Source organism: Haliotis rufescens, unplaced genomic scaffold (genome assembly GCF_023055435.1).
Source record: "Haliotis rufescens isolate VD_foot unplaced genomic scaffold, xgHalRufe1.0.p SCAF_19, whole genome shotgun sequence".
Lineage (NCBI taxonomy): Eukaryota > Metazoa > Mollusca > Gastropoda > Lepetellida > Haliotidae > Haliotis > Haliotis rufescens.
In genome coordinates this window covers 800,567-922,496 of record NW_025963879.1, presented here as the reverse complement: position 1 = coordinate 922,496, position 121,930 = coordinate 800,567, and the positions used below count along the sequence as shown (strand labels likewise).

Below are 121,930 nucleotides of genomic sequence, written 5' to 3'. Positions count from 1 at the left end.
AGGACTTACGAGAGACAACACAAGCCTTGAAAATACCTTCCAACAAATCATGTTTCTAAATGCAGCGACACTGGCGATAATCCACAATTAAAATTCCTTGTTGCGGGTAGTTAAGGTTTGCCGTCAGTCAATATGCATTCTCTGTTGGATACATTTAATAAAAATTTGCTCGATGTAGTTGTATTTATATGCTTGGGTGATTGGTGAACAGGGAGTGTCTTCAAATATTCTGTCGTTACTTGAAGTTTGGTTGATATCATGAGGTTTAATAGTCAAATGTTTCCACAAAAGATTTCTTAGAATTCGTTAAAAGTGTGTTACAAAATGAACAGTAGCATAAAGAAGGTAAACAAAGAAACAGTCACCAGAATCATCGACTGCATTAAAAGGTGTTCTGTAGAACATGCTTTAAATAAATGTTAGACCGCTGGACAAAAGATCCAGTCTGACTCCTAGGTACAATTTATGAATGGCAATATTTTATCCAATACCTTAATCTTGCTGGACGATGGCTGAAAGCGGCGTAAGATTCCTCACTGAAAATGAGAACAAATTATAATTATAGATTATTATTGTTTTGGGGTTTTGATGGGATATTCTTACATGTATTGCAAAGTTTAACATGTTGCTAGGAGGAAGGAGAGTGTTCTAACAACTAGATTACCGCAAGGTCTTGTTTGAGGCGTTGACAAAGTTTCATCAAAACATTTCTTTCATTGTATGATTAATTTGTCTGATCATGTTTATCAACACATTTGAAACGATGAATACATATGTGAAATCGCATGACCGTATATTAGAGTGAGAGGTATTTGGAAACGTCCATAAATATATTATTAACACTTCAAGACAGAATTGGACAGAAGAAAGGATTCGATTTCAAAGAAACCCACCTGTTGATGAGGTTGAAGATTACCATCCAATTGGATGATGTTCTATGATATGTGAACATTCACACACCAAAACGAAGCATAATGTCGAGACATACATGTACAGTTTGTGTGCCAAATACAAATAATCGACCCAAGGATAATTCAAGGGTCTCACACTACCTCTTGTGTGCTTGAACAACTACCTGAACATGGATACATGCATGTCTTATATCAAAGTGACAAGCCCATTTCCATATTCATAAGCAATCACTGCTAAAGAAACATATCCATGTAATGATATACACAACAGGCGTATTTAAGGGAAGGCAGGTATCTGACCCGAGCAAGGACTAATATGATTACATATTTTGCTTGTATCTGTTAGGTGGGAGCAAAGGTTAGGAGGTGAAGCACTGAATCTTGCTGCAATATATTCTCAGGGATAAAACAACTGTTTAACATTTAGGTGTATGCCATTGACAATGGCAAGTTTTAGAGATAACCAATCAATGAACTTTATCTATTCAGTATTGTAGGCCATAGGCCCATGATACAATGGTAATATAGGTAGTCGAAGACTCAGTGTGCCAGTTTGTTTCTGATACACATTGATATATATATGTACATCGATAGCTTTTTGAATGTGTATCCGTAATTAGTGAGTGAGTGAGTGAGTGAGTGAGTTGTGTTTAACACCGCTTTTAACAGTATTCCAGTTATATCGCGGCGTGTCAGCTTAATGTGGGAGGAAAGCCCGAGGTGATGCAGGTCTCAGGCTTAAATCACTTCAGTGAAACCCACGAGCACGGGTATGGTGCTGACAAACCTAGAAACATAATCGGGGCGAACCGGGATTCGAACCCACAATTATAGGTTTCTGGCGTGTCCACGGGACGCAACTCTGCATAGCGAATCGCGGCGCCTTAGACGACATAAATACATGAAACTTGTGTCTAGTAGGATAGGTATAATATGTTTCATACATCAAAATAAAATGATTTTCGTCTTCTATACAGTTCTCTTTACAAATAACACAAATTCTATTCTCTCTCTTTTCTGAAGTTAATCTTCCTGATTCAATTCTTAGGCGATGGGAACTGCATCTTTACCGTGCCATTGTGGTTCTTAATTTATAACATGTTAGGACTAAGATATAGTATTCGGTATTGAAGTTAACTTTATACAATGAGTAATCATATGATTTTGTGCTATCAGTTAATTCTGACAAAACATTTGGTACGTTTGGAACAGACTGTTATTTCCACAGATAGCCCAAACCTGAACATAATAAAAGCTGTCTAACTTTAGAGGCCCAGTTTGTTTTACCATTGTGCGCAGCATTAAGTAACGAAATATATGATTTTCTAACAAACCTTTAGTCAGGCATATGTAAACTTTCACACCGATATTTTATAACGCTTTTACAGACATACATATATCGAGGGTATCTTCCCCATTCACCTCTTATAACATTATTTGCAGTTGTACATTTAACACGCAGGAAGGGCTTACAGGCAAACATGTACAGTTTCAATTTCTTTCAATTCACGATTTATACCTAATTTACAATCTACTTACTGAGTATTGTGGACAGCTCCAACCTAATATTGACAAGTAATTGGACCATGCACGCTTTAGGGAATCAGAGATGTGTTTTCTCCAGTATGTGACTTATGGCACACGTATACTGAAGCCCCTAAATATTTTTTGAAATTGATATTACAGTCTGTAGCTTGATTATGATGCACCCCATATGTACACATAATTTAAACGCCAATTGTAAATCTGTTGAATATGTGCCCTTTATCACATCAATTTATTCAGAATGTTGGTGAATATGTAGTGAATGGTGAGTACTTTGATTGTGATAAAGTGATGTCTTCTCGTTGTTGAACTATTTGTTTTGTGGTGGGAAATGGAAAGAAAACACTTGTAAAAAATGTTACGGTTGTAAATAACCTTTGAAGATTCTTAAGTACGTTGCTTTTGCCTTAAAAACACAGGTATACATGTACGACAACATCATCTGTATAAGAATATGACAATTACATTCCCATTTTATGTGTGTCGTCAAAAATATGCTTTCGTCCTCCTGAATCTTATTATGTCTAGATAAGTGGGTTTAAGGCGGGACGTCATTAACAGATGACTCATGATATAGTTGGTTTTAGATTAAATACGTCCTTTAAATCTTAGAGCTACTGCTCAATTATAGCTCAGGGAGGAAAACGTCTTAATATATATAGGTATGTATACATGCTTCTCTTTGATCTTAATTGCACTTTGATTAAAAACACAAACGATTAGCCTTTAAGACCTACCCTGTGCATGTTGACCCAAGTACAACATACAAAAACCACGGAGTGAGAATCAGACGGGATCATCCAGCGAAGCAATGTTGAGTTGCCAACTGTCTTGAATAATGCGTATCCTTCTTGTCATCAGCCTATTGTTCTGCATATGCCATTGTTTTCTTGCACAAGGAGTTGGAGGTAGGTGGATGTTATAATGCATTAATTTTCTTTTGATATGTAATGGCATGTAATAGAGCTACAGTATAAAATATGCTCTCAGGTTTATATAATTTTCACCGTGAAATCGTTTGCCTTTTGTTGTTCAAAATCAACATAAGTATATTTTTTCTGCTTTCAAATGATATGATTTTTGTGCTGTACGTTGAACAATGTATAAGTTCTACTTGCTAGATAGCAAAGCATTTTCAAATGTGTTTCATTTCATGTTCATGTGATCGTCTTTAAAAACTAGTACTTTTATCGATCTTTAATCAAAACGTTGCGTCGGTCCTATAGAATTGCTAATTAAGTAAGGCTTGAACAACTCATCTGCTTCTTTCTTTGGCTGTACTGTTTAGTGGAATTATCAATCTTAACCAATTAACGACACTAGCAGTAATGGACGTAATGCTATTTATGAATATATAAAGATTTGTAAGGAAATAAGTATTTGCTAATTTGCTAAAGAAATCATGTTTACCTCAACAATGAACGATCTGTTTATTTAGTTTTTATTTCGTGAAGAGTTATGCAAGATTCTGACCAATCTCCTTCATGATGCGGATTCCCAGCAACTCTATGACCTACTTGACTGTGATAAGATGCGTAAGTTCATGCATATCAGCCCAACATATGAAAGATAATATCCATATTTGCAAAAAACTGTGATAAGATGCGTAAGTTCATGCATATCAGCCCTACATATGACAGATAATATCCATATTTGCAAAAAAATAAAGGCGATTAGTTTATATCTGATTTTCAGGTCATGTTGTTATTTAACAGTGCAAAACATGTATTATAAAAAAAAAATATTATACTTTTTTTATAAATGCTTTTGAATGAACACGTATTTGGTTTGTATGAAAAATACTTTTGTTTGTTTTAGCATTTCTTAGACCACATGTAACAACAACAGAATAGGTACGTCCTTGTCCATTTCATTTACATCATGCATTGCATTGGATCACATAATATATTAAAGCATACATTTATTCCAGTATCTTCATGCGGTACAGTGCTGAACAGAAAGTGCCCACACCCATGGGTAGTTATTGTTCGTGATAAGAAAAGGAAGGCTGAAATGTGTGTTGGAACCTTAATAGACGAGAGGCATATCATCACTGCTGCCCATTGCTTCAGTCAAAGGTAAGAAAATGAAATAATATTCTTAAAGGTGGACGGGGGTTGGTTAATTGGCAGTCCTAGCAAATTTGATTCTCGTCCTTCAGATAATAGTTTCTGGGCAGAACATGTGCACTTACTTTAGAGCATAGTCGCCATTTAACATTTGTTTAAGCTATGTTTAGGATACGAGTTGGTTGTGTCCCAATACCCAGACATATGTCTATTATCATGCACAAGCATATCTAGATTTGTAAATAAAGTTGTCCGATTCATGAATTTATATATGATGAACCTTCTTAAAGGATACTACGTTTGTCTTGTTGTCAAAATGATTTAGAACAATAATGTTGGCGGGGTGAGATCATTACATGTTCCACGCTGGCTGATGGTATACTAATATTTGGTCATTTGTTATGGTGAAGGCAGATGAGTTTTACGAACCACATGGCTCATCCACATGTTTATGCATTGTATTCATATAAGGAAAATGTTCTTACTCGAAAATAACAAGTTATCACACACATCACTATCTCTAACAAATTCACTAAATCTGACAAAAGTCAGAATGGACAGATCGAGTTGCCTGCATATGAAAACAGAAAAAAGCGAAAAATCTGATTGTCAAGTAACCTTCGTGTTATAACCAATACATGTTGACTGCTGAGCTGCATAAATGTTTTCAACAAGCCCCCCCTCTAATGGTTGAAAGACACCTGTTTAACCCCTCTGAAGTTAACATCATGACGCCATTTGTTTTTGTAGCATTTGCTTGACGCTTCACGATTGAATGACGCTGTTCACAAGATGGTCCTAATATTGTGAGACAGACATATTTCATCGAATATAGGAACATGTACTTGCAATTTCTAAACTCGTGAAGAGTTCTCAAGAGTTCTAATACAATAAACAAATTAAACATCATGGGAAACCCAACAGCCAATTTACGTCAAAGAAATAACAACGACATACACTACATTCCATATTATCTTTACAAGGTATTTTCTCGCTGACGATGTGCATGTGGGTATGGGTTCACAAAAGGCTGGACAGCTCACCTACATAGACTTGGAGTCCTTTACGCTTCATCCTAAATACAGAAACACTGGTTTGGCAAGTAAGTTCTTACAAAACCATTTCCATAATCAATCAAATCTCTGCTGAAAACATATGGGATATAAAGAAAATCAATTCAATTCTCATTACTAAAAGGGTTGATGTTGTGCCTGTATTATTTTCAGGACACGATGTCGCAGTTCTCACCTTGAAGAAGAAGGTTTGGTTTACGCCCTGTATTCAGCCAATATGTATACCCGGAACAGCAACCAATCCTGAAAAGGGAGAACTGGTCACAATCGTAGGATTTGGGCGTAAGGGCGTTTTATTTCTTCCCTATATCAAACCATTTTGTCTATTTTTCAATTCTAAACTGTCGGGCAAAAGAAAGCACACACACCGATGTTTGATGGGGGCTAGAAATGAGACAAACAACAAATGGTTATGCGATTGGGATGTATTTGATACGGGCATCACGTTTGAGTTTTGCACCTGAAGTTTACAGTGTCTCGGTTTCTGTTTTCTAGCCTATTAACATTTTCATAGCATTTCTCAGTTTTGGGTCGAGTTCAATTTTCAAGTGTTTACCTTCTTTTGCCCGGCAATTTGTGTACTATTTGTATGTAGTGTGACTTGTCATATAGTTTCATTGGTGACAAAAAAAGGTATAATGTAGATGTCAATGTGATGTCCTTTTGTGTTGTCTTACAACTTTTAATATGCCAGTTTCCTTTGATGTTTTAAGGTTTCTGGAACAAACAAAGGGCAAGATTGCAGGCAACTGTGCTACCAGTAATAAGCCGTGAGGAGTGTGTGAACATCTACCCGGAAGTTTCGGCACTACAGCATTCGATCTGCGCTGGATTGTGGTCTAGCATATCTTCTTCGTCAGTTTGTCATGTAAGGAATATAATTATATTCCATGATTAATCGTGAGGCACAGTCTTAGGCGCTGCAATTCGCTGTGCAGAGTTGAATCCCTTCGGTACGCCGGAAACTTATAATTGTAGATTCGAATCCCGGTTCGCCTTGATTATGTTTTTTGTTTTGTCAGCACAATATATATCCGAGTTTGTTGGTTTCGCCTAACTGGTAAATGTCTGAAACCTGCATCACTTCGGACTTTCTTCCCACATTAATCTGTGATATAACTGGAATACTGTTCTGAGCGGCGTTAAACCCATCTTACTCATTCATAAATGTCATGTTCACATGTACTAAATTTATAATTTGGGTAATACTTATTGAATAAATTATCAGTTTACTTAATAATATCATTATCTATAAAACAGAACTTACAACTTACACTATTAATTTACTTTACAATGCGGAATTGAATTGAATTGAATATTCAGTTGATAGACATCCTTAAATTTAAAATACAACTTACAACTTGCACTATAAATGATCTCACAATTTTCAGGGAAATTCAGGAGCCCCAATGATGCTTCAACGAGAATATAAGTGGTTTCTGTACGCTGTCAGCACATCACACAGGAGTTGCGAAGAAGCTGTTTCTGTGTACATAGACATTCCTCACTATGCCACCTGGATCAACAGTGTTAAAGAACATGAACAGCTCTCTTGAATGTTTGCACCTATCAATGTTAAAATAAATGCGTGACAAAATGAACATGTACCGTTTCATGGCAATTTGATTTCCATTTTGTTTAATTTTATTTTTTGAGAGTTCATGTACACACATGTGCGTATAACTCGGTAGCTAGAAATAAACATAAAGTAATGTTTCAGTCTTGGTTTTTTGCTTAGACTATATTTTGAAATCTAAATATCCTTTGGTGGCGACGATTATCATGATCATGAGATGAAACATTTCATATTAAAAACAATTTAACAGGCAAATTCTCATTTGACACACACACACACACACACACACACACACACACACACACACACACACACACACACACACACACACACACACACACACACACACACACACACATAGACACACACACACATAACGTTATCTGTTCAGTCCAAATTACAAAGGTTACTGAATTACTGAAAAACAAAATGACTTGTGATACTAGAAATGTTGTTTACTTGATTGTTTTTCTAGTGCGTGCAATGAAAAGTATATAGGAAAGACAGAACTTAAATTAAAAAGAAGAAAGAATCTTCACCGTTCACAAATGAAGAGGCCACACCCCCTCTATTCCACTCAGTGAACATTTCGATAAATGTGGAAGCGGCAGTGTTTTAGGCTTCCCGCTATATAAGCTTAATTTGTATAATGTACCTACATTTTTTTCAAAAAGACCAACATTTCATTCATAAATACTCGCCTAAGTACAATGTAAAGGGGGTCAGTTATTTGTTCATTGTTACCTTGGTATTGTGACGCCATAATTCTCCTAAATGATATGACGTCACATAACTGTACGTTACAACTTCATAAACGTTAATTATGGCCTGATGAGACTCGAAACATTGATAACAATTCTGGTTTTCTTTGGAGAATAAAGATCAATATGGATTAATAAGGCATTTTCAATCCTTCATTCCCCCAACCCCCACACTCCCCTTGTGCTTTACAATTGCAATTCATCCCATAACAACATACCTTATAATTAGTCCTTCAGATTTTATTGCAGATCTTGTCATATACATTGGAGGAGGCAAGGAACTTGGCATTTTTGATAAACTTACTATCGGACAAGTTGGATGTAGATCTAATAGATAACACTTGTATGCAGTGCATTGCACGGGTTCTAACATTTACAAGGGTCTTATGCAAATGCTTTTAAGTAACGATGAACCCAGTGCACTGACAAGTTCAACTGTCCTCGTTTCAAGAGTGGCCTTTGTGTTAATTTGAAAACAAGCTTCAAATTATCTAAATTGGATAGTGATGACTTTTCTATTGACAAAGATGTACATAGATCCTCTTGCATTGTTGTAGCCAACTACATGCGAATATATATCAAATACTAATGGTCAAATACAAATGGTAAGTTGTTCCTTTAAAAGACAACGATAAAAGTCATTTCACTGGCATTAAATTGGTATTTTTTGTGCAGGAAAAACATGTTTATCCAATAGTGATTAGCATTCGTTTCTTTTCTTCTTTCTAATAGACCATTCAGCCCAACTTACAGGATTGAGAGTGCAGAGTTAGTGTAATGAATAGGGCTTATCAAGAGTACATAGTCATCATAGATGGTTCATGCTGAGATGTATAAATGTATTCAACAAACCCCGCTCTGATGGATTATAGGCACCTGTTTAACCCCTCTAGATCTGAAGTTGCAGCAATTATCACCAGAACACACACTGCATAATGCTATCATGTACCTTTCATCTTTAATGAGAAACATTCATGTTATTCTTTGTTGCTGACACAAAAAGATATAAGAGATTGATTATTGATTAGATTTATGCATGAACTTTAGGCCTATTGATACAATTAATTGCACAAAGTAGTGCAATTGAAGAAAATTTTCACACACACACACACACACACACACACACACACACACACACACACACACACACACACACACACACACACACACACATATATATATATATATATATGGAAAGTACATATCAAATTATGATAAATGAAATGAGAGTTAATGTTATGCATATCATTACATCATTGTTAATTGACATTAAAAAAAATATGTTTTGGGACAATATGGGACAATGCTATGTTGGTAGATTTACATGAGATTGATTATGGTAATCAGGAATATAAGAAAGAGTAATAAATCATAAAAATTAATACACATTTATACACTTTTAAAATGGCTTCATTTCTCTAAATCTTATATGTTCCCATTTTACATTTTGCTTTAAAATGGACCTGAACGATACATATGATATAAAAGCTCCTTACCTTCAAAATATGCTTTCATAATTGTATTATATATTGATTCCAAATACGTAATAGAGATACTAGTAACAACTTTATGTGTTTATGTACGTCTCATACCTTTGAATGCCATATTGAATTACACCTAATCATTTCAGAAATTAAATTGATAAAAACACTCACAATCAAATGAAGATGATGAAAAGGGAGCAAAGTGGATACACACTGTTTCCATAATTGGCAAAGTAAATAACACACCTCAATGTTATTGTTTTTCTTGTTAACGTTGCTGTCATGCAGTACCCTTCTCAATAAAACTTCGGATCGGTATATTAAGTTTAGGAATATGTTGCTCTATTTTGTTTAGTTTAATTTTGTATTGGCCACACGAATATATGTTGCAGTCAATGTGTAAAAACAAATTTCAAATAGACCTTATAAATCTCTCAACTTGTGTGAAAGATTGACAAAAAATATTAAGAAGTTCAAAAGAGCTTTAACTTTAACATCACAATAGATTCATTATGCTGGGTTTAGAAGCCAAAAACATGATACAAATTGACTTTTGTTTTCTGTGAATCCTATCACTGTCAGTCATGGTGATATAATTGAGCATCAACATGTTTGGAATTCGTGTTGTGTGAATTACCTATGTGAAAGTTACACAATGACTGATTTAACACATTGACTGATTTTACACATTAACTGTACTGTGTATACATGTAATATGAGGACTTTTTACCAAGTTTATTTGTTTGCGTACAACACAAGCTGAGTGAGCATGAATCTACTGCATTTCAAGTGCACTTGATAGGTGTGATATGAACAAGAAATAACAATATGGTTATGATTCAGACATATCAAAAATCGTAGAAAATAATATCTTATAATACCATCACCAGAAGAAGGAGTTACTGTGTAACGATAAGATGTAAAGAAGAAGAAAGGCGGTTTATGTAAATAGGGAATGTTATGAATGAACATTACAATTGACTCATTTTGTCAATGGCGACGTAGATTCGGTGTTGGCCATGTAGTCGTACTAACCACGCATTGATGTACTTAACCTGCACATATACTTTCCCCTATATAGGGGTTGACATCAGTGCATGAACAAACTATTGTCTCAGTTGATAAAGAAGAGATTCCACAGTTGTCTCTCGAACATAGACCTAAGTACATCTCAAACACCATTTAAAGAATAGGACTTTACACCAGTGCCCACTTCGCTTGTAATCTAAGCTGAAGAGTAGCCTTTTATTTGCGTCGGGTAATGGAAAAAGTAAAACAAATAATCCTTATCAAAAGATGGTGCAGGTACGTTTTCAGGGACTAGTTATAAGGAGGAGCTGGTGTGTTGTCTTGTGTCATCCAAATGAGGGTCAACATAGGAAATAGTTGTAATTCTTGTACGCGTATTTAAGTAATGTTATGTGGAAGCACCATCCTTTGATGCACCATTCTTGTCTCGTACACTATTACGGAAGATAAGAAGAGGAAACACTTTAATTGCAAACATGTGGACGAAATCTACACTTTTACTACTTGTACTATGTGCCTTATTCCTGACAACCGACAGCGCCAGTAAGTGTTTGCCCATTTTTTGAATTATTAATAATATATATGCTCGCGCTACAATGGTTATTTTTTTGGAATGGCAAAGTATAGCTGCCTTGTAAAAAAAGCTTTGTTTCATGTTTCAATGTATTATCACAATATTTTGTCATCATCTCAAGGCTAGGTATCATGTATTGTTTATTTCTGATTTATTGCCATATGAAGGGTATTATTTGATATAAATCTTTGTGTGGCATCGACTATATACACTTTAAAAGATAATCAATATACAGTGTATGTAAACAAGCACGGTATGTCGTTTGAATTAATATGTAAGAAACAATTTAGTGGTGATGGCATATGTTGTTAATATTTGATTACAATGAAGAAAGAAATGTACACTATATATATATATAGGTATCATATGGTTTAAACATATTTTTATTTCAAAAGAAATATGGATCGGTAAACAAGCAAAACTTGCTTATGTAAATACCTCTCCAGGTAATAACTTTACAACAGCTGGTTATATATAAGATTATATGTAAGATAGTGCTAAACATAAACATACTAAATGCACAAATGAAATATATGAAGCCACTACAAGTGGTGTCTGTGAAATAAGATAATGCAGTTATCCATTACATGCATAAAATGAGGCTATTCGAATCTTTTGCTTTTGACAATGAAATCGGGGACTGATTTAAGGATAGTCATGTTTGCAGAACTGTTAACTAAACTACTGCCATGTAATATCGTTTTTAAATCATACCCATGTTTGTAGAAATATATAGTGTTTCTGATATTATCGTATTTTTGACAGGTATAGAAAAAGTGAATTGCGTCTTCAAAGTGATACCTACAAGAGCAATCTGATATGTCTGACATGTCGTCTAAACTTATCAGCGTTTAGGTCACTGCAGCCGAGCCTAAGGCGACAGTGGACAATTTGGCATGATCTATAACCGTATTTTAAGTCAAAATTATTAATAATTGTATCAGAACGATTAATTAAGGATTTGAATTCTTTTAATGAGCAAGAATGAGTAACTTCATTGGGTAGAGTGTTCCGCAGGTTAATCGTATCCGGAAGAAATGATTTAGCATAGGTCTGGGTTCTACATTTAATTTTTTGCATGTTAGATCTATTTCTAAGGTTATAATTGCTTTTATCAGAGACTGGACTTGGAATGAGATCGTTGAGATATACAGGTGAAATACTGTTTTTCATTTTGTAAAATGTAGTCAGTTTGAAGTGGTGTCGTCGTTCTTTTAGGGACTGAAAGTTTGTTTCGTTATAAAATTTAACATGACTGGTACCCCGAACCGCCCCACAAATAGTTTTCAATGCGTCCAAATGTAAATTATCATATATACATGTATAAATTCCCCTGTATGCATGATGCATGCGATTGTAAATCATGGAATGTTACTATGTTCAGTTCATTGAGATATATATCTCCATTACATATGCATGGATTATAAAAATTGCAAATCATGTTATGAATTCTGTCGTATTGTTTGGCAACATTAGAAAAGCTTTCACTGCTCAACATTGCTTTTGTGAGACACTTATGTAAAGTGAATGATCACTGGCACGTTATAGATATGACTCAAGTCTTGCACTGTGTGGTTTCATGTCACTGTAATGTTCTGTCATATTACAGACCTATGTGGCTTCTGTGATGTTTTAAAGCAGTGCGTAAGCTTTCCCGCCTGCAAACAGTACTGGGACATATGCAAGTGTGAAGGTATTTAAGGCTTTAAATTTCATATTACGCAAATACAAGGTAGCTTCACATAGCATGTTGTATTCATAAATAAAGCTGCTTCATGTTCAAAGCCTACATTGACATGTTCGCATGAATCATTTCTTGCCCCATATCTTTTTTGTTTAACTTCATTTGCAATAGTAACAATGACTATAAAATATTAATAAATGAGGTAAATGGCAAAAATATGTTTCACTACGACACTTCGGATATATGTATATTTAAGGATGTCTCGAAAATATGGAGTGTGTAATGAAGTAACTGTTTGAACTTTTCCAAGCTATACCCTCGGACATCCAATGTGGCGTTGCTGAATCTCCTCCCATACCTAGGATATCCACCTACATCGTTGGCGGACGGGACGTTGGCGAGTGCGAGTTGCCATGGACCGTCGCGCTGTTCATCAAGGGTTCCTTGCGTTGTGGAGGCGCCATCATCGACGACAGACACATCATCAGTGCAGCTCACTGCCTCATGTTAGTATAGCTTCCTTGGCTTTTATTTTCTCGAATGAGTGGGTGAATGAGTGATTAAATATGCTTTCAGGGCAGAAGTATGACGTCAGTGGATACCTTAACTGGGCGTCACAACTGTGCCCATTTGAGTAATCGATCCAACAATGCCTTAACCACCAGGCTACCTCACTGTCCACATTTTTATGCCAAATATTTAAAGAATGCTATTTTCAGTTATATTTGAACCAACAAATACCATTTAGACTATGAGATAATCTGATATGACAGCTTGATATTTAAACAGACTGTAACACGCTTGGTGAGTGATGTGATTCAACGCCACGAGTAAAAGTATCTTAGTTATAAACATGTACATTGTAACAGTGTGTCAGAAATGTACAAACCATTTAGCAAATCGCTGATACTTGTTGGTATGATTTATGAAGAAATGTGAATGTGCTTCGCGCACAACTTCATATCACATTCAAGTGTTGGTATCCAAGAATGGAATTATATATGATAGATATTAATTATATAGTGTACAGAGAAAACATATACATGTTTTATTTTCACATAGGGGAATAAGGAATGCCAAAGATGTAACTGTGGGGCTCGGATCCTCAGACAGACGCCGAACACGAAATGCAACAGTATCAGCCTTCAGCATGCATCCAGAGCATTGGTCAGGTGTGTGAGAAATATTCTCCCATGTACATGTATCAATATTTTATTCCACTTGTTGAGTTGACTAAAAGCTTTACATTTACGTCAACACTGCAGGGACATTACTGAATCTTGACAGAGAAACGACCAGCGCATGGTATTTTGCTGCAAAGTGAGGAGCCACATTTCCTCCATGCCATGCTCAATTTCGTAATTTTCTCTTAAAAATATCGGTGGCTGGGGACTACTTTGCTCTAATACTTTCACTGTTAGTCCCTGTTACTGAATACCTCCCGTTCCAGGTCGAATAGGATAAAGTATATATGTAAAAGTATATCTTCTGAAAATAGACTTAGCCAATCACAATTCTTAGTGTTGTAAAAGCCCTCTGAATGTCACCAGTGAGTTATCAACCATCAAGCATGGCTTCATTATAAAAACAAATATCCATCTATAACTTTATGTTAGAATAAGAAGCCGTCTCTTTGAACTTTGAACGTTAAATATCGTAATCTGTATTAATGACAAATATAGGCATATCCTTTTTATTGAACCAATATATAAAATCTTCATGTGAACAATCAATATGTTTTTTTTCAGATGTCAACGATATTGTACTTTTAAGACTAAAAGAACCCATCAAGTTTAGCAAATGCATACGTCCGATTTGCCTTCCACCTCAAGACCATCAGTATAAACCCATGCAGAAATGCATTGTTGCTGGATGGGGACTTACATCAGGTGAGTGTCATTCCAAGCGAGAATTGTCCCTTTATGTAAAGCAGTATACTAACAGATCCAACTTAAGACGTCTACAATTATAAATTGCTTAGATACTTTAGAGCGTGTACAAAGTTATTCAAAGTTCACGGAACACTCATTCCTTGTTAATATTTGTGAAAGATTTGTCAAGGATAAAGGTCTGTATAAAAATCCAACCGACAAACATCAAGTCTTTGAATGGCATTTAGAACATACTGCCCACTTAGGAATTGACTACAGACAGCTTGTTTTCATTTATCGTTCATAAGACATACAATCATTTTCACTTAAAGGATAAATTAAAAAAATATTTTGCACCCCAATCCCTTTTTGTTGTCAAACCTAAGGCATTAACTTATTTTTGTAACAAAGGCACTTACTTGAACAATGTTTAAGTGATCATATTGCGGCGTGTCAGCTTGATGTTGGGAACTTTAAACTATACACTCCAAACTATCAAGCTGTGAATGTTCCAATACGTGTGTTTATTGCCTTGTGTTGCCACCACGAGAAGTGTTCTAAATGCTAAGAGTAACGGTTATAACATGTGGCTTGATGTTGCAGAGACGAGGCTGTTCCAGCCGTTCCAGCTACAGAAGGTGAAAGTACCGCTGGTGGAGTGGGAGACGTGCCAGACGGCGTACAACATGGTGGACACACAACTCTGCGCCGGTTACTTCGACAAAGGAGGAAAAGATTCCTGTAATGTACGTTGTTTATGTTGTCAGATGCAGAAATGCATGACATCTATATCATCACACTGTCAGGAGAGGTTATTGTCAGACTACATTGCAGACAAAAATAATAAGAAAATGATAAAAGATAATTGCGATAACAGTGTTGTTTATTCTGTCTTATTTGTGCACAGCGGAAGGGTGATGTGTGGGTATTAACTAATAAAATAGAATAAGCTTTCAAACGTACACATTATACTACTACTACTACTACTACTACTACTACTACTACTACTACCACTACTACTACTACTACTACTACTACTACCACTACTACTACTACTACTACTTATACTACTACTACTACCACTACTACTACTACTACTACTACTACTACTACTTATACTACTACTATTACGACGTCTACTATTACGACTACTACTATTACGACTACTACGCCTACTCCTTCTGCTGTTACTACTACTGCTAATGTCTCTACCACTGGTACTACTGCTGCTGCTGCTGCTGGTGGTTGTTCTACTACTGGTCATATTGCTACTACTACTGCTACTACTGCTATTACTACCACATTGCAATTTTGTCAAACCGATTCACTAAGAAATACTTTTTTTTTTCAGACTGATTCCGGCGGTCCTCTGATTTGCGACTACAACAACAAATGGACTCTGATTGGAGTTGTGTCTAGTGGTGTTGGTTGTGCTCGGCCCATGTTTCCTGGAAAATATACAAGAGTGTCCAAATATATCGCTTGGATTGACTATGTAACGTCAGCGAGGAAGCCTTATCACTACTAACGGACACGAGATGAGCAACAGAATAAACACTTGCAATACCGTCTTCTTGGAATGCTTTTCTTCCATGTAGTTTTTGTATAAGTAGGAGGAGAAGGATGTGGGTGTAGGTGTGGGTGTAGGTTATGGGTGTGGGTGTGGGTGTGGGTGTGGGTGTGGGTGTGGGTGTGGGGATGTGAGGATGGGGATGGGGATGTGGTTGTGGGGATGTGGGTGTGGGTGTGGGTATGGGTGTGGGGATGTGAGGATGGGGATGGGGATGTGGTTGTGGGTGTGGTTGTGGGGATGTGGGTGTGGGTGTGGGTGTGGGTATGGGTGTGGGAATGGGGAGGTGGTTGTGGGTGTGGGGATGAGGATGGGGTGGGTGTGATTGTGGGAATGTAGGGATGGGGATGGGGATGGGGATGGGAACGTCTGTAGGCTATGTGATGAAGAATGCTGGATGGTTGGAAGAAAAGAAATCAATACATACAATGATACTGACATAACTATAAAGTGAGGGTCAAAAGATGTCTTCCGAGTTTGTTTTTCATGTATTTGAAAATGGAATGAATTGGTGTTAAATTTGATTATGTCTATTTATCCTTCATTCATTCCTGCAACAGTGTATAAAAAGTAATCTGTGGCTGGGTAAGTTTGTGTGAAAATAAACTGGTTCAACGAAGACTGGAGTGAGAAATAAATTTGCCCATTAAGATACCCATAAGCAGTTGTGTATTATGCGAAATGCGAAATTCTTTAATGTTTAAAAGTCTTCAAACTAAATTTATGTTTTAAAAAACAAACCATGTAGAAGTATTCTTTGAGTGCTGACAGTTCAATTTTAACAGAAATTAAGAGGAGAATAAGTGCTGTAACGAGGTAACTGTCATAAGGATGTGGAATTAAGTAATATTCACTCAAAATTTCCCCCTGCAACCTGATATTCATATACTGAAAGGTGTGAATGGTGGGAGTAGAGCTTGTTTGAATTTCAAGTCGTGTCAGCTATAGGTTGCAGACCTAAGTTCTACATTGAATAGCTTTGCTATTTGAGAAGGAAAAATATTGATATTTAGGGATGTGATAACTTATTTGTGCTGACCTGGCATAAATAACAGAAGAAGCAGGATAATTAGAATCACACCATTGTCATACATATCCAACTGTTTGCTCATCATGCACATCGTGTGACTAATGTATGTGTATTTGTATAGGAACACTAGCCAAGCATATAACAATACCCTCCAGGTCACGATCATGGATAGTGAAGTATATAAACTATGGTAAGCTTGAAAAAACAACTATTTATTAGTCGCAGGTGTACTTATTTTACATATTAAATTTATGAAAGCTAATGAAAGAAAATGCTGAACAAGAGACAAAGGTTTTTCAATAATAATACATTGAATGTAAAACTCGCAGCTCGTCACATGGAGTAAAAGTAAAATTTGCCGTAAATGTAATAACTTCTTTATAAAATACGTTGGCATTCTCAACAGACTATTCAGTTAATGACAATAATCATTACAGGTTTTAACGGTATGTTATCGTCATTAGAAAAGGTACACCAAGTACCGAGAAGGTTTTGCACTCATAAAATGTATTTAGGATGATTATGTATGTCCACATAACCACCACAATAGAAACACAATTCAACACACACATAGACACATACATACATACTTAGATGCACATACCCAAAGCTACATAGCTACACATAGCTACACACGCACATTTATAGATACATACACACACAACCCAACACACACACACACATAAATTTATATAGACACACACACAGACAGACGACACATTCATAAACACATTCCATTTTATTTTTTTTACCTTTTCATGCTCTATTGCCTTGCCTTTGCAGGTGTTTGTGACAGGTTTCGGGGGTTTGTTTGTTTGTTTGTTAGTTTGTTGTTTAACGCCGCCCTCAGCAATATTACAGCAATATAAATAAATGTAAATAATCGAGTCTGGACCAGACAATCCAGTGATTGACATCATGAGTATCGATCCACGCAATTGGAATACGAGGACATGCATCAACCAAGTCAGCGAGTCTGACCACCCGATCTCGTTAGTTGCCTCTTACGACAAGCATAGTCAGCTTTTACCTATTCTAACCCGGATCTTCAAGGGTCGGTTTCCCAGGTGGGGCAGGATAGACTCACCTTTTCACAAACACCTGTAATCTGCCCTAATTGTTTACACGCCACCGCCGAATGGCAGGAGCACTGACGTAAGGCATCAGGCAACAAATACTTAGTATACTTATATGCACATTGCGTGAGTGGCGGGTGCTACCGGCAGGTCATGGTTAACGTTTTCGCAAACACCTGGTGTCATCACTTGTTTTCAGCGATCCATTCATATCATTTTCACTGTTTTGCCCTTTGCGCCCTATGGTATTTGTAGCGGCAGATAATCGAGACTGGTTGTTCTCTGGCGTTGACGTGTTAAAGGTATTGTGACAGCTACCAACGGTGGATACTCTCGCCTTTTCGCGAACACTTGGTGTCATCACAACTTAATAGTGATTTATAAACACATGATCATGATAGTCGGACTCGTACAATGTACTCTGCTTTTAGTAGAGATTTATTACCATTATGAATATGATTTTTATCGCTTTTACTTATAGTCATAACTCTGACTCCGTAGAGGTGACTTGTAATTCTGATAAGTCCTTCGTGGTGTAGGTACACACATAGGGAGAAATACCTTAGCTCGGGACATGCTCAAAGTAAAAGTGTTTTCTGGAACGGATGAAATAAAAAAGAAAACTCTGAGTAGGCAGGATGGTAAGGTGAGGTGAAATGGGGTTCAACGTCGCATCCTAGATATTGCACGTATAAAGCGATTGGTTCCCAGTAACCCGCGCTTGTCGTAAGAGGCTACTAACGGGATCAGATGGACAGACTCGGTGATTGGGTTCATGCATGTCATCGTATCCAAATTTGGGAGATCGATGTTCATGATGTCAATCACTGGACTGTCTGGTCCAGACTCGATCAGTTACAGATGGTCGTCAAATAGCTGGAATATTACTGCGTACTGCGTTAAATAACAAAAAAAAGAAATTCAGAAGCGAATAAGATGTCAAAGGACACTAAATCCGCATTATATCATCTTGACCTAATACACAGACGCTAGAGCAACTAAAATATACATGTTAATGTATATTGAAATAAAAGCGTCAAAAAGGAATGTCCCCTACTGTGTTAAACGCTTTAATGCTGGATTTTGTGATATGATCACGTTTGTGAAATTCAGCTATATTTTCATTATAACCTGAATTTCACTACTGTCCAGTCACAGTGATAAACATCCTTTCCTCTGAAGTCGCTTCAACATTGAAATATTTCGATAGTGACATCATACTTTGATGACCACAAAACAGCCAAACATCCTGTTGTTTATCGAGCACACACCTGTTTGACCTTGATGTAGTGTACCTATTGTAGTAACACTTTTGTCCTTGTTCATCTCAACGTCTTTGAATACAAAATGTTGTCACACAAAGTCTCAAATAATCGTTGTTCAATGGTCCATACTATCATCGTTATTTTAAAAGTTGTTTATAATACAAGCTTTATTTATTTCTGAATAAAACCGTTTGCTAAGTTAGCTGTCTTCATTTGAAGTAAAGTCATGGGTTGGTGTGAGGGAATTCGCGTCTGGAGTCTCTGGTGGCGAGTTTTTGTGTTTACTCTCTGCTTGTTGACATTTGTGTGTAGGAGCCACGGTCAAACACGTAAGTTGTTGACGAATGTTGTGCAGGCAGGATTGACTATTTTACTTAAGATTAATTGTGTCAGATAAATTTATACAATTATTTACCTTTGAATAGTAACACACTACCTTGTGACATGCATGTTACTGATGTTTGAATTAATATGAAGACACAGTAATTGTATGCTATTCAAAAGAAAGGATCATCCGATTATTTCATAATACTATACATGTATACATGGTATAATAGATTAACTGTACATGTAGTTATGTTGAAATATCGGGTGGTCCTTAACTTCTTTGAGAAGTATAATCGTATTACTTATTCGTATGGTTAAGTACTGGTAAACATATGACAATGAATCAAAAGTGTGACTCAGTTGATAATAATACGGATGGTGAATACCGAAGAAACAGGTGTCAGCAATCTCACTTCACATAAGAAAAATATAGTATTTTTGGCTTAGTCTTAAAACGGCTCAAGTAATTATACATAGAGCTCAAAACATTTCTTCTTTGGAACTGAATATGACAGTGTTTAGCCTGGTTAGGTCATTCCAGATATCTTATAGTGGACATTCAGAGGAATTTACTAGAAAGGTCACACCGCTTGTCAACATGATGGGCAATGATTTCTCATATTTTGTGACCTGTAATGGAGTTTTCACATCTCTTTATTTGCTGGAACTTTTTGATTATGTGAGTGGCGGGTGTTTCGGCTAGAGCAGAACATGCATACCCTCTTCGCTAACACCTGGTGTCATCATTGTGATTCACTATAATAAAATGTCATAATAAAAAAAATTCCTTTTGCGCCCAATATTCTAGATGTCAGTGTTCTTAATTCACGCTATACTAAACATTTTCATAAAAAATATAAAAATTTTGTTTAAAGGGGGTTTAGGCTCGATAAATTTGCAATCCCATCAATTTTTCCTTTAACAACACTGCAATGATCTGCTCGTTCAAATTGTATAGTGATTTATTATTATTCATAATGTTTAGAGCTTTCCATAAATGAGCTGTGGCGCTAAGGGCCCCTTGTATGAGATATATTATTGATTCGTTGACACAAATACACTGACGTCTTTGCAATATTCGTTATATTGGGAAGTTCCATCCCTGATATGTGTATTTCATGACATAGGCAGATGTGGAGAGCACTGTCCGTACTTCCGCCAATGTTACCCCACATCCCAGGTGTGCCAGCTACTCTACAGATACTGTCAATGTGGGCGCCCACCTTCCGGTAAAACAGCCTCATGCACGTTCACATTTACATAAACAATAGAACTATCACGTAAACTTGTACTGCTTATGCCATGTATACTAGCTACATCTACCTGTTTATTGTGATTTCTGATGCATGATAATGAGCTATCAAGTTTATATGATCCAGACGAAGTTAAAGACATGTGTTTTACTTTACGTTTTGATAAAAAAAAGAAATACGACGTGACATCATGCTGAAGTATTGACTTCCTCTTCCTTTAATGACATTGTATTTTATAAGTCATTTGATCTATTACATAAGTACGACCTCCTCCAAGGACAACCACGACTACCGTTCCCTTGTTAACTGTGAAAGGTAACATGGCATTTATCATAGTATAAAAGATACCTGTACAATTAAATATTTTTGCAAATAAACCATAACACGTATGCATCTGGTACTCATAATTGTATGTAAAAGGGGATCAGCGTTAGCAAATGTTCACTTGTACTAGGCGTAGATAAATTTTTCAAGATAAAGTCAGGACACTGAAACCTCGTTTATCCGGACGGTCCTCTTCCCAGTAAAATGGTAAGGATTAAAACATTTCCGGATTAACGAATCAGTGGTTCAGAGTAATATTCTTCGTACTTATGTTGTCGTTACAAACAGTAACGCACTGAATTCGGGGTTTCCTGGTTCAGCGAGGTTTCGGGAAACTTTAATGTTGATGCATATAAAACAATTTTTGTCGTACAGTTATTATTTTATATGTCCATTGTATGCACAAAAAAACAACATGAAGCATTTGTGTGTGTGTTAGCACTAAAAACCTTTTGATTACTTATTTATTTGGCCTGTCCCCATGAAAACTTTGTACGTATTTGTGTTTTTTCATATACTTAACTCAGATCTTTGTATGACATACTTCCTTAACAAGGACATTCATTTCTAGACTGTGGTGTGAGCTCCATAACCGGCCCGGCCCAGATGTACGTGGCATCTAGCCGTATTGTGGGAGGGGATGCGTCTGCAGAGTGTCAGTTTCCCTGGATGGCTGTAGTGGCAACCAGAAGCAGCCTGTGCGGTGGCAGCATCATCGACGACAGACACGTCCTCACTGCTGCTCACTGTGTCGTGTACGTTGTGTGTATGGTTAGTGAGTGAGGTTTTACGCCGCATCAGCAATATTCCAGCAATATAACGGCGGAAGAGTTCTGACAATATATTCATTTGGGGATTTGAACCCAGGCCTGTTGACGTGACGAGCAAACGCTATAAGACAAGGTCTTATGAAGAAGTAAGCTACAGATATGCATATTGTTGCAACACGCAGTTGTGCTGTTCTAAGTTGAAGATAAAAGTGCGATAAACGTAATATTGAAATGTGTTTTAGAATTTACATTAACTTTATGTGTGTTCAAGTCCAAACCTGTATGGAATGAGGGTCTAAATGTACGATGTGTCTAAGTGATAATGACCGCCTCTGTGGTCTAGTGGTAGAGCGTCCGCCAGGAGAGCGAAAGGTCCGGGATTCGAACACCGGCCACGTCATACCAAAAGACGTCAAAAAATGTTACATGTTGTTACCCTGCCTGGCGCTCGGCATTAAGGGGCTAAAACAAGGACTGGTCGGCTCGGATTCAATATACTGTGTCTGAGTAGGGTATTCATGTTAAACTGCGGCATGGTATCTCAGTGAGTTAGCACTATAAATCGGCATCAGGGCGGACTAGTACAAGCAGCCACACACACACGTACATTCACGCCGCTATATAAGTGCAATAATCTGGGACGCGACGTAAAACCCCATGTCACCTCACCTCACCAATGATAATAGACAAATGTTATAGTTTTGTGTTTACTCATCCCCAGCGGTTACCTCAAGAATTAATCCGCAGTGTTTACGCCACATCTGGAACACAGTCTCGTGAAAATCGTATCAACGCTAAAAGATGTCGTTCATACTCCTCTGCACGTCAGTTTCGCGGTGGTGTGAGAACGCCTTACTCCATGTTAAAATATTATTTAAAACATCATTCAACGAGTACAAACATCAACGAATGTCATGTTTCTGTGTATTTCAGAAGACGAAATGTTGTGGTAAACCCAAGACGGTTGACTATAGGAGTTGGGTCTTCGAGTCGGAACAGAGCAAGACGATTTCGTGTCTCTCAAGTCACGGTCCATCCTCAGTACCGAAGCAGTAGTTTCTGTAAGTAATGAGATTCAGCTTCATCAGCCGGCCAAATACAGAGCTTAGATAATGCTTGAAAAAGTAGTGTTCCAGCATTATCACGATGGGTTTCAAACCCACGTCTTTTGTTTGACGAGCCACGGTGCATCTTCGGTAATGAAGCAGTCGTTCCTGTAAATATAAGTGACACAACTCTTTCCATGATCATAAGAAAATTAATATATATTGTATAATACTGACCAAACATAAGCACATGTCTGTGGTCCACTTGCAAAAAGTGGTGGTGTCCCTCATCGGTGACACTCGTCACAAAAATATGCAAATGCCAGGGAAGTATTTACCTAAACAAACACAAATCACAAAAAGAATTGCATCTAACATCATTTTGGTCATTGATGGTCACGATTGGAAATGATCTACAATAAAACTTTTTGAACGCCATACTAAGGAATTGAATTCTGTAACCCTGATCAAATTTAAACAACTTAACGCATTATACTCATGTGGGGAATAGACGAATGAATATATATATATATATATATATATATATATATATATATATATATATATATATGACTGAGGGGGTTTGATTACTGCAGATTTGAACAGTGTATAAACAGCGTGTTTGGTTGACATTGACAGACAGAAAACTATTTTCGAGACGAACGCAAGGTCAGTGGTACCTAGCCTGGCTAGTGATGCAACAATGCATAGAAATGTACGTCGCCTTGACGAACTGGTTGAAATTGGCACCCATAAAGTAATTCCTGTGTATTTCAGCTAACGACCTTGCCGTCATCACGTTGACAAGGAGGTTGCAATGGTCACAGTGTGTTCGCCCCGTCTGTCTCCCTGACCAACTCGACACTGCTCTTGTTGGGCAAATATGTGTTGCTGCCGGATGGGGACTAACAAATGGTAATAATATATGTACAAATATGACAATACATTAGTTATTGCTTATCGCTTTACGCTTTAAACAGTACCTCAAAACTAACTATGTATCACAATCAAACCGCGAACCATCCGGCATCCAAATGCGAGTCGATCGCGATCCGACCGCGAATCGAACGCGAACCGTACCGATCCGATCGCAGCTACATGTACATGACATTGTATATCACAGCCAAAATCTTTCGATCGCCATCGGATAACGATCGAGGTAACGTTAGTTTTTAAGTGTAACGTTGTATGAGAATCGCTTTGATCTTCCTAATATCAAAATGTTTGATATTATCTCTATTAATTTCAGAGAAAAACTCACGGGCCGAGAATAATCTCCGGAGCGTCAAAGTGCCAATAGTGAGCAGTGCTACATGCAGAAGGATATATGGATCCCGGAACTTTGACACAAACAACATCTGTGCTGGTGACGTTAGAGCCGGAGGCATTGACTCTTGTCGGGTACTTAATATCTATTAATGTGAAATAATGAATATGAAATCCCGATACATGTATCAAATAGTGTATTTCAAAAGGCAAGTGAGTGAGTTTGGTTTAACGTCGCTTTAACAGTATTTCTCTTATATCACGACCAGTCAGCTTGATGCTGGAGTGAAGCCCGAAGTGATGCATGTTTCGTTGGTGGGGTTGAACCCATGTGTCAGTTGGTACCGATAAACCTAGACACATAATCATGTCGAATCTGGGATTCGAACCAACAATATTATAATTGCAAATTGTGGTGCCTTATGCGACTGGACAGTCTGTGGTACCACTGCAAAAGAAGGAACCGTGTGGTGAAGATGGCACACAATCTTTCCACTTTGTGATGTGTGTTCTCAGCTAAAATACCCATTATGCTCCATTTGGAGGATGGGGAAACTGTCTTCGTATGCTGAAAACAGTGTACGATAACGATGCGCCAATAGTTGTTACATCCTATTTTACATTTTGCTTTTGTTTCATTATCTAGGGAGACTCCGGAGGCCCTTTGATGTGTAGTTCCGGCACCCAGTGGAAAGTGATGGGCATCGTTTCTTTCGGAAGAGGGTGTGGACGGCGAAGGGCACCGGGGGTCTACGCCTTCGTTCCTCCCTACGTCTCATGGATAAATAGCGTCAGGTCATGATTGGCAGCAGTGACATCAATCATCGTTAACGTTATGAACAAAACCATTTTCAACACTTTACAGGTTAGGTTGACATCCTGTCATGTGAAACGCAATGACGTCAGATGTAGAAATAAAATGGCATAATTGTATTCCTGGCTTGTAAATAAGCACTAGTCCATATATCACCATGCATTGCAAATATCATGGCACTGGTCCATTGTTTGTTAATTAAAGGAAAATGACACTGGACCATAACTCATTAATCAATGCAAGTGTAATGACACTGGTTCATTGTTCTTTAAACGTAGAAAATGTAATGGCATCGGTCTATAGCTCATTTATCATTGCAAATGTAATAGCACTGGTCTATAGTTTATTAAGCATTGCAAATGTAATAGCACTGGTCCATAGTTCATTAAGCATAGAAAATGTAATGGCACTGGCTCACAGTTCATTGGGCAAAGCAAATGTAATCACACTGTCCATATATTGATAAGCGCACCAAATGCCATGACTTTGGTCCATAGGTCATTACGCATAGAAAATACAATGGCTCTGAATGATTGACTATTGAGTAGGGAACACAACTCATTGTTATCCCTTAAAACGATATCATAGTTTGTCTGTTTTTATAAAATACATGAACATCATTAGACTTATAATATTTTCGAATAAAAGCTCTGATAAACAACTAATTTGTTTATGTTTTACTGAATGTTGTAACATCATCATATCAATAAAAAATAAATTCAGCTAAATCACAGAAGCCTGTGAATAATCGAGACCAATCAGCGGCGGATAGTACGCACAACGACCCCCGCAATCTGGGAACGCTGACACACAGACAGCTGACAATTGTCATCACCGGATTTTCAGTTTTTATCTACACATACACGAAAGACTGGCACGAGGGTGGGGTTGGGGGGTTGGGGGGTTGGGGGACTCGAGTTGCCAAGTCGTCTAAGGCGCCGCAAGTTCGCTGTGGAGAGTTGCTGCCCTTTGGAGTACCAAAAACTAATGATCGTTGGTTCTTATCCCGGTTCGCCCTGAGTATGTTTTTCAGCATCATGCCTGAGTTCGTGAGTTTCACCAAATGGTAAATGTCTAATACCTAGATCACTTCTGGCTTCTCCCCTAACACCAAGCTGACACGCTGTGATATAACAGCAATACCGTTAAAAGCGGCGCTAATAATTTTTTAATTCCATTTTATATTTGTTCATTTAAATAACTGCAAGCTGAAAACACAGGTTATGCTTATAAAGCTACTCCCAAGGGTAGCAACTCTCCACAGCGAACTTGCAGCGCCTTAGACGACTTGGCAACCCGTGCTCCCCAACCCAACCCACCGTTCAAAGCGGCGCTAAAAATGTTTAAATTCCATTTTATACTTGCTCATTCAAATAACTGGAAGCTGAAGACACAGGTTATGCTTATAAAGGTGCAGATGAGGATGTAAAACTTCGCCAGCCGAAGAAAGGATAACGAAAGTAGGCTGTACGGTTGTACCCTGTTCCATGCCGACATGAATGACTTGTTGGAACCACATGTTCAACGACAATTAATCTTATACTAGTAAAATTCCTGAAATACACAACATAAGGCCACGTTTACCTTAACCTTCTACGTACTGCATGAAGAGACATATATCAAGGTTTAGGGTTGAAACAGAGCATTGCGATATTTGCTTTGCGATATTTACTTTGAAGTGAATTTGCAGCATGTACATGCACACTTTTAACGTCAACGCACTGAAGCTTGCATGCTTGTCACACCCTGCACACCTCACAGGAGATTTGTTATTTTACACCTTCATGTCGCAATTTGAACCTTATTTTCACAAATTTGTATTTGAAAGGCCTGGGGTAATCCAGTTTAAGCACCATCTTCTTTAGGTTGCCCGCCTAATCACGGCGTTAGTGTGAGTTTGTAATTCACAACGATGTGTAAATCAAAATGTAAAATGACGAGAATGTTGTTGTAAATCCAGTACGTTAAGTAGGTATATTAAAGAAACATCCTTTGAACAAAGCACAGTGCTTTTAACAGTCCCTCCCTCACAATACCGTTCTTCAGGACGCCTTTAGTTCAAATATTTGAACATAAAAGTCATCAGTTAAAGGTACCATATAAAGGAGGTTAGGTACACAATTAACCTATGCTCAAGATCAGCATGGTTTCACTTAAGCTGTTAACGTTAGGACTAGTGCTTATTTCTGAGGCGGTCTCCCAATTTTTCATTCCCAGTTTCGGTAGGTTGCAATTGTTTATTTTTCTTAAAAACGTGATATTTGTGATTATTGTTCCAGCGTCTTGGAAGCCTCTGGCCAAACATTCAAAGTGTCAAAGCAATTATTGACATAAGGAGATGACAAAATTTTGAATCAGAATGAAATGCAATGATTTGATAGATTGAACCATACATTGTGCGTTATTCAAGCTTAATTTGGTGATACGGGATACGCAAGATGTCTTTTCATGGGTTGGATCGAATCCTGTTCAGGTTAGGGAATACAGTATACTTTAGTTGGGAACATCTCGGGGCGCCAGCATAACTCTTTTGCATTAACACTTTGGGGAAACCTACGGGCACGAATTTGGTTCAGACAAATCAAGAATCATAATCAGGAGAATATGAGATTCCAACCTTCGAATATAGGATCCACTTTACATTGGTTGCATTATGGCCAGGGTAGTGTGGACCTCCTTTTGTAAAATCCTGGATCCGCCCCTGTTTCTGTTCGACTTTTTATCATCAACGTATTAATGCTCACAGGTGCGGTAACCTGCGGATGGCAGTATGGTGGACGGTGCAAGAGAATCTGTGATAGTGAAGAGTACATCTTAGGCCGGCAGCCATGTGGTTTCGGTGTCGGGGTCTGCTGTGCGCCTACTCTACGTAAGGTCTTTTTTCTGTGCAGTTTCATTTTTAAACCATCGGTCCTTGCGAGGTTTTCTAGATGAGAACATATTCCACTTTTTTGAGTTACATATAAGAAATGATTGAGGTGATATAAACATTGGATTAACGAGGACAATATTAAAACTCGTGTATTGTATGTCAATAGTAATATCAAAGATTCGTTTTATGCCTTTATCTGATTCGTAATTAGGTGATTCTGGTAAATGAGACTCACAAAAGAATGTATACCGAAAGAAAGTATAGTCATTTATGTAATTGAAAATAGAAAGACCGGTTGTTAAATTTGATTATGTCTATTTAATCATCACTCATAACTGCAACAGTTTGTTTAACGTTATCTGTGGCTGGGTAAGTTTGTGCAAAAATGAATTATTTCATTGAAGACTGGGTTGCAACCAAAAGACCTCTTTATTGATTTTCCAAAAGATGTCTAAGATACCCATCAAAACTTGTGTATTTTTATGATACAATATCGCTTACTTTTAATCAGATATTTTCAATAGACACTCACACATATGATAAAAACAAATGAGAGGTATAGTTTCTTTTGTTGCCTTCTCTGACCAGAGTCGTCTCAACATTTTATACCACCAAACTTTTCACTCTAACTACATGTGAGGGAATATATACGGTTTCGTTAATCTAATACTACCACGTCACAATATGGCTGAAATATTGCCGATGTGACGTTAGATTTTAACACTCACTCAATACTACCAATACGGTGGAAAGCAGGAATGAGCTTAAAACACTGTACTCACGTAGAAATCGAATCCAACCCCCAGGAAACAACTTTGTGAAGTGTCGTTTTTGTATGTTATAGTATATGTATGTGGTTTACAAAAACATGACAAAGATGTTTCTTCTTGTAGCGTGCTTATCATATGGCGGAGTGTGTCGCCAACGCGGGTGTTTCAGCACCTTTGAGGTGCCACTTCAGTTCAACGTTAGATGCCCATTCGGAGAAAGAGGAACATGTTGTGTGAGACGGTCGAACAGACCCGTAACGCAGACAACAACGATGACAACTACGACGACACTCGTGCCACGGGGTACGTTGTTAGTTACTAATAATCCACAACACGTCCTCTACGAGGGCTAGTCAAAAGGTTCTGAGCCTAACAAATAACACCAAAAATTGTGAAAGTCAACATAATCTCCCTGCTTTTCAATTCACTTCTCATATCGATAGTGAAGCTTTTAAATTCCAGTCAGAAGTTTTCTGAAGCCACCCTGAAATACCCATTCACGGCAGTTTAGCGGTCATCGTTGTCGTCATAGCGCTTTCCACGAAGATGTTCTTTCAGTTTAGGAAACAGGTGGAGCCAGGTCTGGCGAGTATGGAGGGTGAGGAAGCTCTTCTAACTAACAATGTCGCACAGCAGCCTATGCAAGTCGATAGGTGTGAGAAGAGGCATTGTCATGAAGGGGTAGAACTCCAGCACTCAGCATTCCTTGTCGTTTTTCTTTGATAGAATCTCTCAGGCGATGAAGCAAATCAGCATAGTAGGCACCGATAACTGTCTTTTGACTTTCTAAGTAATCAACAAGGATAACTTACTTCACTGATCTTGAAGACTTGGATGTCTTTGATGCCGGAGAAGTGGAATGGTGCCGTTCCGTGGATTGATGTTTTGACTCGGGATCATAGTGGTAGACCCCATGTTCATCACCCGCTACTAATCTCTTTTTGAATTTGATAAAATCCTCTTCAATTATCTCTACATTTTCTGTGGCAATGTCAGTTGTTGACAGTTCCTTTTTCTTGAAGATCAAATTAAGAACATTTGGCACCCAACGAGCAGATATCTTCATCTGTAAATGTTCATGATATAATAGTTTCAATGGATCCATGGCTGAGACCTGTGTCTTCCTCAAGTTCAGCAATAGCAATACGTGAATCTGACAGTATAAGTTTTTCTATCTCCTTGATTGAATCTTCATTAATGGAAGTTGAGGGAACATTGGAATAGCTAGGTCACTTATCCCCATACACTTGTGACATGCGGTCATGAATTTCTTAGGAATACTTTTCTCCAAAGTAAATAAACTTGGTACTAGTTCGTTTCCATTTCTGTGTCCATTTGGACCCCTATCACGTTCAACTGTCTGTCACTAATATACAAACGGCCTCAGCAGACCAAATACTCTTGCAATGAACTACTCAAACAATGTACTACATTGACTATTCGCCCATAATTGTGGGCTTTGGTATGGCCCATAGTTGAAAGTTAGCCAGGCTTAGAACGTTTTGACAAGCCCTCGTTCTCCTTGTTCATATTTACAAGATGTCAACAATATCAACATAATCAATTCATCGAAACATGAAGCACTGAGTAAAAGAAAGAAATCGTATGTCATTTTTAATAATTATCAAATTTCCTTAAACCTAAGAAGGATGAGGTGATGTTGTTTGTTGTTTACGATGACATACATCAACCAAGTCAGTGAACCTGACCACCCGATCCCGTTAGTCCGCTCTTGCGACAAGTATAGTCACCTTTTACGGCAAGCATGGGTTGCTGAAGACCTATTCTAACCAGGATCTTCACGGGTACTAAAAGTAAAAAAAGTTATCATAATTTCCCATCTAACTCCTATCTATCGTGTCGTATTTCAGTGAAGAAATTAATGCAATAAACAATTATACCGTCGTATGGTGTCAATGTGAATTTGACTTTGCTATCAGCAGCATTTATGTTGTGCCGCGATATTCGTATATATATATTTATTGTTATTATCGAAACTTCACATTCCTGTGTATATTCTAATAATTTTCAAGTTACAGTAATTATTTCAGATATGCTCAGCAACGTCTTCAGATGAGTTGGAGTACTAAGTAAGGATAAGGTATTAGGATGAACACATTCTTTATTACAACTTGGGGAGACGCTTCGGTGTACGTAGGTTCACTTGTTTGATAACGGTGCTAGAACATACACCGAAAAGGTGATCCTGATTTTAATAAAGATATATATCTTATCCTTACTTATGCTTAACAACGCTAACAACAATAATTGTAAAACGCTGGTCCCAGATAAAGCTCTTGATTCTTCAACTGTGAAACTGTATTCGAAATGTTTTTAACGTAAATATTTGATAGATTCATTAATATTTATTTTCATTTTATTTCATACTGTGTTTCGTTACTGTGACTTATATATGTAGATGTCTTTTCAGTGTGTGCTTCACGACCTCGATTTCATCCTGTAGCTGGTCGTATCGTGGGTGGTGTTCCTGTCAGCTCCCAGTGCCAGTGGCCGTGGATGGTCTCCATTAAGGTTGGAACAACCAGCAACATTGGCCCTCACATCTGTGCCGGAGTGCTTGTCAACCGCAACAAGGTTCTCACCACATCAAGCTGTGTGCTCGGGTAAGTTGTGACTGTAGACTCTATGCAGGGTTGAAAGTCAATCTCATTATAATCAGATCTTAGTTCTCGCTACCGCTGAACAAAGATCTGAGGACATCCCATTCCGGGTCACGTCAGACCGACCTTGCGCTTACTTTGACCGACCAATGAAATGGCTGACAGGAAGTCGACATTAGCCAATCAGAAGGCAGCTTTCTTGTGCTTTACGGCACTAATTTCAAATTGGCGACAACGCTTCGAAGCATATTTTGACAAATTTTCGATAAAATATTTGAAACCTGAACAAAATAACATTTTGAAATGGCTAATAGATGGTCTAGATTGTATGGATTCAGTCGTTAAGCCCGTAACTATCGTTCTTAATACCCCGTGTTAAAGTTTTCGAGGTTGTATGATTAGAATTTACATTCCGACTGTCACTTTCATGATCTGGTAAGCGACGTTCTGATTCGTCGAAAGAAAGGTCGTTATGACGTTACCCATAATGGGATGTCCTCAGATCTCTGTTTAGCGGTAGCGAGAACTAAGATCTGATTTTAATGAGATTGGGTTTAAAGTGTAGTTTGAATGAAACAGTTGACAGTTTTAAACAGTTTTACTTGATGAATACCAATAATTCACAAATCAGTTTGTGTTTTGCAATATTGAGGGTAACAACATATCATCAAAAGAGTCAGTTAGTTGTTGCATTTTTCGACTGCATTACCCACTCTGGTTTTCCTTTCCATCAACCATGAAGACGATTACCTTCCCGTCGTCACTGACAGTGTCTTCTGTATAACACTGGTTGTGTCAACAAAATTAACACGAACTGAAGACAAACAAACATTTTCATTTACGTTTTAAGTTCATTGTATTATAAAAGAAAACTTCTCAAACACGTTTATGTTTCTTTATATGGGAGAATATTACTGACAGATGGAGTTCGACCACGTAAACGACGTAAGACACATATATGTTATTACGGTAGTCATAGCTCTACGATCACGTTGTTGAACTTAAAGCAGATGTGATTCGTTATTCGTAATTCAACTTTGACATCACGATGTCGATTGAGATGTCTGCTTCTGTTCCAGCCGCCAGGTGGTTGTAACTGTTGGCGAGAATAACATCAACAACCTTTGGGAAAATGGCGAGCAGACCGTGGCTGTTACTGGTGTAGCCACACCAAATCCAAGCCCCACCGACCTTGGAGAGCCATTGAGGGGTAGGTACTTTACCCGATATCCAATACAGTTACACGTTATTGTCAAACTGACACCATTCGTTTATGTACCAACCCCGTCCGATTTCCGTGAAGGGAGAATTGGTTCCATGTAACCTCGTGGTAAGAGGCGTCTAAGATCGGCTGGGTTGTCAGGCAAGCTGACTCTGTTGATTGCGGGTCATCTTACGACCTGACGCTGTTCATAATGTCAACCACTGGTTTTCTTTTTCTGATTCGACTATTTACAGGCCGTTCATAAAATAGCTGGATTATAATTGTACGTCAAAAATATATCATGGTAAACTGCATTCTACGACATCCATACTGGTTTAATGGCGTAAGATTGTAATCAAATGAGCGTATCGTGAAGTTAAAGTATTCATAAATGTGCATGGAATGTAGTCAAGTGATGTCCATTATTTAAGATGTCATCAACAATTAACAGCTGACGACATAGCCATTCTGACACTGGAATCATCCATTCCGTCTGATGGAACTTCATGTGCACAACCTGTCTGTCTTCCTCGGAATGGGGAGACCGTCGACTCAAACAGCAGATGTTACATAGCAGGCTGGGGGCCAAATGCACGTGAGTACATCAATAGATTTATGAGTGAGTGAGTTGGGTTTAACGCCGCTTTTAACAGTATTCCAGTTATATCACGGAGTGTCAGCTTAACGAGGGAGGAAAGCCCGAAGTGATGCAGGTCTCAGACGTTTACCACTTCGGTGAAACCCACGAGCACGGATATGGTGCTGACAAACCTAGAAACATAATCGAACCTACAATCATAGGTTTCTGGCGTGCCGAAGGGACACAATTTTATACAGCGAATCACGGCGCCTAAGAAGACTGGGCCGCCCGTGCGCCCAATATATTTATGATCCATAGGGTTAGAGATAAGAGATCAAAATAAACAAACACGGGAAGCCATATGATTACACGGGCCTTATAGCATTTATTTGTAACACAGATATCATTGTTGACGCAATACAGACATCACTGTTTACGTAATGCAGATATCACTTTTGGTGTTAAACGTATTGACGTAATAAAGACATCATTGTTGATGTAATACAGACTCTGTTCATGTAATACAGACAGCAAATTTGAGAAATACAGACAACGTTGACGAAATACAGATATCACTGTTGACGTAATACAGACATCATTGTTGACGTAATGCAGACATCATTTCTTGACGAAATACAGATATCACTGTTGACGTAATACAGACATCATTGTTGACGTAATGCAGACAACAATGTTGATGTAATATAGACATCATTGTTGACCTAATACAGACAACAATGTTGATGTAATATATACATCAATGTTGACGTAATGCAGACAACAATATTGATGTAAAATAGACATCATTGTTGACGTAATGCAGAAATCACTGTTGACGTAATACAGACATCATTGTTGACGTAATGCAGACAACAATGTTGATGTAATATATACATCAATGTTGACGTAATGCAGACAACAATGTTGATGTAAAATAGACATCATTTCTTGACGAAATACAGAAATCACTGTTGACGTAATACAGACATCATTGTTGACGTAATGCAGACAACAATGTTGATGTAATATATACATCAATGTTGACGTAATACAGACATCATTGTTGACGTAATGCAGAAATCACTGTTGACGTAATACAGACATCGTTGTTGACGTAATGCAGACAACAATGTTGATGTAATATATACATCAATGTTGACGTAATGCAGACAACAATGTTGATGTAAAATAGACATCATTGTTGACGTAATACAGACATCATTGTTGACGTAATATAGACAACAATGTTGATGTAATATAGACATCATTTCATGACGAAATACAGAAATCACTGTTGACGTAATACAGACATCATTGTTGACGTAATGCAGACAACAATGTTGATGTAATATATACATCAATGTTGACGTAATACAGACATCATTGTTGACGTAATGCAGAAATCACTGTTGACGTAATACAGACATCGTTGTTGACGTAATGCAGACAACAATGTTGATGTAATATATACATCAATGTTGACGTAATGCAGACAACAATGTTGATGTAAAATAGACATCATTGTTGACGTAATACAGACATCATTGTTGACGTAATATAGACAACAATGTTGATGTAATATAGACATCATTTCATGACGAAATACAGATACCACTGTTGACGTAATACAGACATCATTGTTTACGTAATATAGACAACAATGTTGATGTAATATATACATCAATGTTGACGTAATGCAGACAACAATGTTGATGTAAAATAGACATCATTGTTGACGTAATACAGACATCATTGTTGACGTAATATAGACAACAATGTTGATGTAATATAGACATCATTTCTTGACGAAATACAGATATCACTGTTGACGTAATACAGACATCGTTGTTGACGTAATGCAGACAACGATGTTAATGACATATAGACATCATTGTTGACCTAATACAGACAACAATGTTGATGTAATATATACATCAATGTTGACGTAATGCAGACAACAATATTGATGTAAAATAGACATCATTGTTGACGTAATGCAGAAATCACTGTTGACGTAATACAGACATCATTGTTGACGTAATGCAGACAACAATGTTGATGTAATATATACATCAATGTTGACGTAATGCAGACAACAATGTTGATGTAAAATAGACATCATTTCTTGACGAAATACAGAAATCACTGTTGACGTAATACAGACATCATTGTTGACGTAATGCAGACAACAATGTTGATGTAATATATACATCAATGTTGACGTAATACAGACATCATTGTTGACGTAATGCAGAAATCACTGTTGACGTAATACAGACATCACTGTTTACGTAATGCAGATATCACTTTTGGTGTTAAACGTATTGACGTAATAAAGACATCATTGTTGATGTAATACAGACTCTGTTCATGTAATACAGACAGCAAATTTGAGAAATACAGACAACGTTGACGAAATACAGATATCACTGTTGACGTAATACAGACATCATTGTTGACGTAATGCAGACATCATTTCTTGACGAAATACAGATATCATTGTTGACGTAATACAGACATCGTTGTTGACGTAATGCAGACAACAATGTTGATGTAAGATAGACATCATTGTTGACGTAATACAGACAACAATGTTGATGTAATACAAACAGCAAAGTTGTAGTGAAGATATCATTGTTGAAGTATACACACAGCACTGATGACGGAATACCATTAGGCATGCCAGAATCTAATGATCGTAGGTTAGAATCCCAGATTCGTGCTGATTATAATTATTTGTTTGTCTGCACCATGCCCTGACCTGCATCACTTTAGGCTTTCATCCGACGTTTACCTGACTGAAATGCAAGTCAAAGCGGCGTTGAACCCATTTAACTCCATGCACTAACTACGTGGATGCTTATATACTGCTGAGGGGTGGTGGGGTAGCTAAGTGGTTTAAGCGTCACGCCATAGACCCGGGTTCTATTCCGAACGTGGGGGTACAATGTGTCATGCCCATTTCTAGTGTTAGTGATGCACGTTGTTGTGCGCATTATGATGCATGTTGTTGTGCACATTATGATACATGTTCTTGTGCACATTATGTTCATCTCTATCTGATAAACGAATGTTTTCCAGGCGGGGACGGTCTTCTACACGAGGCTAATGTGAGGATTATGCAAAATGCCTTATGTTCATTCATAATTGGATCAAGAACCAACCTGCCGTCGGACAAAATCTGTTCTCACCCTGTCATAGATCGGACCAACGCTTGTCAGGTAAACACAAATAGTTGCTAGTCTTAAATGCAATAATCATTCTTTTAAGTACCTGAACACAATTAATAATAACTTAATACAAAGTACTATATCAATCCGTACTCACATGCAATATATACTGAAAAAGATGGGTGTCGTGAATATTTTTGGGGATTTGTAAAGTCTGGGAACACAATTTCACAAAAGTATCCCCCGAAATAGCCATGATCGCTAACCTTTTTGTTCCGTACAGATATATAGTACTAAGCTAATTAGATAAGTGTATCAATTTTCTACATGAATATAAAAAAACCGATATTAATCCGGACAGTATTGTTCTTCCTGAAATCGTCCGTATTGACGACTTTCCATATTAACGAATCTTAGTAATAGCAATTTGATCCGTTTTTACTTATCCGCTATTAACACTGGAGGAGGATTGTATACAGTACATCTCAAAAAGGCAGCTCGCAGCTCAATCTGGAGACTTACACACTTACAGATTCTTACACACTTACAGATTCTAATAAAAATGGATGTTTCTGTTTCGCTATGTGCAGATAATACATAACACCGTGTAGATGATGATTTTAACGATTTTCAGAGAGACAACGGTGGGATGCTGGTTTGTGAAGATGGGACAGGAACGTGGAGCCTATTTGGCCTCATCAGTGATAGCAACTGCAATGCAAAGATCCCTGTTATCTACACGCAGGTCAGCAGGCACCTCGACTGGATCACCTCAAACCTCTGAATCGACCATTGCTGACTCAGGTGTTAGAAGCCTAAATATAATAACATCCCCACCTCTTTAATATGATTTTATTTTACATGAACGTTCTTTTCATATTAATGAGATAATTTAATATGAATTATGCAATGTCCATATAAATAAATAAGATTGTTAGAATTGTCCAGTAGTTCAACGGACAAGCAAGCGAGTCTGCGTTTGTGAAACATTACATAAGGGAGAGTAGTGAACGACAAGATATAACATGCTGTAATGTCGACACAATATAATCATGTTTTATGTGCATTATAATTGTGAGTAGTGTACCGCATATTTGAAACGCTGAACTGGTTAAGAGACAATTCAAGGAACACCCAGTGAAACATTGATATCTCGAAATCCTGGGGACTACATCTCCTCCTTCGAGTTAAGCGGAGACACCTTAAAGGTGTCGATACTGCTTCAACGGTGACCATGAGGTTCCGTTGTACCGAGCATCATATCGGGTTCAAGGAGTTCAAGGTATGCTTCATATACTCTGTATTGAGAACTGTACTCTTTGGAATGGATATCATACAGAGAATATCTAACGAACAGAAAGGTATTTCTAAATGTACTTACAATACCCTACTGTATTACATAACTATGTTGTACATTTTACGTATGTATGACAAGTAAACTTGCTGAAAAACAATTTTGTGTGTTGACTTTCAGTGTATAAATATATCAAGTAGTTGCATGTGAATTGTCAAAAAATTGTTCAAACTGTTTTATGGTAGACATGTGGAGGGTATTTTCCAAATCTGACGAACCAGTGACAAAAACATATGTCCAAAGCAGTTACTTATTTTCACTTGTACCATATGTTCCCGTGAATATTTGACTTGTCTTTTTTAATTAAATCAGTAAATGCGTATTATGTCACTGGATTGTCTGGTCCATCACTGGCTTGTCTGGTCAAGACACGGTTGTTCACAGGCAACCGTCGTAAGGTAGGAGTACTGCTGTGCGGCGACAGGGAACACTTACTTTTGTATGCACATTGTATTACTGGCGGTTGATTCCTGTATGCTAGGTCGTGATTACACATTTCGCGAACACCTGTATTTCAATGTTGTTTTGCTTTTTGCGCCTAATGGAATTTGTTTCGGTAGAGAGTCGAGACTGAGTGTTCTCTGACGTTAACGTTGTATTGACGTTTTATTGACCTTTTATATTAATGGCGGGGTAAACCTGTGGGGCAGGATACGATCACCTTTTCGAGAACAGATACCGGTGATTCACATGACATGCTTTTGAGACCAGTGAAGATCCGAGGTAGAATAGGTCTTTAGCAACCCATGATTGCCGTAAAAGGTGACTGTGCTTGTCGTAAGAGACGACTAACGGGGTCGGGTGGTCAGGCTCGCTGACTCGGTTGATGCTTGTCATCGTTTCCCAATTGAGTGGATCGATGCTCGTGATGTCAATCACTGGATTGTCTGGTCCAGACTCGATTATGTACAGACCGTCGTCATATAGCTGGAATATCGCTGAGTGCGGCGTTAAACAACAAACAAACGAACGTGCTTTTGGTATGGTTGGAATTGTACAACGGACTCTCTCTCTCTCTCTCTCTGTGTGTGTGTGTGTGTGTGTGTGTGTGTGTGTGTGTGTGTGTGTGTGTGACTGCTTGTCCTAGCCCGGACTAATTATAATATTACCGATTTTATAGTGCCAGCCCACTGAGATACCATGCCGCAGTTTAACATGAATACCCCACCCAGAAACAGTATACTGACTCCGAGCCGACCAGTCTTTGTTTTAGCCCCTTAATGCCGAGCGCCAGGCAGGGTAACAACGTTCGAACCATCTTTCAACGAATTTTGGTATGTCGCGATCGGAGAACCTCGACCTTCTGCTCTCCGGGCGGAAATTCAACCTCTAGACCACTGAAACAATAACCTTTTCTGTTGGGCATCTAGGAAAGTAAGTTAATGTCCTTAACAGTAAACCCATTAAAAATGATATACCCAATCCAATTGGAAAGACAGTATATCCCAATGTTTCTAAAACGTTTCCTATAAATATAGGCCAACATGTAAAAGTAACGAACACCACATGTACATTGGCATTTCTACTTTTAACAAGTTTCCATTCCAATAGAAGCATCTCGATATAGCTCCAAAGGCATTAGCTTTAAGGTGTCAATAGTATTTAATAGTGACTCATAAACACGTGGTAATGGTAGAGTCGGAATCGTACAATGAACTCTGCTTTTAGCAGAAACGTTTATGGACATTGGCTTGTTATTATCAGGTCCGTTATGGTTTCTGTGTCTAAATTATCACGCCTGTATTAACGTTCAGACGTTGGGCCACTTTGGCAGACACAGCTGAAAATGTGTTTGATTAGCGCAACGGAAAACTTAGGATACGCAGCAGCTATTGTTTCCATCATACTTATTACAACTTTTAATTACGATAGGCATTGGGTACATGAGTTCTTTAGTTCTAATCCAGATGAAGACATAGGTGATACACCGTTAACATACGAATTTCATGATCCTCAATATGTTATCCTGATAATACAATTTAGAGGATATTTAATGTAGGCTAACGAGTGAATATATCCCGTGGTTAATACTTCTTTTATTAGCATTTTTAACAATCATCGTTAAATACTCTATTTACATGTATCATATAGTTCAAGCCAGTTTTGCGTGATTTTACTTTTTCGACAACGTGCTCGAACCGCAACCCGTTCGGGACCAAACCACTTCCATCAGGGTTCACATACGAGATAAAAAGTAGTTCCAAAAACTAACGGGAAATAGTAAACAACAAATAATAACTGTCAAAATTAGTTTACTGAACGAAATAAAAGACAAACATATTCTCAATTTACGGGAATGATATATAATACGTAACAAATTACAATGTACAACATGATTGTATTGACATAAGAACCGCCATTTTTTAACAGCTGATCAGCCTCTTGTCAAAATTACACGTTGTCATCAACAGAGGCCTAAACAGACCAGAAAATTTCAGATACATCAAGTTTCTTTAACCAACGTCAAGATATCTCTTCGAGTCATGAAGTGCCAATTTGGTCATGCTAACCTAGCCATGACAGGTAGCCTCATACTTTGCCTAGTGGTGATATATCATTTTACCAATGTCGAGAGTGACGCTATCAGTTTATGGTCGCTCGGCAGATGTAATTTCGGAGGGTTCAGTGATTCACACTGCAATTATATAATAAAATGAGTTACTTATTTTTTAAATCGCTTCAAAAATGTTTTGTTTGTTTTGCTTTACATGTACAACTACGATTCTTTGAATGTTGAAACTTTGAAAGGTCTCACAAATCCCATTACGGGATTGCGTTTTAAGCCGTAATTCCTTTCAAGTGAATATTGTGTTTTCTTGGCTTTTAAGTCCCCAACCACACAAACACGTGTGGTGTTAGTTGGCGGTGTCGCAGTGATATTTCAGCTTGACGTTGTTAAGGGTGGGAAGACACGTATAAGCTGAGAGCTGTCTTTATCAAAATGCCACCTGGAGGACATGAAGAAAACAAAAACGAAAACAGAAATCCCTTGTTTACATCATTCATTTGCCCATACCAAAATACACAAGTTGTTAAGAAAAAGCTGATGGTGGCTATATAAGCAACACGTCCAGAGAGAGTTTCAAACATGCAGGCTCGTCCATAGGAAGTATAAGGGATAAAATCTTTAAGGAAATTCCATATTTACAATATACCTGGAAGACGTGTGGCATGAGGAGTGCTGCCTTTGAAGCTTTACTTCATTTTTTTACAGCCCCTTTGCACTGTTTGCGCCTAGAAATCAACTCGAGGGAAACCAAATGACACACTGAAATGGATTAGAGCATGTGCATTTTATTCACATTTTATGGAAAGACCCATTTTGGTTACAACTAAGCCAACTAAGTCACCCCAGAATCCTTTTGGTTGACATTGCTTGTCAAAATGTTTGTTGTTTGTTTAACGCCGCACTCAGCAATATTCCACCTATATGACGACGGTCTGTACATAATCGAGTTTGGATCAGACAGTCCAGTGATAGACATTATGAGCATCAAGCTTGTCAATTTGATGCGCGATGCTATCCTATATTATGGTGAAAACCACAAGCACGGCCATGGTGATTACAAATCTAGGAATATAATCAGAACGAGATTCAAACCCACGATCAAGGTTTATGGCAAGACTTAGGAACGCAACATTGGACAGAAAATTACTGAGCCTCATACGATTGGGCCACCGGTGTGTGCTGATGAATACAATAAGCTACACCAGTGTACAAGGATGTTGAATGACTTTCAATTTTTCTTAGGAAAATGTCCAGCAAACAATACACCAGATGAATACCATGCGTTCTTGCGTGGACAGTCGTTTCGGTGTTGACATTTCAATACTTTTAAAACTCGTTTATCCCTCTCATCTTTCATTAAAGCCCAACACGTTTAAAGGTCAGTCCAACGCCTTTTTGTCCGCACTTGTGCTAGTAATCCGCACCAAGAAAGCTTGTGATTAGCCGCCGTACACAGAGGTATTTTACTTGAGACGGGAAACAAATACAACTGAACCAATCATAACAGACTGTACCTATAATGATAATCTAAAACGCAGAGGAGACCATGCATTTTATGATCTGAACCATCACAACATCACCTACACGACAGATAATTCCAAGATGCCTTCTCTACTCTGCAAACAAAGGTGGCATTAGTGTAAGCAATATATAAAGAGTCTTGTGCTGTCAAAGTGACAAGGATTGCGGACCACCATGCTTGTTTTAGCTCTTCTGATTTTAGAAGTTATCTTCACGTCTCCGAACGTTGAGGCTCTATTCTATTCTCGTTTCGGTGAGTAATAAGAGGTGATTTGTTTGTCAATCGTCGTTCATGTTATGAGTGTTTGTATCCTGTCATTTGTATTGCATTCATGTACAATGTAGTTTATCTAATAGCACTAGTACAATTTACAAGGGAAATGTTTTGTATATTTTCTTGGTGATGGACTGTAAAATATACGTTTGAGTTCTAAAACAGAGTTACGTATATATGAACCAATGTCTTTGGATCATGGCATTCAGAAGCAACACATATGTAAGTAACTGATGAAAAGTTGTAACGTTTTCGGTTTATAAACTACAAACGTTATCAAAACGTTTCTAAACTGAAAACAGTCGCCGAAACACTGCAAACTTAAGGTAAAAAACTATGATACCCGTATCAAAAACATCACCACTGAATATCCATTTCTTGTCCGTATCATGTGTAGCCACCGACAAACGTGTGTGTATACTTTCTTTTGCCCGGCAGTGTATTTCAATTCTTCTAATCATATGCTGCATTGATTGAGAAATGCTTTGCATTGGATGACTTTTGAGGAACGGGTATGACTAAGATCTACATAATCACACACAGTCTTTTAACAGCCAGAAACCGATGCTGGCGGTTCTGTGGTCAGTGCAGGGCATCGTGTGATCCTGGGGAGTTCATGTTAGGGCCAGTGCCGTGTGGATTTGGAGCTTTAGGAACATGCTGCGCTGCCGAGCTACGTATGTATACTTATATCCATTCGATGAAGCCATGTATCCCCAAACTATTTTACAGAAGTTCACCATGTTACGACTGTCTACATTTACAATACTTTAACGTTGCTGCAGTGCCCAGGGACGTGGAGATCATTGGTTTCAGGTGCAATAAATATAGGGTCCTCATGCTTGGTCGGGATGGATAACATTTACATATTGAATTATGGTCTAAAACGCTGCAGTCACATAGATTTGATGTGCCGAGTTGCATTCCTGGATATACTTGGTGTTGTTGATTGTGGTTGTCAGCGCCATAGCTACGTGTGCTAAAGTGAAAATGTATACTAAATACATCATCTTCATGTTCACAGCTAAATAGCGTTGTATATGTTAAGTAAAATGACGAATTTGTTTACTTAGGCAATTTAAAATTTCAGTCATTTTACAATTATTGTTTCCATTTATTATATCATGATAACGAATTTCAGACATTTTTATACCCTAATTTTATCACCAAGTGACTACAAATAATAGGATTAAAAATCAATGTATATTTTGTTTACTTTTTTTGGCTTCTCATCCTAGCATAATTAGCATGTTGCGATGTTTTTAAGCCCTTTCCAACTCCTCAATAACTTTAATTCAATCCGACGGAAAAATGATTTTAAAATGACTGAAATGTTTGGCATTTTGTAAATTGCCTCAGTGAAACTTTTAATCATTTAACAAATTGACTGAATTTACACATTGACTGTAACATATATAACAGAAATAAAACTCAAGGTTGTCTTTAAGTCATTCATTCACTTTGCCATAAGGAATTGTAGCCCTGACTATCCGATCCATGCAGCCGCGAATACGTTATGAGCATAATTGTGACCAACCATCAGATGAGGGACCTTATTGGTGAAAAATCACATTTTGACTTCGTAAAACATTTTAAAACTACGGAATCCTAGGCTATTAAATGCAATTCATAAGCTTCAATTCATATCAATTACTGTGATGCATGGCATTAAACATTTGAAATATTTTTCTGCAAAGTCCCATTTTCAGACTTATAACAGTCCGCACACATGACCATTTTAACGGAACTAAGTTGACGTCAAACTTCTTTCTTTATGACGTCACTGCACAATTGTACGCAGGACCCATAAGGTTCCTTTTCTCCTGGTGGGTCACGTGTTGATGGGGGTCTATTCTAACCCAGAACTCCCACTGGGATCGTCGGTGATTGATAATGAGATCACATGTAGGTACATAACATGACGGCAGTATGTGATGTCAAGGACAACAAGCCGGAGTCCTGGTAATACTAAATTGTCTGTTTGTTTTTTGTAGCTTGTTCAGCTTATGGTGGAGTATGTCGCCAAAGTGGATGTCTCAGTTTAACAGAGACGGAGTACACATACAAAGTGCGATGTTTCAACTCGCAACAGACATGTTGCCTGAGAAGGCCCGAGGGCGATAGGTCATTTGGGCCATTCACAATGCAACCTGTCGCCCCTACCTCCAGACCAAACATATTCTCCAGTAAGACATGCTTATCTATGTTATTTGATTTAAAGTATTGAAAAGTGAAACATTGTTTGGATAACAACCTATTTATTGTTCATAATGACATCTCAGTGCTACTTGTCCCTTCATCAGATGATGAGTCAGTTAAAGGCCCCATCTGTTCAGATGTTGGTTGGCTGGTTGTTAACGCCGCACTCTGGACCAGACAAGATTGATATCCTGAGCTTCGATCCACGCAATTGGGTTCGATGACATGCATCAACCAAGTCAGCGAGCCTGACCACCCCTTACGACAAGCCTAGTCGCCTTTTACGGCAAGCATGGATGCTGAAGACCTATTCTAACCCGGATCTTCACGGGTCCAGTTCAGATGTATCCAATTTATGAACCACCAAGGAATGTATGTTAAAGAGTTGCGAATTTCCCTGATGGAATGACAAAGAGGTGGTTCATGTGTATAGATTGTTGATTTGAGCTTGTTATTGTTTGTCCCTATTCTTTTTTCGAAACGAACATAATTCTGATTTATACTCTTTAGACATTGATGTTTCAAGTAATAGCATTCCATTTCTATCTCGCTTTTCCATGCTGGATATCATTTTCAAAGCGCACCATTATTACCCTGGTAGATCGATCACTCTTAATTCGAATTTCATTCTCAGCTCTACGAGGAGTATAGGAACTAAGCTATCGCATTACCATCTGATTCTCCGGGTACCCATTCACTGCTCAGTAAACTGAGGCATATTTTAATCAAAATCAATTGCCTAAATAAACACCACAACTTGCCTTCAGTGTGAGGCATGATCAGAGCTCGAGAAGAGCTCAGGATTCAAGCTTGCCAAACACGGTCACCCATCCTTTAAGAGACCAGCTTTCCTTAACTTTCCCTGATTTATCACATGTACCATATGGCATAACAACAATAAAATGTCTGTAGAAATCTAATTCGTTTATACGTATACACTGAGCCACATACATGAGATTATTGCATGAAATTAGAGCAGTCAGAAGAGGCCCGCACACTGCATATAAATTCCTGATATATTATTAATATATTTACCATACGGAAACTCGACTAATATCCTCTTTGTATGTCATCACAATTATACCAGACTGTGGAGGAAGACGAATCTTTAGACCACGGATCCTGGGAGGCAGCCCTGTGGACTCTCCTTCTCAGTGGCCCTGGATGGTATCCATCAAGACTGGTTCGCCATCCAGCGGCACACACATATGTGCTGGAGTACTCATTAGAAACAACAGGGTCCTAACCACGGCCAGCTGTGCCGAAAGGTATTGTTTTCAGGGTAGATATCCAAGGATGATAAGATAATATTTTCATCAAACTTGGATGAAGTTAACGTTTCTTGTGTTCAGAATACATATTTGATAGTAAAAAAAGACACAACCCTTGTTATAATCATAAGAAGTGTTTATAATATAGTTATTATACCAGATGTTTGGGCAAATCGCGAAATCGTCTCCGACAAAATGATACAGGAACTACGTTAACACATTTTGTAAAGCGGATTTAATTATTGTTTGGTCAAGTTAAAGCGACATATGTATTTTCATCCTAACATTGTATGCCCCTCAGTGCTTCGACCATGTATGTGACCATCACAGAAAACAATATAAACAACCAGGGAGAAATTGGAGAAACAGACATTCGTGTTCGTGGCACCATTGTCCATCCAGCCTTCGGCCCACCACGGCCCGGGGACACGTTGCAAGGTACTTTGCTCTGAATAGTGTATGGTGCGTTGGTGAATGATCGATACATAAATGAACATGCATATGCATGGTACATTTGAATGTATCTGACTATTCTAATATGCATGCTTATAGATGTGTAAGCATATGTGTTCCTTATGAACTTGATTGGTCTTGAATGAATGATGAATGTATGTTGCAGATTTAGTATGTGGAACTGAATTTCACCGCGTATCAGCTAAAAGTGGATCGGAAGACTAAATGATGCCGGACGTACACCATTTTGGCGAAACCCGCGTGTCTCCACATAAAGATCATTGAATGTAAATTCGTGAATATAGACGACTGTTATATTTATAAGAATAGGAAAACTGCCATTAATGATAAATATTAGAAGATGTATGAATGTATGTATATATATATGTGTGTGTGTGTGTGTGTGTGTGTGTGTGTGTGTGTGTGTGTGTGTGTGTGTGTGTGTTAACATTAGTATTCTTGTTTGAGTCCACAATACACAATGGTGTGGCAAAGACAAATTTAAATCAGCCCTTCCATCAAGAATTTTTATTTAAGTGATGTATTGAGCACTGTACAATGTATATTCGAGTAAGAAATCACTCTTTTGAATTTATTTTGATTTCACAAATGTTTTAAAAATTTCATTTGTGAAATAGTCACCTATACTCCACAGGCAATGATATAGCAATCCTTACTTTGGAGTCATCTGCTCCTGCCCCCGCCCAGCCAGCCTGCCTGCCTCGTGCAGGTGAAGACATCCTCCCCGCCACCAGATGCTTTATCGCTGGGTGGGGTTTTAATGCAGGTATGTTTGGCATCGATGGATATCAATTTAATTCATCATATAAATATTATGCTTCAATGCTTGAAAATAGCCAGCCTCGATTGTCCAACGAATCAGATTCCACTGAGTGTAAAATACACACTAGCAGTGAACATTATGTGAATGGATCACTGAAACTCAGTGATGAGATTAGGTGTGAGCGAAAAATGTAACTAAGCATGTCTTGCCCTATCGGTAGCATCCGCCACTCAGTATGCCTCAAAGGTATGTGTTTGCAGCCTGACACCGCAAGTCAGTACTCCTGCTATGTGACAGCGGCATGAAAACACACCAGACAATCAAGTGTACATGTTAGAATATATGCTAGAATCGTCAGCTTCCGTTGACAGAAGTTGCAATAAAATTCGAATTTATGTAAAACCAGTTCTCATACTCAGTATTGTACCATTATCAATATGTGTAATAATTATTTCTTACACGTCAGCTAAGGGAACAGACTGGAAGAAAGGAATTTGCCTGTTATATCATACCGTACGTGCCCCGAAGGTGACGAAATATGATATCGCCTCAACCCTTTACTAACTAACCTCTGTCGTTTTTGGTTCACATGTAGCATTACATTCTACATAAATAAACTTTCCTTGGGTGCATTATCGACTAAGGTTTTTGTCCATAGTTGCTCCATCTTAAGAAACGTAAGATTCGTTTCAGCTTCCGATGGCTTGTTGCATGAGTCCCGTGTGAACGTGGTCAACAACGCGGTGTGTTCCATCGTCTTAGCATTAGGAGTGAATTCCCAACTACCTCCGGATAAGCTGTGTTCTGCTCCTTTCATAGACCGCACAGATGCTTGCCAGGTAAATGTTATGCATAGCTTAGGTAAAATGGGTTGCCTCATCTGCTGGGTAGTTCCATTTGACAACATTTTTATCTTTTGTTTTCTTATTAGTCTTTCCTGTTGCATTCATTAATACCATCAGTATCATGTTTATATATGGCAAAGTTCATTTTGGTTACAGCGTGGTAATTTAGGTATATGACGACCACATGTTTGAAGTGAGGTGAGGTAAAACGGGGTTTATCATCGTGTTCAAGATTATTGCACTTACGTGCATATAGCGAGGTGTTGTGTGTGTGTGTGTGTGTGTGTGTGTGTGTGTGTGCGTGCGTGTGTGCGTGCGTGCGTGTGTGTGTGTGTGTGTGTGTGTGTGTGTGTGCGCGTGCGTGTGTGTGTGTGTGTGTGTGTGTGTGTGTGTGTGTGTGTGTGTGTGTGTGTGTGTGTGTGTGTGTGTGTGTCTTGCTGCATGTACTAGTTTTAGATTAATGCATAATTATGTCGAAGTTATAGCACTAACACACAGTTTGTATACCTATATCAGACACAGCATACTGGCACCTAGACGACCAGTTCTTGTTCCATCTCCTTTTTGCGGAGTACCAGGCAGGGTAATAACAAGAATAATCGTCTAACGTCTTTTGGTAGGAATTCCGGTCTCCGGGCATACGCTCTAATCACTACACTGTAGTGCTTTAGAACCACGCGCGCATTTATTTGAAAGCAAATGCTACATTCAAACGAATCACATTTGTGCAGATGAATAGTACATGTATCTAATTTGTCTAGTATAGTCATGGACTGTACAGCTGTGGTCTGTCCATAGCTCAAAAAGACTTCGATACAACATTCTTCGTTATATCAGACTTTGATTGTTGATTGTACTTTGATATTTGTTCAGGGAGACAACGGTGGAATGCTGGTCTGTGAACAACAGCCGAACGTGTGGACGCTCATTGGTGTCATCAGCGACAACGCATGTTCACAAACACTTCCTGTGGTTTATACGGATGTTCGGGGACATATTCCATGGATTCTTCAAAACCTGTAGAAGCATTTGGGTCACAGCAAAGCAATGTATAGTGAGATTATATTTGTTTTAAGGCAGTGTGATGCCTATACATGTGAGGGAAGGGTTGCCAAACTATACTGTATTACTTTATTTCAAATCAGTGTATATCAGCCGATGTACATGTACTCTCTAGATATATATGGTAGATATATTGTGAAACTAGGGATTTCGTGAATTACTTAAAGTGAATTACTAGTAATTTGATTATGTTTTGGTGAGTTGCTGTCATAGAGATACCTTGTGGAAAGAGTTAACCCAGTCAAAATTATATTGTAACTGTTGATGCCACCACATCCTCAATTGTTGCAATAAATCGTGTATTCTGTGTCTTTTCCTGTTTATGGTACATTGACAAGAAATAATTGAATTTTAACAGATTCAGCTGTTGCAATACATAAACATTTATTACATTCTGTGTATGGGGATGTTGACAAGAGTTGATTCAGGTAGAATATAGAATTTGACTAACATTTCTTTTTGTTATTCATTACTTGTTTAATCATGGTATTGTATGGGATGAACTGCACAAAACGTCTTTGTGCTTGTTGTCAAAAGTAATATAGGAATTTCACAGGATTGGAATTTCACAGGATCATATTCAGAAATCCACGAATTCCCTAGTTTCACAATCTCACAGTAACATATACACATCAGCCTGAATATTACCCCTTTCTTCATCGGTTGTGCTTTCAAGACATGTCAGAAGCGGAGCTGTTAATCAGCTTCGACAGAAGTATGACATCGTGTTACTTCAGTTCTATTCTATAAAATTGTCTGTCTGTCTATTAGGAGGAATATGAAATCTAAAAGTATCAGTCACCACGATCAGAACCAGTTTATTGGTACATTTGGTCTTGAGGCCTATAGTTCTTTTGGTGTATAAACATGTTTTACATACCTAATGCAGGAATTACCACAACATAATTACAACAGGCTACCTGATACTTGTCTATTTTTGAATATTAAAATAATAACACACGAAATGTAAATATTCGTTTTCTGTTATGTTTTTGTGAAAGGGTTTTAGCCTTGTCTTCAGACACTTCAGAGCTCTCCTTTCTGCCATCACCCTGCAGATCGACAAGATTCAGTAAACCACTTTCAACAGCAACTGTAATAATCCAAAAAAGTGTAAATAAGCATGCTGATGTGTCGAATTAAGTGAGGAGTATTAGTGAACATTTATCAGCATGCAAGAACGTTAGTCTACAATAGATGCGTAAAATAATCAAGATTATTGCTATTATTTGTTGAAAAATGTATTTCCAGTACAGTATGGCTTCAATTCCACATACAATTCCAGGATTGACAACATTCATAGTGAGTGATCAAACATATGCAGCTGTTTTCATTGTGATTATGGCCATCAAATAGTCGGAATCGTACAATCGACTCTGTTTTTGGCTGAAATTTCATGCAAATATCAACACCATTGATGCAGAAATGGATCTATTTACATAAACAAGTACAGCCTTATCAAGCCTAGGCATACTAACACACACACACACACACACACACACACACACACACACACACACACACGCACACACACACACACACACACACACACACACACACACACACACACACACACACACACACACACACACACACACACACACACACACACACAGAGTAGTGCCGAAGTATAAATAAACCTAAAATATATGACAAATCAGTTTGTCAACAAAGATTGGCCTGACGACCAGAATTTATCAAAGTTGTCAAAATGCAGATGGTATTGGCTATACGTTTTGCTGCATGGTGATACATTGTGATCAGTTTCTTTAGTTCTTTTTAGTTCTTAAGTTATTCATTTAATACTAACACAGTTACACGTGTTCGATAGTATCAAGAACATTGAAAGTTGCGATGGATTCACTTCATATGCACCTCACAATGTTTTACAAGGATTGAGATGCTTTTTGTGCAGCATCACGTTAAAATACATAAACATACGAGTGGTCATTACGTCGTAGTTTTCTTGCAGTTTTATTTACATAGGAAGAGAACATGTTTCTACGATCCGAGACGGATTCGTGAACAAACACCCATAACATGTATCTGTCTAGGGTTAGGGCGAGAGTTCAAAGCTGTGGAGAGTGTGATCTTATTAGTCTTGAAGTCTGAAAGCACGAGGCCATACATAACTTGCATATGTGCAGGCTGGGTGTCATTGTCGTTTGACAAGTTAAGAGTTTGACCGATTCGGGCGTGATTTTCACACTGATAGAAGAAATAGTTAACAAAGCCTGGTGAAACGCAAAAAGTTGAAGGTTCGAGGAGCTTGTACAAGAGCGTGGTACAGAATGGGGATCTTCTTGAACAGGCGCCACAGGATCAGCACCTTCAACTGTAACTGGGATGTTATTTTGGATACTGTGTGTTTGTTGGTTGTTTTATCTGCAAGCTGTTTGCGCACAATATTTCTTTTGGTCACGTACGTATTCTTTCGTGTATTGTAAGAAAGAGGCTGATGTACTGACATGATTTACTCTGCTAACTGACAAAACAAATATAAATGCAAAATGAATACTTGTCCAGTGTTATATCAGTTATAAAATATTATGATAATATTACATGTATATATATTTATGATACTGATGTGCAACTAAGGCACTATTTATATCAGCCATACATGTTGTGTTTAAGTTAAATGCAATTAAGATCAATGGCGTGTATCTCTAGGTAAGCAGAATATCAGTGATTTCTTTTCGTTTTGTTTAATATTTCAGCTAATCTATAACACATATTATGCCAAGAAATGATTCCCTTGCTGTAAAGACATGTTAGGAATGCCATCACATGTCCATGTCTTGCAGTTACTACATAAACTGGGCTCTGACCTGTAAATTAACCGTTCTATATGTTTAGTGTGCCACCTTCGTTATGGCGGGGAATGTCGGGGGTTGTGTCACCGTGTGGAGGTCAACCTCGGCTTAGACTACTGCAACAACGGCATGGGGTACCAGGGCACCTGCTGCGTGGCACTACGTAAGTACATGTGGCATAATAAATACATTTCATGGGTAAAAGGCATAACTTAGTGAGGTATACCGTAACATATTACACTGCATTAATGCCAATTTTATTACATTCAATGAAATCGGGTTCTTGATAGTTTTTTGTAGTATTAGCTGAATCATGTCATGTTATAGTAAAGCAATCAATATAATAGTAGCCTCTGTTGCTATTCCAAATTTTCAAAACTCATACAAGTCCAAGACGACAAGTACACATGTGAAAATAATGTTCATTGATATAAAACATAAAGCTTTGGCAACTGTGTTCTGTAAATGCTCATGTTGATGTCCATTCACAGCGTGCTGGTACATTGGTGGTATTTGCCGACAGTGGTGCATGCCAGACTACGAGACGAAGTATTCCTTGCCAACAACATGCCCACACTTCAGGTCAACCTGCTGCATGCCTGTCACTAGGATGTCTCCCAACTCTACAACTACCACAGATACATTTCCAAGGGAAACAACAGTACCGACACCATTACCAACATGGACGACGACACCCAGAGTCGACACATCTGCTGTAACGTTTTCAAGCTTTGAAACAACTTTACATGGGTCTACCTCAACAGGTGGGAAACTTAACATGCCAAGGTGTCGTAGAAATAAAAACACTAAAGTCAAAGCAAGGATGAAGTATTGGTAGTTTTAAGTGCATTTGTAAATCGTAATTAAACGAAATTCATGTCATTGGATCTTTATATTCTCTTCAAAACAACCTTTGTCAATTTGGCAGTAAACCTAACAACTTAGGTAAAATAAAAGCGACAAAACCCTTCCATTAATAATAACTAAAAGCGACAAAACCCTTTCATTTAATCATAATAAAAAACGACTAAACCCTTTACTTTAATCATAAATAAAAGCGACAAACCCTTTTCTTTAATCATAAATAAAAAGCGACAAACCCTTTCCTTTAATCATGAATAAAGCGACAAACCCTTTCCTTTAATAATAAATAAAAGTGACAAACTCTTTCCTTTAAATAAAATCGACTGAACCCTTCCCTTTAATCATAAATAAAAGCGACAAAACCATTTCCTTTTAAATAAAAGCGACAAACCCTTTCCTTTAATCACAAATAAAAGCGACAAACCCTTTCCTTTAATCATAAATAAAAGCGACAAACCCTTTCCTTTAATCATAAATTAAAGCGACAAAACCCTATCCTTTAATCATAAATAAAAGTGACAAACTCTTTCCTTTAAATAAAAGCGACAAACCCTTTCCTTTAATAACAAATAAAAGTGACAAACCCTTTCCTTTAGTCACAAAAAAGCGACAAACCCTTTCCTTTAATCATAAATAAAAGCGACAAACCCTTTCCTTTAATCGTAAATAAAAGCGACAAACCCTTTCCTTTAATCATAAATTAAAGCGACAAACCCTTTCCTTTAATCATAAATTAAAGCGACAAACCCTATCCTTTAATCATAAATAAAAGTGACAAACTCTTTCCTTTAAATAAAAGCGACAAACCCTTTCCTTTAATAACAAATAAAAGTGACAAACCCTTTCCTTTAATCACAAAAAAAGCGACAAACCCTTTCCTTTAATCATAAATAAAAGCGACAAAACCCTTTCCTTTAATCATAAGTAAAAGCGACAAACCCTATCCTTTAATCATAAATAAAAGTGACAAACCCTTTCCCTTAATCATAAATAAAAGCAACAAACCCTTTCCTTTAATCATAAATAAAAGCGACAAACCCTTTCCTTTAATCATAAATAAAAGCGACAAACCCTTTCCTTTAATCATAAATAAAAGTGACAAAACCCTTTACTTTAAATAAAAGTGACTAAACCCTTTCCTTTATTCATAAATAAAAGCGACTAAACCCTTTCCTTTATTCATAAATAAAAGCCACAAAACCCTTTCCTTTAATCATAAATTAAAGCGACTAAACCCTTTCCTTCATCACAGAAAAAATCGTCAAAGCCCTTTACTTAATCTTAAGACATTTCTGCTGAAAGCAGAGTCTATTGTACGATTCCGACAATATCCTAAGTATGTGTTTATATATATAGAAATCTCTGCTTAAATCGCTCCACTGTGCAATGAAAAACTACCGGTTGTAGTACGTACATTTTCAAACTATCATGCAACCAAAAAGCATAGATTTCATGGGATTTTCATGTTCCATTCAAAACAGACTATTACCATAAACAGCTAAATTAACTTTTGTGATGTATTTCCAACCAGGAACTTGTGGCAAACGAAGATACATCGGTTCCTTTCCTCTCAACAGCACACGTGGGGCATGTGTGTTCCCCTGGGTTGTGTCAATAAGGACCACATACAGCCAGCACTACTGCTCCGGGGTGCTGGTATCTGACCACGCCGTGTTAACAGTCACTGGATGCGTGGATGGGTAAATATGAACAACAATGTGCTTTTCAACAATGGTCCTGATCTTATTACATTTTTCGATTACAGATAACATTTCTCGTCGTGAGGTAATATCTCAGTCATAAAGCGATCTTCTGAATTATTACTACATCATCAGAACCTGGCCCTTGTTGTTATTAGATTCTTCTCATTATATTACATACAAGAATACCCAGACCATAAGATTCCAGTTTTTATTGCTTCCTACCCATCATATAACCATAACTCTATTATCAGATACCGAGAACAATTGTTCCCGGTGTTTCTTAAATATTTCTGATTATCTTACTATAAACAACTACAATGACATAAGGTTTAATAACACTTTCCTCAACATATAACCATTATTACATTCTCTAATACCGAGAACATATATTTGGTTATAAGTTTTAAACGTTGTTATGTAAATGGATTAATAATGTAATTATTGTAATTTGAAGAAGTGGAATAACTGTTTGTTAGGTTCATTACTCTGTCAAAGTGTATTCTTTAAGGGTTTCAACATCTCAACTAGTTCTAACATTGGGAGAATATGACGCAACACAAGCGGAATCCACAGAAGTACAGGTGGAGGTTGTATCCATCACTAGGCACCCGCACCACACAGCCTTCACCAGAGGTAACTCAAGATAGGTGAACAAAAGCAGCTTGATTTTTAGAGACGCTAGAATTAGAGAACGATGCAGTATGTGATGAATACAAATATATGAATCATTATTGGGAAACGTATGTTACCAAGATGCTTGTAAATGGTGAGGGTGAGGTGAAATTGGGTTTAACGTCGCGTCCAAAATTATTGCACTCATGTAGCGACGTGCAGGTACGTGTGTGGGTGTGGCTGCTTGTACTAGTCAGGACTGATGCCGATTTATAGGGCTTGTTCAACATGAATACCCCACTCAGACACAGAGTAATGACTCCCAGCAGACCAGCCCTTTACCCCCTTAATGGCGAACGCGAGACAGGGTAACAACAAGAACCATCTTTTAACGTATTTTGGTGTGACGCGGCCGAACCCCGGTCCTTCCGTTTTCCGGGCGGACGCTCTACCTCTAGACCACGGAGGCGGTCCTTGTAAATAGAAATATATTTAATAACATATTTTAGCTTTAGGTCTGCAACCATGAGGATTTGGTTAAAAATTGGTGCCCAGCAATCTATGCTCTTTCCGTAAGGGCTGACGAAATGGATCAGGAAGACTCGGTGACTCGGTTGAGAGCACGTGCATATCACGTGTATCATTGCTTATAATATCAATTCCTGGATTATCCTTATATTATGTTTATGTTACAAACAATTATCAAATGTTCCACAACAAAATAACCACATAATTACACAGCTTTATGTTTAAGTTTGTTGTCCCGACAGGCTTTGATCTCGTGCTGTTGGAGTTTGCCGAAGTTGTGAACCACCCCTGCATTTCCCCAGTGTGTCTACCTAAGGTCAACACATCTCCGGTCAGTCTCGGGTTTGGACGGTGTCTGGTGGCTGGGTGGGGAGATATCACAGGTGTGTTCATAGTGGCCAGTCAGGTAGCCCTTTTTTGATGTCAGGTTTCCACAGGGGCGGTCGGGTAGACCTGTGTGTGATTCCCCACATGAATAAAATGTTTGAAAATCATTTCTGTTTGTTCATCATAGTCGATTATATTAGTTCCCTTCTTCACGTAGATACTGTCGATTCAATCAACATGTAAGAAAGGTCTTGGATGTAAATGTGGACGTAGGTTATAGTAACGGATAGCATTTTATGTTGATTACATTTCTAAATTAGATCCAGATGTGTCGAGTGTGCTCGAAGTTCGGCCAGTGAGAGTGTACGAATCCTCCATGTGTTCTCAACTGCTGTTGGCCATGAATGCCAACGGCACGGTGCCTGATGACGTAATTTGCTCTCTACAAGACGACGAAGAGGACACTGATTGCAAAGTAAGTTTGAGGATGAAAGAAGAACCTTTCATAAAAACGCAGTACGTATTTTTAAAATTAGCGAGGAACTTAATTGTAGAGACTGGAAATTGGTACTCCTTGTCGTATTATTCAAGTTATCCAAATTGAGTCTGTTTTTATGTTTACCAATGACTTGAAAATAACCCACAACAAAGATGCAAGCAAGTCCCACAACAAAGATGCAAGCAAGTCAAGTCAAGTATGTTATTCGTTGGTGAGATGAAATGGGGTTTAACGTCGCGTTCAAGATTAATGCACTTAAGTAGCGACCTGCATGCACGTGTATGTGTCTGTGCCTGCATGTACTAGTCCGGACTAATGTCGATTTTGTAGTGCTAGCCCACTGAGATACCATGCCGCAGTTTAACAGACACAGTATACTGACTGCGGGCCGACCAGTCCTTGTTTTAGCCCCTAAATACTCAGCACCAGACAGGATAACAACAAGTACCATCTTTTAACGTCTTTTGGTATGACGCTGTCGGGGATCGAACCCCGACCATGTGCTCTCCATAATCTTTAGAAAGACTGGAAAACTACGACCTTACATGTATCATAAACATTTGTTCATAAATTACTGTCCTTGTCATGATACCTGGTGTTCCCGGAACGGTAAGCGTACCCTTCCTCACCAGTGGCACATGCCACAAACACATACAAAGGCAAGGCAATTGCTCACCTGATACACACACGGGGAAATATGGTACTAGTCAAAATTGGGATTTGCATGTGACATCATTTCGTCACTGATGCGTCAAATTTGGAAATGTTCTCAACATGTCTACCATAAAACGTTTCGAAAGCTTTACGAAGGCATTGAATGTTGTAACCTTGATCAAACAGAAGTCGTACAGAAAACGTCGGAAACTTTGTTACAACGTTAACAATACTTATTCAAGATTACCAAATGAACGTTTGGTGTCATGTCAAGTTTACCTGCACGATTCTTTGTTTCAGACTGATGGCGGGAGTATGTTGATATGCCCCGATGAAAACACCCAGTACTTCCTGTTTGGCATCGTTACAGAATACACGTGTACTGACTATGCGGTGACGCTTTATACCGATATAAGTAGTCATATCGAATGGATCGAAAGCAACTTATCATGACGATCTTACTTTTGTGAATTTATGTTGCGGATCAACGAGTCGCTGCTTCGGACAGGACGAGGTGTTGTGTATTTAAATCAATTCAATTGATAAATCGTAAATGTTGTAATATTTTTGTATTTCAAAGAGTGTGATTAAAGGAATAATTTCAATGAGACCCCGCTGTTTTCGTGCTTCCCGCTTTGATACCATGCCGCAAGTGTTATCTCAATAATGCCAAGCGCCGGGGATGGTAATAACAATCAACAACTTTCATCTGATTTGGCATCACAATTACAAACCTCTGATATAATCAACAGCAACAGCGCGAAAGAAAAGTCTTTTTCTTTACTCAAGCTTGACCTGTAGGAAGTTTTCGTAAATTGTGTTAGCAAAAAAGGGAAAGTTAAATTTGATAAGATATACTCTAATTCTGCGACTTTTAGGCAGGCAGATCACTATAAGACCTTCGACTTAAGACACTTTCAGTGTAAATCAGTGAAAGGGCACAGGTTACACTAATAGTTTCTTATATTTAACAACACGTCTACTTGATGTAAATATGAGGTAGTTTGCATATCACGCGTATGTAATTGTTCTGTACGAGATTTATAAATGTTTGAAAAACGTAAGGCTGTTTAACAAGCTTGGAGTTATACTTTGTCCTCATGTCTGATTAGTGACCACAGACACGCAAAACATGCATTTCCTCTTCAACATAGTGTGAGCCTTTAGACTTACAATGTACACACAGGCGTTGGTTATACTCCACCATATCATAGCGACCAGTTTCAACAGTTATTTTAAATTTTCTGCATCTAAATCGAGAGAGCGTATATTGATGTTACAAATGAATGACTTCAAAAAGTGTTGTCCATGATCAACATACAGGAGTTTTAGGATTTTGGTGTGGAGCATCTACCCAAGTCAGAAAGTCAACAAACACAGAGTGAGTGTTTCACAGCGGCTGAACCACATAATTTTCCCTTCCGCCCAGCCCTTCCTGTAATGCAAAAGACCCAAATGAAGCATGTCTAGATTTTCCGCAGGTTCTGATTCCGCATCTCACAGGGCTAGATGTTTTGTTTCCATCGATTATATATTATCAGAGACTTAGCGTTAGTCCATCTGCCCCGTGAGTTTTCAAGGGGAGAATAATAGGTCCCCAGCAATCAATTATGGTCGAAAGTGGCGAGAGTCATTACCTATTTGAAGACCTTTTCACCGTTAAATTATCTTCCTTCAAACGTCTCATGAGGACAAAGGGGAAAAGGTTGAGGTGAAAAGACATATTGTGGTGACTAGCATCATGAAGTCCTGGCGATCCCAGAGCGCCTGACCTTTCCATCCGCACCGAGTCGTTTAAATCTAGTGCAAATATTGTCGTAGAAAGTGTCACGATAATGTAAATGTCTCGAGGCGAGAGACAAATTAACTAACTTTCAGTGTTGGCAAATAGTCGTGAGCGGTTGACTTCTGTAAATAAAGTCCTTTCTTAATATTCAGGGGGGCTGTCGGGTAGCCTAGTGGTTAAAGCGTTCGCTCGTCACGCAGAAGACCCGGGTTCGATTCCCGACATGGGTACAATGTGTGAAGCCCATTTCTGGTGTCCCCCGCCGTGATATTGCTGGAATATTGCTAAAAGCGGCGTAAAACCATAGTCACTCACTCACTAATATTCAGGGTATAAATGGGTTTACTGATAAATTACACACAAGGTCCCTACATATATGCACATGTACATGCATGTAATATCCGTGTGATATATATAAACTTAAAAATCACATTCGTGAAACCGGTTGACTAAATTATACATCTCATCTTTGGACTTTTGTATTTTATCTATCTATATCTGTGAGTGAGTGTGAGTGAATATGGATTTACGCCGCTTGTAGCTATATTTCATAATATCACGGCGGGGGACACCGGAAAATGGGCTTTACATATTGTACCCATGTGGGGAATGGAACCCGGGTCTTCGGCGTGACGAACCAACGCTTAAACCACTAGATTACCCCACCGCCCCTATGTATATATATATATGGGTACATTGTATGTAGCTGATTGTTGGTGTCCCAAGCCCTGTCGTGACAAAAGCGTCATAAAAGCAACTTCATTACACGAGGCACGGGGGATCCACTCAGCGTTTTAATTAACTGTGAAGAGCGACGTCCCATGCTCGTTTGGTCGAATGCCAGATTCGCTCTGAGAATGTTTCTAGGTCTGTCAACACCGTACCCGTGGTCATAGGCTTAACCAGACAGGTAAACGTCTAGGACCTGTACCATTACGGGGTTTACTCACACATCAAACTGACACGCCGTGATATAACTGAAATATTGTCAGTACAAATCGGCGTCAAACTGACTCAATCACTCTAATAAAAGAGTCCAAACCATTTCTATAATCATATGAAATCTCTGCTAAAAGCAGAGTCCCATATCAGATGCTGGCCATGCTCCAAGCATGTGTTTATTAATCACTATCAAATACTCATGATACCAGGTGTTCGCGAAAAGGTTAACATATACTGTCCCACTGGTTGCATTCGTTACAGTCACAATTAAAAAGCAACTGAAGTATTTACCTGACGAAACACGTGAAAAAACAACTTTTGAGCTATAGTCCTATGGCGCTCTTTGAAATCTTCGTAGAAAGAGTATCTTTGCTTGTACCTCAAAAGTCGTGAAATGTAGACACCATAGACTGCAGCTTCTGGACTATTGGTTGACATAAAGGGAAAGTTGAAGTCATCCCTCCAGCCCTATAGGTTTGTGGCTATTTGTCTGTATCATATAACAGGTAGGTGTCTCGGCAGGATAAAACCAACGGATAAAAACGGTATCATTTGAGGTCATATACGGAGAGAGATGCAAATATCAAAGGTCAGGTAGGTACTACTTTCAGTGTTTACAAGCAAACATGGCGTCGCCCTTGTCAATCGGCGATCGAGTCAGAATTAACCATCGGTAATCTGGAGAAGCAACAGGAATAATTGTTATCATTATCAAAACACTAGTCAAAAGCATTGGAAATCAGTATCTAACTGGGGCGTATACATAGCTGGGGCGTTTTGCAAGTTTGGGCAGATTTGGAGACATAAAATGCAAAAGGTTTTAGCGAGGACACTAGCCCAGCGGTATCAGTTTCCATATCTGTGCTTGTAGACCTCCGCGGCTTGGGACCGATTCCTCTAAGTGGAAGAGTTGGATTTGGCCGAAATATTTCCGAATTGTTAGCTTGTTTCATTTTGTCAATGTGTGTTCATCTGACTCTCCACTTCGTAAGGCAATGGCGGGACAGGCAAACTCAAACCAAACGTGACGTCTCATAGACTAGGGTTAGAGTAGCTTCTCTTTGATAAAGGGCAGCTATTCCAGCGGGCAGACCGATGGAATGCCTCGAAAGGCAAGTAGAAACAATGTGTGTAGGCAATTGTTACTTTGCCTACATGTAGTTACGCCTCTGTGTAAGAAACAGGTTTCAGTTGGAACTGTATTGCCTGTTGTCACTGTCCGACTGACACATCACTTACCTTCTGACGTAATATATATTAATACGCGCACTTCAAGGTTACTTGCAATGTTTAGTTAATGTTTGTAAGAGAAGAGAACTGCTTTTTCGACAAAAATATTTAGGATTGACATTATATGATAAAGAGATTTTCGCGCTTGTATGTTTTGGGACAGTAAATATCCTGTATTAGGAATAAACACTAACAGTATGTATTTACCAGGGCTCGGTAAATACAATGTATATGCCTAATACAGGATATTTACCATCCAAAAATACACTCGTATGATAACTTATATGCCCCAGATCTAATCATGACACAGTCGTTTCTCATACAAAACAATACAACCATGCAGGCGTTTGTACGTGGGTGCGAGCGTATAAAGTACAAACTTGACAGTAAAGTCAAAGAATGTGATAAAACACCAAGCCAGCTGCCTTTTGAAAACAACCCGAACAAATGATTTAAAAATTTTAATATTGCATACGTTAACGAAAAATATGAACCCGATAGGGCGATATGTGTCTTTTGAATGCTCCTAACATGACATTTCTGCACGTAATGAAACTTACAGTGTGACGTCAAAGGGGACAAAAATGCATGATGCAAATCCTTGTATAAAAGCACATGATTAGAAAGACCTTTCCGCAACGTAAACTGAATGCATTCATCGTGTAACGGAGCCAGAGACTGACTGACAAACAGCCAACACCATGACGTCCCGTGACGCCTGTCAGTCATGTCTGTACCACCCAATAGAAAGAAAGGTCAAACAAACCGGTTAAGTATGTGTTCAGGAAACGCGTTACAATGACGCATTATGACGTCAATGAAGAAATGACAATGCCATGTATGGCTCTGAGTGTAAGGTCCTTTTGATAAGATAGCTCGTCCCGTCAGGTTGAAGTTGACCAATGAGTTGAAGCAAGCATCCCACGTGATGTAGGAGGAGTCCGACCTGGGACAACGTGTTTGTGAAAATGACAAGCCTTCGTGTACATTTACGGGAAAAAACACCTGTGGTGTGTTTGCTTAACCTGTATTTGTTAAGCGTGTTGTCATGTACATAGTAAACCAACATTTGTTCAGACGAGCTGATACACGGCTTTGAAGTTGGAGACATGCATAGTTTTAACTGCGACTTATTCATTGAAACGGGCAAGATGATAAATTGTAATTTAATGGAAGGCATATTCACCATTTCTACTGCAGTAAGACTTTAGTATTGGATGAAGACAATATTTTCTAAAACACCGAATAAAATATAAATATTGTCCTGTAATTGTGAAACAAAGATGGTCAAAGAAAATCCAAAATATCAACGCCAGAGAATAATCTGTCTCCAATATCTGCCGAAAAAGATTCCATACGGCGAAAAAGGCAAACTAGTGTTGAAACTATTGTGAATGGATACAAGTATGTTTGCATACGTTTCTTCAAACACATTTTTCAGCAACAGATCTGGAATTCAATAAAACATCGTTAACTAGTCGAACTCAATATTTTGTTTAAGACAAATTTACCCTTTGATCCCTTTTCGACACAAGGGTTTTAAATTGATAAGTCATGTGTGTCGAAGAACGGGTGGATCAGTGGATCATGGAGTTCAGAAGCTAATACGTTCATATCAAGTAATAAAAAATAGAACAATATATGCTTGTGACTATATACTTATGCGTCAAACGGCAAAAATGTGTGGGTGAGATTTGAACAGTATTTCAGTTATATCATGGCATGTCAGTTTCCTGTGGATGGAAAGGGCTGTATGTCTTAGACATTCACTATTTTGGTGACACACACGAGCACGGGTATGATGCTGCGATCCTAGAAACATAACCAGGGAGAATCTTTATTTGGAACCCACGATCACATGTTTCTTGGCACCCCGAAGGGATGCAACTCTACACATAGGTGACCGGGCTACACGTGCCCCCGGAACGGTAAAAGGGTAACGATGTCCAATTAGTGTCAAGGTGCGAGTGGCCGGGAGGACCAGGTTAAGTAAACACTACTTTGAGGTCCACTGAGGTCATCTCTCAAGATCACGCTGACCAGGTACAACTCTCGTCCCCTTAACTGACATTCACAACTGAATTGATTTGTTGGGCACCACGGGTATCTTTCGAATGCTCCATCATGAATAAATGATGAATGAGCGAGTGAGCATGGTTTTACGCCGCTTTAAGCAATATTCCAGCAATATCACGACGGGGGACACCAAACATGGGCTTCACACTCACACACACATACACTATATATATATATATGATTGGTTACATCCTTCTTTTGTTTCTGATAGTTACAAGAAATGAAGTGTACGATTTTAACGTTCTAAGTCAATGGGCAAAACCCTTTCCATAATCATCAGAGTCCATTGTACGATTCCGACTATGTCGTGAGCATCACTATCACTATCATATAGTGATGATACCAGGTGTTCAAGGCCCCAAATGCCAAATGAGGTACCCCAAAGGCAAACCAATTGTAGATATGCTTAATTTAACACTTTGAAGTGTATTTGATTATTATCGGAAAGGCAAGGCATGCAATAGCAAGACAGGATAGTCCCATATCACGGACATAATTATCAGGTTCATAAGATGCACAGCGACATTGGGACAATCAAATGTTTTTCTCTATATTTCACAACTGAGAATAAAAACGCGTAACGCATATACACGTGCACTGAATACTGTACTCTAGACGATACCGCAACCAATGATATTGTCCGAATTAACAAATGACCGGATTAAGGTGACATGAAAATGATAACATATCTATATACACCTTTACGTAGCCACTCACAGTATTCGTCCGGGAAAACAGGTTTTAGGACTTTTGAGGTCCGGATGACCAAGGTTTCATTTTGAATCGTGACAAGGAACCTGGCAGTGACACAGATGTGTTGAAATGTTCCCTGAAGATACATGTACTGCGACGTAGATACCATTGGCAGTAATGTACTTCCTGCTAGCTAGGCGTGTTTACCCACAGCTGTGTCGCCTGTGCATAAACATTGATACAAGAACATCACAAAGAACGTATTCACCTTGGGAAGGGCATCCACATCACAAATAAAAAACAACAACAAAATGAACAAAAACGTAATTAAACATTTGTACTCATTTGTTGGGTAGTAAGAAAAAGCATGCTGATTCGTCATGTTTTCCTCGAAGTAATATAATCCCTTAGTATGACCACAATGAGACCATCTCTCAGCAATCATTCTATTATTGTAAATGTAGATAATGATACACAACTGTCCACAATGCGAGTGTATATTGTATGTCCCTGTCAAACACGCGATTTGAAACCTAATAGGAAGACAAATAAATATACGTGACTTTACCCTGCTCAACGCCTAAACCTGTCTCACGCACACGTCGTGTCAGGATGTTATCGCACGCTGGCGTATAATGGCTTCTAACACCGTTGGAAGCTCCTTATAATCATCTGATTTTTTCCACTTTTCCGTTCATGTTGTTGAGGAAGATTATTTGAGATGATGGAAATCCTTGCAGTTTCTAAACTTTGAATAAATGAGGTATTCATTTGCCCATTACGAACTTAAAAGAATTGTTTTGTTGGAAAGTTGAATGGCTTCTCATGTATTGTTTCTGCTACAAATGACATGTCCATACAAGCATCAAAACCCATATTCATAAGAAATACCTGCCAAAAGCAGAGTCGATTGTACGATTCCGACTCTATCATGATAGTATATCCTAAGAGTCATGAATAGTGACTGAGGAAGACATCTGCCTAAACCACTCATACTTACTATCAACTTTTGCCTTGACACTAAATGCTGAAGACATGTCTATTCCTCAAATGTACTGGATTACAGAGCCCCACAACGGTCCGTACAAATAGGGTTCAATAAATGTACACTCAAACCCCTGACTCCAAGATTAACCATAATCCTTAATATATTCAAGGAAGGACTTTCTATATTTTTACGGATAGTATTTGATACCATTTGCTTTTTAAAATTGATTGGCTTGATTTTTTTTGTAATCTCAGGAGAGAACAAAGTTCAATTATGTAAAAAGTTGAGTTTTCAACTTATACTCTCAAAATGTCAACGCGAGAGGATGTTCACCTCGACTCCACACGACAAACTTCAGGAAAAACTGTATTGCTTGATCCATGGGGCATTTGTCACTAAACGTGATGACTATATATGTAGTCCCATCATCAAAGGTTCAGGACAATGTGTACAAAATGAAAGCAAATGTCATTTGAACAATATGTGAAATGCTTGGTCAACTTCAAAAGAAGTGTTTGGGCTGAGTCACTCAAACCGCTTCCCACTGTGTTGAAAACGAACATATTTCTGAAAGGTTTCTCTTTATATACTTATAAGCAACAGAATCTCTTCACGTGTATGCAACAAATGCAATACCGTGTTATTGGATTGTCTAGTCCATGACTTAATTTTTAGACTGTTTACAGGCCACGGTCGTAGCACAGAAGGTAATACTGTACGGAATCGGGCAACAAACATACACTTTTACAAATTCAAATTGTGAGTGGCGGATGCTACCTAAATGATAGGACATGCTTACCCTTTTCGCGGACACATTGTGTTATCATTTATTTTCAGTCATACATTAATGTAATGTGCACAGCTATTTTGCATTTTGCGCCAAATGGAATCTCTCTCAGATGGTATCTGTGTGTGTTACGTGTGCGTGAAGGTATAGGGAAATATAATAACGTTTCATATGCATTGTTTTGTAATAAAATTGTCAAATGTTACATAGCACAGTTATTGACATAACATAATAATTATTGTCTAATTGATTTTGCTTTGTAGGAACAGTAGTTTCTTTACAAATTCGTTGTTAAGCCAAAGTTCTTTGGTATCTAAATTAATAAGATCTATCTTCTTATCTATGATACTTTAGGCCTATAAATAAATATGTGTACTGTCATACTAACCATGGAAGGGTAACACTCAAGTTCCATTCTAAATCATTTATGTTCGGGGATACGGGTGGCCCAGTCTAAGGCGCCGCGATTCGCTGTGCAGTGTTGCGTCCCTTGGGCACGCCACACACCAATGATTGTGGGTTCGAATCCCGGTTCGCCCCAATTATGTTTCTAGGTTTGTCAGCACCATACCTGTTCTCGAGGGTTTCACAGCAGTGGTAAACGTTTGAGACCTGCATCACTTCGAGCTTTCCTCCCACATTAAGCTGACACGCCGCGATATAACTGGAATACTGTTAAAAGCCGTGTTAAACCCAACTCACTCACTCATTGATGTTCAATGTTCTACTTCAGACTGATTTCACATATCCTTTTAGATATCACTTGTTATTTAAGATATCCTTATCATTTTAGATATTGTAAATAGACACCATCGATATCACTTTCACCCAATCTGATACATGTACGTAAACATTAAGGTGTATTGTTACTAATCAAGGGTATTTTCACTTGATAAGTTATAACATTCATCAACTGTGACATGATTTCCTTCTATATAATACAATTTAATTACTCTTCTGAGGCTATGCATGTGCCCCAGGGGGCAAGAACGGGGGCAGGGCAGGGACAGGAGAACGGACAGAAGATATCCAAAGTACCCAGTGCTTGAGTGTATCTTAAAGCCTGACGACGTGGGTCATGCTGTCAACCGCTATTTTGACCCGAGCTCAATAATTTACTGGACTCCGTGATTCAGCTGGGATAATGCTGAAGCCTTACTCAATAAATGTGTATATTGACATATCATACGTACATATCCCAAATATCACTGTTACAACTGTTACCAATTAACTACATTTATCATCCAAAACTGGCTCCCACAGGAGATATCGCTTGGATTAGATCAAGCGATATCTACACTGTAGATATCGCTGCAATGAATTTACATCACAATGCTTTGCAGACTATTGTGACGTCACCGTTACCATGACGTCACAATCAAATGACATCACTAATGGCTCTGCTACTGAAGCTGTTAGCAGTACACTGAAAACACTGCTAATTGCTGTCTACAAATTGAAAAAGTTGGAAGAATGTTGTTGGATGATAAATAAAATCTCACCCTCGTGTCTTTTGATATCAAATATATCAACACTCGTTGATAAAAGTGGCAAAAATTCTCGGTAAGCCTCGGAATTTTTCCACTTTTATCAACTCGTGTTGATATATTTGATATCAAAAGACACTCGGGTGAAATTTTGTATGTAATTTCTTTTGAAAATTCGTCTGTGATCTCAAAATTGAACAATGAAAAACCTACTAAAGTGGATAATATTTACTTGCATCCCCTTTCAATTTTAGATGAGAAAAACCTTCCAGAAATAATTCAGAAAAATACTAATACGCCCTGGGGACTGGCATTTTGTCTTTCAAGAATTATCTGTGACTGTGACTGGATATGAGTCATGAGTCAAGGGTTTCTGACGCATATCTTTCAGAGAGACAGTCAATGGATTATTACAAATTTATGAAAAAAATCAATGTTTTGGCTGGCATGTGTTTTACCTTTAGTTGCGGTGCTTAAACAAGTCAAGGTGTAACTTATTTCAGGTTTATTTATTATTCTAGGCAAAGAGAAACACACTCGACTCAAACATACAAATGATGGTTTGAGGGCCCAATCTTTGAATATACTTTTTTCCAACCACACTGTATGAACAACAGCCATTTGTATAGACAACACAAAAAGATAGTTTCATATATATATACTTCAGTTTATGCTTTATTGGATTGTTTCGGGGTTACTCGGTAACATGTTGGTCGTTTTCGTAACCACCCAAATTACCTTGAAAACATGCATTGTTTCAACTAATCCTTGGATACCAAAATACCTACTCGTATGACGGCGACGGAAACAAGTGAATCACATTTAGTGGTGATCCTTTGTGACAACATGGGCGTGGGACAACCAGTAAACAACAAGACACATGAGCATCGGTCGTAAGACTTCACGGCGATAAATTACACAGGAAAGCATCTCAGCCAATCAACGGAGGACAATTGCCAAGTAATCTTCCCTCGTCATACGCGGGGATCTTTCCGCACAAACCTCACCACAATAGGCCTGATTCGCAAGATGTGTCGTGATTTCATGAACGAGGAATGTCTTTGTTGCAGATGAAAAAAAACCGGCACCGGTTAGCAAAGTGCGAATCCAACAGCCCTGGGTTCATTAAACGTGTCAAAATCAAAGCGGTATTTCTCTATCCGTAACTGCCACCGCTAACGTAGGCAGCTGAATTAAAGCAAAGGAAAGTTAGATAGTCATTCGAAAAGAACATCCCTTTATACTGGGTGAAAGGGTACTTTGTTTGACGTTCTCATTGAGCTCGTGGTTTGCACACTGACGAGGTGCCATGAGCCTATAACACCATGGACAAACAATGTTAGGTCGTCCACAATCTCCTTTCTTAACTCAACACCATCACATACCCTGTTTGTCTTCTCATGATTACAAACTGGCCCTTTGGTCCGTAGAACTACCTCAACCCACCGCGGTCAAGCTACACAACGATACATTAGCCCACACAATAGGGGATACAAATTCCAAACAAACTTGAACTGAAACCTACGCTTGTCACCAGTGCTATATGACTGAGCGTATGATTGTCACATTATCTGCCGGTTCTACTGTGTTTCTGCTACTGCATCGTTGTGTTGTATCAAGTGTGCATCCCGCAAGTGTCAATCTGTGATCTCCTGTACAGAGCAACGTCTTGCAGAGGTTCCTGGACACCATGTTGCCCAGGACTGTGTTTCAAGTTTTACTCTTGGCCTATATAGCCTCTATTACTAATGGACAGTTTAACTGTAAGTATTGTTTTATGTCATCCATACGAATATATATGAATAATTAGCAGTGAAGAAGATAAAGCCGGTAGTATCGCTATCAGTTTGGTTTGAATTATATTCTTTCATTGCAATGAAGTGCAGTGCGTTAGCGCTGTTTGTTGTAAATCCAGACCGCAGGTGTTAAATTGGGTTTGAATTCATTATTTCCAGTTAAACCTGAAGTCACCTAGCCAGTATTTACACACAATCATGAAGTAGGGCAATGGGAGTACACAAGTCATTAGCAGCTTGCCCCGATTACCATAATTCATTCTGAGCTTACTGTTGACGTGACATTTACTTTCACGGCAAAGCAGATTTCCAGGTGTATTTTGACTCCAGCCTGTGTAATTGATATATTTGCATATTGCAATTAAATGACTAACACAAACTTAGGAAACGTTTCACTGAAGTATGCAATTAATTTGTGAAATATAAATACATTAAATTATATTATTTTAACTACACAAGGGACTCGTTGATTAGGGTCATGATGAATGATATATGTCTTCGTCATTAAGCGGTCCGTTGACCTCTGGCAATCCTCTCCAGGACAAGGTATAGCTTTGAGACACGAATGAAAATATACATTCAAACATATCAATTACATTAATCTATTACACTATCGTTCCATTATGCTTGTGGAGTCTTAAATGCATGTAGGGGGTTGTGGTTTGTGTGCTGTTTTGACAGCTGAGAAGTTCACCCGAACTAACATGTATTTCTGGGTATGTGATGTTGACTTATCCAGCTGGTTTGTATAAAGCTTAAGCTGACAAATACAAGGTTTAATAGCGATGTGGAAAGACGTCCACGCCTATTTCTTTGTATTATGCCACGTTGGGACGCCATCATACTTTCGTAGTTTTCCGTGGGCACGGGTGGCCAAATCGTCTAAGGCGCCGCGATTCGCTGTGCAGAGTTGCGTCCCTTGAGCACACCACAAACCTATGATTGTGGGTTCGAATCCCGGTTCGCCCCGATTATGTGTCTAGGTTTGTCAGCACCATACCCGTGCTCGTGGGTTTCAACGAAGTGGTAAACGTCTGAGACCTGCATCACTTCTGGCTTTCCTCCCACATTAAGCTGACACGCCGTGATATAACTGGAATACTCTTAAAAGCGGCGTTAAACCCAACTCACTCACTCACTCATAATTTGCCGACTAATTGCTATAACTTCTTCATGGCATATACACGACAGTTCAGGGCCACGTCTTACCCATCTCAACAGGTGAATGAATGGCAGGATGGTTAAATAACACACGCACGCACGCACGCACGCACGCACGCACGCACGCACGCACGCACGCACGCACGCACGCACACACGCACACACGCACACGCATGAATATATGTTGGACATGACAGTTTCTGCAAGCTGATTGGTATATACAAAAGGTTGGTGACACATGTACAGTAAATTATGGTAAAAATGGTCTCCTTTGTTTCAGTTTGTCGCTTGCTACAAGGTCAATGTCAGGCCATATGTCCAGCGGGTTCTACCACTCTGTTCCAAGCCCCAATTCTGTGTCCCTCCAGGAACTACTGCTGTATTCAAGATAGATCACAACGAACGACAACGACAACAACGACAACGCGAATCCCTACCACTCGAACCCCATATCCGGTAATCACAGGTAGCACCATTCTTCCGTGTTCAGGTCAACTTTCTCATAGTTTAAACATAATCGGAAATAGAAAAGGTCATATAGAAACGATCAAATGCATACATTTACTTTATGATTAGATCACCCAAATCTGATTTCACTTACATATTTGACTGAATAGTCCCCCTAGTTAATAAATTTCGTCCAAGACTTTACCTTGAATATCTTCAGCAACCTATTACTCGCCGTAAGAAGCGACCGACGGGATCGGATGGTCAGCCTAGCTGACCTGGTTGATGCATATCATAGTATCCCAATTGCTTTGATCGATGCTCATGAAGTCAATCAATGGATTGTCTGGCCCAACTGGAATATTGCTGAGTGTTGCGTTAAACAACAAACAAACAAACCTTGACGATCTGGCATGGTTCTGGTAGATCGTAACACACAACACTTGATTAGTACGGGTTTTAGTTGTGAGGTACATGAACATGTGGTTAACTAATAGGTATTCAATGTGATGTCACACTAAACTAACACTTACTACTACTAAGTGCATTGTATAATGTATTCCTATTTTGCCAGAATGCGGGATAGGACTACAGTCCCGTATAGACGTTTCTTCACGGATTATCGGCGGTTCCAATGCTGGCCGTTGTGAATTCCCATGGATGGTGTATATATATAGAGAAAACAGTCCATGCGGAGGCAGCATCATCGACAGCAGACATATAGTGACAGCTGGTCACTGCCTGAGGTGAGATGCTGTTTGTTGAGATAGGATGCTTAAAGGGGCACTTTCCTCGTTGATCCGGTTGCTGTTTCCAGACTAAGCCTAGTCATTGTAATTAATACCTTGTTCTCCAAATAATTCTAGGAACCGGAAAATCGCAACAAGATAGCAAATATTTGTATTGTTCATTAGTAATCACTACTTAACCATCCCCGCTCATCGTGTGTATTATATAGCAAGTGTATTGTGTTATGTTCTCCTCGCCCCATATTACAAGCGGCAATGGTACAAGGAATGGAATATTATGTTCAGAAAATACTTATGTTTTATTGCCTTGAATAAATCTTGCTAAGAACGAATGCACACTGCCAAATTCCCCGTTATACTCGTGATGTGCATTTTAATTAATCCTGCAAACGTTTTGGGGAATATCTCCATTTATTTGGGAGAATATTTCCATTTACTTCAATCAAATCTAGATGATTAAAATAGGCTGATTCTAGTTAGCTCTATGAAATCAACTGTGGAAAAAATGTATTATGTAACTTAAGAATGTGTATGTTTACTCTTGTGGAAAGGGAAAATAACGTAACCTGAAAGAAATGGTCGGATGGTTCGGTTTAGATATGATACAACTTCTCGAAATATCTTACACGTGTATTGAATCCGGATCTAGATTTGATTGGCTGTCCAGTGAAGACAGGATAGGTTTGTTCCTGTCCACCACTTACAAAGAAGACCCGTGAAGATCCGGGTTAGAATTGGTCTTCAACAACCAATGCTTGTCGTAAAAGGCAATTAACGGGATAGTATGGTCAGGCTAGCTGACTTGGTTGATGCATGTCAGCATATCCCAATTTCGTGAATCGATGCTAATGATATCAATCAAAGGATTGTCTGGTCCAGACTCGATTATTTACAGACCGCCGTCATACTGCTAGAATATTGTTGAGTACGGCGTTAAACAAGAAACAAAGAAACACAATATATAGCCTCCCCTGGTTTGTATTCTCGGGTAAAATATTACATTTCATATGGCTGTTGTTTGTTCTTAAAAAGCAAAGAGTTATCTCTTTGTAAAACATCTGTACAGCGCTCCATCGTTAATTAGATAATTACCATTCAGATATACAGTTTGCCATCTCCAATACTATCGCGACTTTACAATTAAATCTGTTTACCCTTTCAGTAACGTAGCAAAGTCGCAGCTGACGATAACTATTGGTGAATACAACACGAATGAGTACAGGCCCAAGGCGGAGTTTGTCGTCCGCAATTACAGAATATTCATCCCGTCGACATACCAATCCCAGTACTACAGTAAGGGTCATATATAAGTGAGTGCGTGAATGTTGTCTAACACTGCAAACAGCAATGTTTCAGCTATATTACAGCGACATGTAAATAATCGAAGCTGCACCAGGCATGTAAATGCCTGAAAGCAATGGTTCACATAGTCAGGGCAAGACGATGCTCAATCAACCAAGTCAGCGAGCCTGACCACCGGATCCTCTTTGGTCAGTTCCTATGGCTAACATGACACAGGTGGTCTTCCTTGGAAGATATTGCATATTTATACACACGGAAAACATTCCCGATCACACTCGAACTTCTATGTATCATTTTGAAATATCTACATTGATATCATTTTGATAAATGTCAAAGACACCACCGATACTTCTTGGGCAGTCGGTAAAAGAAAATCGTATGTTCCTCCAGATAATCGCTTGTATGGTCATATGTATGGCACAAAGCAGAAGATGAAATTGAAAGGGTCCATAAACTTATTATTATTGCAATCAAGTTCATCGAATTCTGTTTCTGTATTTCACTATGTGTATGTAACTTTGTAGCAAACAGTAAATATGTTTTGTAAAAATTTAAAACAGGATACGTTTAAATAAGTGCCTGTTATGTAAGGAAATATATAGTAAGCGCTGCATTACTTTTCCCTGGTGTATATATAAATTACATTATCATAAGTTATCTTAGGTTATCATAGGCAACTAATATATACGTTACCTAAAGCCATTAGTCATTTATAAAAAAAAAACATTCGTGATGTGGTGACATAGAAAGTTGTTTGAAATTATGGACATAAAGGTGCATTGCAAAGCAACTTCAGATACATGTATGCAGTAAACGTCCCAGTACCGAGCGTCAAACCAAACTTCTTGGGTTTCTATGTACTAGTACATGTAAGTACTCAAATTACGCTTTTTAAAATCTCATTTAGAAGTGCAATGGATGTATTATCCAAACCAGTCTATTGCAATGATGATGTTTTTTTCTAGGGGATGACATTGCAATGATTAAACTAGATGAACCAATCGACTTTTCACGGTATGAGTGCCTCACACCAATCTGTATTCCCGAGTCCTGGAGAAGGTTTTCCGGAGTGTCTTGCACTGTGATCGGATGGGGCGTGACACGTACAAACTATACATGTGAGTGTGATGTATATTACTTAAACATTAATATTTTCAGATTTCAAGGTGTTATCCAGTATTTGATACCCGGAAATGTATTTGAAACCCAAAGTGTTTATCGACATCATATGAGGGGTGGCTGAGAAGTTCAGAACCTGAATGTGATGGAATGAGTTGATGGAGTTGGATGCTAAATAGTTTGTCAATATAATCCCCTCCGAGGTCTGCACGCTTCTGCCAACGTGCCTGGATCCCACATCTTTGTCCTGATGGTGTAAAATGTCCACCAAAGCAGATGGTAGGATTAGATTGTATTGTGGCTGTTAACCCTCCAGCGCCTCACAGGTAGCTTGGGTTGTATACTCCCCATGGAGCTGAGAATGAAAATCGAGTGCTCACTGATCCATTGACCGGGGTAATAATAGTGTAGCGCTATGAGCATCCACTTGGTGAATGGAATCTGGCGCATTTTCAATGCACTTCTTCTTCTTCTTCTTCTTCTTCTTCTTCTTCTTCTTATTATTATTATTATATTGGCAATTAATAGTCTTTTGGGATGTGGTCCACCAGTATGATGTGTTTTAAATTCCAGAGAACCAAAGCCATTATATTGCCACCTGATGGAACAAACTTTTTCTTCTTCTTTGGAGTAGGCGTTAGATGTTTCCACTGCTTTGACTTTTGTTTAGTCTTTGGGTGATAGTGGTAAACCCAAGACTCACCTGTGGTTACAAATCCCACGATAAGAGTAGCTTGATCTGCTTCAAAACGACGTAAATTCCCATGAGATATTCCCATTGTCATGCCAAGTTCGTTTCTATAATAATTTATCTTGATTTTGCGTTTTAGCGTACACTGGGATAAGTCAAGAACATCAATAATATCCTCGCTACGACCCATTCCAGTGAACAAAACAAAGAAATGCACATCCAAACTGTGGCCTGGATCCGTTTCTAAAAATAAATTTACCTCAGTATCTATCTGGCACATCTTTATGATAACTTCAATGATAGGCCAAATGATCAATGATGACTAATACTTGTAATCGTAACGGGATGTTCATAGTGTTTGGTCCTCACTCTATGAGGTTAATACTCCAATGAACTCACACAAAGTCCAAACTTAAAAAGATATTGGCATAAACCGAATCCGCACTGTTTTATTATCATGAATAGTTATTTACTGGATTAATTAATTCTTGGCAATTATCAAGAGTACAAATGTGGCAGATAAAAGATTTGTGAATCTCCTCAAATATCCTCTAGAGTGTGAGTGAGCAATGTTAGGTTTTAGTCGTTAAAGAATGGCACCATTGACATAAACAACATCTGTGGATTTAGGTTCTTCCAAAAGGCTGGGGCATCCTAATGCCACGTCTTGTATTTAACGTGACTCATCCAAGATATACATGCAACATAAAGAAGCAGATTCACACTGTCTCGAAATTTGCGGGTTTGACATTTACTTATTTTTAGTCCATTGAATTTGTACAGGTTGGGTTAAAGGCAGATGTTGTGTGTCTACCTGTGGTTGAGCAGGTGCACTGGTCTACTGTCTTGCCAGGTGTGGACAGGTGCAAGCCATAATGGCATCTTCAAACCGATAAATACTTCGGTATTCAATGAGCCTAAGTCAATATTCTGTTGATTCGTTTTAGTGAACATTCTTGCATATGCATCATTTGTCATTGGCAATTATTCACTTACAGACTGTGAGTTCAACCCTAACCCCGTGACGAACCAATTATATATGTGCACTCATTATACAGAGGACAGAGAATACCTTACTCTATTATGTTTGGCTGGCCTAAAAAGTATTAACGTTTCGTATAGAAACCGGGAATGCATTGGAAATGTAAAATTGTCCCCAAGCTTCCCTTGGTCTCCAGAAAAATAAAAAAATAACTAATTATGCTTTAGGCCTTTTAAATAGGAACAGAAATTGCCTGCCATAAAATTTCATTGTTGCAAGGCGTTTTTCTTTAAAAACCACTCAGAGTCATAGTATAAGGTATAAAACATTTATCTGTATCTGTAGCTGAAACATCAAATGGTCGGTCCCTAACGGTCAATCGCAGTTGTCTTCACCGAGTCATAAACGATTACACATGCATATAACACGTGAAACGTGTTTCGGATATCTTTCTTTCGATTTTACATTGAAAAGTGAGTAACAGCATCTAACATGACACTAGTTACTACAATGAAGCAATGTCATGAAGGCATGTTTTTTCAATCTATCGATCAAAGTAAATATATTTGATTTAATGATTCAATTAATCATTGTGATGCAACAATATTTCAAGTATATAACCTAACGATATAGCAAACATTATCATATATATTGTCATATCGATATCCCCGCACCTCGACGAGTGTGTTTTATGATTATGTCTGATCAGTATGGTCATATGTATACTCCAATTGTCAGTTGAAATTGTTTATTTCGCCAGAGACCATAGGCCTATAGGACATAGAATCAAACATTATATATGTTTCGATATTCAAATCAGAAAATACATATACATGTGTAGTGACGGGTATAACTTTAAAGCATGAAATACTTAATTTAGGTACATGTACAGTTTTATTCTCCAGCAAATAATGATGGGGGATATAGTTATCATCTGGTCTGTCTACCCGTCCGTCAGTCCGTCCGATATTTCGTTTCTGGAGCATAACTTGAAAACCGGACTACATCTCTAAAACTAATACTAGGTATTCTTTCTTCAAACTGTGCACACACAAAGACCAGTTTGTGAAATGGTGCCTTTTGCTATTTAGGGATTTTAAGAATTTCTATTTCTTTAGCGTCCATTGCAAAACATTTGGTCTTCACTCCGTTCATACATGTAATAGTGTGTTTGTCTGGACCATATCTCTAAAACTGATAAGTATTCATTCATGAAACTGTGCACACGCAAAGACAAGGTTGTCCACTTGTGCCTTTTGATATTAAGATTTTTAAAATTAATATTTTTTTCCGTTGCCATAGCAACAAGTTTGACTTTGACTCTGTTCACATCGGTGTCTACCTGACATAGAAACATAAAATTCCGAATCCAAAGTCCATGGTATTGTTTTGATAGCTTAATAACTACTCTTGTATGCGGACAGACAGCTTAGATAGAAACCAAGTTGGAATAAAGGCAACAGTCAGATGATTTGTTCTAACGACCGAATTTGGGGTGGGTGGGTAGGGAAGGGGGGTGGGGAGGGGGGGGGGGGGGGGTATTTGCCATCTGATGATGACTATTGTCTAAGGTAGTTGAACATCAGGTATTGATGAGATTTACAAGCCATTCCAAGCATGTATTATTATAAAATATATCGTTTCCTTAAATCGACAAAAGTCATACACACAAGCAAGAAATGAAACTAATTTTCAACACAACCATAACCAAACTCCAATGGTCACGAGCTACGGGTAAATCGATATGTTTTGAAGGTCCAGAAGGTAACAGGAAGCACGTTTCATTGTACATGTTATCATTTTAAAAAAAAAATGATAGTGTACGTATATATCAGAGATAATTGTGAATATTGGATACAAATGGGACACATTGCATATAAACTGGTTTGATTATGATTATCTTTATAGATCTGAATCCTCCCCTGTCAGCGATACTACAGAAGGTAGACGTGGACATCGTGGACAACTCCATCTGTACACAGAAGTTTGGGACGAGCTACTTCAGGACTACTAACTATTGTGCCGGTATCCTTGCAGGAGGACGCGACTCGTGTGGTGTATGTAACCTTTACCGTTAATACTATATTATAAATCCATGTAATATTTATAATCACATTGAACGAGTAGTACATTTTTTTTCACAGGGAAATCGCTGTGCTGAGTTGTGTCCCTCAGGCATGCCAGAAACCTATCACCGTGGGTTCGAATCCCGGTTCGCCATGATCATGTTTTAAGGTTTGTCATGACCTTGCTCGCGGGTTTGGTAAACGCCTAGGACCTGCATTGATTCGGGCTTTCTTCCAACGTCACGCTGACAAGCCGTAAAATAACTGAAATACTGTTCAAATCGGCGTTAAACCCAACTCACTCACTCACCCACTCGAGAAGACTACAGACAGCTGATGATATTATGTTTAGGACATATGGATGGACAAATGGTGAAACTTGAGGGAACACCGTGTTCCCTCTGAACTTATGGCTGTAACGTATACCCCATCAACATAATGATAAAAGCGACAAAACGCTTTCCACAATAATATGAAATCTCCACCAAAAGCAGAGTCTGTTGTATGATTCCGACTGTTCAATGAGCATATGTTTATGAATCACTATCAAATAGTAACGATAACAGTTGATAAATGTTATAATGTTATGTTATTGTTTACTGATGATATGAAAATTAATAAATGTATCATAGACTGATATCATCCTATGCTTAGGATAGTGATGCCCCATTGGATTTTGGCGCCACAACACCGATTATACTGATGATATGCAAATTAATAAATGTATCATAAACTGATATCATCCTATGCTTGGGATATTGATGGCCCAGTGGATTTTGGCGCCACAAAACTGATTATACAGAGTGACGTCCCTTAGGTACCCTTATCCCCTGGGGCCTGATACTGATCCGTGTTTTTTTGTCAACACCTTACCGGCTCTCTTTGTCTTGTAAAGTGTTGAATGTCTATATCCTCTATCACCATAATCAGCTGACATACCTTGATGGAATGATGACAGTGAAATGTTCTTAGCAGCATCAAAGTGAGTGAGTGAGTGAGTGAGTGTTTTACGCCGCTTTTAGCAATATTCCAGCAATATCACGGCGGGGGACACCAGAAATGGGCTTCACACATTGTACCCATGTCGGGAATCGAACCCGGGTCTTCGGCGTGACGAGCGAACGCTTTAACCACTAGGCTACCCGACCGCCCCAGCAGCATCAAAGCTAACTCACCCACTCGTTTAACTTTGAACAAAGTGTCACCTTAATTATTCATTTCAGGGCGATTCAGGAGGACCCCTTATGTGTTCAACAATGGACAGATTCGGCAGACGGAGGTTTACACTTGCAGGTCTTGTTTCAACGGGATCCAACTGTGCTGAGAAAGATACCCCGGCTATATACACCGATGTAGCGCAATTCCGCAACTGGATTGATTCTATTCTTGCAACCCCATAGAGTATTAAGTTGACGGAGATATACAAGGTCAACCAGCGCATCGTTGGTGTTGGAAGATTTTGGAAAATCCATAGTGTTCATTTTGTGAAATAATTTTTTTTTTATAATAAGTAAAGAGAATGACATCTTTGCGTTGAGAAAAACATATATTGTATGGCAAATGATTGCATTTTTTAGATATGATACTGTGATAGTACTTTTTTAGTTACTAAAATACCTTTGTCAGTTTATGGCTTGTCGTTATTAATCAAGCAAATTTGGCTTTCTAATGATCGTCTAAATCAAATTGTTAAGAAGGCTATGTCCTTGGAAACTTTGGAGTCTCACTTTGAAACGACAAATAAAGGAACCTTGATCTGGATAGAAAATTTTGAAAAAATGTTGATGAATAACTCGAGCTTATGAACACACCAAATGCTCTATGAGATGTGTGATGTACTGCTCCAGTGTATTAATGTGTGACCCTAATGACCTTTTTATGACATGGTACAAAACAAAGTTTCTTAAAATGAAAAGTTTTGACGTTTTTCTCAAATATAACAGCATGACAACAGTGAATAAATCAGAACGTTGATCTCCACTACAGCTGCTTCTTACAAGGACTACAATAGGACGTAGTTTTCCACTACAGCAGTCTCTGACAAGGACTAAATTAGGACGTGGTCTCCACTACAGCAGCCTCTGACAAAGACTAAATTAGGACGTGGTTCGTAACTACGACATCCTCTGACAAGGACTAAATTAGGACGTGGTTCGTAACTACAACATCCTCTGACAAGGACTAAATTAGGACGTGGTTCGTAACTACAACATCCTCTGACAAGGACTAAATTAGGACGTGGTTCGTAACTACGACATCCTCTGACAAGGACTAAATTAGGACGTGGTTCGTAACTACAACATCCTCTGACAAGGACTAAATTAGAATGTGGTTCGTAACTACAACATCCTCTGACAAGGACTAAATTAGGACGTGATTCGTAACTACAACAGCCTCTGACAAGGACTAAATTAGGACGTGGTTCGTAACTACAACAGCCTCTGACAAGGACTAAATAAGGACGTAGTTCTCTGCTACAGCAGTCTCTTACAAGGACTAAATAAGGACGTAGCTGTCCACTACAGCAGTCTCTGACAAGGACTAAATGAGGGCGTGGTTCTCAACTACAACAGCCTCTGAAAGTGTTAAAATAGGGCGTGGTTCTCCACTATAACAGCCTCTGACAAGGACTAAATTAGGGCGTAGTTCACTGCTACAACAGTCTCTGACATGGACTAAATTAGAACGTACTTCTCCACTACAACAGTCTTTGACAAGGACTAAATTAGGACGTGGTTCTCAACTACAACAGTCTCTGACAAGGACTAAATTAGGACGTTGTTCTCCACTACAACAATCTGACAGTGAATTCGAAAACAGCTTCCGTCAGATATTACCTCACTGCAGCTGCCTCAGTTCACCATCGTTTTTGCACGGTTCATATGTAAACGCACCTGCATCAATGTTCCACGTTTATGGACTGTAAATGTTCGTTAAGCGGCATTTCATCGAATTTAATATGTTGATTGTGTCTTACATGTATATGTCCACAGCCCCACTTGTAACGTTCTGTATAGATTTGCACAACGAATGCGGATATTTAATTGTTAATGTTTAAGGACACTACTATGAACATAAAATCTCTTCCTTTGGACATCTAGATCTTCTCATCAAAATATCTTTAATTGGACATAATATACTAGCGGAAAAAAATAACTGTGCCTCAAATATAGTGGTGTAAATGTTGTTTTAAAAAATAGCAACGTAATATTTGGTCATTCGTCTGATCAATGTTTTATCATATATAAATATGATATTCATTGACACAACCCATACCTTGTAACAGGAGACAGAGCCACACGCCCTGAAACAGGTGTATGTAACTCAATTAACAATGTCAATATCAGGTGTGACCACCGTTTGATACAGGATAGGCAGCGGTTGCCTATTGTAGCCGGGATTGCAAACAGCCCGGTGGATGTTGTTCCAAACGTAACCAAAGATTGGTCCAACTGAGCTAGTGTTTCCGGCTGGTTCTGATCCTGTCGTGTGCGTCCTCATCCCAGACATGTTTCATGGGAGAGAGGTCTGCAGAAACAGGGCATTACAACAATGTTTTGTTGCCTCAAAACGTCCGTTATAACACCAGCAACGTGTGGGTGGGAATTATGTTGCTGCAACGCGGCGTTATGTTACTGCATTTGCGCAAAGGGTAAGATATGACCTCGAACGATCCCGGTAGCGTACGCCATTCAAATGATGACTGGTGTTCTCCCATGAGCTGTGATACCAGCTCATATCATTACAGTTCCACCTCGAAACTGACGACGTTGAGTAACGCAAGCGTCGCTAAAACGTACCCCCGGACGCCTGTAGACTCATGCACGACAGTCAGAAGCTGGACTCATCTGTAAACACTCTACTGGCCCAGATTTGTTTTCTGAACATCAGACGCTGTCTACACCAAGCCAGGCGTGCCTGACGTTGACCTGGAAGCACATATGGGCAAATTGTTGGACATCAGGGCCGGATGTTGTGCTCCGTCAACCGTTTGCGTATGGTTCTGGGCTCAACCCGGGAATTGCATCGATTCCGTAGATGCACCAACCGAACATGGTTGTCTTGTTGACGTGACGCAACACGTGGAGGGCCGGCCCGTGGCATGTCATGAACGTTACCCTGCTGTAGATAACGTCTCCAAAGAGACAATATTGTGTTTCGATGAACATTAAAATGTCTGGCAACTTCGTTTTGCGCTAATCCTGTTTGCAGCCTTCCCACGACGATTAGACGTTCATTTTTATTGCGTAAGTGTTATTCAGGGTTGAACAAAATTGTTGTTTCTTATGAGCACCTGATAGCTAAACAATCATTTTGAGCTGTTCACATTAAAAAAAGACGTTTATGAGTATCATGCCCCCCAACAAAAACGCAAACATCCAAATTGTGCGCCGTGCAGTAACATGCGCGTGCAAATTGTGAATCATGGCCTTTAAGTAGAGGAGGTGTCTTCATGAATATTAAATTTCAGGACAAAATTATTTTTATTGAACTTGACATGAAGCACAGTTATTTTTTGTCGTTACTTTTTATCAACCCACCGATATTTTCCACTGTTGTGATAATACCAACATATACTGATTGTGTATTTCTCCTATGACCACTATATACCATATACTTAACACTGACCCTCAAATTGGTTCAAGTGTGTCCCTTTTGAAAATAAAAGTTTGGAAATTGTGCAACGACATTATAATAATTTATCTGTATATGCAAAGCATAGTGTGGTACAGAGATTTCGTGTTGTTTTTAAGCATGATTAAAAAGTTGATAGAACAAACATCCGCATCCTCATTGAAGATTTTTACAAGTGTATCTATTTCCTAAACATGAACTTGTAAATAAAATGCCACTTCAACACTTATATTATATTGTTGTTTATTGATTACAAAACTACATATTGTAGTGTCCATATATACCCGTATATATGTTAAAGTGAAATTCACAAGAGTACAGTTGCACATATATGAAAGAAATTTAATAAAACAATCACAAGACAGGAATTGCTCTCCTACATGTTTCAGTTTTATCTTCAGGATTTCAGTTACAGGTTACATTATGACGCGGACACATTGTGTCATCACTTATTTTCAGCCATTCATATGGGGACACGGGTGGCCCAGTCGTCTCAGGCGCCGCGATTCGCTGTGCAGAGTTGCGTCCCTTGGGCACGCCACACACCTACGATTTTGGGTTCGAATCCCGGTTCGCTCCGATTATGTTTCTAGGTTTGTCAGCACCATACCCGAGCTCGTTGGTTTCACCGAAGTGGTAAACGTCTAAGACCTGCATCACTTCGGGCTTTCCTCCCACATTAAGCTGACACGCCTTGATATAACTGGAACACTGTTGAAAGCGGCATTAAACCCGACTCACTCACACTCACTATTTGTAACCTCGTAACTGTCCTTATAATAAATTATATCCAAAGACATTTCTTCTTATTGGTAACGTCAATCATGACAACATCGTTTTGTCGTTATTTTCATCGTTAATAATATATTTTAGTGTATTTCTTTCTGCATTAAAAATGTTAGACTTATTTGGACATTTTTGAGGTAATGAAGGAACATTAGAAATAGAGTCAATATATTTCATCTAGATGTGAATTCCTAACTTTCTTCGGAATCCAATAACTGTTGTTCCTAACTAGTGACTTATACTCCTTAATTTCCGACAAAACTTATTAATTTCAATTTGAAGTTAATCCATTTTATTCTTATTTGGTGTTGGGGTAAAGTTAAGTTAATTGTTTTCACATCTGCTTCCGGTTACGATCATGTTGTTGTGAGGCTGCTATTCTTCAGTTGAGCATCGGCCTGGTTTAAAAAAAAAGGGTCGTTGTAAGACGTCTTTCTGTGTCAGGAGTTTAACGCAACTTCCATTATGTTCTCCGTTGTCTTGATCTTGATCGTGATTCGGGTCTTGATACTGACTTGGATCTTGATCAGAATCCGTTATGTTTATTGTTTCCTTTACTTGCTTTGGTCTGTTGGTGTCTCTGGTCTTCACGTCTTTCGTTGGTCCAGGCTTGGTTTCTGCCATTCGCATCTGTGTGAGGAATTATCCCGTCGTCAGCTGTTCTGCTCCTTAATGAATTTTTTATCAAATGTGATAAAGAGACTGTTGGCTGTGTGTATCTGCTCTGTTTGTTTGATCTTTATTTATTTCACTCATCTCGGGGCGGTCGGGTAGCCTAGTGGTTAAAGCGTTCGCTCGTCACGATTCCCGACATGGGTACAATGTGTGAAGCCCATTTCCGGTGTCCCCCGCCGTGATATTGCTGGAACATTGCTAAAAGAGGCACACTCACACACACACACACACACCAAGGGTGTCATGACAATATTGGACAAACGGAGTGCTTATAATTAAGAATGCGCGTCCATAAACAACAGATTAAGGGCCCCAAAGCAAGGTGCATCACCCTAAGTGCTCACATACACAGATGCGCAGCTGGAAAGAAAATAAAATTTAAGATTTTCCCAGAATGTTCGTTTGTTTGATTGTTTGTTGTTTAACGCCGCCAGCTATATGACGGTGGTCTGTAAAACATCGAGTCTGGACCAGACAATCCAGTGATTGACATCACGAGCATCGATCCACGTACATTTGTACTGGTATACGATCACGTGTATCAAGTCAGCGAGCCTGACCACACGATCCCGTGAATCGCCTCTTACGACAAGCATAGTCGCTATTCCCAGAATACTGTTGATGCCATGCATCGAAAGGATAAAGAAAACTTTTTCATTAAAAACGTGACAATTTGTTTCTATTATAACTTGATACATGTATATATTTTTGGCATGCCAATATGATGTGATTTAACAGAATGTTAGAGTTGTACCTTAGTAAAACAGAGCATTATGTAAACGTAAATTGTTTTGAACATTTTGCATTCAGAAAACATTCTACTTTGGCCCAAAACTCTTTAACATGCTTCCAATCCCAATATACATGAAGCAAGGATTCAGTATCAGTTTCACAAAATGAGCATACATTGTAGGTCATCATCGATAATTTTCATTTTAAACAATTCTTTCTTTGTATATATGATGCGATGAATAAATAAATATTGAAAATCAAGTAATTTTACATCTTATGTACATTTTCTGTATCTGATAAAACCATCCTTCCATGATATATCTAAGTCGAGAATGGTATCCCATTTTTCACAGACTGTTGGGAGATTTGCTGTAGTTATAGTCTTATCATAAAAATGTCTGGAGCCTTTAGGCGCTACAAGTAAGTCCATCAAAGTTGTATTTAAATGTTGATTATATAAGATAATGTGATTATTTCTAATAGCATCTTTCCAGGATTTTGGTATGTTTAATAGAACCTGGTAATAGTCAATAATTCTGCCTTTAATTTGGTATAATTTGGTATTTTCTTTTAAGTTAATTGAAGGGCATTATATTATCTTCATTACATCTTTAATAGTGTAAACTCCCTTTAAAAACATTTTTTTATCATGTATAATATTTGTATTTATTGTTACCACTGTCAATATACAGCCGCTAATGTGACGTCATAGCAACGCCGCGTGCCAGTATTGGGGCAGTTGCATTGTGACGTCATGATACTAAAAAATACAACATTCAAGGCCTCAGTTAAGCTTTCACAAGGTTTTAAAATAGACATCTTGAGGGCATTTCAATATGACCTACTGAAACCAACATTTGAAAGGCACGCATCTTCAACTCATCGCCTAGAAATGTCCATTTTGACAGGATACAGTACACATTTAACTGGTTTCTGTCCATCAGGCGGTTACACGTTCCTGGAAGCAAATGGCTTCATTAACCATAATTGACGTGGTTTTTCTGGTGTTGATTAACTCAGTACTCAGAACTATCCCAGTTATATCATATAATTATGACGACAGCCTATAAATAATGGAATCGAGATAGATATTGTAAACAACGATCCAGGCAAGTGTGCGATGACTCTCCAAAATGACCCTCACCGAGTACTGGTGCTACTGACGTAGAAGGTGCTCATGATACTGATCACTGGGTTGCCTGGTCCAGGCTCGAATGTTAACATGACGCGGGGTATACATTTTTATGAAATTGTGACGGGTGCTACCGGTAGAGCAAGAAACGCTTACACTATTCGCGGTCACTTGGTTTCACCGCTAATTTTCACTGATTCTTTCATATTATTTTCATTACTATTTTGCCTTGCCGCTCAGTGAAATCTGTTTAGGCAGATGATAGAGGCTGATTATTCTGATGTCATTTTGAACTTCATGATTTCTGTTTGATAGGGATTATTTTAAGATATCCAAACATAAAATAATATTATATTTTCTATGGTCAGTTAATTTTTAACTTTGAATTTTCGTCACGTGCAATAAGGAATTCGAATTTAAAATACTGTTTGTATGCCCGTTACAAAGTATGTAGATCCAAAGTTACAGTAAGTCTTCAGCAACCCATGCTGGCCGTAAGAGGCGACTAAAGGGATCGGGTGGTCAACCTCGTTGACTTGGTTGATGCATGTCATCGTATCTCAATTGCGTAGATTGTTGCGCATGACATCAATTACTGGATTGTCTGGTCCCAACTCGATTGTTTACAGACCGCTCTCATATCGTTGGAATATTGCTTAGTGCGGAGTTAATCAACAAACAGCATTGTTTGCAGTCAATAATGATAACATTATTAATATTTTTTATATGAAAATACGTTATCATTAATTAAAACAAAGAAAATGCTGTTGATAAATGATTTAACCTGTCCCAGAACCTAAAATTTACGAATTGAAACAAATATTTAATCCTTTTTTTTTGTAAGCGCTAAGGTACCTGTACCGCAAAAGAAATATTCAAGATCTGTTACAGTAACAGTTGAAAATACCTTGCGTTTGACTGGATGATTACAAAGTAAAGTCGATGACCTCTAGTGACCTTGTCAAAGGTTTCATAACCTGCATATACATATAGTCCTTTTAACGAAGTGTATTCAGTGAGAAACATATTAGTTTTCCCTGATATTTTCTTTCCACAAACGTAAGCGCTTGATACTGAAATCAAACATCTTATGTCAATTGTGTAGCAATAGGCCTAATTGGAGTTAAGAGTAACGCTTCTCCAAATAGTCTCTTTATCCACCAACCATCTTAACGTTTGTTTATACGCTTCTGTGGGACGTGCGGTTAACAAGACGACCCCAATCGTGCCTATCTGTCGCAGTTTACCAAAGGCCTTGGTGACACAAATTGGGACATTCAGACTCAGGGGCGTGACACAGGGATCCATCGAGCCAGGACGACACACACTCGAAGATGCTTGCATGCTGGGTCCTGAGGAAATACTCACAGATTTTCGGGTGTCTGCAAAATGTCATGTACCTTCGGTATGTGATCTCTCACCTTCCTATTGCACAAGCCGAAAGCACACTAATTAGTCTGCAAATACTGGTTGAATGCGGGGAAACCCCATTTGAGGACCAGCTTTGATTGGATGAATTGAGAAAAAAAAAATTAATACGGTAAACAAGGGCGTTTTGAGGACGAGCCACTTCGTTGAGTAATTTTACCGGAAGATTAATTGTTTAGAATTTTAAAGAATAATGAGTTTGGGTATATGTAAACATACAAATTATTATGATAACACTTTAATCATTACGGATAACGCGAATTTGAATTCTGAGAACATAGGTCTGTCTCGTATGCTACATAAACAGTTTGAACATGGATGGAACGTCTGGCAACTTATTACGATAAATTTTGTTTAATGCAATATCAAGCATAAATGCATTTACACTACCATATACATAGATAAACACTTACATTATATTCCACATTGTTAAAACCATGACGTCGGATAAATATAGACATAAGAAACTTAAAAGTGACGAGACAGCGACCAATTTGCAGCCCAATATGATTTTTGCAGCTCGATTAATAGTGCTTAGACCTACACATGGATTCGTTGGAAACATTTCATTTAAGGGAATACTAGGATCGGGGAAAAGTCACAGAGGCTTTCTGTACCTTCTTTCATTGCCATTGAATACAAAGAGTACGGAGAAAATTGTAGGATGTACGGATATATGACTGAGTGAAATTCAACATGTCAATTCATAAGCAAACAACTACTGAAATCTACATCCCTTATAATCCAATATCAAATCACCCAAGGTTCTACAAATATATTATTTAGGTGTGTGGATATATGTTGTATTTTAATGTTTCATTTCTATCTAGCATCGATTGATATGATTCACATCAAGTCTTGAAATCATCTTTATCAATTCTAGGTATTTATCTTAAATACTAGCATTAGATTAATGAAAAAATGGAGAAATGCCTTTAGTTTGTAATCTCAAACTATAATACCGTAAAAAAGTATTACGAATATAAAGTAATTGATATAATTTATTCTGCATGAAGAATAATACTGATACATCAGATACTGGTATATTACTTTACGTCTTCAGCGTTGTATAATGTTGTTTGAAAGTCTCTGGGGTGGAAATATTGAGCAATTTTAAACAGATTCAGAAAGTTGAGATTCATCCGATTAACTGTACAGTCAATTAACAAGCGACACTGCTAAGGTAGCAATGTCCCTGTGTGGACACAACCCATCTATATCCTCCCACAGCACTTACACCTTGTGTCCGCATCAGACGAAACGTTGTACATTTGTTCATTATGTCAAGTGAATTTGTTCAGCGTAGACTTAACCTCTTGTCTTTGACTACAGTAGTAGCCCCGTGACCTCGTACGGCTACTTCTTCTACCTGTTGTATTACCAAGACAGGTTCAAGACTGTTGTTAGTTTTCCAAGACGCACCGCCCCAAATATAAACCTTAGTTAATTTCCACCTACAAGCGAATTAAAAGCTCACTGAATGCACGCGCGGGTAAGCAGGAGTGTCTGTGTCTGTTTAATCTAGGATGGTTTCGCTTACTTGATATATTTCAAGAAAAGAAGGAGGAAGTGGCCAGGTGAAGTGGCAATAACGTTATGATTTAAAACACATGTTCGTCTTTGCAGATCCTCATTGATTGAAAGTAGACGAAATGTTGACGCTCTTGACAACTGTTGGATATTTTTTGGTCACATACGCACAGGTACAAGGTAAGAAGGATAGTTTCAAAACGCATTATGTTTCTGTTACCATTTTAGATAGATAACATAAAATGTCTATAAGTGAAAACTGTTAACGTGGAAAAGACCTAAATGCTGTTATATCAAGACTTCCAATGTGTCATGAATGTTTTGAGTCATATGTTTACTGGTAATAAGAGGAAATTATGAAAAATATCTAACTATTACGTTTACCTGTGAAGCCACAATATCAATTTATAAACCTCATAGGCTTTCACACATTGCATACCTAGAACAGACTTACTTAGTCGAAGAGTAATATGTGTTTAATCCTTTATGATGATAAACTCGATTTCAAACCTATAACCTTTCAACATGGAAAACTTGCAAATGTATGTTCTACTCCATGCCACCTTAAAATCTGCATAACATGTGACAACTGTTAGCATGTAATTAGCTGACTCGTCAGTGATAAATGTGTTCATTGGTGTAAGTGGTGCTTTGGTTTGTTTGATGGTAATCGTCATGTTTTTTATCAATATGTGTAGACATGTATTTATGAAGGTAATCCAGCTGCAAATCCGATACGAAATAATTTATAACATTCAAAATGACGCAAAGCATATGTACATGTAATGTAGCTTCAACATTTTGTGTCAGAATTAGGTTTTCCAAATTAAAATACATATGATGCGGGTTTTACGTACGTCAGTTTTATTATTTATTTAAATAATGACTCCAGTGTGGCCAGCTATCTTCCCATCGTAGTATAGTGGCATCATTGTGTCATGTAGTGCATTTGGCATTATTCGGTAGAGAACGGGCATTATAAAAAGAGACGATATACATAAATAATATGTTTGTCATGATGGTATTGAACCAAATGACATTTATTTTGGCAGAAACAAAGGAATATTATTTTTATATCCTTGCATGGCTAAGCCGTATGAGATCCGTGCTACAATTAAATTTCGCCAAGAATTCAGATATTGAAACATTGTGTGCATTGGATATAACAACTTGAATTAACCATTGTCACATAATTCTTGCTCATAAGCTAGTCGGACATTTATGTAAAACATGATTGTATCAATTCATGTTTAGCCTGGCATAATATATATCGTCAACGCCAGAGAATAACCAGTCTCGATTGTCCGCCAAAACAGATTCCATTTTGCGTGAAAGTCAAAATAATTGTGAAAAGTATATAAATGGATCACTGAAAATCGGTGATGACACCAGGTGTCGCGAAAAGGGTAAGCATGTCCTGCTCTACCGGTAGCATCCGCCATTCACACAATATGAATAGAAAAGTAACTGTTTGTTTGATGGCTGACGAATAGGTTTACATTACACATATACATGGACGTTGTGGTAATCAAATGAACACGTACAAGGCGAAAGGAACACGTTCAGATAGATAGCGCATGGACATATATTGCAAGCCAGCTTTCGTTCAACCTTTCATCATAATCTACTAAAAACCTTACAAATTAAAAAAAATACAATCTTGAAGATTTGAAAATATTCAATTTAATCTATTGTCAAATTCCAATCACGTGATCGCTACGAAAATAACCTCTTCCTATGAAACAATTCACACTATTATATGAGCTATATAAAAAAGTACATATGGCAATTATTAACAAAAAAACCCGCCAATGTTAACTTGTCACATAACAGACAGAAAGGTAATACTTCATTACGATGCATTCTTGTTCCAGAACCCTGTGGCTATGATGCCCTTCCCCGACCCACGTACCTGCAAGGGCGTATCCTGAACGCCCCAATTGCAGGGGTCTGCGACTGGCCGTGGATGGTGGCTGTTCGTGAAAACGCCTTCCCAAACCTTCGCCTATGTTCGGGGGTTCTCATAGGAAGAGACAAGGTCATCACAACCGCTTCCTGTGTGATGAGGTAAGGTGGTGATCTAGAAGAATATGTTGTAGATGCGAAAAGTACATTGATTTATGACGAAACCTGATTCAATCAATTAAACAGCCATTATTACTGCAGCTGCAACAACTACTGCCAGAATACCGGTGTTGCTACGACTACTCTTAACAACATAACTATGAATACTTCTGTCAATACTACTACTACTTCTCCTATCAACAATACTGCCACTGCTCTATCAACAATACTGTTACTACTCCTATATAAAAAACACCACCTCTGCTCTATCAACAGACCGCCTTTGTGGTCTGGTGGACAGAGCGTCTGGCCGGAGAGCGGAAGGTCGTGGGTTTGATATTTGGCCCCGTCATACAAAAAGACGTTAAAAGATTGTACTTGTTGTTACCCTGCCTGGCGCTCGGCATAAAGGGGCTAAAATAAGGACTGGTCGGCTCGAAGTCAGTTCATTGTGTCTGAGTGGGGTATTCATGTTTAGATGCGGCATGGTATCTCTGTGGGCTAGCACTATATAATCGGCATTAGTCAGGACATGCACACACACACACACACACACACACACACACACACACACACACACACACACACACACACACACACACACACACACACACACACACACACACACACACACACACACACACGTCAAACGTCAAACCCAATGTCACCTCATCTCACCGTCACCGATCAACAATACTACCACTGTACGGGTATCATCTAAGTTACATGATTTCGCTAGGGAGAGTGCTATGTCCTATCATCGGGTGTTCGAACCCAAGCTTCGCCATAGTTATAGTTTCGCGCCCAGTAGCCACCCACACCCCATTCCCTCACTCACTCTTGCAGACTGAACAACCCGGCGGCGTCACCTCTACAGGTGATTGTAGGTGAACACGACATCACAGCGGACTACGAGAACCTCTACGGAAGGAACAACGACACCATCGTCTTGGTCCGAAGCGTCGTCACCCACCCACAGTTCTCCGGAAAAGGTTACGAGTTACATGAAATTCCTTTATTAAAACTTACGATACATATACTGCGTGTGCTACTGTGTTCAATAGTTGTCCTCGTAGTGGCATGATACATTCTACAAGGAGAACATCTGATATATTCGGGAAATGTTGCCAAGTTCAAGTTAGTTTGGGTTATCATATATTACATGAAATGCGATATAACGTTTTGTGGAATTATTCAATATCAAAAGTAATTGTGCTAATGATCTTAGGTAGCATACTACTATTTAAGACATGCATATCACTCAAAATATTTACCTTGTTTTTAAGGGTTGTGGTGTTAAATAAGGATGGACTAAAAATTTATGAAAAGATGGGTTGTTTCAATTTAAATTTGACAAAATATTTATTAGGTTTCAAATTCTGCCTGGCAGTGTTTGTATTATTTATACAAGTCATTATAATTACTAATCCCGATTAGAGTTTGAAAGAGAAAGACAATTTGATGTATAATTTTCGTTTTGAATGAGATCTGAATGATAAGATCTGATTGGTCCGCGTGATCTTGATAAAATACTGCGTTACCCGCTTTGAGAGTTATGAATTTTTCAGCGGGGGAATAAATCTCTTATACCCCGCAACAAGAGCTACAAGCTGCACGTGCATTTCAGAGAGAGCAAAACGCCGCACGCTTTTTCCGAGCCAATGGATGTCACGTGACATAGCGCAAGCTAACCTCAGCTCAATCGAGCAGCTGTTTTCTATCAATTTGTACTTTATTTGAATATTTTTACAATGTCATATTAAAACATGTCGGTAAGATAAATTCGTTGTAGCAGGATCACTCGGGGTACATGGGGGTTTCTGCGTCCCTCGTTAGGTTTTATACCACTCGCCTCCGTTACATGGGGTTTATGGCGTCCCTCGTTAGGTTTTAACTTAACCTGGGATGCATCAAACCCAATGTACCCCTCGTGATCCTGCTACAACTAACAATATATATATATATACTCTTCAGAAAAAAGTAGGGAATACTGGGTTAGCACTTGTCCAAAAAGTGTAAGATGTATTCGTGTCTTGTAATAGTTGTATGATAATAATGAACGAATTGGAAACACATTGCAACCGATCGCATGACAGGAGATGTTATGACAGCCAACGATCGTGAAAGACGATAGGGGTAAGATGGGAAATGTCAAAGTATATTTTTGTATCAGTTGTGCGTTATACGGGCATGATTTGCCAAACATTCATTCACTCAATAAGGCACACAGCGTATGGGTCTCCCAATGGCGGTTTGAAGGAATCTGTTCCACCTTTTATTTTACCAACCTGGTCGGCGACCTATAACGTTGGCTCACACGTCTCTCTGTCCTGTCTCAGACGTGTTCAACGGAGGAAAGGACTTGTTGCTGGCCATGGCATTCCACTGAATTTGTGCTGCTGTTGTCGAACATTGACGATTCGTGCACGGTAAGCACGGGCGTTGTCGTCCTGAAAGACCCAGACGTCTTGCAAACGGGATGGGTGTCAGCATGCTGTCCCGATCGAACGGTCCAGTGACCCTTCCTTGCACAATATGGAATAGAGTTCGATCAGTCACGGTGATGCCATCCCACATCATAACCGATCTAAGTCTGTCATGACGACTCAGGTTGACATTGGCTGGATGTTCGTTTTGACGTCACAAGACATGACCACGCCCACTAAGGAAGTGCAAAGTGTTTGTTTGTTTGTTTATTGTTAGCGCCGCTCTCAGCAATATTCCTGCTATATAACGGCGGTGTGTAAATAATCGAATCTGGACCAGACAATCCAGTGATTGACATCATGAGCATCGATCCACGCAATTTGGATCGATGACATGCATCAAACCAAGTCAGCGGGCCTGACCGTCCGATCCCGTTAGTCGCCTCTTAAGACAAGCATATTCGCCTTTTACGGCAAGAATGGGTTGCTGAGCGCAAAGTGGAGCGGGACCACAGACGATTACCTCAGTTTCGACGTTGTACACACCATTGAGGTCTGTTGGCAAATATGGCGATTTACAAGAGGCCGTACAACACGTGATCGTAGAGCATCGAAGTGGGCTGCTTGGAGATGATTCCGAATTGTCTCTCCCGTAACCCGTTCTCCAGTTGCCTGATGGAAGTTTGCTGCAATTTGATTCGACGTTTGAGCTCAATTTTAGAGACCAATCGATCTTGTACTCTTGTTGATCTCGGACGGGGTCGATCGTCAGCATTTTGGGTTTGTTTGTACCTGTTTCATAGTCTGCTAAACACGCTGACTTCTCCCAGTTTGCAGCACGTCAATAGCCCCTTAGACGCTCGGCGCGCTGCAGACGCCGAATCGCTAGTTCAAACAAAACAGTGAATGAAATGGAAGTAAATCACAACCGTATGATAAACAGAATCAATACGATTGTCAGAAATAATGGTCCACAGAGAATAATCGATCTTCTTTGAAAGTGTCAAAATCTGGAATGAGACCCTACGCACGTGTGGCGCTGCTGCGAAATATAGGATATGGTTGTTTCTTTTCAGACATTAACACTTACTATTGCTCCAGGGGCGGTCGGGTAGCCCAGTGGTTAAAGCGTTCGCTCGTCACGCCGAAAGCCCGGGTTCGATTCCCGACATGGGTACAATGTGTGAAGCCCATTTCTGGTGTCCCCCGCCGTGATATTGCTGGAATATTGCTAAAAGCGGCATTAAACCATACTCACTCACTCACTACTATTGCTCCAATACTTAGTTGTAAGATTTCATGATTCCCTAGTGTTTAAAGAGTATAGTTATGAGCACGGAAGAATGAGCAATCAATGAAACCATATACATGCAACCGATATTACCATTATTATTATGAATTGTTCATGCACATGATAGTATTTACTTTTACCGTTGATATTTTTTACGAATAACATATGATGTATCTGTACCAACAATTAGTTGCTAAATGAATAACGTCAACGTCTGACACGGTTCTACACGCACATACCTTTGCATACAGCCAACGACATCGCCGTGATACGTCTACGAGAGCCTGTGACGTACGGAGACTGCGCGCTGCCCGCCTGTCTCCCCACATCCCGTGCCCCAGGGGACTGCGGTCACCAGGTGGTTGACAAGTGTGCATACGCCGGGTGGGGGCTCTATACCGGTGAGATTTACATCTGTGTGTATGGTGATTTAACGCCGCACACACTAATAATAATAATATTAATAAAAATAATAATAATAATAGGCTATATATATTGCCCATATGTCGATACCATCAGGAGCATGCTCAAAGCACTAATATTACCCCGGTCACTGGATCAGTGATCAGTGTGCACTCAAAGTCATTCTCAGCTCCCTGGGGAATATACAACCCAAGCTGCCTGTGAGGCGCTAGACGGTTAACAACCACATTGCCATCTCATCCTACTGGGTGCCCATTCACTGCTGGGTCAACATAACACCAGTTACATCACGGCGGCCTGTAAATATTCGACTATGAACCAGACAATCCAGTGATTGATATTATAGTCAGCGATCCACACTGTCAGGGTACGATAGAGCGCTATCAACCAAGTCACCATGCCTGTTCACTTTATGCATTACGTCGCCTCCTGTGTGCAGGATAGGTCGATGGGGACAAATAACACGGAATCACCAAGGTTGTGAGATTCAGGGAAAGTTGGAAAGTGTTGAAACTTTGGAAACTGGAATTGGTTGGATTCATGTTGTTTTATGTAAACCCTTTCATGAGTTCAACATGCTGTCATGTTTGAATTACTTAGCGGTATCAACTCAAATCGTTAGCAAGTCCGAAATTATCAACCTGGAATTGAAGAGCTAGCACTTGCTGAAACTTGTTTTGCTCACACAAATCAGTGAGATGTTTGTTCCATTTCAGACCGTTCCTTCTTACGTTCTGCAAAGATGCGAGCAGCATGGGGCAGGTACTACGACCAAGAGTTGTGCTCCACTATATACCGTTTGGGCCGTAACAACCTCAACCCTGCCAACACCGTCTGCATAGATCCCAAAATCCAGGACCAGAGACCATGTCAGGTAACATTGTTAGTTTCCTCTCTTGAAACGTTCTATGAGTGGTGGTTATTATGGTTTGAAACCCCTGATTCACCAAGACTCGAGTATGTTAAGGAGATAAACAAACAATGTAGAGCAAGTTTATCTGTAGATTTAACCGCGCTAAATTGAACAGCATTTAAATAGAATATGGCGCTCTGTATTCTCAAATAGTTTGTTTTACACCGTAATACTTCACTCACACTTATGACAGAAAGCATCTATTACGGTAAATTCTTCAACTAACAAAAGGTGGGCACCCCTAGAGAAAACTAAGCAAGCCTTGTAAAGGTTTCGTTCTACACCGTACGTCACTGTTATGACGTCATACCGCTCATTGTGACGCACAAGATGTGCCGTCACAATCGTATGTAGAAGAGCGTCAAACAGCAAGCTCTCTGCTGTCCTCAAAACTTGTAATAATTCTCCTTGCAGATTTATATCGTTTTTTCTGCACAAAATGTATTGCCACACATCCTTTGAATATTGTAGTAACAGCAACTTTGCATTTTGTTGCCTATACTTGTACATATAAGTATTTGACCCGTGAAGGTCTTCAGCAACCCATGCTTGCCGTAAAATGTGACTATGCTTGTCGTGAAAGGCGACTAACGGGATCGGGTGGTCAGGTTCGCTGACTTGGTTGATGCATGTCATCGATCCCAATTGCGTGGGTCAATCACTGTATTGTCTGGTCCAGACTCGATTTACTTACAGACCGCCGTCATATAGCTGGAATATTGCTGAGTGCGGCGTTAAACAACAAACCAATCAACCAATATATAAGTATTTAAATATGGCTACCGAAAATGACTGTAAATGAAGTATCATTCTAAAAATAATAGCTTCCTCGGTGATGTGGCCATCAAATCGAATGCTTCAATCAGAGTGATTTTATTGTGATTTGATACCTCTAACTTACCAATCAAAATCGAGTATTTTCCAAATTCATGGTAGACACAAAATGAGAAGTTGACATCCATAAATTATCTTCCTTATGAGAAGCTGACATCCATAAATTATCTTCCTTATGGGAAGCTGACATCCATAAATTATCTTCCTTATGAGAAGTTGACATCCATAAATTTTCTTCCTTATGAGATGCTGACTTCCATAAATTATCTTTCTTATGGGAAGTTGACATCTATAAATTATTTTCCTAATGAGAAGCTGACTTCCATAAATTCTTTTCCTTATGAGAAGTAAACATCCATGAATTATCTTCCTAATGAAAAGTTGACATCCATAAATAATCTTCCTAATGAGAAGCTGACATCCATAAATTATCTTCCTTATGAGAAGCTGACATCCATAAATTATCTTCCTTATGAGAAGTTGACATCCATAAATTATCTTCCTTATGAGAAGCTGACATCCATAAATTATCTTCCTTATGAGAGGCTGACTTCCATAAATTATCTTCCTAATGAGAGGTTGACATCAATAAATTATCTTCCTAATGAGAAGTTGACATCCATAAATTATCTTCCTAATGAGAAGCTGACATCCATAAATTATCTTCCTAATGAGAAGTTGACATCCATAAATTTTCTTCCTTATGAGATGCTGACTTCCATAACTTCTCTTCCTTATGAGAAGCTGACATCCATAAATTATCTTCCTAATGAGAAGCTGACATCGATAAATTATCTTCCTAATGAGAGGTTGACATCCATAAAGTATCTTCCGTATGAGAAGCTGACATCCATAAATTATATTCCTAATGAGAAGCTGATTTCCATAAAAAAAATTCCTTATGAGAAGCTGACATCCATACATTATCTTCCTTATGAGAAGCTTACATCCATAAATTATCTTCCTAATGAGAAGCTGACATCCATAAATTATCTTCCTAATGAGAAGCTGACATCCATAAAAAAAATTCCTTATGAGAAGCTGACATCCATACATTATCTTCCTAATGAGAAGCTGACATCCATAAATTATCTTCCTTATGAGAGGTTGACATCCATAAATTATCTTCCTAATGAGAAGCTGACATCCATAAATTATCTTCCTTATGAGAAGTTGACATCCATAAATTATCTTCCTAATGAGATGTTGACATCCAAAAATTATCTTCCTTATGATAAGCTGACATCCATAAATTATCTTCCTAATGAGAGGTTGACATCGATAAATTATCTTCCTAATGAGAGGTTGACATCCATAAATTATCTTCCTTATGAGAAGCTGACATCCATAAATTATCTTCCTAATGAGAGGTTGACATCCATAAATTATCTTCCTTATAAGAAGTTAACATCCATGAATTATCTTCCCTATTGGAAGTTGACATCCATAAATTATCTTCCATATGGGGAGCTGACTTCCAGAAATTATCTTCCTTATGAGAAGCTGACATCCATACATTATCTTCCTAATGAGAAGCTTACATCCATAAATTATCTTCCTAATGAGAAGCTGACATCCATAAATTATCTTCCTAATGAGAAGCTGAGATCCATAAAAAAAATTCCTTATGAGAAGCTGACATCCATACATTATCTTCCTAATGAGAAGCTGACATCCATAAATTATCTTCCTTATGAGATGTTGACATCCATAAATTATCTTCCTAATGAGAAGCTGACATCCATAAATTATCTTCCTTATGAGAAGTTGACATCCATAAATTATCTTCCTAATGAGATGTTGACATCCAAAAATTATCTTCCTTATGATAAGCTGACATCCATAAATTATCTTCCTAATGAGAGGTTGACATCCATAAATTATCTTCCTAATGAGAGGTTGACATCCATAAATTATCTTCCTTATGAGAAGCTGACATCCATAAATTATCTTCCTAATGAGAGGTTGACATCCATAAATTATCTTCCTTATAAGAAGTTAACATCCATGAATTATCTTCCCTATTGGAAGTTGACATCCATAAATTATCTTCCATATGGGGAGCTGACTTCCAGAAATTATCTTCCTTATGAGAAGCTGACATCCATAAATTATCTTCCTTATGAGAAGCTGACTTCCACAAATTATCTTCCTTATGAGAGGTTGACATCCAAAAATTATCTTCCTTATGAGAAGCTGACTTCCATAAATTATCTTCCTTATGAGAAGTTGTCATCCACAAATTAGCTTCCTAATGAGAAGCTGACTTCCATAAAAAAAATTCCTTATGAGAAGTTGACATCCATAAATTATCTTCCTAATGAGAAGCTGACATCCATAAATTATCTTCCTTATGAGAAGCTTACATCCATAAATTATCTTCCTAATGAGAAGCTGACATCCATAACTTCTCTTCCTTATGAGAAGTTGACATCGATAAATTATCTTCCTAATGAGAAGCTGACATCCATAAATTTTCTTCCTTATGAGAAGCTGACATCCATAAATTATGAGTATGAGTATCACTTCTAAATTCCATTCAAAGAACAGATTATGACACTCACTTATCGTACATGTAGGATGCTAGAACAGATACATGAAGATGTTCTTAATGTCAATGTTTTTATTTCAATCCTTGTTAGGGTGACGAGGGTGGAATGGTGGCTTGTGCTGAAAGAGGACGATGGATTCTGGAGTCTCTTATCAACGAGCCCAGCTGCCAGGACACCTATCCAACTTTGGGCGTCGACCTGCGCGCCTCCACCATCATCAACTTCATCAATTCAAACTGAAACATTGTCCCTTTCAAGAAGAGCCATCGAACTAATCAGTACCAGTGCTGCATATTAGATATGTATATACTTGATCATGTAATAAATGTGTCGATGGAAAGTATATAATGAGTTGTTAGTACATTCTCACCTACATAAGTGCATATGAACCATATGTAGTAAAATGAATGAGACTGTGTTCTGCAATCTGATTGATTAAACAATGCTGATTGATTGGATCCCTCAAATGTTTCACCGCGCATGGATACATTTCTTGCCAAGTATCTTTTTTTCTCAATCCAAAATTAAAAAACAACATGCCAACACACATGGCAAAATGGACAACACAATAAATAAATATTAAGTTAGTACAATATTTATCACAATTCAAAGAAACACTTTTTTATATCTTCTGCTGACAAGGCCAGTTCAGTTATCACGTCTTCACATGCTAGTCGTAAGAGGCGACTAACATGATCTGGTGGTAAGGCTCGCTGACTTTGTTGATGCATGTCATCGTATCTCAGTAAAGCGTAGATCCATGTTCGAATCAATCACGGGATTTTCTGGTCCAGATTCGATTATTTACAGACCGCCGTCTTATTAATGCGCTTTAAGATTTGTTCTTCAGTTTGTTTGGTAGTTTGGATTAGATATGAAGTGTGACTGAATGTATGAATGTGTTATATACATGGTCACATGCACACGAAGAGTGAATCACAAGTGGGACTGCTTTGTAAGCAGCTGGATGTTTCATACAGGTTTTGATGTATATGATTGTATTTGATTTAATAAGCTGTCTAACTTGTCGCCCTGCGTCACAAACCCTGGGTGATAGACGTTTTCAGATCTGCATATCATTTCATTGTAGCACATCAACGGTAGCTTATTTTTGTGGTAACAAAGTAAATTGGTGATTTGGTGAAACGCACAAGCACGGATGTGGTACTGTGAAACAGTTGCTAATAATCAGGGTGAATCTGGGCAATTCGAACACACGACCAGAAATCTGCGACGCGTTACACACTGTGCCCTCTGTGCCCCATGGTCTTACCATTAAATTTGTATAATGAATATCGTGATTTAACATAGTTCTCAGGTGTTGAGGACAGTAAATCCGGCTTTTGGGGGCTAAAGCCAATCAAGTAAAGATGCAGTTATTTACAAATCCCTTAATCACTGCTTAAGACGACGTTTAAAAGCTCCTTCCAATATTTCTAGTTTCATCATTTACGGTTACATTTGGCAAAGGCACAAATACCTGTCATAAAGTTTTTATCGTTTATACATATCTTAAAAACACTTCATGAAAAGGGGAGGGGTGGCCAAATCGTTTAAGGCGCCGCGATTCGCTGTGCCGAGTTGCGTCCCTTGGGCGCGCCAAAAACCTATGATTGTGGGTTCGAATCCCGTTTCGCTCCGATTATGTTTCTAGGTTTGTTACCGCCATACCCGTGCTCGTGGGTTTCACCGAAGTGGTAAACGTCTGAGACCTGCATCACTTCGGGCTTTCCTCACACATTCAGCTGACACGCAGCGATATAACTGTAATACTGTTAAAAACGGCGTTAAACCCAACTCACTCACTCACTTCATGAAAACTTTACACCTCCTTTCAGAAAAGAAAGTGTGCTTGCTTGCTGTAAACGGCGACTATGCTTGTCGTAAGAGGCGGCTAACGGGATCGGGTGGTCAGGCTCGCTGACTTGGTTGATGCTTGTCATCGTATCCTAAATGCGTGGATCGATGCTCATGATGTCAATCACTAGATTGTATGGTCAAGATTCGATTATTTACAGACCGCCGTCATATGTGAATAGTGCTTGAATAGTGCTGAGTGCGGCGTTAAACAACAAACAAACAAACATTGTTATTTTAACAAAAAAAATCAGAGAAACAAACCGTACATCCCTCAAAATAAATATCACTGAAGTCTGAAACTTTTAACAAAAGGAATATCATCTGATTATCATGATGGTTGGCAATGTGTATGTTATACCATTTAATCTGATTATAATTAGTATCATAAATATATTTTGATATTTCAAACAACATTACAACACTGTACGGTACATTATCGTTTAATTGAATATGTAAACAGTATTCATACATAACATCTTCATTCCGTGGGGATTCCGGGCTAGATTTGGCTGTAATAGACGACATTGTACTCCGACCTTGTCCAAAAGATCAATCACTGGATTGTCTGGCCCAGACAAGATTATTTACAGGCCATCGCTGCCGAGTGCAGTGTCAAACAAGAGACTATACTTCTTCACAAAAGACGACTTGTATGACATTTTGTTCCCCCTATTGTACTAATGTCATTTCCACCCAGTGTTTGTTTTTTATTCGCGAGTAAGAAAAATGAAAAGTTAAAAAAATGAATGCACACTTGGATGTGGGCACAAAAGATTCACAATAGTTGCATCTTGACTTCGTGAATGCAAAACTAGTTAAGAATTATGAACATTTTCAAAATATGCTCACGGCACCGTTATTGTGTCCAGCAAATTAATGGGCACACCACTTTCCTTCTTCGAATATTCTTCTGCAAAACACTGATTTTTTTGGTGTGATTTTGTTTATTTGTTGTTTAACGCCGCACTCAGAAATATTCTAATATATGACGGCGGTCTGTAAATAATCGAGTCTGGACCAGACAAACCAGTGATTTACATCATGAGCATCGATCCACGCAATTGGGATACGATGACATTCATCGACCAAGTCAGCGAGCCTGACCACCCGATCCCGTTAGTCACCTCTTACGACAAGCATAGTCGCCGTTTACGGCAAGCATGGGTTGCTGAAGACCTATTCTCCCCCCGGATTTTTAGGGGTCTTTGTGTGAAATGCAGTGAAATCTAACACTGAAAGGTATTTCAATGCTTATATATGTGAGTAAGAGATCAACATCAACATGTGCTTGGTATGGCGAAGATAGATATCTCGGGGAAACATCACATAAAGAACTATTAACGTTCCGAAAGCGTAGACTATGAATAGGCAGCAGTCACAATTCAGTTACCATCAATACATTTTCTCTTGACAAAAATAACTTTCCCCGGAAATATCATGAATCAGCAAACAGACGTAGCGACATACATTCAGTCATAACGAACAGCGAACAGGTTTAGGCAAACAACCGTGATATACACACATACTTCTAAATAAAGTTACAGTGATCTAGATTATGAATAAAGACAAATAAAATTAGTTGACGCTCATAAATATTACAATTGTCATCAACTCGAAATATTTAAAGAAGTAATGTTAGAAAATATCAAGAATCCTTATCCGAATAAATATAAAAAGTCGAAAATATGCGAGGATACGGATATGAGGTATGAAAGCATAGTCCTTTCAAAATGTATAGGGATAGACGATGCTCTTTTGTCTAACACTAACATTGTAATGTACACTTATATATTGAAAGATTCTTGCATACTTGATGATTTGACATTAAGACATGTTTTAGCTTTTCGCACACCGTTAACCCATGGATGGTTAAAGCGTTCTGTCGCTGCGCTGAAACCAATTCAAGTCGTTATGGTCATAACGTAAGTCCAGGGATTATATAACCTATATTACCTGTTGATTCATGGTTGGTTCCAGTGAATGGCGTATACAGCAACTGTACAACAATAAACTATTGATTGCTTAATGTACGAGGCATAGACATGAACGGTACTTATTGACCTGTGATTACCAATGGGAATACAGGGTTAGATCTAGAGTAGGTCCTCCACAACCCTTGCTTGTCGAAAGCGGCGTCTTATTGGATCGGATAGCCAGACTCTGTGACATTGGTTGACAGCTTGTCAATGACCTCGACAGCGTAGTTCGATGCTCATAATATCAACCATTATATTGTCTGGCCTAGACATTTACAGGACGTATGTACAGGACGCGGTCTCATAGGTGAATATTGATGACTGTGTCGTTAATCAAAACACAAACAGAGACACAAACACTTACACTCACTTATTTGTGAAGCATGACGTGGGTGTTTTTTACACATACATACTTGTGAATCATGACGTGTGTGTTTTGTACACATACATACATACATGTGAAGCATGACGTGTCTGTGTGTTTTGTACACATACATTCATGTGAAGCATGACGTGTGTGTATTGTACACATACATATATATGTGAAGCATGACGTGTGTCTGTTTTGTACACATATATAAGAGTGAAGCATGACGTGTGTGTGTGTTTTACACATACATACTTGTGAAGCATGACGTGTGTGTATTGTACACATACATATATATGTGAAGCATGACATGTGTGTATTGTACACATACATATATATGTGAAGCATGACGTGTGTGTATTGTACATATACATTCATGTACATGTGAAGCCTGACGTGTGTGTTGTACATATACATACGTGTGAAGTATGACGTGTGTGTTTTGTACACATATATACTTGTGAAGCATGACGTGTGTGTATTGTACATATACATTCATGTACATGTGAAGCCTGACGTGTGTGTTGTACATATACATACGTGTGAAGTATGACGTGTGTGTTTTGTACATATACATTTGTATGAAGCATGATGTACGTGTGTTTTGTACACATACATACGTATGAAGCATGAGGTGTTTATGTTTTGTACACATATATAGTTGTGAAGCATGACCTGTGTGTATTGTACCCATACACAAAACGCACAATGCTGTTCTGCAAACCGCCACAAGGTAACTCATGTGAAAGGCTCTTTCACAGTAACAATACCACTTTCCCGGAGAATATATGTCAATTCGTCAGAATGTCTCAAGGCCAACTCGGCGCACCAACACCTGCATTCCTGATAACTGTTGATTCTGTCTCTGGGAACGCAATAAAATAATAAAACAAGTTTTTGAACAAATAAGAGTGCATGTCATGGTGACACGGTTTTTGAAGACCAGCAAGAACAATGGAGCACACAACACTTTCACATTGGAAAAGTCATTTGGTTTTTGGCGGGTGTGGGTGAGTTCTGGATTTTCTCGAGATTGTGTTTGTCAGGAGTCAATCAATTTGTTATTTCCTTATATTTATATAACATTAAGTAACAAAATATCGATCATGTCTAATGAACCATTATTAGTTTTGGGGCTTAAGAATAGAGGACACATTATTTGAACGAACATTTTCGGGAATGTATATGGAAATAAATGGAAATACGCCAATTATTTGCTTAATGCGCAGATACATATTCATCCGTTTTGACATTGTTATAAATGAAATATTGATACGTATTCGAGATGTAACTTCTAGAGAAGTTATATCATCATTTTCGTAGCTACAATGCTTTGTAGAGGTTATAGTAATATTTTACGAAATAGTTGTTTTTTTCTGTTCTACATAGTATTTGACATCAACTTGGAGTGCAATAATTGGTTGAAGTATAGATAAAAAGTCAAAAAGTCAATTTTTGACATCGATATCACTTCACTGTGTAGTTTGGATAGACACAAGAAGATGAACACAAACTGATAATTAATAATGGTTACATTTCCATTTTAATTGACATTATCATAATTTAATATCTGGCAATAATCAGAGTTATTACTACCCCTAGCTGATGAAGAACATCACCTAACATTCTGCTGAATCGAGAAAAGGGTTGACGTTTTGGGGTTTGATAAGTCAATTCAAAGAATGACTTCTTACTCACTCAAAGAATGCACACATAAAATTCTAGAGGATGCATTAGAATGCATTAGAATGCACAATCAACTAGTCATTTATGTAACCCGAACCTGACTCCGCATGAATTCATGTAAATTGTTGCTGATTGAGTGCTGTTTTACTATGCTTTTACTATTGCACTCAGATCATGGCGAGGGACAAAATAACTGTCTTCACACATTGTACCCATGTATGTTGCATGGTTACAACTTCATATTTACTTCTCCTTTATAAGATGAAGGATATTTGAGTTTCATGACGGTTAATGTTTTAATGATGTTTGTTTTTAATGAGGAATTATCTTTATTTTCTCGTTTTGAAAGAAGGTATACACCTGTAAACTGGATATGACATCAACAACTACAAGTGTTTTCAAAACGTGCCTTGAGCTGAAGGGGACGTTGCCGGCATGGCTCTTACGTTCTGTATTTAGATTCCGGTGCGGGTACATTTCAGTATACCTAGAAGTACCTTGGGTACATATCTGTAGTACCTGTTTCGACAACGACAACTTCAGCGTTACTAGACTTAAAACAGTAGCCGTTACACTGCAAACGTAAGGTAAAAAACAATGATGCATGTAAAAGCGCCCATGAAACCCGTATCAAATACATCATCATCAAACATGGGTGTATACTTCTTTTGTAGTTTAGAAAATAAACCACTCTCTCAACCTATCAGTCCCTCCGATCACAGGTGACATGACAAGATACACCCATGCAAGCTTGCCTGGTTTCAATGTATCGTATAGAAATACAGCTTCCTGAAAAGTTTGAGCATATTCCTCAGAAACCGTCTATGAAGGGTAACAATAAGCTGTTTATGGTGTATTAAACATTAAACATCATCATGAATTATGCATCACTAAACAACTAATGTGTGCACCCTGCATGCATCTCCTATAAAATGAACTTGCTTTCCGGTAATGGTCATTCTGATTGCGGAAAGATATCTGGTAGGATGATACTGACACTGATACTGGTGGTCGGTCTGGCCAGTGTTGCCATTGGACAGCAAGGTAGGTACAGATGATCAGCAATTGGATGTGAACGTTGGGGCAATCACTTATACCGAGTTTCATTTGAAGACATTCATTTTCAAAGTCGCTTCCAATTGCTAAAAGACACATATCTGTTTTTGCATGATCAGACCAGCACAGTGACTTGAGAACAAGAAGAGGATATACATACTTTATGGCGCTAGTTGCACTATTATCACGAAAAACACACATCATGAATTATTGTATATGTTCAGGTAGCCTGACAACACATGCTTTATGATGCTAGTTACACAAGTATATAATCACGAAAAATACATGTGAATAATTGTATATTTTCAGGTAACCATAAAACACATACGTTATGGTGCTAGTTACGCTATTATCATGACAAATACATGTCAGGAATAACTTTTTTTTCAGATAACAAGACAATACATACTTTACGGTGTCAGCAACATATCATGACAAATACATGGACATATTTTAAAATGTCGTGAATAATTATATATTTTCAGAAAACCAGACAATATGCATCACCACTGTGCAGGGTGATATTGTGTTTCTGATGGATGCCTCCAACAGCATAGGTAGCAGTGACTTTAATGTGTCGTTAGAATTCGTCGCCGACTTCGTTCGTGGGTTTACAGTCGGTCGGGATCTTGTGCAGTTTCTCGTCTCATTTTCAAGTTCTGTAAGAAAAGAGTTCAACCTCAACACATACAACGACCAAAGCACATTGGACAGGGTAAGAAAACAACCGAAGAATAAAATGATCAAAATAGAAATTTAAGGAAAGAAACGCGATACTTAAAGTACAGAGTAATAATAATATTTTATAATTTATCTCATTGTGAGTTTTTAGATAAATAAAAACTTCGCTCTCTTCTGTAAACTTTTAACACCATGACTGTCCATTACATGTATCCGAACATCTATCTATCTATCTATCTATCTATCTATCTATCTATCTATCTATCTATCTATATCACAGTTAAGTTCTAACTCTCAGGCATAATATAGTAATAATTAAATAAGTGGAGTAAGATTGAACACAGTTTCAATAGGCTAGCGCTTTCAACTCGTACCACGTACGAGTCTCATCAGGCCATAACTGAATAACGGACATGAAGTAGTAACATATAGTTACGTGACGTCATAACATTTAGGATACTATGACGTCACAATACCAAGGTGACAATGGACAAATAACTCACGCCTTTACATTTAACTTAAGCGCGTATTTATGAATGAAATGTTGCTCTTTTTGAAACAATGTAGGTTCATGATCAAAATTTAGCTTATACAGCGGGAAAACTAAAAAGTTGCCGTTTCCACATGCTTCTAAATGTTCACTGAGTGGAATCGTGCGGTTGTGTGGCTGCTTTTTTTGTGAACGGTGAAGATTCATTCTTCTTTTTAATTTTAGTTCTGTCTTTCCGATATACTTTTCATTGCATCCACTACAAACAATCAAGTAAATAACATTTCTAGTATCACAAGTCATATTTTGTTTTACAGTAAATTTAGTTTATCATATAATGGGTAGGTTTCTCGGCAGGATAAAGCCAACGGATAAAAACGATATCCGTTGGGGTCATATGCGGATAGAGATGCAAATATCAAAGGTCAAGTAGGACTACTTTCACTGTTTATAAACAAACATGGCGTCGCCCTCGTCATTCGGCGATCGAGTCAGAACTAACCATCGGGAATCTGGATAAACTACAGGGATAATTGCTATCATTATCAAAAGAACAGTCTAATATACCGAGAATCAGTGTCTAACTGTGACGTAGCTAAGGCATTTTAAAAGTATTGGCAACTTTGGAGATGTAAATTTTGAAACAATTTTGCAAGGGCACGAGGCCTAGCCAAGCGGGATCAGTAGCCATATCTGTGCTTGTAGACCTCTGCGGCTTAAAACCTTCTCCACATATTAAAATAGTTGGATTGGGCCGAACTATGTTTGAATTGTTACCTTGTTTCGTTTTGTCGCTGTGTGTACATCTGACTACACTTCTTAACGTAATGACAGGACAGACCGACTGTCAACAACGTCTGATCGTGGCCGTGACGTCTCATAGACGAGGGTTAGAGTAGCTTCCCTTTGACAAAGGGCAGTTACTCTAGCGGACAGACCGATGGATTGCGGCGAAAGGCAATTAAAAACAACTGTTGTTTTGCGTATATGTTGCTTCGCCACTGTATAAGAAACAGATTTCAGTTGGAACTATATTGGCTACTGTCACTGTCCGACTGACACATCACTTACCCTGTAACGTAATAAGTATTAATGCGCGCATTCCAGGAAAACTCGCAATGTTTCGGTAATGTTTGTGAGAGAGGGAAAGCGATTTTGAAGCACAGAATTAAAGAATGACATTATATGATAAGAGGTTATCAAGCATGTGTGTTTGGGGATGGTAAATATCTTGTAAATATCCTCGCCAAGGCTCGCTAAATATAATGTTTATTCCTAATGCAGGATATTTACCATCCTCAAACACACTCGCGTCATAACCTCTATATCCTTTGTAATTTGGACTGAACAACCTTCAATTATATTGCTGCAAGTTAGGCAACGTTTTTCACCGCACTTAGAAACTTGTGGAGTGTTGACAACAGAATCAAATTTAGAACTTGTCAAAATCTTTCTAAGATGTTTGAGTTGTCTTTGGCTGTTGATAATTTTGTATTTGCTCAATATCTTCTGCATTTTAGTCCTTTGATTCATAATAGGCAGGTATCGGTGAACCATGGATAATGTCTTTTCATGATTAGGGTTGAAGGTAGATACTAGAGTTAAATTACTCCCTATATTGTTTTCTTCAGACTTTTTTCTCAGTTTTAGTTGCTTAATACTTATTGGGTTCCGTCCAAGCGCAAATTTAAATTAACGGGTATAGTTAACAGAATTGTCAACTCGTTGCGTAATGATTCACGTATATTTCCCAAATGTCATTTATATTCCAGATGCTATTTAAGACACATCGGGACTTTATTTATACAGTATGATTAAACAGATTTAACTGTATCTAGGGTATATTTTTAGATGCCACACATATGTAAAATCAAAAATAATTCCTTAGGGATCCTTTGACATATGTACTTGAAGTCGTACGTGCATTCTGAATGGTTTGTCGTATTTTCGCACAAAATCATTCATCGATAGGGGGACGAGTCCTCTTGCAGGAAAGGGGCGAGTGGTGACGAATGTGTCATTCGATGATCGAGTCAGAATAAACCATCGGGAAACTGAGAAACTATTGGGATAATTGCTGTCATTATCCATAGAATAGTCCACTTTCCTGGACATTAGTGTCTAACTGTGACGTCGCTTGGCATTTTACAAGTTTGGGTAACTTTAATATAGTTACGCCACTGTCTAAGAAACACATCACTTATCTTCTGGCGTAATCTTTATTAATGCGCACATTCCAGGAAAACGTACAATGTTAAGTAATGATGTGAGACATGGGAAGAGATTTTTCGAGCACAGAATTGAAACACTATGTATTAGCTCGCTAAATATAATGTTTCTTCCTAATATAGGATATTTACCCCCCCAAAAAAACAACAACAACAACAAACAAACAAAAAAACAACACCCCCAAAAAAGAAAAACACATTCGCGTGATAACACACACACACTCACACACAGCGATAGCTACATTTCCTGATATTACTTATTACAGTAAACTACGATTAAAACAAACTTAAAGGGACCACTAAGTTTAGTTCATTATAACCGTAGTTCGTTATAAGCATATATACAGCAAATATACTCTAACAGCAAATGGACGGGATCAAAACACTTCGTTATATCCGTCAGTTCGTTATAAGCGTGTTTGTTTTAAATGTAGTTTACGGTATTTATATCAGACTGGCCTTCTTTTTAAGAAAAAACACCTTACAAAAATGCAATATTTTTTTCAACATTCTAAGCATAATTATTGCTTTCAAGAATTGTTGGGGACATTTTTTCGATAAAATCCCAGGACCCCTAACCCAACCCAGGATATCAAATGGTCGGTCCCCAGGAGGCAATGGAATTACGTAGGTCGGGCGGTCATTCTCGCTGACTTGGTTGATTTCATGTAATCGTATCCCATTTGCGTGGAATGTTGAGCATGATAAACCAAAAAGCTGGGTTGTCTGGTCTAGATTCGATTTTTTATAGCCATCATATACCTGGCATACTACTGAGTTCGGGAGACCCGTGAAGATCTAGGGTAGAATAGGTCTTCAGCAACCCATGCTTGCCCTAAAATGCGATTATGCTTGTCGTAAAAGGCGACTAACAGGATCGGGTGGTCAGCTATGTTGGCCTATAATAAATTAATCGTGTGTTTTAAAAGTGCTACCAACCTACTTTGGGAGGTCCCCGTTGATATTCATGGGGCGGGCTAAAATGTTGTTTTTTTCACAGCACATTTTTTTTGGATATTCAGAAAGTTAAGCAAGGGAACAATGCTATTTTGGTTAAATCCTGAGGCCAAGATATAAAATCAACATTACCAAATAAATTGCATTTTACATTTCAGGTGATACGGTGGCCATGGGTATGTATGTAAACAATTGAACAATTTTGTTAGTAATAGTAAGTCTCCATTCGGCATGCCGTCTCAGACCAGTGGAACCTCGTCTGGCTCGTCTGTATGACAATACCATATTGGAACTAGCAATGTGCACATGTTTATCACGTGACACCATGCAACCTGGCGGCAGTCGTTAAGCTAAAATCACTGTTCCTCTTGCGTTCTCTACAGATCAAATCAAATCAAAGGCTCATCCTAAATTATGTTAAGCACAGATTAATAAGTGTAAAAACGGCCTTCGTCAATTGCCTTCATCAAGCAGCGAATGGGAACCCGGTAGGATGAGCTGGTCGTGTGACCATCTAGAGTTTTACTTGGGTTGTATACTCCCCAGGGAGATGATGATGTCATTGAAATCCACAGTGATCCCAGTGTATGTGACATGCATACATGGTGTGGAATCTTATGTAAAATGTATATTATTATTGTTATTAATATTGTTTTTTTATTATTATCCAATCACTTCAAGTACAACAAAAATAGAACTGGCTTTGGGTCGTAAAAGTGTTCTAGCACAGGTTATTGCTCTTCATCTCCGACAGGCTAAAATTATGACATGTTCAACTACGGATAGAGGGAGTGCATGTTTCAACAAAAACACTGTTTGTTGAGACGTGCAAAGACCTCTCATTGTTTATTATTGACTTAATCATCAAACTTGTGATATAACATTCTGAAGTGCGCCGAGAAATCTCATTTCAATCAGACTGTTTACTGATCTGAAAAACACTCCACAAGAGGTTGCTTCAGATAAACCTGAAAGAACTTTGATCGCCCGATCAAAATGAAGGATGTGTGGGTTGTTGAGCCAATCAGATGTCTTCATTTCTTTGTAACCTGATTCGCAAATTTAGATCTTAGTAAAAACCAACATAGAACCCGGACGTTCAGTGAGTACACGGTGCATAAAACATCCACAACAGCATAAATGCTTCATTTGTTCTTAACGAGCAAATAGAAACCTCGACGCTGATTGGCTGTACGAAAGGTTATCTTGAGGCTTCCATGTGAGGGTTAATCAGATCTTCATATAACATATCTCGGTAACAGATGTGATTTTTTTGTAAGAGTCTAATTGCTGTTTGTGGTTGTTTGGTCAGCATGTTAGGTACCCTATTCCTCATGGCGCTGGTAGCCGGGTCTTCAAGCGGACAGGGTGCAACTGGTAAGTTCCGCTGAGACTAATACCCCGTTCACATGCGCTTCTATTCCAGGAGCAAATTTGCATCATGTCTGGAGCAGGTGTGAATGTAAATGTAAATTTGCACTGTGTGTATGTTGCAATCAATGTGAACGTTTATGTTAACGTAAGAGGATAATCTAATTAATATCTGTTCTTTTTCCAACACCAAACAAATTGTCAACAGTTGCCAATCTCATTAGAATAAGATCTAAGTTCTCGCTGCCGCTAAACAAAGATATGAGGACATCCCATTACGGGTCACGTCAGAACGACCTTTCGCGAACTTCGACGGACCACTGAAATGACGGACAAAAAGTCAGCCAATAAGAAAGCAGCTTTCTCGAGCTTTACGGCACGTGTTTCAACCTGGCGACTTCCATTTCAGACTACGCTTGAAAATATGTTGGCACAGTTCTCGATTAAAATTTTGAAAACTTAACAAACGAACATTCCGGAATGTCTAATATATGGTTGATATTGTATGGCAGTGCTTCCCACGCACTGTGCAACGCCTCCTCCGTTTAAATATTTATCCCACGGAAGCGAGAGATAGATGCTAATTTTGATGGAATCAGTCGTACGGGCCGTAACTGTCGTTCGGAATACCCCATGTTAACGTTTTCGAGGTTGCATGATGAGAAAACACATTCCGACCGTCACTTTCATGATCTGGTAAGCGACGCTTTGATTGATCGGATGAAAGGTCGTTCTGATGTGACCCGTAATAGGAACTTTGTTTAGCGATAGCGAGAACTAAGATCTGATTTAATGAAATTGCAACAGTTGCCAACTTTTATGCGTATATACAGAGTTGGGCGGACGGTGTTTTCTTTAAGTTTCAAATCAAACACATGTTGCTTCACGCGAACATTTTCGGTGAAGTAACTCTCTTCTCATTCAACTTAGATTGGAAAACAACCTGTTTTGTGTTGAAAGTCGTGAACAGACTGACGAATATGTGTGCCTTACACAATTTACATAATTTATTTACACACCTGAGAAGCTTTTTATGTGAACGCATCGTATGTATAATTACATATGTGCAAAATTACTTACGTTAGTAAATGTTGTGCATGTTACCGGGGTATTAGAGAACAAATATTTTCAGACAAAGTTCTTTCCAACTGTAGACTGTAGACACTAAATCAAATTGGAATTAGAAAACTGGTATAAACGATTTAAGAAGGGTTAAAGGAAGTTCTATGTTACAAAGTGTTGAAGCAAGCCCACGCAATATAGTCGAACATAATATTTGGCAATTTTGTCCGTATAGTGTGTGCTCCTGACCTTGAACCAAATGTTTGTGAGGAATGGTCCCTAAAAGATATAGAACTAATTGGGCAAGTAATATGTCAATTTTGGTATCGTATACGTCTTGGCATATGAAGACGTTGGCCACACACAAAACATTTCTTTCAAAAACGAGTTTTGATATTGTACGATGCTCGGCTTGTGTTTATCGCGTTTATCGGCTAGGATATGATATTGCAGATGCAGTACCTCGACTCATGATGATATTGAGTTTAATATTATAGAATGTAGTACCTCGGCTTATGATGATATCGATTTTGGCATTGTGCCTCGGCTCATGATGATATCCAGTTTGGTATTGTACCTCGGCTCATGATGATATCGAATTTGGTATTGTAACTCGGCTCATGGTGATATCATGTTTGTCATTGTAGAATGCTATACTTTGAATCATGATGACAGCGTGTTTGATATTGTAGACAGCAGTACCTCGGCTCATGATGATATCATGTTTGATATTATAGAATGCAGTATCTCGGCTCATGATGATATCATGTTTGATATTATAGAATGCAGTACCTCGGCTCGTGCTGATATTGTGTTCGTGTTGGACTCCTCCGGAAGTGTGGGTACAGCGAATTTTGCCACTGAAGTGTCCTTTGTGTCCGACTTCGTCCAAGGGTTTCCTGTGGGTCCCTCCGCTGTGCGCTTTTCTGTGGTCGTTTTCTCCACAAGTGTAACAAATCAATTCAACCTTGATCAACATGACAGCCGTACTGATCTTATTACGGTAATATTTTACTCATTTTTAATATGCTTAATGCATTTTAAACTGCATGTGGGGTGCATTTAAACCGCTGTTATTCATAATACTTTCTTTCATAGTATTATTTATGAAGGTACTTGGGACCCCTATCTCTCCGGTGCTTGTCAGAAGAATGAACTAGGGGACGACCATTCGGTTTTATCTGCAAAAAATATCAAAAGATACATGGACAGACAATTAGACCGACTGTGACCAATTAACACATGCGACTTAATTAAAGGAACACTCTAATGAGTGAAAACTTCGGCTAGGGAGAAATGAGCACTGGGGGCATATCCCTAAACTAAGTCTCTTAGATTATCAACATAGACGAGAACGCCTTCATAACATTGCTTCATAGAGTAAAATCGCTTCGACTGAGCGAGGAAATTCTAAACTTCCCAAAATTGCAAGGTACTCGACCAAAAGCGTAACTTAACTCCGGACAGTTAGGAGAGGGGGAAGAGCTACGGTCACTAGACCGTGAGTAGCTTGCACTCACCGCCCAATATTCAGGTCATAATGTTAATGCCTGATACACCCCGTGAATGCCCGGGTTAGAATTGGTCTTCAGCAAACAATGGTTCTCGTAAGAGGCGACTCACAGGGTCGTGTGGTCCGGTCAACCGGCTTAGCTGATGCATGTCAAATGCACAGATCGAGGCCAATGGTGTCAAACACTGAATTGTCTGGTCCAGACTCGATTATTAACAGAGCGCCGTCCTACAGCTGGAATATTGCTGAGTGCGGCATAAAACAACAAACAAACAATAATCAATCAAGGCCAGGCGTCATAAGTTTTACAAGCAAAACTATCGTACTCGTCCAGGCGTAGTCACCCAAAGACATCATTATTTAATTGTCACCAGAAGAATACAACCTATTCGTGTGAATATCCTCCTGACTTTGGGGAACCTCGTTCAGAACCTATCTCTCTCAGTTTCGTTAAAACAGTCCATTGCAGGTGATATATCGTCTTTAACGTCTTCTGTTGTGTTGAAGGCAATTGAAGCTGTGAGTTACAGCGGTGGTGGAACGAACACAGCGAGTGCACTCTCCTTTGTCCGAAAAAACAGTTTTCTATCCGTTAATGGGGCTCGCATCGGTGTGACGCAGGTAGTCATCGTAATCACAGATGGTCGATCGTCGAACAAGGCTCAGACGGCTTCAGAAGGAAGTTTGTTGCACCAAGCAGGCATCAAGGTCATTTCTATTGGCGTTGGAAGTGGTGTTGATATGGAGGAGCTCCGAGCAATAGCATCCAACAACAACTTCGTATTTTCAGCTACTGACTTCAGTGCATTGGGTATTGTCAAAGGGGAAATACAGAATATAACATGTAAGTTCCACCAATCGGGTTTTGTTCATATTGAAACGTAAGGTTTTGTTTTAGACATTAAGATCAAGATGAACACTCAGCCAGTAAAGGGTTACGATAGTAGTGGCACATATTAGGTGTGTGTGTGTGTGTGTGTGTGTGCGTGCGTGCGTGCGTGCGTGCGTGCGTGCGTGCGTGTGTGTGTGTGTGTGTGTGTGTGTGTGTGTGTGTGTGTGTGTGTGTGTGTGTGTGCGTGCGTGTGTGCGTGTGTGTCGGTAGGAGAGAGGTGGGTGTCCGTCAGGGCGACAAAGACTGCTTGTTTTAAGTTAACAGGTTTGTGTAGTCTGGTGGTCAGCTCGCGCCGGTGACCCGGGCCATATAGCTGGAATATTGCTGAGTACGGTACTAAAAACACAAACACTTAATCAATCAATTAATGCCCGATACTAACATTGGTTTGGCAGTAGTGAGTGAGTGAGTGAGTTGGGTTTAACGCCGCTTTCAACATTATTCCAGTTATATCAAGGCGTGTCAGCTTAATGTGGGAGGAAAGCCCGAAGTGATGCAGGTCTAAGACGTTTTTCACTTCGGTGAAACCCACGACCACGGGTATGATGCTGACAACCTAGAAACGAATTGGGATTCGAACCCATAATCATAGGTTTCTGGCGTGCCCAAGGGACGCAACTCAACACAGCGAATCGCGGCGGGTTTGGCAGTAGTACTGAATAAGCAAATTAGGCTTATTATTCGTCACCTCTATAACATATGTTGTTTATTTAACCAACGTTAAACCCCACTGTACCAACATTGAGCTTTTCTTGTCTATATAGTTTAAAGCCTCTGAAACATGTGTTTTTTTAAAATAATAGATGAAAAGCCGATTATACATTTCCGACTACATCACGAGCATGTGTTTACGAACCTACGTTGAACCTCATTGAACCCGCTTGAGCTTTTCTTGTCCAGTTTGTTTTGATACCATGATTGCAATTGTTCCTTGCAACCGTTTTTTCTGTCCTTTCCAGGTACGGAAATTGCAGTCGATGGTATGTCTGTATGTCTTTTGTTTATGGTCAATTGAAATGCAGCAATTAAGAATTGAGTTCATTCACAATCGGCCTTTGCACTTTTTCTTGCACCTTCTCATTCCACCAGAACGTATTCTAAAATCGATGTTTCTAGTCACACTTTCATTCCACTAGAACAATGCGGCAAAGCTGCCCTGCCAGTAACATCACGCATCCTGAATGCCCCCATCGCTGGACTGTGTGAGTGGCCGTGGATGGTGTCTGTGAGGCTCGGGCCTGGCGACATCCCTGCACACAGGTGTACGGGGGCTCTCATCGGGAAGAGGAGGGTGATCACAACCGCCTCTTGTGCCTCCAGGTAAAGGTGAACCCTGCATCACAAGGCAACCATAGTGTTGAAGTACGTCTTCTTTTCAAAGAAATACCACTTTTCAAAGTCTGAAGAAATATTTTCGGTTTGGTTATATCAGTGCCTTCACGAACGTACAATAAATGGAGAATATTTGAGTTTTCTTGTTACTGAGTGGCATTTTACTGCCTCTGAGCCAACCAGTCCTTGTTTTAGCCCCTTAATGCCGAGCGCCAGGCAGGGTAGCAACAAGTACATTGTCAATCTTTTAACGTCTTTTGGTATAACGCAGCCGGGGATCGAACCCCCCGACCTTCTGCTCACCGTGCGAACCCTCTACCACAAGACAAATGACATGAAAAGACAAATTTTCTATTTATTATATATCCATCTGTATGACCTTAGCCTTAGAACCATATAGTGTCACTGATAACAGAAGTGTTGTTCATTTGAGTGATTTTGTGATACAAATTGTATTGCGACACCAAATACATAACAATTTTGTTTTAATAGTCATCAATATGATTCCCCAGAAGATCTGTATAAAATTCTTCATGTTATATGTTATTACGACTTATAATATGTATCTTATCCATCGTTCTTACGAATGACATTATTATCCATGTGTTTTAAAATCAATAAATTAATAAGAAACCACACCAAAAACATTCTCCAGGTTGCGCAAATTACAGTGCTTCGATACTGATTTCACTCCCAGGTACGTCCCACACTCTGTTATTGTTGGTGAGAACAACCTGCTGTTAGACAACGAAGCCCTGAATGGGAACAACTTTGAAGTGGTTGTTAAGGTCAACAAAACCGTCATCCATCCACTTTATGCAGGGAAAGGTAATTAAAGGACATCTTCCAGGTAACGCTAAGGATAAATGTAAACCAGTGGAATATGTTTAGATTTTACGTTGACTTAATCATTGGACTTTCAGTGTTTTCAATTAATGGTGGTAGACATTTATCTTTATGTTTTTATGCAACCCTGATCAGCACATTAAAATATGGTCTTCCTTTATCAGTAAAACGTTACTTTTAAGGGCCTATATCTAATTACCTTATGAAGCTCAGGATCCCGGGTGACCATATCTAATTATCGCATGGGGTACTGGTGGCCCAGTCGTCTAAGGAGCTGTGCTACCTGTGCCAGAATTCTATGATCGCAGGTTCGAACCCCAGATTCATATTGATTAAGATCATTTACAGCACCATAACCGTGCTCTTGGGTTTGACCAAAGTGGTTAACGCCGACCACATGCGTCACTCACCACCCACACCAAGGTAACACCGTGATACGTTTCGAAGCGGCACTACACCAAGCATACTCACTTACGTTACATTATAAATAACATTTTTGCATTTTGCACATCAATATATGCACCACTATTATCACTTGATAACAAATATGCTTCAGTGTGGAATATTCTTGCCGCAGTGCATTTAGGGGACATCGATGTAGTCTAAAACGCTTCAATTCGCTGCGAAGAGTTGCCTCCCTTAGTCATGCCATCATGCGCAGATCCAAGATAGGCCCTGATTATGATCCTTCGCGAGTCACACCTTAGCCACGATCAACGGAGACGGCTGATCTGTGTTTAGTCTAGTCTAGTTCATCAACTCGAGTGTCACCCCCTCCCCATCCCACAATATCCCACCTGCCCCCTACATTACGCTGACAACCGTGAGATACTGTTAAAAAAGCAGTTCGACAAAACTCACTCACTCACTCACCACCTTTTTCCAATGTTCCAGATAACGATATCGCAGTTCTACATCTAGCGGAAGACGTAGTCTTCAACAGATGTGTCCTTCCCGCCTGCCTCCCTGCACCACGGGATAACCAATGTGAAGACGCCACCATGGAGACGTGTACCTTTGCTGGATGGGGAATATACAGTAGTAGGTCAAATTTTTATAAGAATATCTATCAATTTCGTTTGTTTGTTGTTAAACGACACAGTAAGAAATATTCTGTAAATAATAGAATCTGGATCAGACTAACAGCGATGTCATACTAAACTGATATCACGACATAACTATCACTGCATAGATCAATGCTCCTGATGTCATTCGCGGGATTGTCTGGTCTAGACTCGATTATTTATGGTCGTCTGTATATTTGAGTTTACTGGCATGACTGTGTGCAAATTAACATTTCAAATGTTTTGACAGACACCTGGTGTCGTATCATTCAGGTCAATATACACATGGTTTCAGAGGTGACGCTGTCTCTCTCCCGTCGACTGCGAGTGACCAAGGGCAGGAGTCTCAATCCTACGGTTTGTAATGCCGTCTACACACATGTGAAAAACTACAGCCCACCTGAAAACACAGTCTGCCTAGTGCCAGATATCCCTACACAGGTGCCATGTCAGGTATGTCTTCTCTTGCGTGAGTATTATTCAGGACCATTTAATCACCGTGCATGCGTGTAGGGGAGGAGGAACTTACTGTTTGTTTCTGGATCGTTGTGGATCCTTGCTCACAATGTCAATTACTGGATTGTCTGATCCAGGCTCAATGCAAGGCCGTTGTCATAAAACTGGATTATTGCTTAGTGCGGGGTTAGAAAACACACATAAAAAAGAAATGAAGCGAGCTTTTCAAGGTTTAATTCTACATAATGAATTGAAATTTCCTACCGTCAAGATTGCAGGAAAACAGTTCTTCCATGATGATGCGGGCGTTTCAATCACAGAAGGTTATTGTTATTTGAAACCTCTGCGCGAGCAATGAGAATTGGGTATTTTCCAAATGTATGGTAGAATGATCATTTGATATTTAGGAATTATGCGATGGTTATGTCTCATTTTTTTAAAAACTATACATTTATATACCGCAGGTATCCAGGTACTAGTATCTGCTTAAATGCGGTTTTATTTCACCCCCGACCAGTGGATCCGTTTGCATTCCACTTTTCATTCTCAACTCCCTTGGGAGTATACAACCCAAGCTGCCCAGGGGCGTTAGAAGGTTTTTACATCCACCTCACATACCATTCCCTGCTTGGTGAACAGAGGCACATTTGAACTAAGCCACTTTCCAGGGTGACACCCCACTCATAGAAGTCCTTACTTTACAGGGAGACGAGGGGGCCATGGTCAGCTGTTTGGTACAAGGCAAATGGATTATTCAGTCCCTTATCAACTATCCCAGCTGCTCCGCCAGTTTCCCGTCCCTCGGTGTCGACCTCAGACACCCAGACATTATCAACTTCATCAAAAGTAACTGATCAAACCAACCGTGTTTCTCGATAGATCGCATGGAATAAAGAGATGTGCTGCCTTAAAGCTTGTTCCTCTTTGTCAATTTCATTTCATTTAGATTTGTGTTTCTTTGTTTGTTGTTAATAATTATTGTAGTCAAGTCACTCCACTTCGAGCCCACACTGCTGTGTCCATTTTCTCCCTGTGACATACAATCTTAGCCTGGTAGCTCTGGCCTAAAATGCGTTATGACATTAATGCAACTTTCCCTGCCTTTGAAATGTAAACGTTAATCAGCAAAAAAAAGAGAAAACAAGACTGTATACTTAGAATTCCACGATGTGGTGTTGGCTGATGGAAGTTCGATTGAAAACCATCATTTGCTGTCTTCAAAATTGTGACATCAACTGTTGCTCTAACTCCTATGAAATCAAAAGCAGGAAAGTATATCCTCATTTTTCAGAAAACAAAACATGTGCATGCATTGAACTGAAATGTGGTTGCATATGTGACAATTTTAAGGTGAATCGTCTTTCCAATGGACTCTCTACTCTATTTTACAGGGTATTACAGCATGCACAAATTTATATTTAGTATGTATTATAAAAATTGTATTATTAAAAATATCTGAATTTTAAATGGTTACAAAGACTTGATACAGTGATAATAGAATGTTTTGCCCCTATGCTTACAAGTAAGCGTGGAGTTGTTTTTTTCAATGCATCTTACAATGGTGTGTCGTCTGCTACCCCAGCATATAACGCCATCTGGTAACAATTAATCACCAACTGTCAACTACACACAGGCCTGTGCTGGGACAGTGGAATGCCCTCCTGCGGAGTTCAAAGAAAACTATCCTCACTTTTGAGCAAACTTTTTACCTTGTTCCCCATAGTATGTTTAGCAAGAAGCCACGAACAATATCCGGTATCAAGTCTGCGAATCGTATTGAAGACACTTCTTCACTAGATATATTTACTGTGTGAACCTTTTCAATAGTTACAATTGTACTTGAAGTCGTACTTGCATTCTGAATGGTTTGTTGTATTTTTGCACAAAATCATTCATCGATAGGGGGACGAGTCCTCTTGCAGGAGGGGCGAGTGGTGACGAATGTGTCATTCGATGATCGAGTCAGAATAAACCATCGGGAAACTGAGAAACTATTGGGATAATTGCTGTCATTATCCATAGAATAGTCCACTATCCTGGACATTAGTGTCTAACTGTGACGTCGCTTGGCATTTTACAAGTTTGGGTAACTTTCATATATGTAGTTACGCCTAAGAAACACATCACTTATCTTCTGGCGTAATCTTTATTAATGCGCACATTCCAGGAAAACGTACAATGTTAAGTAATGATGTGAGACATGGGAAGAGATTTTCGAGCACAGAATTGAAACACTATGTATTAGCTCGCTAGAAATAATGTTTCTTCTTAATATAGGATATTTACCCCCACCCCCAAAACAAACAAAATTCAACAAAAAAAAAACAAAAAAAAAAACAAGAAAAAAACAACAACACACATTCGCGTAGAAATCTGAGACGCTTCCCACCTTGGTGAAGCCCTAGAGCATGGGTATGGTTCTTCAAACCTAAAAACATAATCGGGGCGATGCATGCACGAGGATTCGAACCACATCCATGACAGCTTAATGGAACGCGTAAGTTTGTTTGTCGGCTCGGAGTCAGCACACTGTGTCTGAATGGGTTATTCATGTTAAACTGCGGCATGGTATCTCAGTTAGCTAGCGCTATAAATCGGCATCTAGTGACATTTTTGTAATTATCATCAGCCATATTTTCCAATCTGTCAAAATTAATTCCTAATAATTTAAGATATTACCCATTACAATGTCTGTTTTGACAAGTGGTGTGTAAACAACAATAAGGCTGGTTGATTTATGAAGCCATATGGGATTTTGTATCAAGATTAGATATTTTTCAGCAATAGCTACATTACCTGATATTACTTATTACAGTAAACTACGGTTATAACAAACTCAAAGGGACCACTAAGTTTAGTTCATTATAACCGTAGTTCGTTATAAGCATATATACAGCAAATATACTCTAACAGCAAATGGACGGGATCAAAACACTTCGTTATATCCGTCAGTTCGTTATAAGCGTGTTTGTTTTAAATGTAGTTTGCGGTATTTATATCAGACTGGCCTTCTTTTTAAGAAAAACACCTTAAAAAAATGCAATTTTTTTTTTCAACATTCTAAGCATAATTATTGCTTTCAAGAATTGTTGGGGACATTTTTTCGATAAAATCCCAGGACCCCTAACCCAACCCAGGATATCAAATGGTCGGTCCCCAGGAGGCAATGGAATTACGTAGGTCGGGCGGTCATTCTCGCTGACTTGGTTGATTTCATGTAATCGTATCCCATTTGCGTGGAATAATGAGCATGATAAACCAAAAAGCTGGGTTGTCTGGTCTAGATTCGATTTTTTATAGCCATCATATACCTGGCATACTACTGAGTTCGGGAGACACGTGAAGATCCACGGTAGTATAGGTCTTCAGCAACCCATGCTTGCCCTAAAATGCGATTATGCTTGTCGTAAAAGGCGACTAACAGGATCGGGTGGTCAGCCTCGCTGACTTGGTTGATGCATGTCATCGTATTCCAATTGCGTGGATCGATGCTCATGATGTCAATCACTGGATTGCATGGTCCAGACTCGATTATTTACAGACCGCCGTCATATAGCTGGAAT

General features: G+C 38.7%; 8 protein-coding genes across 8 annotated transcripts; all 8 read left to right on the top strand.

Moving 5' to 3' along the window:
• Window positions 1-3,237: 3,237 nt before the first annotated feature.
• On the top strand, window positions 3,238-7,317 carry LOC124116252 (CLIP domain-containing serine protease B9-like). The gene is made up of 7 exons (XM_046477509.2): window positions 3,238-3,364; window positions 3,911-3,991; window positions 4,387-4,534; window positions 5,509-5,627; window positions 5,752-5,880; window positions 6,312-6,466; window positions 6,990-7,317. Exons 1-7 carry the CDS (start codon window positions 3,295-3,297, stop codon window positions 7,152-7,154), a joined length of 867 nt encoding a protein of 288 aa, XP_046333465.1. The 5' UTR covers window positions 3,238-3,294; the 3' UTR covers window positions 7,155-7,317.
• Window positions 7,318-10,670: 3,353 nt separating this feature from the next.
• Window positions 10,671-25,949, top strand: LOC124116256 (transmembrane protease serine 9-like). The gene is made up of 15 exons (XM_048399109.1): window positions 10,671-10,991; window positions 12,632-12,715; window positions 13,017-13,212; window positions 13,769-13,878; window positions 14,455-14,595; window positions 15,181-15,323; window positions 15,929-16,104; window positions 19,738-19,847; window positions 20,973-21,074; window positions 21,360-21,413; window positions 21,994-22,177; window positions 23,126-23,253; window positions 24,016-24,153; window positions 24,488-24,639; window positions 25,151-25,949. The coding sequence occupies exons 1-15, from the start codon at window positions 10,925-10,927 to the stop codon at window positions 25,304-25,306; spliced, it is 1,941 nt and encodes a 646-aa protein (XP_048255066.1). The 5' UTR covers window positions 10,671-10,924; the 3' UTR covers window positions 25,307-25,949.
• A 1,510-nt stretch (window positions 25,950-27,459) lies between these two features.
• Window positions 27,460-37,989, top strand: LOC124116242 (chymotrypsin-like elastase family member 2A). The gene is made up of 8 exons (XM_046477498.2): window positions 27,460-27,540; window positions 28,065-28,187; window positions 29,084-29,263; window positions 31,392-31,584; window positions 32,661-32,791; window positions 33,237-33,380; window positions 36,447-36,586; window positions 37,170-37,989. The coding sequence occupies exons 1-8, from the start codon at window positions 27,462-27,464 to the stop codon at window positions 37,317-37,319; spliced, it is 1,140 nt and encodes a 379-aa protein (XP_046333454.2). The 5' UTR covers window positions 27,460-27,461; the 3' UTR covers window positions 37,320-37,989.
• A 3,739-nt stretch (window positions 37,990-41,728) lies between these two features.
• Window positions 41,729-49,755, top strand: LOC124116241 (chymotrypsin-like elastase family member 2A). The gene is made up of 8 exons (XM_046477497.2): window positions 41,729-42,172; window positions 42,748-42,870; window positions 44,188-44,379; window positions 45,480-45,660; window positions 45,965-46,101; window positions 46,772-46,903; window positions 47,594-47,739; window positions 48,619-49,755. Exons 1-8 carry the CDS (start codon window positions 42,094-42,096, stop codon window positions 48,766-48,768), a joined length of 1,140 nt encoding a protein of 379 aa, XP_046333453.2. The 5' UTR covers window positions 41,729-42,093; the 3' UTR covers window positions 48,769-49,755.
• A 1,062-nt stretch (window positions 49,756-50,817) lies between these two features.
• LOC124116238 (chymotrypsin-like protease CTRL-1) lies at window positions 50,818-57,417 on the top strand. Its single transcript, XM_046477495.2, has 8 exons — window positions 50,818-51,229; window positions 51,664-51,783; window positions 52,112-52,384; window positions 54,016-54,184; window positions 54,696-54,820; window positions 55,570-55,710; window positions 55,975-56,129; window positions 57,108-57,417. The coding sequence occupies exons 1-8, from the start codon at window positions 51,154-51,156 to the stop codon at window positions 57,258-57,260; spliced, it is 1,212 nt and encodes a 403-aa protein (XP_046333451.2). The 5' UTR covers window positions 50,818-51,153; the 3' UTR covers window positions 57,261-57,417.
• A 10,667-nt stretch (window positions 57,418-68,084) lies between these two features.
• Window positions 68,085-81,967, top strand: LOC124116244 (serine proteinase stubble-like). The gene is made up of 7 exons (XM_046477501.2): window positions 68,085-68,559; window positions 70,034-70,219; window positions 70,775-70,946; window positions 72,112-72,242; window positions 73,217-73,369; window positions 76,952-77,100; window positions 78,333-81,967. The coding sequence occupies exons 1-7, from the start codon at window positions 68,487-68,489 to the stop codon at window positions 78,507-78,509; spliced, it is 1,041 nt and encodes a 346-aa protein (XP_046333457.1). The 5' UTR covers window positions 68,085-68,486; the 3' UTR covers window positions 78,510-81,967.
• A 6,044-nt stretch (window positions 81,968-88,011) lies between these two features.
• On the top strand, window positions 88,012-98,873 carry LOC124116254 (prostasin-like). Its single transcript, XM_048398727.1, has 6 exons — window positions 88,012-88,207; window positions 89,902-90,094; window positions 90,938-91,083; window positions 94,060-94,209; window positions 94,948-95,105; window positions 98,621-98,873. The coding sequence occupies exons 1-6, from the start codon at window positions 88,150-88,152 to the stop codon at window positions 98,768-98,770; spliced, it is 855 nt and encodes a 284-aa protein (XP_048254684.1). The 5' UTR covers window positions 88,012-88,149; the 3' UTR covers window positions 98,771-98,873.
• Window positions 98,874-110,963: 12,090 nt separating this feature from the next.
• On the top strand, window positions 110,964-119,279 carry LOC125381629 (collagen alpha-1(XII) chain-like). The gene is made up of 9 exons (XM_048398726.1): window positions 110,964-111,208; window positions 113,047-113,267; window positions 114,285-114,621; window positions 115,629-115,649; window positions 115,806-115,989; window positions 116,699-116,829; window positions 117,742-117,888; window positions 118,207-118,364; window positions 119,072-119,279. Exons 1-9 carry the CDS (start codon window positions 111,145-111,147, stop codon window positions 119,219-119,221), a joined length of 1,413 nt encoding a protein of 470 aa, XP_048254683.1. The 5' UTR covers window positions 110,964-111,144; the 3' UTR covers window positions 119,222-119,279.
• Window positions 119,280-121,930: the final 2,651 nt, after the last annotated feature.

Bases quoted from the DNA above. Each gene is read 5' to 3' on its own strand.
- LOC124116252 (XM_046477509.2), top strand. From the start codon at position 3,295: ATGCGTATCCTTCTTGTCATCAGCCTATTGTTCTGCATATGCCATTGT. The intron at 4,535-5,508 runs GTAAGAAAATGA...TATCTTTACAAG, and splicing joins GCCCATTGCTTCAGTCAAAG to GTATTTTCTCGCTGACGATG. The intron at 5,628-5,751 runs GTAAGTTCTTAC...TATTATTTTCAG, and splicing joins CAGAAACACTGGTTTGGCAA to GACACGATGTCGCAGTTCTC.
- LOC124116256 (XM_048399109.1), top strand. From the start codon at position 10,925: ATGTGGACGAAATCTACACTTTTACTACTTGTACTATGTGCCTTATTC. The intron at 10,992-12,631 runs GTAAGTGTTTGC...GTCATATTACAG, and splicing joins CCTGACAACCGACAGCGCCA to ACCTATGTGGCTTCTGTGAT. The intron at 22,178-23,125 runs GTACGTTGTGTG...TGTGTATTTCAG, and splicing joins ACTGCTGCTCACTGTGTCGT to AAGACGAAATGTTGTGGTAA.
- LOC124116242 (XM_046477498.2), top strand. From the start codon at position 27,462: ATGGTTTCACTTAAGCTGTTAACGTTAGGACTAGTGCTTATTTCTGAG. The intron at 29,264-31,391 runs GTACGTTGTTAG...ATGTCTTTTCAG, and splicing joins GACGACACTCGTGCCACGGG to TGTGTGCTTCACGACCTCGA. The intron at 31,585-32,660 runs GTAAGTTGTGAC...CTTCTGTTCCAG, and splicing joins ACATCAAGCTGTGTGCTCGG to CCGCCAGGTGGTTGTAACTG.
- LOC124116241 (XM_046477497.2), top strand. From the start codon at position 42,094: ATGCTTGTTTTAGCTCTTCTGATTTTAGAAGTTATCTTCACGTCTCCG. The intron at 42,173-42,747 runs GTGAGTAATAAG...GTCTTTTAACAG, and splicing joins TCTATTCTATTCTCGTTTCG to CCAGAAACCGATGCTGGCGG. The intron at 46,102-46,771 runs GTACTTTGCTCT...TATACTCCACAG, and splicing joins GCCCGGGGACACGTTGCAAG to GCAATGATATAGCAATCCTT.
- LOC124116238 (XM_046477495.2), top strand. From the start codon at position 51,154: ATGTTATTTTGGATACTGTGTGTTTGTTGGTTGTTTTATCTGCAAGCT. The intron at 51,230-51,663 runs GTACGTATTCTT...CTATATGTTTAG, and splicing joins ACAATATTTCTTTTGGTCAC to TGTGCCACCTTCGTTATGGC. The intron at 55,711-55,974 runs GTGTGTTCATAG...TTTCTAAATTAG, and splicing joins TGGGTGGGGAGATATCACAG to ATCCAGATGTGTCGAGTGTG.
- LOC124116244 (XM_046477501.2), top strand. From the start codon at position 68,487: ATGTTGCCCAGGACTGTGTTTCAAGTTTTACTCTTGGCCTATATAGCC. The intron at 68,560-70,033 runs GTAAGTATTGTT...CCTTTGTTTCAG, and splicing joins TACTAATGGACAGTTTAACT to TTTGTCGCTTGCTACAAGGT. The intron at 77,101-78,332 runs GTATGTAACCTT...TATTCATTTCAG, and splicing joins GAGGACGCGACTCGTGTGGT to GGCGATTCAGGAGGACCCCT.
- LOC124116254 (XM_048398727.1), top strand. From the start codon at position 88,150: ATGTTGACGCTCTTGACAACTGTTGGATATTTTTTGGTCACATACGCA. The intron at 91,084-94,059 runs GTTACGAGTTAC...CTTTGCATACAG, and splicing joins CCCACAGTTCTCCGGAAAAG to CCAACGACATCGCCGTGATA. The intron at 94,210-94,947 runs GTGAGATTTACA...GTTCCATTTCAG, and splicing joins CGGGTGGGGGCTCTATACCG to ACCGTTCCTTCTTACGTTCT.
- LOC125381629 (XM_048398726.1), top strand. From the start codon at position 111,145: ATGTTAGGTACCCTATTCCTCATGGCGCTGGTAGCCGGGTCTTCAAGC. The intron at 111,209-113,046 runs GTAAGTTCCGCT...TTGATATTATAG, and splicing joins AAGCGGACAGGGTGCAACTG to AATGCAGTACCTCGGCTCGT. The intron at 114,622-115,628 runs GTAAGTTCCACC...TGTCCTTTCCAG, and splicing joins GGAAATACAGAATATAACAT to GTACGGAAATTGCAGTCGAT.